The sequence below is a fragment of the Alosa alosa genome, chromosome 17 (genome assembly GCF_017589495.1).
Source record: "Alosa alosa isolate M-15738 ecotype Scorff River chromosome 17, AALO_Geno_1.1, whole genome shotgun sequence".
Taxonomy (NCBI): domain Eukaryota; kingdom Metazoa; phylum Chordata; class Actinopteri; order Clupeiformes; family Clupeidae; genus Alosa; species Alosa alosa.
This window is the reverse complement of record NC_063205.1, coordinates 15,330,348-15,463,227: the sequence shown is the minus strand read 5'-3', so window position 1 is coordinate 15,463,227 and position 132,880 is coordinate 15,330,348. Positions and strand designations below refer to the sequence as shown.

At 43.5% G+C, this 132,880-nt stretch overlaps 7 protein-coding genes across 16 annotated transcripts; 4 read left to right on the top strand and 3 right to left on the bottom strand.

Annotated features, from left to right (window-relative positions):
* Positions 1-14,371: 14,371 nt before the first annotated feature.
* On the bottom strand, positions 14,372-20,907 carry LOC125311000 (glycerol-3-phosphate dehydrogenase 1-like protein). Its single transcript, XM_048268804.1, has 8 exons — positions 20,770-20,907; positions 20,327-20,504; positions 17,886-18,026; positions 17,515-17,653; positions 16,937-17,049; positions 15,857-16,090; positions 15,577-15,683; positions 14,372-15,187 (listed from the first exon to the last, which is right to left on the bottom strand). Exons 1-8 carry the CDS (start codon positions 20,808-20,810, stop codon positions 15,091-15,093), a joined length of 1,050 nt encoding a protein of 349 aa, XP_048124761.1. The 5' UTR covers positions 20,811-20,907; the 3' UTR covers positions 14,372-15,090.
* Positions 20,908-21,580: 673 nt separating this feature from the next.
* Positions 21,581-29,042, top strand: LOC125310413 (sorting nexin-4-like). Its single transcript, XM_048267792.1, has 14 exons — positions 21,581-21,703; positions 22,242-22,369; positions 22,718-22,856; positions 23,148-23,297; positions 23,823-23,870; positions 24,082-24,137; positions 25,017-25,089; positions 25,250-25,311; positions 26,043-26,108; positions 26,255-26,344; positions 27,119-27,218; positions 27,461-27,606; positions 27,852-27,966; positions 28,359-29,042. The coding sequence occupies exons 1-14, from the start codon at positions 21,620-21,622 to the stop codon at positions 28,404-28,406; spliced, it is 1,305 nt and encodes a 434-aa protein (XP_048123749.1). The 5' UTR covers positions 21,581-21,619; the 3' UTR covers positions 28,407-29,042.
* A 260-nt stretch (positions 29,043-29,302) lies between these two features.
* Positions 29,303-35,223, bottom strand: depdc4 (DEP domain containing 4). Its single transcript, XM_048267788.1, has 9 exons — positions 35,118-35,223; positions 34,243-34,660; positions 33,896-34,044; positions 33,051-33,246; positions 32,162-32,403; positions 31,722-31,864; positions 31,407-31,532; positions 30,852-30,930; positions 29,303-30,554 (listed from the first exon to the last, which is right to left on the bottom strand). The coding sequence occupies exons 1-9, from the start codon at positions 35,194-35,196 to the stop codon at positions 30,355-30,357; spliced, it is 1,632 nt and encodes a 543-aa protein (XP_048123745.1). The 5' UTR covers positions 35,197-35,223; the 3' UTR covers positions 29,303-30,354.
* On the top strand, positions 34,578-48,133 carry tcp11l2 (t-complex 11, testis-specific-like 2). 3 transcript variants are annotated; one of them, XM_048267790.1, is made up of 10 exons: positions 34,578-34,663; positions 39,132-39,312; positions 39,640-39,772; positions 41,298-41,418; positions 42,673-42,896; positions 43,528-43,664; positions 43,949-44,133; positions 44,509-44,690; positions 46,205-46,377; positions 46,643-48,133. In XM_048267790.1, exons 2-10 carry the CDS (start codon positions 39,144-39,146, stop codon positions 46,939-46,941), a joined length of 1,623 nt encoding a protein of 540 aa, XP_048123747.1. In that variant the 5' UTR covers positions 34,578-34,663; positions 39,132-39,143; the 3' UTR covers positions 46,942-48,133. The 3 variants fall into 3 exon arrangements, with proteins under 3 accessions (XP_048123747.1, XP_048123746.1, XP_048123748.1); XM_048267789.1 differs by lacking the exon at positions 34,578-34,663 and adding an exon at positions 36,361-36,495; XM_048267791.1 differs by lacking the exon at positions 34,578-34,663 and adding an exon at positions 38,704-38,768.
* A 96-nt stretch (positions 48,134-48,229) lies between these two features.
* Positions 48,230-58,063, top strand: ccdc87 (coiled-coil domain containing 87). Of its 3 annotated transcripts, none has more exons than XM_048267847.1 (20): positions 48,230-48,426; positions 48,764-48,777; positions 48,868-49,010; positions 49,424-49,674; positions 50,183-50,402; positions 50,652-50,757; positions 51,034-51,113; positions 51,654-51,811; positions 52,334-52,454; positions 52,740-52,943; positions 53,229-53,345; positions 53,466-53,569; positions 54,463-54,592; positions 55,008-55,117; positions 55,534-55,649; positions 55,997-56,040; positions 56,519-56,677; positions 56,845-56,959; positions 57,181-57,323; positions 57,765-58,063. In XM_048267847.1, the coding sequence occupies exons 1-20, from the start codon at positions 48,398-48,400 to the stop codon at positions 58,041-58,043; spliced, it is 2,643 nt and encodes an 880-aa protein (XP_048123804.1). In that variant the 5' UTR covers positions 48,230-48,397; the 3' UTR covers positions 58,044-58,063. The 3 variants fall into 3 exon arrangements, with proteins under 3 accessions (XP_048123804.1, XP_048123803.1, XP_048123802.1); XM_048267846.1 differs by having other exon boundaries at positions 48,597-48,777; XM_048267845.1 differs by having other exon boundaries at positions 48,230-48,777.
* A 112-nt stretch (positions 58,064-58,175) lies between these two features.
* Positions 58,176-112,854, top strand: apaf1 (apoptotic peptidase activating factor 1). Of its 6 annotated transcripts, none has more exons than XM_048267838.1 (29): positions 58,194-58,624; positions 59,160-59,332; positions 59,519-59,708; positions 60,465-60,662; positions 61,457-61,643; positions 64,832-64,944; positions 65,351-65,482; positions 66,227-66,465; positions 67,625-67,792; positions 68,128-68,259; positions 68,466-68,579; positions 68,889-68,927; positions 69,051-69,235; positions 70,142-70,268; positions 70,578-70,703; positions 70,953-71,093; positions 72,919-73,044; positions 73,485-73,637; positions 75,356-75,484; positions 75,897-76,022; positions 76,492-76,611; positions 76,799-76,924; positions 78,575-78,691; positions 81,705-81,830; positions 84,069-84,200; positions 84,471-84,596; positions 86,712-86,837; positions 87,779-87,925; positions 111,289-112,854. In XM_048267838.1, exons 2-29 carry the CDS (start codon positions 59,195-59,197, stop codon positions 111,433-111,435), a joined length of 3,930 nt encoding a protein of 1,309 aa, XP_048123795.1. In that variant the 5' UTR covers positions 58,194-58,624; positions 59,160-59,194; the 3' UTR covers positions 111,436-112,854. The 6 variants fall into 6 exon arrangements, with proteins under 6 accessions (XP_048123801.1, XP_048123795.1, XP_048123796.1 ...); XM_048267839.1 differs by having other exon boundaries at positions 58,195-58,624; positions 68,889-68,921; XM_048267841.1 differs by lacking the exon at positions 68,889-68,927 and having other exon boundaries at positions 58,196-58,624.
* On the bottom strand, positions 62,301-63,515 carry LOC125310435. Its single transcript, XM_048267848.1, has 2 exons — positions 62,821-63,515; positions 62,301-62,570 (listed from the first exon to the last, which is right to left on the bottom strand). Exons 1-2 carry the CDS (start codon positions 63,452-63,454, stop codon positions 62,422-62,424), a joined length of 783 nt encoding a protein of 260 aa, XP_048123805.1. The 5' UTR covers positions 63,455-63,515; the 3' UTR covers positions 62,301-62,421.
* Positions 112,855-132,880: the final 20,026 nt, after the last annotated feature.

Here is a 132,880-nt window from a genome sequence, read left to right as displayed (position 1 = left end):
TTTAGTTCATCTTAACTAAAGCAAGTAAGCAATTATATTATATATATTAGGCTTTTTTGGGCTTACCTAATTTGGTTGAAATTTGGAACTATAACTATAATCATGACTACAAGAATGCTGCAAAGTGTCAGTGATTCGGTTAACTAATGCAATTTCACCATAATGTAAGACCTGCGTCATTTTAAGGCCACATACAGAGCATTCTGGGACTGCAGCTTCACAGGCAAGTGTACTGTGCCGAACCACTAGTGCGCTAAATGAGTCACTTTATTACGTAATATGGAAGCTTAGGGGCATGATTATGACACAGACTGCTGCCTTCACTCCATTCTAAAGCAAGCACGAGCAGCACAGCCACGGGCAGAGACTCTATGGGGCGTCAGTGAAAAAGCCAGCTTTAAAAGTGGCACCTTCAGTCAACACAACAGCAGTGGATGAAAATAAAAAAGGCATAAATGTATGTTTGAATATAGTAGCCTATATATGACATAGATTGGACATAAATGTACCTTTAGTATACCCTTTTGGTCAGATGACTGACCTGGTCTAAAGCAGTCTAAAGAGTATAGGCCTTAAACAGTGTGCAATTGTTATGCATCCAGGCCAGACACGTACAATGATCCAAATACAAATGTTTCTATGCCAGCGGACCGCCAGAGAACCGATAAGCAAAATGCCAGCGGACCGCCAGATCTGCCCCATGTGGGCCAACAGTGGTCCGCCAGCCCCCTGCTATCTGGACTAAACTAGATTAAGCGTAGATTTTCAATAAAAGTAGGTAGACCAATATCCAACATACATGACTAGTGGTCTTGAAGACAGCTGAAAACATATACCTCTGATTGTGGTCCCTGCCCCGGTCACTGCATTACGCTAAAGGAAAAGGAAAGGAAAAGGCTTGAGCCGTTCTCAGGTGTCATTGCTTTTCCGTACCTGTACAAGCAACACCAAGAGAAGAACCAGGGCGCTAGGGTTTTATATTATAAAGCAAAAGCTTTCCTGCCCTAATGAAGTTCTTCAGTTCTGCAGTAGGTTCCTTTAGCACGTGAGGTCCAGTGACAATGTATCATAAATCGAACCAGTGGTAAAGGTGTTTTGTGTGTCATAAATCTGACTGGTAGTAAAGGTGTTTTACCGTCACAGCTCGCTGATGGTCCAGATGAGGTTGTAACCCACTAGTATACAGGCTGACCTCTCACCCCTGACCCCTGTGGCCCAGAATCCTACACCGCCACTGTTAGGGGGCTTGTGTTGTCCCAAGATCAGAGGTCATCTCTGTGGAGACCAAAGAGGAAATGGTTGCTGAGGAGGAAGAGAGACAGAGAGAGAGACGGAGAATCAGCTTTGACGGACAGTTTGATGACACACTCAAACACATGTAGGCATATAGACAGACCTACAGACACACACACACACATACACACACAAAGTAATTGATGCACATGGAAAAAGAAAACCAGACGTTCTGAAGTGCATGATCTCTCTCTCTCTCTCTCTCTCTACACACACACACACACACACTTTTCAAACATACATGCACAGACAAAGTGCAAGAAGCAGGGGCGGAGCTACGTGGTGGCCACGGCCACGGCCACCACTGGTCAAAGCTTGGCCACCCTGCTGGCTCCCCCAGCTCCGTTTAGGTGAAAATTAAAAAAAAATAAAAATAAAAATGCTGCCGTTTTCGACGGCACTTTGTCAACACTTTGCAAAGCAGGGACTGAATGAATTAGGCTACTACACTCTATCTACGACCATTGGCCCAGTCAGGAAGTGTAGCCCACTGTTGTGATCAAATCATGAGTAGGTTAGGCCTAGTGCAGCAGCAGCAGCAGCGGGACAATTCAAGTCATCTGTTAAAAACACTTGACAGTAGACTACTACTTAACCTCAGTAACAACAGGTGAGTTGATAATGAGTTGGAAAATCAATGCTAATAAGATGTTAGAATGTGTCACGAATCATAGCCAAGTGAGCTGCGTTGGGCTGTCCTTAGGTAGGCTCTGACATTGATGTGTGGGGCTGATCAGAAATAATCAGATGCCCGCGCTAACGACGTTACAAAAATATTTCAATAAAATTCGGGTGAAATGCTAGCATATTAGGCACATATCTCCGGATGGCTCCAAGAAAAGTAGGCTAATAGGGCCTAGCCTAGGCTACTTTATAAAAAAAAAAAAACATAAATTGCTGACTGCTTGTGGTTCTTGCCATAGCTGGTCAGGCAGAGGCAGGCTGCTTTGCCTGAGTTCTTTGTTACATTGCTCCAGAACTGTTCATCACGAGATGAAACCTTATTTGCGTGACAGAGCAGAAGTGGGGCTTTCCAACGAGACTAAAAACTTGCCTGTGCGATCAAGTATGGAAAAAAAAAATCATGAAAATAAATCAAATTGATTCATATTTACAGTTCACCTGCGCACCCATTACTCTCGTTTGAATTACTCGTGAACCCGTGATCGCATAGATATGGCAAGCATATCAGAAGAAAGAGGAGACAAAGGGCTATCTATTGGTATCAAGGATATCGATGCTTCTGGGCTATAAAAACAGACAACGTGACTGCAAAATAACATCATGTACAAAAACACACCCATGCACACCCATTACTCTCGTTTGAATTAGGCCCTACTCACGAACCCGTGATCGGATAGATATGTCACGCATGTCAGATGAAAGAGGAGACACAGCGCTATCATTTGATACCAAGTACATCCTTCTGGGTTATAACAGACGAAATGACAATTATCAAAATAATAACTTCATATAGCTCGACTTACCCCACATTTTTGTGTGTTGTGGTGGCAGGACATGTTCATAATCCAACGCAATCATGTGTTTCTCTATGGCAAAGTTCATAATGCGGTTTTGAGATCCCAGCAAATTCCTGCATGGCATCCAATTCGAGACTCACATTGTATCCCAATTGGACAAAGAAAAACTTTTTTGCCTTCACTTTGTTCATGACAATGCTGTAAAAAGTTGTTTTAGAATCATCATGAGTGTACACACAGAACGCAAACTCAGGTTCAGTCAGGTCAGATCAGTTCGTGTCACAGATATGGAGCACAGAAAGTGCATTTTTCATTACTAAATTAAAAAAATGGCATTCATTTCTGTAAGGCGCACACCAAATTTCTAAAATTGCTCAGCCCCAAAGCCCCCCTTCACCATGGTTCTTATATTGCCAGATTGAGGGCAGTCTGCCCTACACATACATGAAAGCCATGTCCAGCTGACAGAGATACATTTCAAAATAAGAATGGTATAATACGCTTTTTGTCTTTGTATTTAAAAATGAAAATTAAATCAATGCAAGTATTAATATGAATTGGTGGCAGATATGGGTAGCCTAGACTGTTCTGAACAAATATAGCATGTGTAAATGGCACTTACAATGACTATAATAAATGCTTATAACTAAAGGTAGTGAAAAAGCCCTTAAAACAGTCTAGGGTTCTTAATTCAGAGCCATGTTACTTACAGCCAAGTACTTGGAGTGGATATCAGAAAGAAATATCTGCATACAGTATTTGTAGTATTTATAATTGTTCTTTAATTTGAATAAGACTGATTAAGTAAGGTGCATTATCATAATGTACTTTTTTATAGCATTGGCCTATTTATGGAAAAATAGCTGACCTGTGTATCAGTGTTGGCTTTACACAATTTATTGCCATTATTAAAATAGGCTATCCTAATCTTTAAAACTTTTTGAGTAGTGTTGGATTCTCTGGTTGTTGCGTTGTGTTTTAGTTCTAATGTCTGTATTGAAGATGGTCAATAAAGCTTGACGGCGGGATCAGGATCGGCGATTAGATGATGATTTATTGTAGATGGTACAATAATGAATAACAGAACACAGGCTAAGTCTCAAACAGTAAAACTGTGCAGAGTCTAACAGTTGTGGTTGTTATTAGAAGCGGCTGCTGAGCCTTTCCGACAGAAGATGCTCCTCGGGTCGCTTCCTCGATCCGTCTCCGTGTCAAAACCTAAGACAAAGTCTGTTATACTAAAACATACAAACGTCAATCATGCCAACGTGGCAGGTGCCAACCAGTGTACACAACCCGGCCCTGGCCAGATGGAGATACTAGCCCGAATAGGCAGACATGCTGTCTCCCTCGGCCCATGTTATCACTGAAGTTCCTCGGATGTTCCTAAACATCGGCCTGTATGACCTTCCTGCTGGTACACAGGCCTAAGGCACAGTTATGTACAATAATATGGACCTCTCCCTGTTGTATACTACACACAGAAGTAACATATGAACACATCAGAATACAGTAAGAATACCCCAGAATTCTACAGTAGTTAGTAGTTTTGATTCCCAAGTGCCACCCCAATAAAAAGTCTGGACCCAGTGGCCCCCCCTATAAAATAATCCTGGCTACGCCCCTGGCAAGAAGGCAAGAGGGAGAGATCTGCACAGTAACAATTAAACAAATCATATTTATCTCTAGAGACTTTCTTAATTTCCATACTAGTCTCAGCCTGCTGAAATGCAGCCCATTACCTAGTGAATATCACATGTAAAGACATTTCTGCCTTTGAAACGGATAATAAAGATGCCTTAATTAGATGTATAGGTGATGGGACACTCATTATGTTGGGTAAGAACCTGTGAACACAAGGGGCTGTCAGAGCTCTAGAACGTCTCGAGCGTTCCTGTGGTGCAACTGGTGGAGAACTGATAGAGCAAGGCATTAACTATGGACAGCATTGTCATGTGTTTGAAGCCAAGGGAACACACACATACTGATGTGTATGAACAACTGTCGGTGAACAACTGAAAGTAACATAGTGTTCTCATTGTAAGATCAGAAACATAGCTGTCTAGGTCAATGTTTTGATGTTTCCCTGTAGCAAGTGTTAGAGAAATGATAAAGAAATGAGTGAATATACACATGTTCATGCTGAAGTAGTCTCAAGCAGAATACTGAGGACAGAGCTAGAGTTGTGCAAGGTCACACTTCACAAGAGCTAGCTTTACATGTAGGTCACTCAGATTGAAAACAAGTTCATTTCATGGGTCAGTATGCTGAAGTTCCCACACAAACCTGAACAACAGACATGTAAAAACTGGATACATTCACATTTACTTTAAAGAAAGATTACACTCAATGATCACCCTCTTTAATGTGTTCATACACTGGGTATAGAGCCTCAGTACTGACACACACAACCTACAGAATACCAAAGGCCCTCACAAACCCTGAGACAGCGAGCTCCTATCACAGGAACATTTCATGGAAGTTATAGTCTGAAGAAGTTCACAAGCACATGACCTCCTGGACGGAGACTGACTCTGGATCAGCTTCAGGCCAGGTCAGGGCTAGATCCTCTCCTTGGTTTGGCTCGCATCTTATCGCTCCTCGTGATCCCCAGGAACTGAAAGCCTTTGGTTGACCTTACAGTATATTTCTTTCCCTCAGACAGACAAAAAAAACACACAGGCACACACACACATTTTAAATGTGTGTGTGCGTGATAAAATTACGTACAGATAAAATTGATTAACCAAAATAAATTCCCCACAGACAACAGTAACACAGGTTATGGCATATTTCGTAGGCAGAGGAATCAAACATTGTCCACTTAAATCAACTGTCAACTTAATCAAAGAGTCAGTGTAGTGATGAAGGAATAGATTAAATAGACATATGGAAGTAGTGTGGAGGTAGATAGTGTTGCTATGTATTTTGTTTTTTTCTCGAACTGACAGCACTCAGTGACTTTAAGAAACAGAGATCTAACACATATACATAGGCCTACTGCACAGCTATGTTAGCCTGACGTTGTCATACTCAAAATTTTAGTCAGAATATGAGTCTCATACTGCTCCATTGGGATGTGATTATGGGGCGTGTTTCAAACGATACAGGGGGTGAATCCTGTAGAAGGAACACCCGAACCATCCTTCTTCTCCACAATTGCCTTAACATTGTTTTCTGGTCGTTTTTAAAGCTGTGGCACTGTCACGAATGAAACACTTACAAAGCCATCGTACCATACTGAAAGCTAATATTTTGTCACTAGCAATTTTCAGCACTGAACAAAACCGTTCAGGAGTTTTTCTGGTCTGAACCGTTCTGGTTCATAGTTGCTCCACAACGGAACAAGTCCAGACTGAACTTCCCGACCTCAAATGTTGTGGCCGTGGCTAAGTTCGGCTGGCATCCAGGCTACAGCTATGTACCAGCTAGCTACCATTAGACTCAACACCAACTCATCTACATCCAAGCTGGGTTTTTGAGAATGCATACTGCGCAGATGCACAACTGAAAATAACAAATGATTGACTTTGTTTGGGTGGGCAAGACATAGCCTAATGTTTGGGTGGGCTTAGCCCACCCTAGCCCCTGCCTAGAGCCGGCCCTGACTGTATGCAGACTCCTGGTAATGTTTAAAACCTGTGTGTGTGTGTGCGAGAGAGAGAGAGAGAGATAGATAGAGAGAGAGAGAGGGAGAGAGAGAAAGATGCATCTGGGTTATGAAAATGGTCAAGAAGGCATGTACCTTAGGTACCAGGTTAGAGTCACACAATAATTTGCTTTATTAGTATATGGACCCCCTTATAAAGCCTTGCCCACTCTCTGGCCACCCCTTGTATAAAAGTCTAGTTCTGCCACTGGATCACATCCAAATACTTTTTGCATACCAGATGCGATCTAGTACAATGTCTGCCTTTCACTGCCCAAAGATTACCTTTCAGGTGCTAACTATACTGTTGGGTCTGTCTGTGTGTACTTAGATGTCTTGTCAATGCTGTAACAGAAACACCAGTGACATCTAAAACTGAACAATAAACTCTAGGAGGAACTTTTTTCATTCAAAGTCCTACTGCTAAATGAGGCAGCCATAGATTTATTATCACGCGGAACCTATGGGACGTTGTGTTTTCCTTGACCTACCGGTACGTGTCTGAGGGATAGGGGAAGTTCACTGGAAAGATGGCATCTCATTAAAAATGAACGCTTCAAGCCTCTGATCAGATAAAACTGTCTGACCTGAGCACAACTGAGCCCTAGCGAATCGTCTTAATCGGTGAGATTCTTTCAAACTGCCCGGATTATTCGAGGATCGTGGCCACTAATACTTAGACGGCAATGTAACTGAGGCCATTGGAATACCCAGAGTGAAAATAATCAGCCAAATCATTTGTGAAATAGGCTTGAATGTAATAGAAATCATTAGTGATGGGTTTTTTTGGAAGACAAAGAACAGAGATGTGTGTGTGTCTGTGTGTGTGTGTGTACATAAACATGAGCATAGGGATGGACCATGTGATCTGCTGTAACTTTTTGACCTGTACAGGGAGGTAGTGTGTGTGAAAAGGGCAACCTGCTGTGATGCACCGTGGGTCAGCCGCAAACACACAAAGAGCGCGTGTGTGTGGTTGCAGACAGGAATGTGTGTCTGTCTTATTTGCGGTGCCACTGGGAATAGAGAAATGCTCTCCTCCATACGCCCAGTTCCAGATATTCCCTCTCCCCCCTTTCTCAGGCCACACACACACACACACACACACACACACACACACACAAACGCACACACACAGAGTGAGTCCTAAAATCAGTGTAACACCACCTCCTTTACCCTCTGAAACAGACCTCATTAACCTGAACCTGTTGGAAAAATCCATTTGTCCATCCATAGACATGCAGCATGCATGACCACCGACAGGATGCACCTTAGTGGTCAGGGACCTTCACATATCCTGTGCATCTGTCCAAAATCACCAGGCCCAGCGGGCAGTGGGAAAACACACCCTTCACATCACCTGTAATGATGGCTGCCTTTATATTTAGCGGTCAAATTCATCCACAGTCAGTTTAAAGTGCGAAGAGATTTAGTCGCAGGTGGCGAGTGTCGTGCCGTCACCAGGTGAGAGAGAGGGTCACTGAGTTTAATTTCTAGTGGACTGCCTAAGGTTGTTCGTATTCGTTTCATTGGTCTGGAAATAACAGATGTACTGAAATCATGAACTGTATTTTTATGTAATCCCCATGCACACTTTCCTGTTGACACTCTCACACTCACGCAAACACACACACACATACATTAAAAAAAATAAAGAAAATATTGCATCTCTTGCCTTTTTGTATACCTGGTCTTCTAGTGGCATATTTGTAATAGGCAGCCGGTTTCATAATGCACAACCTCACTGCAGCATGTTTATCAGGTTCTATTTTTGACTGCTGGTATAGTATAGTCTGCTATTGGAGCCTGGGAGTTTGCTCACCTGGAGGGCCAGACTGTCACACTCATGTCAATGCTGCACAAACACTCATATATTTAACAGGCAGAGGATAAGTCCAGCCCTCCAATATACCGAGATAAATTCAGTGGTACACTTTTGTCTACATAAACAGGCACATGAGTGTGTGTGTGTGTGTGTGTGTGTGTGTGTGTGCATGCATACACACACACACACACACACACAGATAGATAGATCGAGAGAGAGAAAGTAGGCCATCCATAAAACCTGCATATACATAGGTACATCAAAAGAACAGTCACTCAGATGTTTGCTTGTGTGTGTGTGTGTGTGTGTGATGTCTGTCATGTGTATGTACCCATGGGACTGAGAGTCAGACGGGTTCAGTGCCACTCCAGCTGGCAGGCGTGTTGATTGGAGGTCCAGGGAAATGGGTTCCTGCCCCTGGTCACCTCTCCACAGCTCACCCTCATTAAACCACTATGAGCACACAATGGATAATATGTGTGTGTGTGTGTTAGTGCTCAAGTGTGTATGTGCGTGTATTTGTCTGTGTGTATGTGTGTGAGTTTGTGTGTCTGTGTGAGGGTGTATACACTGGCGGCTTGCCCAGCCGTGCTCTTCCATACAAACAGCAGGCGAACAGAAGGAACAGAAGGAGGTCTGTCAGGGCCGTCACCTCCCATGGAACACTGGAACATCAGAGCCCATGACCCCGCACTGCTGTTAATCAGTCCTCACCGCTCACAGTGTCTCACACACACACACAGTGGCACACTCACACACACAAACAGTGTCACACACATGCACAAACAGTGTCACACACACACACACACACAGTGGCACACTCTCTCTCACACACAGACACACACCCTCTCTCTTTACACACACACACACACACCCTCTCTCTTTCACACACACACACACACACACACACAGGGAGCAACAGGGCCATTTGAAAGTTACTGTTAAGACTATACAGTATGTGAGTGTGTTTGATTGGATGCTGTACTAATTAAGAATTAATATCAGTAAAGAAATAGTAATGATTTTGTGAATCTGTTACTGTATCGGTGCTTCTGAAGTCTTTATAAGCTAGAGGTCATCTCTAATCATTGACCTAAAACGAAACCTAATCAAACAAGCAGCCCCACCTTTGGTACAGTATGTTTAGAATGCAGTCTGTTACCTTACTGGCTAGACAGACGAATACCCCTTCATGAGGGCAGACTGGTCAGTCAGTGGTCATATAGTGGTGGACCATCAGACAGGTCTGTCCTAAACACTTTTAAGTAAGGGATAATGCATAGAACGCCGGTCATTATTAGGAAAATAAGTCACGACAGGGCGAACCGGACTTGCTTCGCCCTGAAGGGACTTATTTCCCCAATAATGACCGGCGTTCTCTGATATCCCGCTTTATTATCTGACTACTTGCCAAAACGCAAAAATAAACTCCACGATATGTCTCTTCACATTTATTTGTTACTGTTTCATTGTGGCTTTTGCTGAGAAACAAATAGTTTGCAACACATGCTAAACTTGAATCAAATGTTCTTTAGAACACAACTGATCAACCACCTTCCCTTTTGAATGGAAATCCATTGCCTTTGACAGCGGTCATTATTTAGAGGTCCTTAGACGAAAATAATGACCGGTAGAACTTTGGGAAATCCCATTCAAGTCAATGGAGCGTTCTACTATCATTGTGAAGAGCCGTATAATAAGTGATAATAATATTTTTGATGTATTGAAGTCTCAATCTTTCTCTCTGTGTTCCCCTCTTTCTCTCCCTCTGTTCATCTATCTTTTTCTCCATCCTTCCCTTCCTTCCTCCCTCTCTCCCTCCCTCCCTCTGATCTAATCTTTCATTCTCTCTCTCCATCTCTCAGGCCTGTGATCTGCACATCAGAGGAGCGGTGACAGAGAAAGGCTATGAGAGACCTTCACACACACACACACACACACACACACACAGTCTGGTATTTCATGAGAACATACACATGGGCACGTTCACATGCCACATGAATATAGACTTTCTTGAATTTGCAGACACAGACACACACACACACACGCCATATCAACACACACATCAATTGATATGAATACACACAGAGGGAGAAACCCAAATACACACTCAGAGAAAGAGATATAGACCTAGAACGACAGATGGAATGATACAGAGTGAGAGTGAAAGAGAGAGGTAGAGAGAAAAGAGAGAGAGAGATCGTGGGGACCTGAACACCAACCCTTTTGAAATGCAACCCCTCTGATCCTTTAGAGATGATCCCTGTGAGAAGTGGTAAGTGGTGCACTTCTGACTGGGTGCCTTTCCTCATCCAACATTCTCTCTCTCTCTGTCTCTCTCTCTCTCTCTCTCTCTCTAACCAGAGAAGATCAGTCTAGATGCCTCTCCTCACCCTACGTCTCTTTCTCTTTGGCCCTGACTAACTGCCCCTTGACTAACACCCCCCCCCCCCAATGAGGATGATGATGCTGAAAAGAGGACCAGTGCATACACACAGTCACATCAAAGTCAGACCCATTCCAGCAGGGCATGCAGGGCAGTAGACGTAGCCCTATCCCTATCAATCCAAGATGTAGTATAGAGATGCAAAACACATTAATATTTGACACTGTCCTCTCTCTAAATCCCCTTGACAATGTGTTACCTCAATGTATTACTGTATCATTATGTAGTAATGGGGTAACCCTGTTCTTTTATCAATACAGTACCATATCACTTTAAAAGTCATAACATTACAGGTATGTAGTTTAGCTGTGGTGCCCTAGTGGCTACAATGGTGCAGCAAGACTAGCAATACTGTTGTGGGCTCAAAGCTCTGAGTCTATGCCCCTGCTTCGGCATAGGTAATTTTCCATCGAAAATTCCAGGTTCAAAGTACTAAAGTCCTCAGATGTGTCTGTCCCAGATATGCACTGGGGCAGTTGATATCACTCATTAATCAATCAATCAAAATTAGGTCATTCAAACGCTATTCAGTAGACAGTTTTAGAGAGAAAATCCAAATGCTGGATTGGTTACCAGTCCTAGAAACTATGAATATCAACCTGGCCTGGGTTAAATTTAAAACCCTGTTTCTTTCTGCCATAGACGCATTGGCTCTGGCAAGATCAGTCAGGGTAAAGCAAAGGTCCCAGCCTTGGTTCAACTCAGAGGTACTTGAAGCCGTCAGGGCTAGGGATAAAGCCATATCAAAGTACAAATGCACAAGGGACCCAGCTGACTTCTCACAGTTTAAAGCTTGTAGAAATGAGGCTCAACGTATAATCAAAGAGTCCAAAAGGACCTACTTTTCGGGACAGATAAATGAAAACAAGGACAAACCCCAAAATTTGTGGAAGGTTCTGAAAAATCTAGGATGCTTATCAAAGACCAAAAGCACTCCCAGTTCTTGTATTACTCTCTCTATTGATGGAAAAGAGGTAAATAAGGAGGATATTGCCAATCACTTTAACATCTATTTCACCTCAGTTGCCTATAAACTTGTGGAGAAGTTGCCACCCAGCCCAAGTTTGTACGGGCCTGAACACATTCAGGATTTTTATGCCAAGATAGGTGTGACTTCCAATAGTTTTTCCTTCAATCCTGTGTCAGCAGAAAAAATCGGTGACATGCTAAAGGGCCTTAACTCTGCCAAAGCCACAGGGCTAGATAATATCTCAGCCAAGTTCTTGAAAGACCCAGCTGATCTCATAGCCCCTTTTATTGCTCATATTATTAATCTGTCCTTAGAGCAAGGCACTGTTCCTGATGACATGAAACATTCTAAAGTCATACCACTTTTCAAGAAAGGTGATAGGTCTGATCCGGGAAATTATCGACCAGTTTCTATTTTGAGTGTAGTCTCCAAGGTCCTGGAGAAAGTAGTTCATGAACAATTGTATCAATATGCTGTGGATGCCAAACTCCTCTATGAATTCCAATCAGGGTTCAGGCAGTCACACTCAACGGACTCATGTCTACTGTACCTAACTGACTTCATTAGAGGTGAAATAGATGTCGGCAAGCTTTGTGGCATGATCCTAATTGACTTACAGAAGGCCTTTGATACGGTCGATCATAGCCTACTGTACAACAAGTTGGCAGCCCTGGGCATGTGCCCTTCCGCCTTAAGATGGTTTGTTTCCTACCTCACGGGAAGATCCCAAAAGACTGAATTCCAGGGTCATATATCCAGTGAACAACTGGTAACCTGTGGAGTTCCCCAAGGGAGCGTCTTAGGGCCATTATTTTTTTAATCTACATCAATGACATGAAGTCCACCTGCAATGAGAATTTGTTTTTATATACTGACGATTCAGCTATTATAGCCTCCAACAAAAATGAAAAAAAAAAACTGGAGCTGCATGCCACTTTGCAAGAGGAATTCAGTAAGATTAGGGTCTGGCTATTAGACAATATATTGTCTCTTCATGTGGCCAAAACTGAATTCATAGTGTTTGGCTCTAAGCCAAGACTGTATAAGAAAGAGTTGTCCAGTATCAGCCTTGGTGGGCAGCTCTTCCCTGCCAAGCCCTCAGTGACCTATTTCGAATGCTGTTTAGACAGCAACCTAGATGGGGGGAGCATGGCCTCTAAGGTCATGAGCAAGGTAAATGGCCGATCCAGATTCCTAGCTAGGAAAGCTCCTTTCCTTGATGCAGTGAGCCTCAGACTGCTAGCTAATTCACTGGCCTAATATTTACAATCATAAGGCACCGGCATACCTTAAAAATTACTTCATTAGGAGTAGGGATGCCCATGCGTACCACACCAGAGCTAGTAATGCAGACTTGTACTTGCCTAAGTTCAAAACATTGGGAAGTGTACTCTCAAATATAGTGGTGTGGTGACCTGGAATAAATTACCTTTGGAAATTAAGAGCATTGACAATTATCATTGTTTCAGGAAAAAGGTAAAATCCTGGCTCATGGACAATTTAAATCCCTAGTGACACTAACATGTCGTCCTCCATGAGTTGTTGTCTGTTGGTGTTGTCTATGTATGCACATTGCACTTTAATACAGAAAGGTAGGGTTAGGGTAGTTTGTTTTATATGTTAAGCCTCTCATAGTCTATTTTTATGATGTTTAATTGTTTTGTTTTATGTGGAATATGTCCTGTCATGTAACATCAGGGACCACAGGGACCATGGGGGCAGCCGTGGCCTACTGGTTAGCGCTTTGGACTTGTAACCGGAGGGTTGCCGGTTCGAACCCTGACCAGTAGGCCATGGCTGAAGTGCCCTTTAGCAAGGCACCTAACCCCTCACCGCTGTTGTTGCAGGCAGCTCACTGCGCCGGGATTAGTGTGTTCACCTCACTGTGTGTTCACTGTGTGTTGAGTGTGTTTCACTAATTCACGGACTGGGATAAATGCAGAGACCAAATTTCCCTCACGGGATCAAAAGAGTATATATACTTATGATGGAAATAAGTGCTTGCACTTTATCATGTTTTTTCTATCCCTTGGATATGTCTTTATTCCAAGTAAATCAAATCAAATAAAAAAAAAAATAGTTCCTGCTCTGTGTGTGTGCCGCTAATTAGCAAATCCAGATGGCTGACTCACAACACCGTGGCTGTTAGCACTCACGCTAGGTGTGTGTCAGAGGTAAACAGAGTTCAGTACATATCTCACACACGCATGGGCATGGAGGTGATGTGATGCCTCTCTTCTCTTCTCCTTGCAGAGCAGTAACATTGAATGTGTCAGTCATGTGAGCAAAAACTGATAGAATATTTTAAAAAAGAATTCCATTTCAACAAAGATTGTAATAAAGTCCCCTCTTCCAAATTCCAAAACACTGACAGGTCGTATAATGATGTTATATGCAGCAATACTTTAAAATCCCTGGAACTGTTACGGAACGCTTGCCCTAGACTGCCCCAATGTGGAGAAAGTTGGCAAGTTCAGCTTGCTATTGCAGTGAAATTCTGCAGTGCCATCGTCTGTCAAGTTGTTGGTTCAGTACTGCCACCTTGTGGCTTGTGTACTCATCCTCTATATCACAGCAGACCAATTCCACTCTTTCTCTCTCTGTATCTGTGGGACTCTCTCTGTGTGTCTGTGCGTGTGTATCTATGTGAGTGTTATGCCCACAACCCAGTCATAGTTTTTGTAAAACACAGACAAAAGACATTGACTAGTGCAGCAGTCACATGACTTTATCAGAGATGACATCAAATGGTCTCACAAGCAGCACATTCCAAAAAAGTAGTATTGATTAAAAAAGGGCATTTGCAATGTAACATTTTTAAAAAAAATGTTTTCCTGTGTCAGCTTGTTTATTTAATACAGGCAGATATAAACTGCTGACTAACTACGTAAACCGTCATACAACGATCCCCAAAACTGTTTCAGTCTTTTATTTAATAATTGTGCGTTTCAAAAACTTAGAGTATACTTAGAGTACAGACCTGAGCAAACCGCCTTCATTGAGGAACAGAATGCTTTATATAAAGTATGCTACAGTATGTTAAGGCACGTTCACCTCCCACCTGGTGTGGACCATAGGGAGGGGTTTCCATTCTGATTGGGTTGGTTTAAGGCAATGTGCTAGGGTGGAGCTCTGGAACATAAACTGAGCTGGCTTGTCAAAAGGATCCCTCACCACAACCACTAGTGTCTTACCGTGTTTTTGGAATGATTGTTTTTTTTTTTTTAAACAACAGATACAATTACAGGATGGTACTGATAAAACAAACAAAAAATAAACAAATATAATATACATCAGGTCATGTGCTGAGTGAGTTGTTATGTGTGCGTCTCATATGATGAAGTGGTATTTCTCTGTGAGAGATGGAGTGGTTATTTGCCATAGGCAGGGTGGTTAGGTTTGTCCCTGGTCATGCTCCATACCACATCACATGTGTTCTGGGTGACACTGGAGACAGGTGATGAAGTCTTTCACTGGCTTGCCCTCAAAGCAGATCAGATACACAGACACAAACAGTGGAAACCTACAAGAAACAGACAGTGTAAGTAAGGACACTACAAATGCATATGATCATGCTATAATTTTTAAAAAGGGCTATCACACACACACACACACACACACACACACACACACACACTCTCTACAGACAATTTAAGCATGGATATTCTGATTTTAAAAGCACACATGAACTTACGTGCATGTACACACAGACACCGACACACACACACCCACACACACATACACTCTACAGACAATTTAAGCCTGGATATTCTGATTTTGAAAGCACACATGAACATACTCACAGGCATGCACGCACACAGACACCGACACACACCCACACCCCCACCCCCACACACAACATTAACATAAACATTACACACACTTGCAGCATTAGAGAGAGTTTGAACTGACTTGTCAACAATTTCTTTCTTTTTGAGGATCTGGTACACTTCTGCTGAGGTCTGAGGTCCCTGTAGCTTCTGTCCATTTAACATTTCTGCCTCCAGCTCAGAAATAGACTATACAGAGAGAGAGAGAGAGAGAGAGAGAGAGAGATTTACATTTAATTTACAGATGAGTGTGAGGCAACCTTGCATCATTTCAAATCCAGCAAGCCAAACAGACAGACAGATGGCACTTTGATAATTAGCAGAGTTGGGCTTTTATGGAGGCTTTGCCCAAGGTAACTGACCTTTGATGTTTGAACAAAGGCCTCGGCCACCTTGCGGTTGCGTCCGCCGTAGCAGGTGGTGATGAGGTCGGCGACACCACAGCTCTCCAGGAAGGTGACGGAGGTGACGGGGCCCTTGCAGAAGAGCTTGGCGAAGGCGATCATCTCCATCAGACCCAGGCGGATCACCGCCGACTTGGTGTTGTCTCCGAGGCCCAGGCCGTCACAGAAGCCGGCCCCCACCGCAACTATGTTCTGACAGAGCAGGAGGAACGTTTTACATGACAAGACACGTTTGGACAGGAGAGGGCAAATTTAAGTCACATCTGTCTATGTGTTTGCATCTGTATCTCTCTCTCTATTCTCTATGTGTGTGTTTGTGTGTGTATATCTATACAGTATATGTATTTGTATACTGTATATATATACATATGTGTGTGTGTGTGTGTGTGTGTGTATTTGAATACAGTATGTGTATTTGTGTGTGTGTGTGTGTATAAGTATATATACTCTTTTGATCCCGTGAGGGAAATTTGGTCTCTGCATTTAACCCAATCCGTGAATTAGTGAAACACAGCACACAGTGAGGTGAAGCACACACTAATCGGCGCAGTGAGCTGCCTGCAACCACAGCTCGGCTTTCGGGAGCAGTGAGTGGTTAGGTGCCTTGCTCAAGGGCACTTCAGCTGTGGCCCACTGGTCGGGGCTCGAACCGGCAACCCTCCGGTTACAAGTCCAGAGTGCTAACCAGTGGGCCAGTGTGTGTGTGTGTGTGTGTGTGTGTGTGTGTGTGTGTGTGTGTGTGTGTGTGTGTGTGTGTGTGTGTGTGTGTGTGTGTGTGTGTGTGTGTGTGTGTGTGTGTGTGTGTGTGTGTGTGTGTGTGTGTGTGTGTGTGTGTGTGAGCATATGTGTATGTCTGTCCATGCATAGCTGGGTGTGGTATAATAGGATCTCTGAAGGCCAGACATGTTTGTACTTGCCAGTGTGTGTGTGTAGGCGTGCCTGTGTGTGTCTGCGTGTCAGGTTGATGAAAGCTGCATGTGGGTTGATGAAAGATTTGTGTGTGTATGTGTGCTTGTGTGCGTCTAAAATGCTCAATACCTTCAGAGCTCCACAGAGCTCCACTGTATCACTCTCTCTCACCACGGTGATTCGAAAGTTTGGCGTCTGAAGAAGCTCTTTAAAGATATGCCCATTCGCTTCAGTTTTTGCCCCTGGAGAAATGGAGTCACATATATAATAAACAAACTATAAAGAGAGAGGACACTGGTTTAAGGGGACGAGAATATCCCTATGCAGTTCCTAATGATCCATACAAAATGGAATTCAATTAAATTTAATTGTATTCTATTCTATAGAACAGAGGAAAGATCTGGGAACTTTGCAGTTACAATGTGATCACCACCCTTTTTCCAGGGTAAGATAAAGCAGAAGCCATTCAATTGAATGTGAAAGATAGGTGTTACACTTAACAGCTTTTACACTTAACAGGTGTTACACAACTGTTACCCTTACACTGCACACTTAGTTTTAAAAAAAGGGGGTGTGTCCGCCAAAGTGACCTTGCCCTGGTCTGTTCTATTCAATTCTATTCTAATATTCTATTTCATTCCTGTCAGTTCATTTCTATCTCAGTGGAGTTTGAGTCGGTCCCTGATTTGATTTGAGGAGTCCCATACCAATGGTGGTCTCGCAGAACTTCTCGTCAGCCACCTCGTTGGCGATGTTGGCCCCCATCAGCACACTGATGTCCGCCTCCAGCTTCTCACGGATGATGTCCGAGATCAGACGCAGGCCCTCTGGGCCTTCATCTATACCCTGCACAAAACACACACACACACACACACACACACACACACACACACACACATTCAAATACATACACAAATATGCTCACAGAAACAAACACAAAGCATATACGGTGCATTAACTAAGAAACTTGCTATGAGAAACGTATGGCTTATGGCAAATAAGGCGAAGAGCTTGTGTGAATATGTGTGTCTGAGTGCATGAACCCCCCCCCCACACACACACACACAGTTGTACATACCTTGATGAGTGAGATCCCGATCATTCCGGGCTTGACATGTGCCTTCATCTGATCACAGAGTTTGCGGATGAACTGATGAGGGAGGACAAACACCAGGATGTCTGCTCCCTTCACTGCGTCCGTTATCTCAGGCACGGCCACCTGATCACAAGGACCACACCACAACTCAGTCCAGTAAACTGCATTAGCGTTATCCAGATGAATACTACAAGTATCTAACCATTCTTCATGTACAACATGACATAGATCTATATTATCTGGAAAGCTATGAAGGAGGAATGCAATGAAAATCCTTTGTTTTGTAATATTGGTGTGCGTTCAAGGCATTTTGGTTCTTTGTGTGAGTTTGAGCGTTAAGACACAATTGTTTATTTTTTTTCAGGGCCTTAAAGGTACAGTCTGAATCTAAAGGTTAAAGGGTTGAAGAAAGAAAGGTCGTTGATATCTGAGCTGAACAGACAATCATTCCCTTTCTTCCTGTGCTCCTGAAGCATGGTGTTGATAAAATTGTGTATGGCTTGGTCCGAGCAACTTTCCATTTACAGAGCCAGTACTATGGACGAGTAACTTGTCTACTAACAAACTTAATTAGCCCATTTCACAAGATGTCGCCCTTGTGTAAACTAACCTCCTCTGGAACAGCAGAGTTCACAGGAAAGACCAATTAAAGGTACTCTAAGCGATGTTGGGTCAACCTCACTTCTGTTGACGTTCAAGCAAAACAGAGAGCTCGCCCCTCCCTCCCCGTCAACCCTGTGCAACTGAAACTCTCCTGAATGTGCATCTCGTTGGTGATTGGCTGAAACAGCTTGTTATGTTTCATGGTCCAGGCTTGACCAGGCTATTTTGTTGCCGTTTTTGGAGCCTGGGCTGTCCACAGAGACAGAGGCTGTATGCGACAAAAACATTATTAGCTTAGAAACCGTGTAACATCGCTTAAAGCACCTTTAAGGTATAATTAACATCAATGAGGCCAGACACCTGGACACTGTGAAATGGGCTTATGGAGTGCACAAAGAGATACATAGATACAGGACAATTACATACATTCATTTAAAAGAAGTCTATTAGATTATAATCGCAGACTTCATATTTAAACTGCGGGGTAAGATGAATGCGCAGAAATATGTGGAAATTTACATTTCATTATGCCTTTATCAATACCTAACAATTTGCACAACAAGCATATTCTGCACATACAATTATGTTCTGTTTTCAGGATGAGATTGTTATCCAGAATACGACGTGGGAGGAGCAATAACAAGAGCAAGTACGCTGACACTGCAGGAGCAGAAATGCTACAACCTGGCACGCTGTGCGATAACAGGTTGGAAAAATGACTTGGCCTTTGTGTTCTCCAAGACATTTACAGCATTAAAGCTGCCAAACTCCATCTCACCTCAGCTTTCCCATCAATCCCAATAGTCTACAAGCCTCCAACTGAAAGGTCTGGAGTCAAGGGTTTTCTGTACTGTCTCGAGGCATGTTCCAGGGGTCAGTTTAGGCAATGCACCACCAAAAGAAACAGTGTATTCAGAAGGCACCAGCACTGGAAGAGAGTTGGGCCAGTGCCAACTGGGTTAAAAGCTGATCCAGTTTCTTCAGATGTGATTCTGGACAACACCCATTTCTATTGCCACGGTCCAGACACATTGAGTGGCCAGACAGCAATAAATGCACACATCATATTCAATGAAGTGAAATTTGAGGGAGAGCCATACCAGCAGAAAACCCAACACACTGTAATCCCATTCATGTTGTGGCTGCTACTGGTTCTTAATGCTGAATGAAAGTGCTGTTACTCTCACATCCTTCATACTAAAATCTTAGACCTAAAGTCAGCATATCACACTCTCAATTTTATGACTGAAGATTTAATGATACTGACTTTTACATCACAATTAACACATCTGCTTTACTATATTTAATTTCATTATTATAGTTTATGTGATCAATGTAATATCCTCATATACTATGTATCAAGTCCTTACTGTGTATACATACTAAAATATTCAAATTCAAAGTTGCTTTATTAGCATGACTGTTTGGTTAGAGTGTTCCATGTCATGTCATACTTTTGGGGTCAGATAAATAGGGCTAAGTATTACTTCACCAAACATCTGTGACAAAGGTCAAGTTTTACTATGCTATCTATGTGTGTCTTGTTATCTTAAGGATGCTATTAGATAAGATGTAGGCCTATGGCCTAATGCTTTTGTTTGGAAAGTAGGCTAGCCTAGACAGGCACCACAATATTGCAATAACACCCTAATTAAAACAATTTGTCTTAGGCTAACAACATATTTTGACATGTGACATAATGACATATCAAGTCTCATGTCACAATCAGTGTGTCAAGAAAAGGAGAACAATCTCTCTCTGTTTCTCTCTCTTACACACACACACACACACACACACACACACACACACACGCCACCTACCACATTTTTGGGAAGTTTATGTCCTGGTAGATATTTGACGTTCTCGTGCTCTGTGTTGATGATTTCAGTGAGTTTTTTTCCATTGATCATTTCTTCAAAAACCCACATATTTACCATGGGATCAAACCTGTTATTCGCCTTAACATTGTGGCCAACAATTTTGGCAATTGCCGATCCCCTGTGGAGATAGAAAACGTAAAGTTAACGAATTCTGTAACCTACAGAGAATAACTGCAATATCAGATAAATGTGTCAGAGACCTACTATGCACCTGTTTTCTTTCGCCCAGCTCTGTAACACTGTTACATCGCCAGGCTCAAGTTCAGCACAGCTTATTAGATTTCTACACTGCAATCACTTGAATAAGTATTTACATATATCTCAAATTGTCCATATCCTGAGGTACACCTATCGTGTGTAATGAAGAAGTTGACACCACTAACCAGTTTCCTGATCCAACGATACACACTTTTTTCCCCGGCATTTTGCGGCAAATTGAAGCGAATAAGAGTAGAGTAGATTCAGTAAAATCGTCTATCAACTCCCGTCTTGTATCGCTCTCGACTTCCTGATTCGCATGTTTCTAATAACCCTGCAATGTTTTGACAAGCTCCTCCTCTTCACCTACGCCTCCAGTCAAAGGGAGCAGCCTACTATACCATCATAGGCTTTCTGTCAGTGTGTACTGCACTAATGTTACCATCTGGTATAAGGCAGTGCAAAACAACAAGTTTTTAATTTGTTTCGAACATTTTAATCACTTTAAGGATTAGGCCTACTTTTGGATTATTTAAAGTAGGCTATACCGTAGCCTATCTGGGTAGGTTAGATTTCGTGTCAAGCAAGGGGGAATTTTAGTGCTCACATGCATTAAAATACCCTGGCAAAGAGGACAATACAACACTGCTAATGACAGTCCGGAAGTATAGCCAAACTGCCATGTCACATGCTGTGTGTGTGTGTGTGTGTGTGTGTGTGTGTGTGTGAGTGTGAGTGTGTGAGAGAGAGAGAGAGAGAGAGAGAGAGAGAGAGAGAGAGAGAGAGAGAGATCATGATCATGCGTTCATTTACAATGTCTCGTTCTATTATAAAGTTATAGGTTTAGCCTGGCTAGCCTACAGTGATGAAAACAAGAAGGGATGACTGTGAACTTGTGACGATACTTTTTTGCATAGAGCCCGACATTTGTGACTCTTTTCTCTGAGTGGTGAAACGTCAACCCATCACCCAGCTGATAGACCAACTATTCACGCATGCGCGAATGTAGATGATAGTCCTGGTGGCGGAGGAGGGATGGCGGATGCGCAGCGCGAGGATGCTGCGGAAACGGACACCCCAAACGCGAACGACGCGCAGGAGAAAACTTCAAACAGCACGGTAACAGAAATCCATATAGAAGGGCACTCGTTTAAGAGTGTCAAAACCCTGTCGTCCGAGAATAAGTATAGCCTTCATCACCTTCGTCGCATCCACCACCCAGTGATGAAGATGAAGGCCATGGCAGTAGCAGCACAACCCATCCTAGGCTACATGGACGGCGCAGACGCAGAATGTTATTGTCAAACGTTTTTCAGTCTCCTTGTTCTTACTAAGATCTAATTTATGTGTTTGTGTAACATTCATCTCACGGATAAACAACAGAAACACATTGCGTCTTCGACAGACAATTAGAGTGGTTTGATTAACATTGTAAATTGCAAGTGGTCTCTAAAGCATACATAAATGAGGCTTAGTCTATTCCTATTATTCAAAATGTCATTTTACCATTGACGGCATAAATGATAGAACAAGTGAAAAGGATGTCCTTTGATTTTGCTTGACCAAAGCCCCTAGCCATGTTTGGCAACCAAACAACATGCATCTGTCTTACAGAGTATCATTTAGCCTCTCTCATTAGATGCTCGATTTTACACAGATGGTGGAGGACAGTTCGACTACTTTGCTAAAAAGAATGGAGATTACTGTGGCCGAGGCAGAGAAACGGACCGGCAAAAAGGCTGTGAACATGCAAGAGACGTACACAGTTTATCTCATAGAGACTCGGTAAGATAGCTCCAGAGTTTTGCTATTCTATTTCCTGAAATAAATATGTTGACGGGGGCTTAACAGAGAAGACAGAGGGCACTACTTTAATTTACATTAGATTAGAGATTACTGAAATGACTAGTGTACCCTTCAGATTTTACTTGATTGCTATGTGTCACAAACATTTTAGGTATTTAAGCCCTTTTTACACCAAAACGACACTGCTTAAACTAATTCTGTGATACCTAATCCAATGTCACAGGCTTGTGTGTCATATCTTCTTTAATCTCAACGCCCTCTATTTTGCACGTTAGCTGGTGGGAGTCATTTCTTTAATAGCTCTCTCTCTCACTAATGCTACTGCAGGCCCTCCTCCGCAGTTAATGAAGGGCAGAGTGTGGCTCCTGATGCGCTGTGGAGGCGTTACAGTGAGTTTGAGCTGCTCAGGAACTACCTGCTGGTCACCTACCCCTTCATTGTGGTTCCCCCACTGCCTGAGAAGAGGGTGAGTGTGTGTGTGTGTGTATGTGTAACAAAGCCTGGCATGACAATGACACTGATATGTATTTTATAGTTATAACAGAGTCAGTATAACACATGTACAATTACAAGAATTTCAATGACTATATATGACAATATCATAATAACAAACACCCTAAACTGATCAAAACATTTTAGGTTAGACACACTGTAAATCACACTTTTATTGTCTATGATACCTCCACTAGTGAGCAAAATAAAAAAAAGCGTAAAGACTGGTACATACCTGAAACAAGCTGTATGTTCGGTCTGACAGGCAGAGTTTGTGTGGCATAAGCTCTCTGCTGATAACATGGATCCAGACTTTGTGGAGCGCCGGAGAGTTGGCCTGGAGACCTTCCTGTTGAGAGTGGCATCACATCCGGTTATGTCCAATGACAAGATCTTCTACCATTTCCTCATGCAGGTGTGTATTTGTGTGTAATATGAACATATAGAAATGTCTACCGTTTATCCAGCGCTATTTTTCCACAGAAATAAAGTGTTAGCTTAATACTGTCGGATTGTTCTTTTATGTTATGGTCTGTGATTGTCTCATGATGTTGTGCATAGATTATCCTATAACCATATTTGCTTTCACAATGTTTAATATCCCCATCTTTGTTTTCATTATTTATGTATCTTTTTTTGCCATTTCAACTGTACGAACTGTACGTCTTTGGTCCATAAATGCAGTGGTTTTTTTTAGCATTTCTTGATGTAATCAGCTTATTTTGTTCTGAATACATCAAGACAATACAGGTTTTGTACCTGGCCTTGTGTAGTTCCCTACAAACACTGTCCTGACCTCTCTCATTCTTCTAAATTTGACTCTCTGATGTGACCTCTCTCATTCTTCTAACTTTGACTCTCTGATGTGACCTCTCTCATTCTTCTAACTTTGACTGTCTGATGTGACCGCTCTCATTCTTCTAACTTTGACTCTGCTTAGGAGCGCGGATGGAAGGAGGTGGTGTATGACACTGGATTTCAGGCAAAGGTGAATATCATGAAGCAGGAAGACAGCACATACAACCATTACTTTGCCATACACTACTGTTTGGTTTAGGGTTTTGTCTAACATAAGGATAAAAAGTATTTTTACTGTCTAGTTAATGATGACAACAGCTGGAGTAGTAGATTTAACACTTTCTCTGGTGTTTGTGGTGAAATGATGTGTAGCTAAGCCGATTTTGTTTTGGTTTTTGTAGGCGGACTCACGTCTCAGAGCACTGAATGCAACCTTCAGAGTGAAGAATCCTGACAAGTAGGTCCAAGCCATTCATTATATTTCACAACAGCGCAGACAGGACTAGACTAGAAAATGAGTTCACTGAGATTGTGTAAGGGAGTGATTGTACATTAAGCCTGAGTGGTGAAGTCAGACCACTCTTACACCACAGTCATGAAATTGCTTCTAGGTGAAAGGTTGATTATCCCTCTTGGCCCTTTCACCATCTCAGAGGATAAAAGATGACACGAGGAAAGGACTGGTTATACTCATGCTTCAGTGATTATCTGTTATAGGGTTGCCCATGGCAGTGCTAGTACCAGGGCTGAAAGCAAGGAAAGGGTCTGAAGTTATCAGAAAATTTCACAGCCACTGTTATATAATTGTGTATTTTCAAATTCTAAACAGCCCATGCCTGAATGTTGGAACAGTGCCTGATAACTTTAAGCCCTGTAGTACACTAGGACGAGAATGCTAATCATACTGCATCCTAATTGATGGTCAACCAGATATCAGAGGAAAGATGGATTTGTGCAACCAATTCAAGATGTTGCAAATGCATATGCTGCCTACATATCTCAGCTCATCAGTAATGGCTCGAAATAACATTGTCACACAACTGCTTATATTCATGTTTTATTTCAATGTGATTTTCTGTTTTAAGGTGGGGCAACTTTTTGAGCAATGTTTTTTGGTGGGCTGGGCAACCACATAACCAGTTCAATTTATTCTGATTGGATGATCATGGCGATTTGCCTACTGATGATTAAAGGTCTCCAGAAAATAAATTGTTGCCCAATATCATAATATTAGGCTCAGATTTTATGCCATAGTGGGGTAGTACTTTAGTTTAGTTTTGGTTACACTTTGCTACTATGTGGATTAGTACATTGTTTTGTGATGTTTGTGTTGCAGGCGTTTTATGGAGATGAAACACTACAGTGATGAGCTCCAGGCCATCACCTCCCAACTACTAAGAGCACGTGCCGTAAGTCAACATAAGCTTCTCACTCTCTCGCTCACATGCATACTTATTAACCACAACTCTCAACCACACATATTTCATTATGAGAAAAGCAAGTGAGAACAATCCAACATTCCAGAGTTATTCATCACTCACACAGGCTGTTTTTCTGCTCGTTTTGCAGAGAGTGGCAGATAGATTATATGGAGTCTATAAAGTACATGGGAACTATGGAAGAGTCTTCAGGTATTTTTTGTTAAATGCCCAATAAACTGTTGATGAGTATAATATTACATGTTTAATACTTATTTGTGTCCAGTCAAGTCTGGTCAGTCTTAAAGGATAATTCCGGTGTGATTTTGACCTAAAGTGTGTTGAAACATGATACCGAGTGTGAATGTATGTCTCATAGCTCACCTCGGCTTGTCCCCTGCACTCAGAAATCTGGTGCTAGTTAGCCAATGCTACCAACACAGTGTTTCGTTGTGGTGCCTCGGGCATCGGCCTAGCCATGCAAATAAATCACTTTTACACCATTTACGAGGCTCAAAGTAGCTCCATACTTCATTGGTAGACTTCCGAGGGCCTTGACATTTAAAACGAGACATAGAGAACTTTGAAAAAGCACTGGTAGTTTATTTACAAGAGGATTTATACAGACAGTACCTTAAGGAATTTTACCGTTCGACGCCATCTTGAATTTAGTCACGATAAGTCGAGCGACGAGTACTAACGAACAGGTATGATAAGAGATCAGATTCCAAAAATAATTCAGTGAAAATGCATGGATTCCAGTTGCTATACATGCATTTCCACTGAATTACTAGCGCCAGATTTCTGAGTGCAGAGGACAAGCCGAGGTGAGCTATGAGACATACGTTCACACTCGGTATCATGTTTCAACACACTTTAGGTCAATATCACAACGGAATTCTCCTTTAATTCTCAAACAGAGTAACATTGTGTGTGTCCTACAGTGAGTGGAGTGCCATAGAAAAGGAGATGGGAGACGGACTACAGAGTGCAGGCCACCATATGGATGCGTGAGTGTCTCTATGGCTTCTGTTACTGGCTTGGGAACAGTGAACTGTTCAAAGTTTTGTAACTTTCTCTGCTTTAAAATATTGGTTAGAACTGCGCCTGGAATAAATTAGAGGTTTGTTAAGGAAACCAAATCCTTTCTTTGCAGCTATGCAGCATCAATAGATGATATTTTAGAAGAAGAAGAACACTATGCAGACCAGATCAAAGAGTATCTCTTCTTTGCCGAAGCTTTAAGGTAAGTCGGTCAGCCCTCAGAACTGCTTGAGAAAACAGTTTGATAAAATGAAGAAGCTGACTAACATCGGGTTGTGGTAAAGTATTAATCCAAAAAGAGGCAAAAAGTAACGCACAGGCAAGCCGACCGTACGGCAGAGTAGGCTACAAAGCTTTATTCACAACGCCGGAGACAGTTACAAACACACAAGCATCCTAGGCAAGCATGAGAGCAACAAGTTTGTCGTAGAAAAAGTCTTACCATTATTTATAGGACTAAATTCATAATGGATTACAAAGAAAAGAATAGTGAAAGAGTTGTCATGATAAGAGATAAGCTGTTACTACCTCAGACTCCCTAAGGGAGGTGGACATCAGAGGTCATAGATCAGGAGAAATCAAAAATACTGACATCATCCTTTTAATGTCTACATTTCTTTTAAAGTGTAGCCAGTTGGACAACAACAAGCCCACTAATCATTAAACAGCTAACTAATGGAAATTTCCCCACAGGATGAATTCAGTGGCTTTCCTGAGAATTAATTTTGGGCAATAGATGGTGACAACACAACTCTGACCGGTTTATTGGAAATGCCTGATGTGGTTTTTTGAAATCGTTTTTTTTTTTCAAACGTTGTTAAGGAGGTTGCATCATACCACTTGGCATGTGCCACTGCATGTCTGTGTTTGCATCTGGTGACTGTGATGTTGTGTGTGTCTGCAATTTACTTAAAAATGTATACTGTATGTGATTGAATAAACACCTATTGTATGTCTGTATGTGTTGTTCATTTAGAGCTGTCTGTCGCAAGCATGAGCTTTCTCAATATGAGCTGGAGACGGCATCTCTGGACCTGACATCAAAGAAACTGCAACGAGAGGAGCTAGCCACTGGGGTGAGAGCCCTTAGTCACTGTCAATCTTTTATAGCACAGTAGGGTGAAAACACACAACACCCATTACTTATTGATATACAACATTGGATGTGAATAAAAATTTGTTTTAAATCCAATTTTGATTTGACCTGATACATAATTGGGATTTGAAAATTAACAGGGTTAATCAAGTAAACTATACCTGTGAAGTTACATCACCAACCCTGCCCTTGACTCTGGTTGCCCTCTGTCCCTCTGTGCAGATAGTGCGGACGTTCTCGTTTAAAGGCATGACCACGAAGCTGTTTGGCCAGGAGACGGCGGACCAGAGGGAGGCCCGGCTCAAGCTCCTGGAGGAGCAGATCGACGAGGGCGAGGAGACCGTCCGTGAGAAGACCGCAGAGTGCGAGTAGGTCATCACATCAACACAGAACATATGGATGTTAACACACACACACACACCACAATCATAAATAGTCATGTAAATCATCCAAACAAGAACATGCTTGAGAGTGTAGTTGAAATCCACAGATAATACTGAAACACTGAAGTGTCAAACTTTACCAGCAGTTGTCTCTATCAGCAAGCTACACTGGAGCAAAGCACCTCACATTCCAAACTATTTCTTTTTATGTTGTGTTCCTGTGTGTGTAGAGAACACGTGCACAGTGGATGGGAGGACATGCAACGCTTCAAGGAGCAGAAGGACCGTGACTTGAGGGAAGCCTTCATCAACTACGCCTACATGCAAATGAGCATGTGTAAGAAGGTGGGCAGATACAGTATGTAGAGCATTTATAAGAGACAACAGTAAGTTACTATACTATTTTAAGACAATGCTACGCAACAGTTTGCCACATTGTGGGGTATTTTTTTAAAGGTCAACTGGTTTTTCCATCTTTAAATTCAGTTTGTTGATATAGGGTTAAGTAAAGGACAGATAAACACAAGCCAGCTGGTTTTTATCAGTGGCAACTGCACTGTCCATGTACGGTCGGTCATGTTTGGCTGGATGTATTTTTACTGAAATGTCCATAATTGTTTTGCAAACCAATGCAGCAAATAAATGTACTCAAGCTTTATTATATCTATTTACCATTATCCATATAGGTGGGTTCATAGTGGTTTCTTACATTGGAAATACATTTTACTATCTTCCAGGGCATACAGATGTGGAGCAATGCCAAAGAGTGCTTCAGTAAGATGTGACATCGTCATACCACACATCAATAGCACAATAGCCATGGCGCACAGGACCGCTGTCGTGAGTGGTCGCACAGGATGGAACCCGTCGTCATGGAGGCACAAGATGGATACAGGCAGGATTGCTGTGGCGGCACACGCCAGAACTAGTTACTCAGATTGCACACGGACATGGTGGCTCACCTGTGTGGGGTTGCTTTTAATCAAGAGCCACTTTGGATATGTATTTAATGTGTTGATTTTTTTTTTATGTGACTAAAGCTCATTGTTGTTTTGTTGTAACACACACACACACACACACACACACACACACACCCTCAATCCTCAGGAGAGTATTTCAAGTAAGTGGCTTAGTGACAAACCTGAATAAGGTAGCTCCTAAAGCCAACACAAAATAGCTCTATGGTTTACCATTTACTCTGGGTTAAAGTACCCAGGTTTGTCACCAAACTTCGTCGTTGGAATACCCTCCCACCCCGACCCACCATCTGTTTGGTTTCATATTCTGAAGACTTCCTCTGCAATATTTAGCCCCTATGCAGGTCAAATATATATGTTTTAGAGGATTTTACATAAAGACGATGCATTATGAATAACAACCAGACAAATCAGAATAAATAAACATACCCAAAGTGGTTCAAACTATTTCTGTTATTTGATCCAACCAACCCCTGTGCGTGTGTGCATACCAAGTAGTGCTTTATTGTCACCTTAGCAACATACATACAGCATATTACAAAGACGAAATGTCGCTCCTCATCTACCACAGTAAGGAACAGATGTGACAGTGAGAGGCTTCTGCGTTCTACCGCGCCACCATGTGTGTGTGTGTGTGTGTGTTTATGTAAAAATCACTCTGAAGGGTCACCAGGTTTCTTTTAGTACTTTTATCATCCCAAATATTTAAAGTGCATCTCTACATGAGAACATATCCATTTAAGTTTAAAAATAATTAAAACTTAATCAACAAGTAAAACAGTTATTTGACTATTCCTGTACTGATGTTGCATTCAAATTAGTGCAGAACCTAGTAAGGATAAACATTACCTGACAACAAATTAAATAAAATTAAATAACCCTTTGTAAATACTAACAGCGTAATTCTACCTTTAGTTGTAATATTCAAACATACATTGAACACATTTCCTGTCAAACAGAACCGACATTTAATAAAGTACATAATCTTTGTAAAGAATTAAACTACAGTTTGTGCTTATATTCGCCTCATTTCAAGAGCTGATGTTACTTTATTATGAAAACATAAGACACTTTGATATGTATTTTCAATGTTGATATATGTTTAAAACATTTTCATACACCCTTGTCTACAACTAGAGAGTTCCCTTTTCTATCCCATAAATCCTTTTATGATTTAATTTTAATGCTACATTTATCACTATTATTACCTTTATTGCTTATAATAACACTTCTATAATGTCTTAAATGCTCATAAAATACTTTGTAGATAATTCATATTAACTATTACTAAAAGACAACCAATCTCCAGTACAGTTGAAGGACTAGAAGAGTCTCAACACGCATTCACCTGAGTGAGTAAATCCAGTTTAAAGCTAAAATCAAACGTGTGTTCAGGAAGTAGACTAAACAGAACTAATAAAGCCAAGGACTGATTTCTGAAATTGCACACCAACTTGTAGGATAACAGTAGGATAACAACACAATCTGCATTGAGTAGAAAATGCATTCAACTGCCAGTTTCCCAACTGAGCATCCAAACAAACTAAATCAGACACCATTTCCGAGGAGGTAGTGTCATTAAAGAGAACACAAACTTTGTTTTGAACCAAACAAACGTGTCTATATGAGAAGTACCTTTAACTGTTGTTAACAAAAAATGTCCAACAAAAAAGTTGGACAGTTACCAAACTAATGCATAATCCAATTCAAGTCACCCGATGAAGGGACATCAATAAAGGCACTATTTACCCACCGACTAGAAGGTGGAGGTGAAGTGCTGAAGAAACGCTCCGGGGTGGTGCTTCTGGAAATCCTTGACCAGGCGCTTCTTCTCCTTCAAGGAGAGGGTAGTGCTGTTGGAGATGTGCAGAATGAGCTGCTTCAGGCCCTCCATGGTGGCCTGCTCCCGCTGGCTCTCATACTCCTGCAGTGACACCTGCTGGCAGAACCTGAACACTACAACAGCAACGACAAGAGAGAAAGACAAAGTCAAATACTGTGAAAGCTAGATTTTCAGGCCCAGAGGGGACTAGCTAAGCCCAAAAAAGCTGAACATGAACATGAAAGATGAACATGAACATAACAATTCACGGTCATAATTGCAATACCCACTATACAATTATCATGTCACTCCTTTTTTAAGGGTCGGAAAGAAGTCATTTCAATAAAAACGTTTCTGTTCATTGTTGTGGTCTACCTGTAAGTGCAAGGTAAGTAACTGCATTATGAGGACACTGAGACTTAGTTCCTTACTGGGTGCGTTGACTGGATCTCTTCCTTGTTGCAGGCTTTGCAGTGCTTTTCTCACAGACTCAACCAAGGATATGGGTGTCTATTAAACATCATTAACAGAATTAACAAATAAATATCAATCATCTGGTGAAGATAATGTATGCATCCCATTTAATAATAGATTCAATTTATCACAAGGAGCTGTGACATACAGTTGGCATATCAGTGAATAACAGGTGTGTAAAGACATACAGATATGAGGTAGTTATTCCTTCAGTACAGGAACTTTGTGAAGGGTGACTACACCAGCATCCTTTGGGGCTAAACTAAATTAGGGCTGCAACAAACGTATTTCCCTGGACGTTTAATCTGTCAATCATGTTCTTGATTAATTGATCACTGGTAGTTACTTAGCATATAAACTGCCAGAAAATGGTGACAAATGTTGATCAGTGTTTCCCAAAAGCCTACAATGTCCGAAAATGTCTAAAAAAACATTTCGACCACATCTCAAAAATATTCAGTTTACAGTCATATAACTGAATAGCTGTTGGGGTTAAGCACTTAAGTGTCCACCTTAAAGAGCTGGGTATGGTTGTCCATGAGGAAGAGCAGCAGCTGTTCGCTCTGAGCGCGCGTCATGTCTTTGCTCTGGAGGATAGCCCTCAGGAATGTCTTACACACCAACGGCCCATTCTCTGCCTGTCCACACACACAGGGAAACAAACAACAGGGACTCACTCAGGTGATTCATTGGCCATTCATTGATTTAAACAACAACAACAACAACAACATTCTTCAGGGGGGGGAAATAAACTCTTCAGCAATACATGTTCACCCACTAAAAACGTGTGTTGCTGAGGTAACGTGTCTCAAGCAGGTGAGGCGTACCTGTTTCTGCAGACGGCAGGCAGCTGGGTCTGCTGCTGCGCATAGGAAGGCCAGGAGTCTGCGCAGCTCATCCCTGCAGCTGGAGGACAGCATGCGCATGCACAGCTGACTGGCCCGCAGAGCCTCCTCCTTCCGCCCACAGTCTGCAATACCGCACGCACACACAACACGCGCGCCCACACACACGCGCCCACACACACACGCGCCCACACACACACGCGCCCACACACACATATGCCCACACACACGCACACAGAGAGAGAAACATCAAGCAAATAGAAAAAGAAGTAGGGGTCAGCCATACATTTGATCATACATAATCATATAAATCCTCACTGGCAGATAACTCTATAAGGCACAATTTACTTAAGCATGGGGGCTTGCTTTAACATTATATTTCGGTGTGTTAAAGATAAGGCTCCCGTGTGTACTGAGCTCACCCAGTAGTTGTAGAATTCCAACATGTATGTCGAGGTAGCGGCCTGAGAGCAGAGGTTGCCTCTCCTGACAGCTGTAGTATTTCGAAATGGTGTCGAAGAGCAGCCTCTTCTGATTGGCCAGTCTCTCCTCTACATCAGAAGTTCTGGTCTCCTGCTGAACCAGCTGCTCTCCCACCACCACAATCAGCTGATCTGGGAACAGCTCCAGGCAGTCTGCAGCAGCAGCCAGCCAGCAGTCCGTTCTAAAAAAGGCAAAGAGTGTACAAAAATGTAAAGTTAAACATGTCATCCCTGGAGGGAAGGGTCAGATGAAAAACAAGAAGCCTTACAATCATTATATAATATATTTAAAATGTGATTTAAAAAAAAAAAACATGTAAATGAAATGAAGTCTGTAGATTGGTTAACATCCGTTTCTGAAACTTCTTTAGCTTGTGAAATTTTTACATGTTTCCAAATAAAAGTTTCAAAATCAAAGGCCTACACTAAAGCCTTCACTTCAAAACCAAGGCCTACACTAAATTCAAAGTACATTTGATTATACTGCAAGCATTACCCTTTTCGTCGATTTTCAAAGACCTGGGTACCCATTTAGCGCTAAGGGGATACCCAATTTGTTTAATACCGACACAAAAAGGGTCATACTCCTGCCCACAACAAGAACGTAACATAGTGCAATACCAGGCATTCTGGGTGCGCATCAGCAATGTCAGAAACCCCATTCTCTGTATTGTGAGTTAATGTAAATGTAGCATCAAAATGAGTTTGAAGTCTTCAATTTCGGGTAAAAGAACCACATTGTGTTGCTTTAATCCAACCCTGATGAGCACTTCTGCAACATGCTCCTCTAACAGCAGTCTGCACATGACTGGGATGAGGAGGTACTGACTCAGGCAGGTTGAGGCTCTGCGTCACCTCCCTCTCCACGCAGGTGTTGGAGATGACCAGGTCGTTATGGTTACGCAGCGCGGTGGAGTGAGGCAGCTCGGTTCTGACAGGCGAGGTGAGGATGCAGTCGAGGACGGGCAGGTCGATGATCTGAAGCAACTGAAGCAGAGTCTGCTGCCTCCACACCTCCTCCACCACTACATGCATGCAAACACACACACACACACACACACACACACACACACACACACACACACACACACACACACACACACACACACACACACAGACAGATTAAGCATATAATACACAAACAGATGGGTATTTGTGATACATCAAAATGAAATATAGTATGTACAGCCCCTGAGTACTAGACCAAACACAGCATACTATTACTAACATAATTATACCCTGAGCATCACACAGTCTTGGGCGGCAGTGGCTGGAAGGGTGCCGGTGCAAGCCCAACTTGTCCTGACCCTGTCGAAGTGTCCTTGAGCAAGACACTTCCAGTGCTCCTGATAAGCAGGTGGGCACCTTGCATGGCAGCCTTCGGCATTAGTGTGTGTGTGTGTGTGTGTGTGTGTGTGTGTGTGTGTGTGTGTGTGTGTGCATGACATTGTAAAGGGCTTTGAGTGCAGAGGAGTCGAGTATTTTTAAAGTATTTTAGCATATATTATATTATATATATAGCGTATATTAGCAAAGACTAATAAAAGTGCCAATAAAAGTGCCAACAACAACATTGTGGCCAATGTTTTGTAATGAAACTGATACTTCTTCTTCATATATTGGAAGAGCTATGTTTCGCATGGTTAAAAAGTTATGTGTATCTAGTAGCCTCACATTTCTTGGACAGGAAGTTTGTGGATGGGGCTTGCTTCTGTGAGGAGGGCATGGTGGGATGGAGGTTGATGGTCTCCAGTAGTCTCTCCACCCTGCGGTCGGAGGAACCCATGGCCAGAGGGTTGGATATGGTCCTCAACTCCTCCAACCTGGTTCAAAGAAAAGTGGTAACATTAAACCACACTTTATTTACTCTTAAGACGCATTTGTCATGTATTTAACGGTTCTGGATTGTCAATAATGATGTGATAAAGGCCACTCTAAGATTACTAAACAATTTCTATTTCTAAAATCATTTCTATCTCATACGCACATCCATGTAAGCCAATTCAGCAAGAAAAGCTAACCTGGAGCCTTTCTTCTTTTTCCCCACATGTTCACTTGGGCTCCAGTTCTCGAAGTCAGCACCACGTTTTCCAGATCCAGGCAATGCGTTGCAGTCCACAAATCTGTATAAACTGTGGCTACTGTCCTCAAACGCGCTTTCCTTTTCCCGGCGGAAAAGCTTCGTTCCCACTGGTTCAAACACCCTAGAGTCCATCAAGGCTTGACACAGACGGGTGGCTTTCAAGCGTGACACCTCGCTGGTGCAAAATAGAATGTTCTGCATGAGATGACTCAGAACCACATCCACTGCGTCTGCGCCCGTGAAGCATTCATTATGCACGCGCAGGTGCTGGCGTCGGCGACGAACCTCCACTTGAGTCTGGAGAGCCTGGATGATATTACGCCACAACTGCGTGGCCCGAAAAGGGCCCGAAGAACCTGGTGAGAGGAAGACATATTTAACATACCAATTCCTTTAGGACCCCAACATGATTTGTGGGGGTCTGTGAAGTGAAGTGAACACACTTTTAGGGCTAACCTTTGGTAAATTTAGCTCACCTGATGCTAGCATGCAGCGGACCATACCAGAAAGCAAACAGTCAGTCATAGTTGGATAGGTAATAACTTACTGCATCGAAACTTGGATCATACATGGTTTTATGAGCCGCCAAGTTAATGATATAATCAAAAGCTAGAGTTCAAACTTAAAAAGCTAGACAGACATGTTACATTAACTTTAAGTCAATCAATACAGATGACTTAACACATACTGTTTACTTAGCTAACTTGTTTGGCTGATTAGGGTATTGTTAACGTTTGCTAGCTAGGCTAAATACGCTAACCCATATTGGATCCATCCAATGTGTCTATGTATAGTTAATTATTTTGCACTCACCCAGCGATTGACCATTTAAGCGAAAACTCCTGGTTTCACTGTTCAATCTTCTAAATCTGGGAGTCAAATCAACCGCCATCCTGAAACAGGAAGCACTGCCCCTCTGGCTTTGCCAAAGGAATTATTTTGTATTGCTCTATATCGCCCCCACTGGCTGATATAGTATTGACAAAACAAACACTGTATTTGTCCTCTATGTAATTTGTCCCACAAGGTTTTTTAGCTATTTCAATCTATCTCGGTAGATTTATATATATTCGGCATCAGAGGAAGATGTTCTAGAACACAGCCTACTCATGGTTAACCTCGTTATGGATTTGTTCTTTGTCATTCGTGTTAAATGTCTCTTATTCAACTCCTACCCAGCAATGCAGCTAATCTGATGCAATGTCTTTACATTTGAAGAATGTGGACAGATTTTGATAGTCAAAGACAAATGTTTCCATCCATGAGTCTTGAATGAAAGGCTATTTGAGGAGGAGGGGGGGGGGTATTTGTAAACCACCAAACTGTAGGTAGGCTTGCACAACTTTTAGGTGGTAGTAGACATGTCTGCGTAGCATTTAGAGCAATTTCTTTACAGTGCTTCCATGACACTTTACTCTCTTGCAGATTTCTAAATGGCAAGACATTGTCATTCAGTCCGGAAACCATTAACATAATTTACAGACTTTCTAGAATAGTCTTCTACAAGTGTGGTTTCTGATGCGGAAGAAGGCAGTCTCTTCAGCGAGACAGGTCCTTTTGAATAATAACAGCACTGTAACACTCTGGGGGAGGGGTCCGGTTTCATGAAAACCAGACGGAAATTTCCATGAAGTGCAGGCCAAATCTACATACTGTCAAGACGAACATATATATAAAGAAAATAGAATTAATTCATTGTAAAGAGTGATGCAAGTGAGGACAAATGCAGTTGAAACGAGACAAGTCAAACTTTGCCAATGTTTAATTCTATACGTCATATCCGTAAACAAAGAGGTCCATGTGAAACAGAATGTACCATAGCTGCTCATAATGGGGTTTGAACCGGATTTACCATTTGAATGCTTGTTGAAAAAAAAAAACTCAAATCGTTCGTGATCGTGTACAACTTAACATGTCATATATGTAATAAGTGCTTGCAATGTATTCAGCGTAATATGTTGGTACTGATCTGAAATAAAAAAGACGTCTTCTGAACTGTATCTCCCCTAATGTGGAGTCAACAATGAACCGTTCCAATTCGCTGTGTGCTTTCCAGCTGGCTTACGACTTGAGACCCTTTAAATACTCCACTGGCATAATCACTAAAGGAAGGACTATCTTACACAAGAGAAAGCTAAAGTGTTCGCAATTCTACAAAAGAACGTTGTCTCCATTTGGAGACAATACTAAGGTAACGTAGCTAAATAAAGTCACCAGCTCAAGAGTTGCATGCTTTGACCTTTTAATTATGAAAAGGGAAACCATTTGATCTATTTAGACACTTTATGCAAGTATTAATGGGATAAAACTCGACATTTGTCGTCTATTTCGATAGGGTGTTATCTTTTTATGATCTACACTAGGCTTTTATGCTAAACCCTAATGTTTTGGTATCTTGTGTTGTTGTGTTGTGTTGTGTTGTGTTAGTCCCATCTAGGGCAAGTGCTGTTTACGTTTTATTCTTTAAAGTAACTGTTGTCTGTAAGAACAATATTCTTAAGGGCTGAGGCATTTTACGGCTTTGGAAATGGCACCGGATGTTTTTGTTTTAAACTACGTTACTGTTAACATAATACATCACAATCTGTTATTTTATCTTGAAGAAGGCTGGTTGTGAAACTCGTTGTTTGCCTACGCTGCTTTTGTTTAATAGTGTTGCTCGTTGTTGTCAGATTCGCTCGTGCATCTCCTTGTTTTGGTGCTGAAGCTCGAATCACGTGTACACATCAGTAACGCGTGTGTGGATTTTGTGAGTGTGTGTCTGCTCTGCAGCTGATCTCCCGTTGTAACGAGCCTTGTAGGGGTGACCGTCAGGATTTTAGCAGCCAATGGGAAGATAGTTGCCATGCTAAGTGCTTGTCTTGATTTCCCAACCCCACCGATAGAGAGATCATTTTCCGCGTCATCTGGCAGGCACTGTCATTTACAAACGAGAAAACGAACCTCCGCTGTCTCTTTGTCAGGACAATCAAAGGTGACATTGTTGCACCAGATGCATTGTATTCGCAGAACGCAAAGGCTGTGTCTCAGAAGGACATGTGCGTTAGCTCTATACAATTGAACAAAGGATCCCTATCCAAACATACACAACTGATACTGATACACTTACCCTGGCAACCCTGCATAATTGTCACCACTATAGGGCGTCCAACAGTGGGGCCTTCCTGGCTATGATAAGGAAGGACAGAACCACCCAAACATATAACGACACATTTCTGTATGTGTACTACTAAGACACAACTGACTTCTCAGTGTTGACAATGACTTATCCTTCACAAATAACATGCTGATTGTGCAGCCTGTCTTTGTGTATGTACACCAATCCTGTAGAAAGCATTGTATCTGGAATTTGGGTTTCATGCAATATAATACTAGTGACAAGCCCTGAGGTTACATATAGGGTTGTATCACAATTTTCAGAGGCTTGGTTGACTAGATTACCATTGTAAACACGCTGATAGTACAAGCTAATGGAACGGTTGGCATAGGACATCCTTAATGTAATTGTTGGCTTGTTATAGTTTTCCTGAGTGGTCATACCATGTTACTCCTGTTAGAGAGAAACTAGAGAAGGGCTTGACCTCAGTATGGCCCACAGGTCAGTCTCCCAGCAGTCTGCAGAAACTGATAGCGCACCGAAAGTTTCCTGGCCCTAAGTATGTTGATCAGAAGTGACTCTGCACTTCACATACGTCTCAAGACTAACTTTAGAAGACAAACATTGGCGTCTTGCTGCTCTCTTAGGACATACGCCTGCTTTGTTTGGATCATTTGAATGAATGTGCCCCTGGCTGCACGAGAGTGACATCTGTGGGAACACAGTGGGCACGTGGCCTTTTGTAGCCAGTCACATGGAATTTATGAGTCAGCCCCCTGGCTCAGGTTACATTAGGATCGGACAAGCCCCCACACCCCATCTCCATATAATGAAGTCACTCTCTGTACATTCACCTCTTGGAGCAGTTGCTTGTTTGCCAATCAGACGCTTTGGAATGTTATTTTTTTATCTCGATGAGGAAATGATGCATCCTTTCCTCTGTGTGCGTTTCTCCCTGAATAAAGGTGTGTTGTGGAGGTGGTTCTAGAGAGTGCTGTGAGAAGTTATTTTGTGTGCTCGCGAGGAGTTGGGGTTCCTGAGAGGTAACATGAAAAGGCATTGGGTGGGGTGTACTATAGATGCCAAAAATGTGCTCACGTGCACGCAGACACACACACATGTACACACACACACAGATATACTGTGGTTGGAGGTGATTAGGGGAAACAGGATAGACCAGCTGTTGGAAAGCTAGCTAACTGTTATCAAGTGTTGCCTTGGTGATGGAATCTCTCCAAGTCCCCCAATGGAATTAGAACACTGTGTCCTTTTGTGATCTCTCCTTGTGAGCACTCAAGGGCCCTGTGTGGTTTTTGCAGACACAGAGAGCTATTCTGTGATCTACATTGCAGATATCCCACAAAATGGTAATTATACCAGGGAGGAAGTTAGTTTTTGTTGTTGTTGTTTTGAACACCATTTCCCTTTGGTCAGTTGCCTTGTGAAATGTTTGAAGTTTCCTGGAAGCTGTTAATGTTGTCATGGCAGCCATTTTGATGGAATGTCTTGTTTACTCTTCACCAAGCAGTAAAAGATTGACAAAGGTTGCTAAGGGCTACCGCATAAACACACTCGGGCACAAACATGAAATTTGACGATTTCAGTTTGTCAGTTCTTAACCTGCTTGTGTTGTCAAACATTGTCTCTTTGTGCAGTCTATAAAATTATTCTGTAATAGTAGTGAGTAATAATAATGAATAATAGTGAGTGTCCATGTCGTGTGTCTGCAGTGATCGTCCACAATGCCGCGGAATGATGAGCGGCCCACCTCCACGTCCACAGCTGGCAGTGAGGACCAGAATAGCGACACCGAGCTGTCCGACAGGTGCGACAGCATGACGTCGGCCAGTGACATTGAATGCTCTCGTCAGAGTTTTACCAGCGACTCCAGCAAGCACAGCTCACCCTCCTGTAAGTGTGTGTGTGTGTGTGTGGAGAGATATGTTGGTGTTGAACCTAATGTAATTGATGTGTCTTTCTTAGCACTGAATTGGAAAAAAAAATCAATACCTTGTGTTACTCAATGGATCAAGGGAGTTTCTCCATATCAAGAAACATCCTCTTAGCCTAGATGTTGAATGGATTGAAAGTACTGTACTCGCATATTCTAGCACCTAAGCTGTTAGGAAACTTCACTCTTAAGTGGTAAGTTCAGGTCCTGGTAGGGATGTTGGATAAAAAGCATCTAGTAAATGGGTTCAGTGGTTCATTTGGACTTGGTTGGTCGTGTGTCTACAGCCAGCCCTCCAAAAACAATAACGCTGGATGAGGTCATGACTTCGGCTCGGGACCTGTCCAACTTAAAGTTGGCTCACGAGATCATTGTGAACCGCAACTTCCGCGTGGAACCGTCAGAACTACCTGAAAACAGGTATGGCTTTAACCAAAGCGTCTGTGACTTGTGCTTGTGTCCTATGTAGAATCTCTTATGCTCTTATGTTCCCCTGAAATTGCAATTAGGGCCGGCTTCCCGGACATGGATTAAGCTTAATCCTAGCCTAAAACAGAACATCAGTGAAGATCTCCACTGGAATAGCTTTTAGTCAAGTACTAGGCTTAATCCATGTCTGGGAAACAGACCCTTAAAGTGTAAAATGGTTTGTTGTCATTGTGGAGCACTGACATTTCTACTCTCCCATTCATCCTTTAGACTTTTAGCACTTTTACATCCCTCTCCCTATGACCTTTTATTTATTTTCTTATTTCATCACACGTCAAAACACACACACACACACACACACACACACACACACACACACACACACACACACACACACATATCTGACTTTCTCCAACTTTTGCACACTTTTTATTTATTATTTTTGATTTCTCCTCCATCTACCCATGTCCTTGATTGCCTAACCTTTCTGCCCCCCCCCACCCCACCCCCATCCCCAACACACACACTTACATCATCACTGTCATCACTTCACATACATACAGCACACTGCTTGCTACAGTAAGCCTCCTCTACATACTTGCTGCACACTGCCCCCGACATACACAGCACATTGTCTTTCAGGATCTTCTCCAACACACATCCTCTACATACTTACAGCACACTGCCCCCACCTCCACACTACACACACACACACACACACACACACAGTCACTGCTCCACTCCCTACCACACACACACATCTTCACTGTCATCACTCACATACATTACATACAGCACTCTGCTTGCAATAGTAAGTCCCTGCACACCCCCCCCACATACACAGCACATTATTTCATCAGGAAGCTTCTCCAACACACATCCCCAACATACTTTACAGCACACTGCCCCCAATACACAGCACATTGTCTCATGAGGAAGCTTCTCCAACACACATATTGCACACTGCCCTCTCCCCACATACACAGCACACTATCCCATCTCCCCTGTCATCCCCCCAACACACACACCAAGACCCCTGGCAGTTGGGTTAGCCCCTTGAGCCGTGGATCTGCCCAAGGTTTCTTCCTTGGTAAGGGAGTTTTTCCTTGCCCCTGTTGCTCTTGGGTGCTCCTTGTTGGTGCCCCCAACCCAATCCCAATCCTCCCCACCTTTTTATGCAGCCCCTTGCCACTTAATCTACTAAACCCCTCTTCTACTGCACTTTTTACCCCCCCCCCCATTAATGCACAAATAGGCTGACACCACACATAATTTCACTGCATTTCTTACTTCCAGTAACTATATGCATGTGACAATAAACTTCCTTGTATCCTTGTATCCAAAACTTGTAGATCTGTGGAACTCTGTGATGTGAAAAATTCTCAATGTGAAAAAGGATTTCATAATACCAGTCAGATGGCTTAGTCAAATACTCTGGGTTTTATCTGGGAGGTTCTGGACCTAACAGGAATTATGTTCATTGAGGATTGCTCAAAAAATATTTTCTTTCCTATAGTTTGCAGAAGAGAGTGAAGGAGATCGTTCACAAAGCATTCTGGGATTGCTTGGAGTCTGACTTGAATGAGGACCCACCGGAGTACCGACACGCCGTCAAACTTCTGGAGGAGATTAGAGGGGTGAGTCAATGTCCCACACCAGGGGGATATATCAAGTAGGTGGTTTAGGGACAAACTTGAGTAGGTTTACACAGGGAGAGTAGTAAACCTTCTAATATAATAATAATAATAATAATAATAATAATAATAATACATTTGATTTAAAAACGCCTTTCAGGACACCCAAAGTCGCTTCACAGATAAAACAAATAGAAGAAAAAAAAATGTATCAAAAAAGGATAAAAAAAATATATAGTCCATTTAGCCATATCATAGTCCATAGGCTAGTCTGAAGAGATAGGTTTTCAGTTTCTTTTTAAACTGGGCAGTGGATTCACACTGCCTGATGTCGTTTGGAAGTGAGTTCCATAGCTTTGGGGCTGTGTGGGAGAACGCTCTCACTCCCATTGTGCTGAGGTTCATCTTGGGCACCTTGAGCAGACCAGCTCAAAGGAGAGCCCCATGGCCTTATTCACATAGCAAAACAAAGCTAAATGCTATTTTTTTAGGAGGTTTACCACTTACCTACCCAGGTTTGTCACTAAAACACACACGTACCGTATATCATACAGGAATGATGACCCTGCAAAATCGCTTAAGGCTTCACAGCAAAACCAAAACCTCTGTAGAACTGTCTAAAACGATTACAGTGACATCGCTCCATTGATATCTTAACAGAATAGCTAGCATTGCCTAACCCTGTTGTTTTGCTTCCATTGATTCTTAAAAAAAATATATAGGACTGAAGAGCCAAGAATTTTAGGTCAGTTGAAATCAATAGGTGATTCCAATTGATTATCTAACATTGTCGTAACAACTAACTGTATGACCACCGTCCGTCCATCACATTGACCGTAGATGTTTATAAGTAAGTATAAGTATACTCTTTTGATCCCGTGAGGGGTCTCTGCATTTATCCCAATCTGTGAATTAGTGAAGCGCGCACACAGAGCACACACTGACCCGGTGAGTGGTTAGGTGCCTTGCTCAAGGGCACTTCAGCCGTGGATGTGGGCATGGGAGAGCAGTGCTCAAAAACTTCCCCCACCCACATTTTTCCTACTGGTCAGGGATCGAACCGGCAACCCTTCGGTTACAAGCCAGAAGCCCTAACCAGTAGGCTTCGGCTGCCCCCACATGGATGAACCATAAACTGCCACCAAAAATCTTTAGTTATATTTCCGAAATGGCATGCTTACCACACACAGTCTCCTTCCTCTGCCTGTTTGAACATGCATCTGTTGGCTCTTCATTGTGTTGTTTTTGCCCACGCAGATCCTTCTCTCCTTCCTGAACCCGGGATCCAACCGCATGCGCACGCAGATCATGGAGGTGCTGGACATGGACCTGATCCGCCAGCAGGCAGACAACGACGCGGTGGACATCCAGGGCATGGCCACCTACGTCATCAACACCATGGGCAAAATGTGCGCGCCGGTCCGCGACGAGGAGATCAAGAAGCTTAGGGAGAACCCTGGCGACATCGTCTCTCTCTTCAAGTATGCTTTCCTACCGCAATTCCTCAATTAGACCTCTGAAGTTCACCTACAAAAAGGACCCAAAAGCTGGCATTTTAGGCCATATCTGGAGATCTGGGTACCATCTTATCTGGATCTCCTTATATGGGTGAAGAAGGCAGCTTTGGGTCCTTTTTGTAGGTGAATTTCAGATGTTTGTGTTTGCTACCTCAATTCCTCGAATGTTTCGTTTCGCTCCATTACCTGTGCCTCCTCGATCCTGTGTGGTTTATTTTTAAGTCTCCCCTCTGCCCTTGTAAACCTTGGGGAAATCGGCACTGAAGGTTGAGTGTCAGAATCAGTGGTATGCAGTACCTAATTAAGAAAAGTGATGAAAATGAAAATGAAGTGTTGTGGCTTCCCAGGGGCAGAATTAGGTAGGGTTACTATTAAAAGCATTTCAGGTGTTTCTGAAGAACTCTTTCCAGATGCTTTGCCCTTCCTCAGTGCATATCTGAGCTAACCTATTTCTGTTCTGTAGTGGTTAGTGGCACTATAGAACATGTGGAGAAAAGTTCTAGGGGATTGTCTGTTAATTCAACCAGAGGACCAAATCAAATGACTGTAATTCAATTACACAACTGTTTTCTATCTCCCTGTGTGTGTGCTTCAGGGAGATCTTCCGTGTACTGGATCTCATGATGATGGACTTTGTAAACACCACCATTCAGATGATCAGGCCAGAACTCCAGAAGCACTCTGTGGAGTATGAGAGGGAGAAGTTCCAGAACATTCTGCAGACCACACCCAGTCAGTTATCTTCAAAAATGTGTTTTTATTTCTGTGTGTGTATTTTCTGTTGAAAATTTAGCAAAATAGTAGGCTAATGAAACATGGGACCTGAATCTGAATTCATGTTATGGAATATCTATGTTACAACCCTTTACCATCTCTCAATAACTTCAAAATGACTGACATTTTGTTTATAATTTATTTATAAATAATACATTTAATCAGGATAAACAAGTCTTGCAAGACATGTATTATTCAAATGCAGGAACAGTATGGCCTGATTGTGCTTGTCTGTGCCTCAGATGCCCTGGACCACACCACAGGCTGGATCAAAGCCTCTCTGGAGGAGGCTATCCAGGCCATGCCCCCAGCAGAGAAGAGCGGAGACCCAGACAAGGCCGTGAAGGCGCTGCCCGGTCCCGCACTGGTCATGAACACAGCCTTTGTGCGTCTCCTCATGGGAACCCACAAGGACCCGCTCCCTGAGGTGGGTGTTCCAGTTCTCTCCTACAGTCTAGATGCAGCAGCATCCTGTTGTATGTACAGTAATGTGTTAATCACCTCTGTTGAATTTCTGACCAGCAATACTACTAAGGGGAATGGGAATTATTTTCAATACTGTGATTTTAGCACTGATTTAACACTGTTCCTTCAGAGTGGATAACAATATGAATGAATTTAGTTTTGTTAGAGTACAGGTACCATGTTAAACTTGAGTGTTTTTCTTTTCATGAATCACCTTGTCCTTTGATGACTGTTATTGCGCTTGTTTATTTTCACCCATGTCTGTATAATATATGCTAATAGTAGTGTTTGTTTACACATTTGTTTACATGTTTGTTTTGATTGCTTGTCTCCTCAGACCCTGATGACGGACCAGGGCAGGCTGGTGGAGATGCAGCGGCGGGCCCAGCTCCTCCAGGCTGTGGCGTCGGTCCTGCTCATCGTCTACAGCTCCATCGGCGAGGCTATCTCTGGCCTGCCTGTCCTGACCGAGAGGCTCAAGAGGATGACCAGTGTCCTGCTGGAGGGCATGCACAGCCCGTGGGTGTCCTTCATACTGATCTCCTTCGTAATTATATAACAGGGCTTAAAGGGACACGCCAGGTTTTTGGGAAATTATCTTATTTGTCATCTACCCAAAAGTTAGATTAGTGGATACATAACCTCCTCTTCTCTGTGTGTGCAATAACCCAGTCTAAGACCGTTAGCCTAGCTTAGCATAATTCACTGGAAGTGGGTTATTTCAGTTAGCCTATTGCTAGCATATACAGTAGTTAGAATGGCTCTACAGGCTAACTAGAGGAAGCTACAGGCTAACTAGAACAACATACTTTAGTAAATTATGCTACGCTAGGCTAACAGTGTCAAACTGGGCTATTGCATGCATAGAAGGGTGAAGAGAAGGGTATATTCTCTTATGTAACTCTGGGGTCGACGCCAAATAAGATAATTTCACAAAAAGTTGTCTCGCTCCTTTAAAGCAAGAAACATTTTGGTGCCTGAAGTTATACAAAAAATGATCAAAGCCATTATACTTGTACATAATTTATCTTTTGAATTTTAAATGGCCTGGTCCACACCTGAGTTCTGACACAGTGCCTGAGAACCCTGATAATAACAACAAATGATCATTGCTGACATGTTATTATTGTTCACCAAAGAAACTACAAGGGGTTACTGTTACTGTGCACCTTGCTCCTCTTTTGGGATAGAATATGTTTTTGCAATTTAATGAGAATTGGAATCTTTATTCGCCAAGTACTGGAGGTACAAGGGATTTTTCTTGGTGCAGGTGTCAACATAAATTACGCCCCAACAAAAAGATACTAAAATATTATAATTCAATTAAATGCAACCAGACTGCTGGTGAGCTTGTGGTTGGGGCTTAAGAATGATTCCCAGAAAAGGACCTGTGAAAGCTCACACAGACTGAACATATGGCGTCATGGCCCTGGTGCCATTAAAGCCAAGGGTCCAATCTTCAGCATATGTTTTTATTGGCTTTGCTCTCCACACCATTACTCATTTTGTAAAACATACTGCACAAGAGGCTATTTATGCCATGCTCATATGTGCACCTCGACTAAAGCACAAACTAACTTTTATTGTTACAGATGAACACCAGTAGGCTATATGCCATTTAGCTTCACACAAGACATTTAGCTTTATAATAACCATAGTTTAATGGAGGCATTTCTTAATGTATCTGTGTTTATGCTTTGGAGATTAGAGCTATAATTGAGCTATGACGCTTACTCAGCTGGTTGGACTTTATCGTTGAAAAGTACAAGCTTGAGTTGCAAGGGACACTGTACTGTAAGTTTAGAAAAAATAAACATACAATGCAGTGTATCAGTAAAATCTGTTCATAAACTGAAAGTGAGTCAGGAGCCATTTTTAATCCAGACCAAATGTTAATGTGGACGGTTCTGTCCTCCGTCCTGCAGTGACATTTCTATGGCCTTTAGTGTTCAGGTTTGCTGCTACTGCTGCTGCTGTGAGTGTGTTCTTTCATTTGCCAAACCCATGCATCAATCTCTCTGTTTCCCCTGCAGGAGTTTCAACCTAATGGAGGCCCTGGAGAACGCCAGCGTGCAGATCTGCTGCGAGCTCAACAAGTCGCTGACGGAGCGCAACTACCCGCCGCTTCCTCCTCCTCTGCAGCACACTCTCAAAGGTCAAATCTGCAGCATCACCCAGGAGAACAACCCCATTCGGGCTCTCGTCGGTAAGGGCACCTCAACAGGCCTTTGCGTTCTCCTTTGTGTTGCTTTATTAGTTTGTACACATTGCGTGTCCTTAGCAACCAAATGGGATGTTTTATGGCAGTAGTCTACTACATCTCTGTGTGTTCACTAGTCTGTGGCTCTGTGTCATGTATTATAATGTGCGAAATCTCATTTTATTTGTAGAAGTAAGTGTTTCTATGACATTGACTCCTTGCCAATGCTGTAGAGTGAAAGGAGTAAAACTGTATTGAAATTGCCTTGCAGAGGGAAGATTCCAGCAGTATGTCCGAGTCATCCTGTCCATACCAAACTCTCATGCCCACCCTCCGCCCACGCCCAATGGCCTGGGGCTGATCCAGCCCGAGCTGGCCACACTAGGGGTCAGCTACGTGGGTATGGTGAACTTCAACAAACAGGTTTACATGCCCTACTACATGGGCATCATCAAGAATCTGCTCTTCGGCATGCCAGCTCAGGGTGGGCGTCAGGACGGTACTGGACGTCCCTCCCAGGAGTCCACAGTCACCCAAGAACCCAGCGCCAAGCCCGTGGCATCCAAATAAATGAGGAATGCAAATGTGGATTGGTTCGATTTGAGTACTTAACTCATTTTTTTTGTACAACCTATGTGAAAGACATAGAGCAAGGAAACGTTATGGCACCTTTTTAGTATTCAGCGAGCCCTGTGAGTTTGAACTGTGATGGCCCCCTAAGGTTAGCAGCGCACAATGGAAGCACCTGTGTGTGGGGTGTTGACTGTAAGAGGAATTTGTATTATGGTGCTTGTGCGGAGGAAGATCCTAGACAAGACTCAAAGAAAAGTCTCAAAGAACTGACATCTCCAGTGTAGCCCAGTGAAATGTGCTTCGTGTCATTAACTGAAAAGAATGTCCTCTTCATAACTCCGCTTTACCAGGATGGAGTTAGGCTCACATTTAATGCCAGCTTGACTCTTAAAGATGCAATACAATTATGTTCACTTTTAGAAGTTTTAAGAAAGATAAGTATATTGTTGTCATTTACAGAAACCGTCTATTGTTATTTTGTAAAGGGAAAGCTTATTTATGTGAATAATAATGCCCATTTTATACATTTATAGATGCATTTCATAACCTATCCCTATCCCTGCATTTTAAGGACAGAATATTCATACATTATCTTAATGTTCGCCTATGCATCCATGTGCCACCTTTTGTAATGGATGCTACTACCTTGAGTAGCCCAAATTAAACTTGAAAGGGGTTGTTTCTGATGTTTTGTACCTGAGGGTATTGGATGAACTTCATGTAATATCACTTGAAGCTTACTAGAGGGAATGGTGAACATTTGGCTCCGGACCATGCACATTTTCAATGCCAGAATTCCATCCCTCTTGTGATAGTGATATGCAGCTAGAGATTTTTTTTATGACTGCATGCAAGTTTTGCGTTACTTTACTAGATACATGTAACTGGTAGCCTCTATAGACTAGGTGTTGATTGGTTTTCAAAATGTCTGTGATGTTTTCTTTCTTTTGTGGTAGATGTTGTAGTTTATGGTGTTTTCAGTACGAAACTATTGGTTGTATTTTTAAAGAATTTATATATAGCTTAAGGCAAATGTAAAGCCTAACCTGGTCTTGCATACATCCAACTTGAGTGCTACCAGAGTGTCATCGTCCTCTTACATCCCGCAAATGTATAAATGTGTATTTTCATCATACAAAATGGATCTATGTTGTATAATGTCAACTACAATAAAACAAATGTAAACTCATTTAAGCTATCTCAAGGGGCTTTTGCATGTGTCCAAAATAAGCGCTCTAGAATCTTTGGTCCGTCCGACACACGACCAAGGTCAGTGTCCGTATCCAGGCAACGTGCCCTCAGTTGAAAACGGAAGGGAAAGGTAACTTGATTTCCACCACGTTCAGCCGAAGTTAACAACACAACACATTTGTGTTAATCCTCAGGCCAACCGTAATTTTAACTTTGCTTTAACAAAACTATACTTAGTACACCATGAAAACACCGGAGATACATGGTAAACTTTCGAGTTGTATGCAAAAGGTAGGACCTATTTATTTTACTTCAAAGATTTTCCAAGTTTATGGGTATTCTAACCATTCCGCGCAGCGATGCGCATAGAAAATAACACCAAACGCGTCGAAACATACTGCACGATCCCCTTACTTGATTCTTCATTCTGTGACTATTGGACTATTACTATGGATTGGAAGGAAAATATGACTGTACTGAGAAATACTGCTGGTGGTATGAAGGAACGCGTCCAGTTCGCCCAGCAACGCGATGATATCCTTCCCATGACACAGAATCAGATGGTTTCCTACGCAAGCAACGCTCAACAGATGTACCAGAAAATGTCTCTGTTTTTCCAATATAACAGCAAGGAGGACCAAGGTGAGCAAGTGTCACTGTGCTAACAGTGTAGCCTATGGCATGATCGCTTGTAGTTGGTAAAGTCTTAAGCAACATAACCCTGTCTTTCAGGGGAAGCCCAGGACGCTGCAGATTCAGTGACCGAGGGCATTGGAGCCATTCCCTCTTCACTGTCTGAGCTCTGCTTTCAAATGCAGCAGAGGATACAAACGTGTCCTGTTCTATCACCCTCTCCAGAGGACCAGGAAGCATTAGTGAGTTGAGTTCTAGTCTACATCAGTCACACTCACCTCACACACAAATCATCAGATCAGTCATCATATTCATGCACAGTAAAGTGGGCCTGTGTTGCTGTTTGTTTCAGTGTAGCCTAGATGCTGCCATATTTCTCTTTAACATAGCTTAGATCAAGGAACTGTAACTTAACAATTAACTTGAGACAGAGTAACATTACCATGGAGGCATATTTTTGACCAACCAGACTTGATCTGACAGGTTAGCACCTTGACAGTGTTTTTAGGTGCACTGCTGCAGCAGACAAATTGGTCCAAATGTTCATTAAAGCCTATTTTTCTGTAGTATGGTACTAGGGACAACAAACCCTTTGTCCTGGACAGATAGGTCGGAGCCTGCGCTACTCACCCTGTCCTCTCCTCCACCCCTGTAGGAATTGGTGATGGCGTCCGAACTAGGGCTGATCTGGCAGGACCTGCGGGTCTCTAAACCGGACCCCACGCTGACGTGGAGCGAGAACCAGGCCCTGCGGCACAAGACCTTCGCCGAGGTGCTGCGCCTGTGTGAGCAGCTCTACCTGAGCTACCTGCACCTGCAGCACAGCCTGAGGCGCCGTGCCGTCTTCACCGACGCCGCCAACCGTAGCCGCCTGGCAGCGCAGATGGCTTCCGACTGCACCAGCGTGTGAGTGGTCAAGGTGGCGTGCGTGCCCCAGCCCTGCTTCCCAGTGGACTGGGCAGCACATGATTTAGATCCATCTTCAGTAACCATTAGCTGAACAGGACCTGTCACCAGTCATTGATCTTATGTGATATAAGTCTTTGCCTATGTGTCATTTGTGTGAAGGTGAACAACAGGGACCTGACAGCATGTGCAGGGTCATTGTCAAGAATTGCCATCCCCAATCACGCCTATCCCCTGTGTCATTTTGAGAAGGACGCAAGCTGACCTTGTGTGTAAATTGGTCATCAGCATGGTGTCATGAGTTCAGTCCATTATGTTAGGCAGACAACAATTCAGACAGAGACTTAACAGTGTGCACAGTGCCATCGCTCACAACCTTTGCCCACTCACCCTACAAATACTGTGGCTTTTGTTTATGTACTAAACCATAGCATTGTTTACAAACAAACAATTGTATATCCATGACTGGACACTCATCTCAGTACTTGTCGTGGATGCTTGTGCCCAGGTTGAATGTGCACTCTATCCGGCGAGACATTATTGCAGGGATCAAAGCTGAGCGCAAGGCCAGCAGGACCGCTGGGAAACCGAAGTCCAGAGAGGAACACAGGCGGCCGATGTCAGATGCGTCCACTGTCTCAGACAGATTGAAGCTCAGGCCACCCAAAGGGAAGACGTGGCAGCTCTCCAAACAGCACAGAGACTTCATCCAGAAAGACATTGCAGAGGTGTGTGTGTGTGTGTGTGTGTGTGTGTGGGTGGGTGGGTAGTTGGGTGTGTGTGGGTGGGTGTGTGTGGGTGTGAGAGAGAGAGAGAGAGAGAGAGAGAGAGGGAGAGACTGGAATTAATACAGTATTTGGAGGAAGATAAAACATGCAGATTTTTGCTTTGTATTGCTTTGCTTTTTATTGTTGGCACTGTGGTTTACCAGGGCTTCTTAGTATTAAGGCATGACTGTAGTGTAATGCTTCTTGCAGATCAAGGAGAAAATTGGGGTGATCAATCTAGAACATGTGTATGATCTCATGCCCCATCGCCCGGAGAAGACAGTGGACTTCAACAGGAGCGGAACAGAAAAGACAAGTGTGTAATTCACAGACATGTCCTCACATCTTTTTATTTATTTTTTATATATATTTATTTTTTTATATATATTTTTGGGGGGCTTTTATGCCTTTAATCTGACAGGATAGTGGAGAGAGTGACAGGAAGTGTCGGGGAGAGAGAGATGGGGTGGGATCTGGAAATGACCCGGGCCGGACTTGAACCCGGGTCACCGCGCCACAGCTTCCTCGTCCTCACATGTTTTTATACTAATATTAACATGAGAAAAACAAATTGTGTGTGTGTGTTTGTTAGGCCCAGATGAAGACGTACCCCTGGTCCCTACTGAGGATGAAGTGTACAATGTCTCTGATGGTTTCTTCACCAGACTCAAGGTAAGGACAATGAGCAGCTTACCATAATCCTCCCTAAAGTACATTGTGACAACTAATAAGCTTTCCACAGATCCAGGTACTCTTTTATTATGGCTGTGGTGATACTGTAAACAATATCAAGTGCTTTAGACAACACATAATATAAGACAATAGTGATGACAAGAACAAGTATAGAAGTGTCTTGCATGATCAGGATGTTTTTCAAGTAGTCAGGCTTATTTGTAAACTTACAGCTACATGTAATTATTTCCATCCTACCCACCCTATTGGTAAAAGAAGGTTCTGTACATCTAATATATCTGATACTGGACGGTCAGGTGGAAGCCCTTGTACATGAGTCATACTGTATAACTGAAAAGTGGAGTCACATACTGTATTCTGGTAGAAAAGTGGAGAGTCACATAATAAGGTCACACTATCAGACAATAAGTGATCGGACACAAAGTGGTCAGACACAAAACCCCAAGTGCCGAATACATGCGCTCTGAGTGCCGTGTGGTGTGATTAAATGGAGGTCATTGAAACGTTAATCTGTCTCAGGGGTGTAAGTCCATGCCGGACCTGAGCAGAGAGACCCTGCTGGACGAGCTGGAGATGGACGCCCCTCCCCCGCGCCCCCAGTCTCCGCTGGTGCTGATGGTCATTAGCAAACCGGTTGTCCAGGAACAGACCCTCAGTATGGCCGATGACCTCAACAGGTGGAGTTTATACACACATGCCACCCGATGTGCTCCATTTGACCTGTGATCATACAGAAGATTGTAAAAGTGGCCTTTAGTATGTTCCTTGAATTTCCCCTTGGGGATCAATAAAGTATCTATCTATCTATCTATCTATCTATCTATCTATCTATCTATCTATCTATCTATCTTTAAAAGGCTTGGTTTGTAATCTAGTAGAGCGAGGACTTATCATCAACACTATCCTGAACATTGATAGCTGTTGTGCATTTCAACATTAGGCTCCTCACTGTTAAAATGTATTCATATGATCTGTCAGTCTCTTTGTATTTGGGTTCAAGGAGTAGTAGACACAGTTTATCATGGCCATCTGGAATTGATCATTAACATAATAACCCATGACCTCTGCTAGGGTTGAGTATGTGAGGGCACCAAGTAGTTAATGAATAGAGCAAAACCTAGGAAACTTGTAACTCTTGAACTGTATGTGTGTGTGTGTGTGTGTGTGTGTATGTGTGTGTGTGCGTGCGCACACTACAGGTTGCTACAGGATGACTCTTCGCTAGATAACACAGACCCTGATGTGGACATCCCTCCTTTAATCAAAGCCCGATCCTACAAAAGCTCTGCTAAACTGCAGAGGCTCCAGGCAGTCTTACAGGCAGGAACCGTCACTCATAAAACCACAACATTTTTTTATCAAATTTCATTATCATCAAATTCCTGACAACTAACTCTGGTTGAGGGGCACAGTTGGATTCTCTTGAATGTCCTACCAAGCTTTTGTATCCGTTCGAATTTTACTATTATTTTTTGCTATTGTTTATGTAAAGCACATTGAATTATCACTGTGGATAAAATGTCCTATACACATAAAGTCTTGTATCTCTAAGAACTCTGTAGCTTATATTCTGAGTGTGTATTGAGGTGTTCTTGTCCTTCACAGAGCCTGAGAGAGAAGAGAGAGCGGCTGACCCAGAGCAGGGTCCCCCTGAAGAAACCCGAGCACCCCCAGGCCGAGGTGGTCAGCGTGCCCGTCTCCTCTCACGGCACTGCCCGCTTGGCCGCAGCCCGGGTCTCTGACCGCGTGACGCCCAAGAAGATCAACATCAACATGTTCCCGCCAGTCTACAATGATGTCAACAGAGAAGTAGGATGCATACAGACACAGATGCAGACACGCACGCACATTCACAACACAACACACACAAACACAGACAAACGCATATATTTACAGTATGGGTATATACTATACATATACTCTCTCTCTTTCTCTCTCTCTCTCTGTCTCTCCTCTCTCTCTTTTTCTCATTCTCTTTCACAGACACACATAGGTGTCACACATATGGCAAATACACACACTGACACACACAGCAAGCTACGATTATGATTGACTTCTGATTATTATGATGGTCTGTGGTTATGCTACCATCAGATTGAGGCCTCATCAGTGCAGTGGATGGACCGCAATCTCTTTACTGGTGCTGAAATAAAGGAGGTCTGTAAAGAGTTATCCAAGGGTCTGATGCAACAATACCTCAGCTTTGAAGAGGTAAGACACTGCATGTCTTATGATGATTTCATCATTAAACAGTCCAGTAGTGTTTACTGTGTGCCATTTGGAATGGTATGTGTAGTAACAGTTTAATAACAATAACCATGTTTTTCTCAGGATCCCATGATTGAGCCGTATATGTCTCAGGCCAAACTCAACAGGCTGAAGAAGAATCCCAATCAACTCATTAATTCTGCGCTGAAGAACAGCATCTCAAGCAAGTCAGTGCAAGCAAACTAGCATCTCAACCTTTTTACTCATATCTGCTTCTTCCCTCTCTCTTTAAGCTGTCCTCTCCAGATAAGAAAATGGGTTTAAAACATAATGTGGAGTAGAGTGATGGGTCCTCTTGTGCACTTGAGGTTTGCCATACACAGGGTTTTTTATGCCTCAGCATATGCTCCTATAGGTGGATTGTGCAGTGTTGCATATTTAGTGCAAAAATGCACTATATCATACTGCATTCTGTCTATAGACTGTGATCCCTCAGAACTATGCACTTCATTTGCTAATACACCTTAATAATGGACTAACATGATCATACTTTACTTTTAATGATTGCACTACTGGTTAGATGCTAAACTGCATTTCGTTGTACTTGTTGTCCTTACTTGTGCAATGACAATAAAGTTGAATCTAATCTAATCTAATACAAAAACAAACACACCATTGGATATTGGAATTAAAAACATGCCGTCATCTCTAGTGAATAACATTAGTTAACGTGGATATTAACTTCACTTTCCTATAGGCTAGGTGTTAAAACTGCCTGTGTCCTTAAAGGCAACTTTATTTATATAGCCCATTTCATACAGACCATAAAAGGGCAAAAGTTAAAAAATAAAGCAGATTGCACTCTAGCATGTTAGAAGTCTACAGTCATTACCTGTGTATTAGCTGGATTGTGTATAAGCCGCAGGACAGTGTTTTATGCAAGTTGAAAGAAACAAAACCATATTAATAAAACCATATTAACTGCCCCCTTACCCTCATAGCTGAATAAATTTTGCAAAATTAATTTATAAGCTACGGCTAACATTTGGGAAATGACGGTATCTCTCGCTAGTCCAATCTGACTGGCCTAGTCCTCTTCTCTCTCTGTGCTTGCCTCCAGGAAAAGAGCGGACGCTCCTATGGACCTTAAGAAGCCTTCAGACGTGACGTCGCGTGCCTACACAACCTGGTTTCAGTGGTGGAAGTCTCACTTGTCCCTGGACGACTTTCTGAAGTACCTCACCACACAGGTGAGCTCATTCTACTAGAAATCATATTACATCAAATCACATCAAATCGTCCAGATATATTGTTTTTTTTTTTAAGTCTTCAAAGGGGTAAGAATGAGTTTCAGCTTTCCAGTGATTTACATTGTTTTTGCATTGTTTACATGCATACATGCATTGTTTACATTACATTGTTTTGTTTGTTGTATCTGCCTGTGTCTGATGGACATACCTGACCTTTCCCTATTGACTTAAGAAAACAAACATGTGGATGCAATGTGTATGCATTCATATTTTGTTGAGTGAATGTAATTTGTATGCATTCATATTTTGTTGGGAGAATGTCATTTGTATGCATTCATATTTTGTCGAGTGAATCGTAACTGGACCCACTTGGCAATGCGGCTGTTTTGTGTCTTGTGTCGTGTGTGTTGTGCAGGAGTTAGACTACCTGGCTGTGGTGTTCCAGCTGCTTGACAACGAGACCAAGAAGGACAGTGAGGAAGACAAGAGAAAGGCTCTGCAGCAGCAGAGGGATGAGAAGAAAAGGTAAACAAAGCCCATCTCTCTAAGGGTCATCATGTCTCTACTCCTCTCTGGTAGTCTGTCAACTCAACTACACTTCACCGCCGTTCATTCTCACTGGGCCACAGTTGCTTAACTGATATTCACCATCACCAGTGAATGAATTCAGTTTTTAGCAAGTGCCATTAATGATCTGATAAACACTTTTGGCTTTGAATTTGGCTTATCCATTATTTTTTTTTTTTTTTAAGGTTTGTCAAGTTACTAACTATGTTAAATGTCACCCTCTCCATCTCTATGAGTAAGAAATAGACTGAGCTTTTTCTGACACTCGTGACACTGAAAAGCTTGAAAAGCTATTTTCTCTAATCTTATCTTCTAGCTGTGCATATTTATTTCTTTATTTTTTACTGTGGTGCACTTTTGCTTTCCCGCCATAGAGCTCGGACTAAGAAGATGGAGGCTCTGAAGAGGATGAAGCAGGAGTACGTCATGGGGGTATGGAACGTGAACAGCGTCTTGCTGGGGGGGCTCTGGAAAGACCCAGTCCTGGAAGGCAAGTCACACCAGCACCTACCTCTTGCATGGTTTCTCCTGCATGACAGTTGTCAGACTGGAAGTGCAATGTTATTTAAACCTGTTCAGCAACATGCAGCTTTTATCGACTGTGTGATTACAGTTAGTGGGTGTTTGTGTATTTACTGTAATGTGTATCTACAAGTAACTGTATTACACCATGAAAAGGTTGTCATCATAGTTCAGTCCAGTTTCTCTGGTATGTGTATGTCATATTTATGTTTTGTTTGCATGTCAGCAAGCATGTGATGTACAGTATGTGCTTTATATGTTGAATGTATGCACTGTACGTGTTTGAGTTTGTATATGTCGTGCTGTGTTTCCTAGAGGAGAACAGTCCAGATGAGGAAGAAGCTCCGGCAGGGACACAGGTACAGTGAGTTTTCCAAAACCTTGTTGTGGGTTTAATATGGGTCATCAGCTGAGGAGATCCTGTTAGTTATTAACTCTGCCAGGACTTGTGTTTTGGTGAGTCATGGGGTAGATCCACAAATTTAGTTCCACTTTTGCTAAAGTTCTAAAGATATGACATTGGTGGAGGTCTGCACTGTCCAAGTGCCTCTTTAGTTCCTAATGATGTGAATGGCAGTATATTTTACACTAATGCTGTTGTGGGAATACCAGGTATAATGAATGTAAAGGGAGATGTTGATACTGTAAGTTAAAAAAGATGGCTCAATTTAAAGACCAGGAGTGGCTGTGATTAAATAATTATGACTGAATAATTCCACCAGGACATCATTTTAATTGGAAATAGATTATTAAAACATTCATATTTTCAGTCCATTTGTCCGTTGTTCTCTCTGAGTACTAATGCCGATACATCATGCTCCGTTGTTCCTGCCAAAGAATTTGGTCGTTCAGGAGCAGAGAGACGTACAAGTGGACTCAGACCAGCTGAAGCCCCGTCTGGAACGGATCTGGACGGTTCTGTGCCTGCCGGACGGGCTTCGACTGGACATGGCCATTAAATACAGCTCCCACGCATACCGAGACCAGCTGGAGAAGGTATGGGACAAAATGCTGATGTCTTCTATTTTATAGTAGAGTAGTAACAGGAATATCACTAATTACTGAACAGCACAGAGTGTTGTTTATTTGTCACTTATACAAAAGTACAATATGTAGTGAAATGCTGTGTGTGTGTGTGTGTGTGTGTGTGTGTGTTACTCTAGGCCATCGTTGCATGGGAGCAGGCTGCTCGTTTGATCCAGCAGAGAGAGATGGTTCTGTCTAAACTGGAGGTATTTGAGTGGGAGGCGTCAGATCCCAACCGATTTTTCCATCCAGGTACAAGGACAAAATTCAGATTTTACTGATATACCCCCCCCCCACTGACACACACACACACACACACACACACACACACATATTACACACACAGTCACACACCCAACCATGTCATTTTTGTAAGTCACTTTGGAAAAGCATCTGTTAAATAAATAAATAAATAAATATAAATGTAAACACACCCACAAACAACAACCATCCATCTATTGTCCCACACTCAGGCTACAATGGCACGTCCAGTGCTAGGCTGAATGAGTCTAAACAGAGAGAGGAGATGAACACTCAGCTCGCCTCACTGGAGAGAGACCTAACCAAGATCATCAGCGACATCTCACACTGCTTCAGAGACACTGTCACCTACAATGTGAGTGGAATCTGATAAAGGTTTAGCCATGTATCACACACGGATGACTTTGGTGCCAACTCAGTGTGTGCAACTGGGCTCTGTGACTGATTTCCCATAAAGTTGGTGGATCCATTTATTTACCCACTACATTTTGGAGAGTTATCTGTGAACTCAGATAAAACAATAGATGGTATTTATGGTATTTACAATCTGCCTTCATATCCACCCATTATGATAATGACTGTCTCAAAGACATAATAAGGCTACCTAATTAAGTACTATGAAGTTGGTTATAAAACACACGTAATGCCTTTGTACTGAATACTGTACAGTTGGTAATAAAACAAATGTAATACTCTTATGAAACACTACAATGTTGGCAATAAAACAAACAACCTCTTTTTATGAAACACTATAAAGTTGCTGATAAAACAAACAAACAAAACCTTTTTGTGATAGGGTCGGCCCTACCAGGAGAAGATGCGCTGGGATCGCACGGAGATGCTCTACTGGCTGCAGCAGGAGCGGCGTGTCCAGTCTCTGGAGAGGGTGGTGACCAGGAAGGGCCTCCTACCCACCCGACTGCCCCCCCTGGAGCTGGCCCACGCCCACCCCACCCCACAAACGTACAGCCCCAAGGATCAGATTTTGTGTAGAGAGAAATTACAGCCCTCACCGTCAATTAGTCATATTCAACTTTGTGTCTCCAATTTAAACTTGAGCAATGTTACTAAATAAATAGACAAACATGTTATCAACAGCAGGCCTGTTGTTTTCTTTCTTGGATTTTTTTATGTACAATGACTGAATTCTCTATGATCTCACTGTCTTATCTCAGATTTACCTTTTTTTAATTAAAGATGTGTGTGTGTGTGTGTGTGTGTCTATATATATATATATATATATCCACGTAAGAATCCACGTGACCTCTGTGCAGTGACGTTTGCTCCCATTCTGTCATTTATGTTTGTAAGTCATGTTTGTGGTTACTGATTAATCTTAGACATTCTCTGTACATACAGTGAAGGGTATGTACAGTGTGTCCTGCTCTTACCGCTAGGCGGCTCACGTCTTCTCTGCCTGGTGACAGCTCGGTCGTAGCACACCCTGTCACGTGTTAAGAAGGCGCGATTCTTATTGGATCGATGACGCCGGGGAAGTTGTTTTTGTTGGAGAGCAAGGAAGCTTTCGATTCAAAAAATTTGATGTGTGACAATCACACCCGAGAGACAACTTCGAGGAATTGAAAGGATTTGATAACCACACCGGTGGTTGCGGGTTAAGAGCAAGAGTTCACCCATAAGATCAGAAATTCGTCCGTAAGTTTTTGTTTGCTTTTGCACGTCTTTGTCAACTCTTATCTCATTGTTATCACTGTCTTGGAATAATGGAGTGTCATGTCATGTAGAATCAATAAATGAGGAGTTGTGACCAAATAAGCACATAGGTTATATTACTTTCAGAAAGTATGATCGAAACTAGCTATAACAGGTAACACGAAAACGAAGTTCAAGTTGTCTTTATGCCACTTCCTGTAATTGCACTGCTGCTAATTGACAGGTAAATGTCAACGTCAGCTTAAGATAACTGTCGAAACCAGATGTTTCCCAACTGTTTCTTGTAGTGATTACTGTCACGTTCTATCCATAGCATAACTTATTCAAAGACATTAATGTTGTGTCTCTTTGAGCTATCAAAGCTATTAGGCGGGTAGTTTCAGTTTGTGTTAGGTTACTCAATTTTGTTTTTGCTCTGTCATGCCTGAATTGACATGTACAATAACCGCAGTTACCAAGCTAGCCAGCAACGCCGGTTTCACAATGACACACTCTTACTCTGAATCTTTCTTTCAAGAGGCTGCATGTCCTATTGTGCGTCTGCCTGGAAGGATGGAGGAACGGGCTCGGAGCCTTTTGCTGCGCTCTCGGTCAAGCCTGGAGGCGGACATCAAAGCTAACTACCTGATGGATCACATGATCAGTGATGGTGTACTGACCGCAGACGAGGAAGAGAGGGTCCGGAACAAGGTTGGTGGCCCAAGCCTTGTGTGTGTGTGTGTGTGTGTGTGTGTGTGTGAACTTAATCAGTGATGGGTTGCTGACTGGTGATGAAATGGAAAGGGTGGTGGTTGTGTGTGTGTGTGTTCATTGGTGTTGGTCAGCCACTCATGGCAATCAGCATAATAAGTGTCCACCTCTCCCTCTTGCTTTTAGTCCACTAGGAAAGAGCAGGCCGCTGCCTTGCTGGAGGTTCTCCTTCGGAAGGACAATCGAGCTTACATCTCCTTCTACAACGCCCTGGTCAGGGAGAGCTATGGAGACCTGGCCAGCCTGCTCCATCCAGCCCTGCCGCAGGTCTCTCCCGAGGGCGAGAAGAGCTTCTCGGATGGCGGCACTGCTCTGGGTAAGCGAGCACTGATGTTATCAATAGGCAGACAGGTGTGTTGTATCTCCGTAGGGATCCTGTCCATGTTGGCCTACACATGTAAAGACATGTTGAGCTTAGATTTCTGCGGAAAGGTGTATTTTGAGGACATACATGCCCCCCTAGCATTGCATTGCACAGCCACAGGCATGGCTGGTACTGACATGCTAGTTTGATACTGCACCAATTCTCATGCTGTTGTCTCATGACTAAATGTTTGTTTCGTAAAATCTAAAAAAAAAACAACTCGATCTCTTTTAAGAGAGAAAAATACCCTCTACCTGGGCTTTAGTCATGACCTATTGTCGAATACAAGTGAAACCAGCCGGACTGCACATTGTACAAACTTAAGAAGTCGTCTGACCTGAGTAAGTTGTGTCGGGACAGTCAGCGATTGCTTGTGGATAAGCTTAGTTTGCATCAGACTTAAGAGGATTATACAATTGTTTGTTTTGTAGTTGTCACTTGGACTTACAGTATGCCAAGTAGTTAGTCAGATAGGTGGTGAATCATCAATGAAGCATTTTATATATTCACGTGACCTGTCTTAAGATGATTGCTACATGGAGGTATGTTATATATTTCAGGAGAATTGTTCCTAATTAGTTATTGTATGTAGGCATTAACTGGTCGTGCGTGTGTGTGTGTGTGTGTGTGTGCGTATGCGTGTGTGTGTGCGCGTGCGCATGCACGTGCGTGTGTGTGTGTGTGTGTGTGTGTGTTCCCACCTTGCAGTCCAGGTGATGCTGAGTGAGGGTGGTGTGCCCCAGAGACCCGTGGTCTTCGTGAGCCGGCCCTCGCTGCTCAACCAGGTGCGGGCCAAATTGTACCTGCTGCAGACCGGGCCCGGGTGGGTGACCGTCTACGGCATGGCCGGCTCGGGCAAGTCCGTCCTCGCTGCCGAGGCTGTGAGGGACCATGCCCTCATCACAGGTAACCCCCCACAGACCTGTCGGATTAAGCGTCAGAGAAAATACATTCATTTTGTGGACAGTGTAGAAATTGAATAATTACATGAATATGATATTACTAAGAAGAGGAGGTTGGTGTTCACTGTACTCATCCTCAAGTCCTGAGAGACATGCCACATGTTTCTGCGTTGTCCTACTCATTTGGCTTAGCTTGTATGACTTGATATCAATAAACAATTTACTTAACATGCTACTTAATATGAGAAGCTCTTTTCTAATACGCTATATCCACCATTTTATTGAATTTTTATAAATATTTTTTTTCTTTCTTTATAAAAAATGTTTTCCAAGTAATTCCAGTGGAACTGTAATGTGTTATTGTTTTTTGATTTATCTTTACTCAATCAAAACAACACAACTGCATTACACTTTTATTGATATTACCTGACATACAAAATTAAACAACATGACTTGGATGACATAACATGACATAAATGGATTTATAGTGTTTTGGGAAAAAACTATATATGTTTTACTCACATTTGGGTAACACATTGTTGATATTCAGACACCACCTGTGTGAAGGGATTATTGAAATGGTTTGGATTTGTTACTCAAAAATGATAAAGCTCTTTCTGTAAAAAAAACTTTGTGTAATCTTTGGAATAAATGCATCTATCCATCCATCCATACATACATCCATCCATACATCCATCCATACATCCCAGTACATACATACATGGAAATGTTGTTTATGTGTTTATTATTCTCCCTCTCCCTTTACTCCCCTTCCCTTCTCATCTCTGTTCCACTCAGAGTGCTTCCCTGACGGGGTGCAGTGGGTGTCGGTGGGACAGGAGCGCTCGGACCTTTTGGAGCGGATGCAGTCGCTGTGCTTCCGTCTGGAGCAGAGCCAGAGTCCAGAGACATGTCACCGGCCGCCATGCTCCCTAGAGGAGGCCAAGGAACGCCTGCGCTTCCTCATGCTGCGCAGGTACCCCAGGTGAGGCAGCGGTACACACACATGCAGTCATACAAACACACTCAGAGTCATATCCTACTCCTAGCTATAGTCTCCTCTACACTGTATCGTAAATGTTAGCTTCAATGTTACCGTAATTTCCCAACTATTAGCCGAGGTTTATACATTGATTTTGCAAAATTTCTTCAGCTATGAGGTTAATACACAGGGGCAGTTAATATGGTATTAATATGTTTTTTTTTTTTTTTTTTTTTAAACTTGCATAAAACACTGTCCTGCGGTTTATACACAATGCAGCTAATACACAGGAAATTACTGTATATGTACTTTTCATAAAACAAATAAGAAATATAGGGGGATATTTGAATTGTATTTATTAGTAGCTTTTGTAGTTCCTTTTTGGTCTTCTTTTAGTTTTATCCATATCCTCATCAGTATTAACTCCGTAAAGTTATATTCTCCATTCTAGTGGTTGAATTTGGTTAAGATGATGTTCAGTAATAGTTCATTCAGTAATAATTCAGCATTTTTGCATACTGGACTTGTATCTGATAATATGTACATTTTATAAAACAAATAAAAGTATAGAGGGATCATACGTTCCCATCTGGTCCTTACTGGTCCTACAAGTCATTAGGGTGCAGAATTATATTTGAGAAATGAATAGAGGAGAAACAGTGAAGATCACCAGAAGTCTGGCTTCTGGTTTTGGTTTTATTGATTGTTGGTGATGGTCCTTGTCCTTGTCAGTCGACTGCTGCTGTGTCCTACCACACAAAACCTCCTCCCAGGAACGGTGTCATTGTGAATTTGTAGGGCACTCCAGGAACGGAGTCATTGTGAATTTGTAGGGCACTCCAGGAACAGGCCTCTCGCTTCGCCCTCTCTTTCCTGTCTCCAGCGTCTGGCCTCCATGCTCTCTGTTTCTCTTCCTTTTCATTTGTCCTTCTGAAGCGAAACAAATTGGAGGAGCATTTTATTTGTCCTTCTGAAGCGAAACAAATTGGAGGAGCATTTTATTTGTCCTTCTGAAGCGAAACAAATTGGAGGAGCACTTTATTCAAATTAACTGAACCATTTTTATGTTTTAAATGTGAGCTCACGTTTTACATAGCCCACTTATTGCTCAAGTTGGGTTTTGGTGATGCAAGGCTACTTCTTACACCCAATGTGAGCAGATATACTGTATTCTACTTACCCAGAGTCGAGTCCACTTTAAACAGGAGACTGTCGAGCACGGCATCTTCTCGTTCATGTCTCTCTGATACTTCCAACTGTTTATCCAAGAATGTGTCCAGATCGTCTAGGGCATTTAGAATATCTTCAGGGATATCCATGGGCATAGTGATTAGTGATTTCTCTTCATAAACGTGGTTGTCCAGGTCAGTTTTGCTGTGCTCAACCTCCTTCAGCTCATTTATTAGGAACCTTTGTAGTTCAATTTTTCTCTTCATTTTGTTTTTCTTTGTAGTTTCATCCACGTCCTCATCACTGTAAATTCTCAAAGCCTCCAGTTCATTCAGAGCAGATAGGACATGTTCGGGGATATCCATGGGCATAGTGAACACGTCTTCGTAGGCCCTGTTGTCCAGTCCATTTTTGTCGTGCTCAATCTTCTTCAGCTCCTTTATGAGGGTCTTTTGTAATTCCTTTTTGATCTTCTTCTTGTTTTTCTTTTTAGTCTCATCCACGTGCCCATCAATGTTCACTCCCAAAGCCTCCAGGTCTCTTTTTAGCTCCACCAGTCCGTATTTTTTGACGCATTTCTTAATTTTTTTGCATTCATCCTGCCGTGCTGCCAGGCAGCAGGCTAAGAACCAGCAGAACCGCATTGAACTAAGACTGCCAGAAATCACAGTTTGAATATCAAATTATCCACAAATCTGAAACCAGCCAACTACGCACTCAACTCAAGCAAAAGTGAACACAAATTCCAGTTTACCCTATGCTGTGTTCTATGGCATCATGTTGTTGCCTAGCCACCTTTGTGATCCTATACGGAATGGTTTGATGCAAGACTATTGTTACCAGTTAAATGCATCATTCAATGGAATCTTTGGAATCATTGTCTCTCTTGACTCTTTTCATTATGTAGTCATCCTCATATCCATTTATTTACTGGACCGGTTTATTTATTTATTTATTTATTTATTTATTTATTTATTTATTTATTTATTTATTAATCATCTTTCATACAAAGTGCTTTATTATATAAAAGGAAAATAAAAGGATAATTCAAATTTGAATAGAAAATATAGGCATTGCCATCTGAACCGTAATGGAACGGTTAGTTAGAAGTCATTAGGTAGTCATTAGGTATGTTTGTTTGTGGATCGATGAAAGGTGGTAAATAATAACATATACAAATAATTTAGTCACTTGTATGTGATTGGGATGATGGAAATTCCTTCATATTTAGTATCAAAATACTTCAGTGTTTTGTATTTTTAAAATACTGCAAAATACTTTCTGAAACATAGCGTGATGAGATCATGCACTGTAAAAAATGAAAAGTCCGATTGTCCATATTGTTTACAGTTTCATAAAACAGTCTTGTTTTGAACGAAACACAACCTTATTGTATTCAAATAGTAATTTCAATTGAGTAACCCATGTCAGTAACAGGGGGGTCAGCATATTTGATTATGGAATGTCTTGTCAGGTAGAAAGTCTGTTGCTGTCAGACATTTTCTACTTAATCAACTCACTCAGTGGACCTGCATTTTGACAGTCATATTCAAATTTGCAGTGGTCTCTTAACCGTCAACCCATTTGAATGTCACTCAGCAACTGTAGGATGACATCAGAAAACTGTGCAGTGGTCTCTTCATTTTTTTCCAGAGCGGTATATGTTGCGCCGACATTTGGCTGCACACATGTATGGTTATGGTTGGTTATGGGATTTGGCAGACGCCTTTGTCCAAAGCGAAAAGTAAGTAAAAAAGTAAGGGAAAATGTAGACCAAGATGAGCTAAAAATATATATCTTACAGGTTGGCAGGTCTGTATATTGCTGTGCTCTGTAGCTCAAATGTTATTCTAATACTGTAAGTCGCTTTGGATAAACGGGTCTGCAAAATGAATAAATGTAATGTAAATGTCATATATTCAGCACACACACACACACACACACACACACACACACACAAAACACACACACACACACACACACACACACATATGATAAGCGCATGCCTCCTGTTTCCCTAGGTCCCTTCTTATCCTGGATGATGTGTGGGACAGCTCTGTCCTCAAGACCTTTGACATCCAGTGCAGAGTCCTGCTAACAACCAGGGACAGAAGTCTGGTCGACTCAGTCAGCGGTAACCGTCGTTTTCTCTGTTGTCCTCGGACATGTCTAACCATATTTGGAGACGTGGTAAAGTGTCCTGTGGCATTGAATGCACCTTGATTTTGGCTGTCCTCCGAACGCATGTTTCTGTGCATAACTCTGCACACAAACACAACACACAAATAAACATATAATATACATAGTGCAGTATGTATTTGAACAAATGTTTGTTACCCTGTATATGGTTGTTACCCTGTATAGTATAGTATAAGTACTGTATAGTATAGTATAAGTACAGTATAATACTGTAGTGCTTTTAAGTTGCATATCCTGCTTTTTGTTTCTGTTTGTAGACATATATCATATCCAAACACAGTCAATATCATCTGTATGATATTTTTATATGTGTTTATGTTGATTTGTCATGGACTGCGCAGGCAAGCGGCATGAGGTGGCTGTGGAGAGCGGCCTGGATGAGGACAAGGCCCTAGAGGTCCTGGCTCTCTTCGTCAGCATGAAGCCCCAGAGGCTGCCCGAGCAGGCCCGCAGCATAGTCAAGGAGTGCAAGGGTGAGTTCCGTCTCTGGACAGAGTGCAAAGTCCAGAGGAACGCACTCTATCTGCCGCACACTGCCTCTGTTGGTTTCACACACAAGCACTTGAGGAAGTGTGGGTGGAGTACTTCAAAGTCATCTCCAGTGAGGAAGTTACAAGATTGCAGCAAGACAAATCTCAGTTCAGAGAAAACATGAACAAGTTTTTGAAATCTCCTGTCTTTCTATCACATATCTGTATTGTCTTTTTTTTAAATGCTTGTTTCGTGAAAATATTTGTCAAAAGGAACATGTCTCAAAGAATTGAATGGTCAGTTAAAAAAAAAATTGATGCATCCCAAGAGCAATACTTGGGAACAAATTGAAAGTTTTGAATGATTTCTCAGTTCCCTCCAAAAGGAGAAATGAGCGCTTCTGTTACACAAGCACAGAACTTTTTTGTGCCTCTGAATAAAAAAGCAATTAATCAGATTAATCAGACCATTGCTCCACTGTTCCTTTCTTTGCACTTTGCACTAACCTTAAAAGTGCACACTTTTTTTTTAGGGTCGATTTCCTGTACATGGATTAAGCCTAATGCTAGACTTAGCATTTCTTTTCAATGGAGGCCTCCTTCGAAGCTCTTTTGTAGTCTAACACTGCTTAATTCATACTAAACCAGCCTAAACTTTCTAAAGTGTAAACTAACGCACATTATAAATATATTATAAATAAACTTGACATTGGACTTGAGCTGGAGCTTCTGTCTCTCTGTGTGCAGGTTCCCCGCTGGTTGTGTCCCTGATCGGGGCACTGTTGCGGGAGTTCCCTGACCGCTGGGACTACTACCTGCGCCAGCTGCAGAGAAAGCAGTTCAAGCGCATCAGGAAGTCGTCGTCGTACGACTACGAGGCACTGGACCAGGCCATGGACGCCAGCATCCAGGTGCTGGCTGAGGAACACCGGCAGCTCTACTCCGACCTCACTGTTCTTGAGAAGGACGTCAAAGTGCCCGCCAAGGTCTGAACACCCAAGAACATAACTCTACAACATGAATGGTCAAGGGACGTGGGTGCTAAGCCCAGTCAGTACTAGTGAGATTAATGGACACCCAAAAACATGACTAAGAACATGACTGGTCAAGTACTAGTGAGATGAAAGGAAAGAAGCAGTGTAGGAAATAGTTGTTCTCTGGCCATGCAGAGTTTTTTTGCATGACTACCTTTTGTGGCATGGAAGATTTCTTGATCAATGAGACCGCATGGTCAGTTTGATTTAACTTTGTTTTTTAAAGCCCTATTTGGACGCGATTAGGGGTTTTAGTCCCGTCTGAATGCGCCATGTCAGTAATTATTACGGACAATGTCAGTAAATATTACGACGGCCTTTATCTAATGTAAAACGCATCAGAAAAAATACCTCGGGTAATATAAATCTTGTGTGAATATTTTTTGAGCATGGAGGCACTTGTAGAAGCACTTGGTAATAAATAATCAATAATGCAAAACAACCACAGGGTGATGATTTTCCCTGGTGGCCACTAATGTAATCGACAAGTAGGGTGAATTTTGTGATATTTTTTCAGCTGTAGCCTGTAGAATGCCCGAGTCTCACCACAAGCATTTCATTGCAGCCTACAGTTGTCCTTGACATATTGAGCATATGACAATAAACTTGAAATTGACACTGAACTAATGAGTAAACATTACTCAGGCCATGTTGCATGCATGAATGCGATATCAGGAAGCAACGTAGCACACACATGGCGACAGGGAGGTGACAGCAGTGTGTAAATTGAGTTACCCCTTCCACTACTGGTAAAATACAGAGGTGTCTTAATCCCGTGCAAATTGACCATTTATATTACAGACATCCTGTGGCAAAATTACTTTACCCCACATCTCCATGTAAAACTAATCCCGTCTGAATAGGGCTTAAGTATATTTATAAAAATGATTGCAATTTGTTTTGTTTGTTGCTGTGTTAGAAGTTTTACATCCATAGGCTGATATCTTGATGCCACATGACGTGATGTGATGCTTTTAAAATATTCTGACAGTGACCACAGCAAATGAGCTATTTTACACCTTTAAGTTGATGTACTTGATTCTGTTCTGTATAGTAGTGGCTCAATGTGTGATGTGTGGCATGTTGTTGTTGTTGTTGTTGTTCTGCTCAGGTGCTGTCGGTGCTTTGGGATCTGGAGCTGGAGGAGGTGGAGGACGTTCTGCAGGAGTTTGTCAACAAGTCGCTGCTGTTCCGCGACTGCAACCAGCGGCCGTACCTCTACTACCTCCACGACCTGCAGCTGGACTTCCTGTCCGAGCTCAACCGGACACGCCTCGCTGTGAGTCCCACTACCACTCACCCTCTCACTCATTCTTTCTCTCTCTCTTTCTCTCTTTTTCTCTCTTTCTTTCTCTCACATACACACACCTTGCAGTGCAAGTCTCACTACTACTCATTCACTCACTCACTCACTCATTCACTAACTTTATCTCTTTCTCTCTCTCTCTCTCTCTCTCTCTCTCGTACACGCCTCACTAATCTTACTACCACCCACTCACTGTGTGTGTGTGTGTGTGTGTGTGTGTGTGTGTGTGTGTGTGTGTGTGTGTGTGTGTGTGTGTGTGTGTGTGTGTGTGTGTGTGTGTGTGTGTGTGTGTGTGTGTGTGTCCATAGGAGCTGCACACTAAGGTTGTCCGACAGTACCAGAAGTACTACAAGACAGAGTCGCCCGTCTCTGGTGACGTAGAGAGTCTCTACTGGCTGCGCTTCCTGACCTATCACATGGCCAAAGCCGGCCTATCAAAGGTAGTCTTCCCCTACACCACAACATATTGGGAGAGTGCCTCTCTGTACAGCATTTTTTTTTTATGCAAATGATTATAGGTCTGCTACAAGTTGATGACGAAACCAATCTTTTGTTTACTTGCTGTCTGATTTGTGTTTTTGATATGTAGACTGATATGTTCTTTTAAGCATTAACGGTGCTGTACCGTCTCTGTTGATGTCCTCAGGAGTTGTACTCCCTCATGTTTTCTCTGAACTGGGTCAGAACCAAGGCTCAGCTCATGGGCCCGGCCCATCTGATCAATGACTATGTGGAGTATGCAGCCAAACTGGACGAAGAGGTCAGTTTGCGTGGCGCTGCTGCTCTTCCCCTTACATGGTCTGCATGTGTGAGACCGTTAGGGTTGGAGTCCAGGGAGGCTGGAAGCAACAGAATTAGATCTTAGTTATGGCACTTCTTTTTTCTTGTTTCTTCATTTATCCTCCCCCCTCATATTCTCTATTTCTCATCCTCCTCTCTCCTTTTCTTCCGTCCCTCTCTCTTCCTCTATCCGTCTCTCTCTCCATCTCGCTCCCTTTCTCTCTCCGTCTCCCTTGCCCTCCTTCTTTCTCTGTCCCTCCCTCTCTCTCTCTCTCTCTCTCTCTCTTAGCTGTACCACAGTGTTGGCGCAGTTGGAGTGGTGGTGAGGGTAGCTTTTAAAAGTGTTTATTATCACATATTATTATCACACATTATAACACATGGTTCAGTAAAGGGGTGTGATCTAGTTTCTCTCTCTCTCTCTCTGTCTTCGTCTCCCTCTCCCTAACAGAACGGTGAGGTGAGGGGTCAGTTCCAGGAGTTCCTGTCTCTGAATGGGCACCAGCTGGAGCAGCGGCCATTCCCCGACGTGGTGCAGCTGGCCCTCTCGCAGCCCGACTCCTCCGAGGTGTACCGGCAGGCCAGGATGCAGGCACAGCAGAGGGCCCAGAAGGGGGCGCTCTACCTCGACTGGGTGTACGTGCAGTACAGATGTGTTTTTTTCGGATGGGGGGGTGTATTTGAAGCATGTGGTTTAGTTGTATACATGGGTACGGTAACTCAAAGAAACGTAAACCTCCTAAACAGATGACTCGTATTACTGATTTGTTAGGAGAGTGTCATAGGCCTCATAAGGTTCACCACTTCCTTTTCCCAGCTTGGTCTCTAAACCACACCACAGGACAGTAGTCACGTTTACATGGACACTTCTATACCGATTAGAAACAGAATAACGGCTCGATCGGAATAAAATTATCATATAAACCTGATCCGATCAGAATTTTAATCAGAATGAAAGACGTGGTGTAGTCCGCTCCTATTCCGAATGAACAGCCATTCATATGGTCATTCGGATGGTCATTCAGATTGACTGCTGTATCTTCTCAAGGAAAGATAGGCAACAACGGCTATTCCGTTACCAAAAGGCAACAACGGCTATCAAAAATTCTAAAGCGCTTTAGAGCACCTGATTGGAATAGAACGTTCTATGTAAACAGACGGCACATTTTTTAATCGGAATAGTTTAATCGAAATGACAAAAAAACTGTCCATGTAAACGTGGCTAGTGATTGTTATGTTGCTTTAAGCATGAGGCTCAGTTTAGGCTTAAGGCTCAGTTTAAACAGTAGTGATAAAAGTCAAGTTAGGTGTATGATATTACTTTTAGTAGCCTTTGTCATGTTCAGTCGACAGCTAATCTTTCAATGCAAGGGTCATGGTTGCTATATTGTTCAGCCTAGTACAGGAAACACGACGTGTGTCATTTCTGAAGTTAACGCTGATAAAAGAACATGCTTGCTTCATTACTACTACCATGGACAGCTCCTTGACATTGTCTTGATTACTCTTGGTGTAGTGATGATGGTGTTCTGTGTTGATCAGTAATAAGAAGAGCCTGGAGAGTCTGTCTCGGTTGGTGCTGCAGCCCCACCAGGATGTGGTCTACTTCGCCTGCTTCTCCCACGACGGCAGCAAGATCGCCTCCTGTGGGGAGAGCAAGACACTGCGGGTAGAGGAGACTTTTTTCCCCTCCTTCTCCCCATTCATTCATATGTACTAAACCAAGTGTGTGTGTGTGTGTGTGTGTGTGTGTGTGTGGGTGTGTATGTGTGTGGGTGTGAGAGCGAGAGAGAGAGAAAGAAAGAGAAAGAAAGAGAGAGAGAGAGAGAGAGAGAGAAAGATAGAGAAAGATAGAGAGAGTGTGAGATGTGTTTTAGAGACTTAGTGTAATTTTAGAATTAGTGTACTTTTGATTTTTGATGAGTTGTTTTGACTTGTGATGTTCTATTCTGTGTGTGTGTGTGTGTGTGTGTGATAGGTGTTTAAGAGCAGCAGTGGGGAGAAACTGCTGGAGATCCAGGCTGGTGATGAGGAGGTGTTGTGCTGTGCCTTCTCTCCTGATGGCCGGCTCATTGCCACCTGCTCCAGTAACCGCAAGATCAAGGTTCCGTCTGTTACACAGTACTACTGTAGTGCCATTTGATGTGTTGTATATTAAGCAATATGTAAGATTAAATTAGAGAACTTCTTATGACTTTTTATGTGTCTCTTATTCTGTTTTTCTGTTTCTCTCTCTCTCTCTCTTTCTTTCTCTCTCTCTCTCTCTCTGTCCGTCCGTCTGTGTGTGTGTGTGTGTGTGTGTGTGTGTGTGTGTGTGTGTGTGTGTGTGTGTGTGTGTGTGTGTGCTCTCTAGGTATGGAATGCGGAGCGAGGGACTCTGATGAGGGCATTTGATGAGGAGTACGACGAGCAGATCAACCACTGTCAGTTCACCAACACGCGACACCGCCTCCTACTGGCCACCTGCTCTAATGACATGTTCATGAACACCAAGGCAAGACCACCATCTCAACATGGCCATTTGCACTCCCATGACATGCTTAAATGACATGCTTTTCTCTACCTCTCTGACAGTCTCTCTGCAACACTTCTTATCTTCCTCTTTCTCTCTCTTTCTATCTTTCTCTCTCCTCTCTCTCGCTGTCTTTGCCGGCTGGTGATTTTAATGTTGGATATGGTTTTTCAAAGTCAAAGTCAGCTTTATTGTCAATTTCTTCACATGTTCCAGACATACAAAGAGATCGAAATTACGTTTCTCACTATCCCACGGTGAAGACAAGACATATTTTACCAATTTAAGTCCACAGACAAAACATAACATTCAAGTAAACAAAAAAGTAAGTAAATAAGTAAATAAGAGGGCACATATAATCATGAAAAAAAATAAGAGCAGCAAAATTTGGTTGAAATTGTGCATAGACAGTCAATAAAATACTAGTGCAAAGTCAGGCCAATAAAAGGCTTGGGTAGTTCTGTTTGACCTAAGTAATAAAAGAAAGTGGCATAGTGGGCAAGTTATGTAAGAGCAGCAGAAGTGTTGTGTTTTCAGGACAACAACACCAAGTTGTAAAGTGTACAAGTGTGCAAGTGGAGTAGTGTGCAGTGCGCCATTGTGGGTCCAATGTCCAGGATGTTATGTAGCTGAGGGTGGAGGGGGAGAGGAGGGAGAGAGTTCAGCATCCTTACAGCTTGTATGAAGCTGTTGGTGAGTCTGGTAGTGCGGGGCGCAGGCTTCTGTACCTCTTCCCAGAGGGCAGTAGATCAAACAGATTGTGGCCGGGGTGACTTGCATCACTCACAATTTTGGTCGCAACTGGCGGTGAGGTGGGTGGTGTAAATGTCCTTCAGGGGAGGGGTGAAGCACCAATGATCCTTCCAGCTGTGTTCACTATGGCTGCAGGGCTTTCCTGTTGTATTCAGTGCAGCTTCAGCCCCACACAGCCGATACAGCTGGAGAGGATGCTCTCAATGGTGCCGGTAGAATGTGGTCATGATGGCTGGTGGGCACTTCTGAGATGGCTGGTGGTGATGCAGTGTTGGTGGTCCAGGAGAGGTCTTCACTGATGTGCACCCCAGGAATTTGGTGCTGCTCGCTCTCTCCACCACAGCACCGGGTCGATGGTCAGTGGCAGGTGTTGGGTGTGACCTCTCCGGAAGTCAACAACAATCTCTTTTGGTCTTGCTGGCGTTCAGCAGGAGGTTGTTGTCCCTGCACCACGTGGTCAGATGGTCGACCTCCAACCTGTATTGAGTCACAAATGCCGCCCTTGGTGATGAGACCCACCAGAGTTGTGTCGTCAGCAAATTTCACTATGTGATTGTTGCTGTAGGTTGCAGTGCAGTCATCGTCAGCAGGGTGAAGAGCAGCGGACTGAGCACGCAGGGCCTTGGGGGGGCCCCTGTGCTCAGTGTGATGCTGCTTGAGGTATTGTTGCCAACACATTACTACTTGGGGCCTCTGACAGAGGAAGTCCAGTAGCCAGTTGCAGAGGTAGGTACTGAGTCCCAGTTTGTCAAGTTTGCAGATGAGTTGTTGTGGTATTATGGTGTTGAATGCAGAACTGAAGTCTATAAACAGCAATCTCACATATGAGTCTATTTTTTCCAGGTGGGTGAGGGCTGGGTGGAGGGCAGAGCAGATTGCATCCTCTGTAGACCGCTTGGCTTTTTTTTGTGTGTGAGAGAGAAAGTTAGAGAATAGTTTAATAATCCTCTTGCCCTTTCTCTCTCTCCTACTTTCTCTCTGTTTCTCTCACCATCTCTCTCTCTCTCTCTCTCTCTCTCTCTCTCTCTCTCTCTCTCCTTCATTCCCCCTACAGCTGTGGAACCTGAATAAGCCGTCTTCCCAGAACACCATGTTTGGACACACCGATGCGGTCAACCACTGCTGCTTCTCCCCTGATGATAAGTACCTGGCCACCTCCTCCAGTGACGGCACTCTCAAGGTGGGCACCCCCCCCCCCACCACACAGCGCCACACAGCGCCATCCATTCCAAAAATACCTGTTTGATTTGAACAGCAATGTTGAAACGGTGCATGTATATATAAAGTCTTTCTTTCTTTCTTTTTTTCCTTTTTTTTTCTTTCTTTCTTTCTCTCTCTCTCTCTCTCTCTTTCTCTCTCTGTCTCCAAATAGCCATTTGTCCTCAGGTGTGTGTGTGTATATGACTGTGTGTGTGTGTGTGTGTGTGTGTTTGATCCTGTTTGATTAGCCTAAACAGAGCTGTGGGAAATGCTGCTCAGTTTAGAGCTATTGTAATTATCACATTTTAGCAATGTGCCCTTTAAATGGTTTAGACTGATGGTGTTGTTTCCATTGCTGTGAAGAGCTTTGATTTGGTACTGTAAACATGATCCGTTGTGACTTCTGACTCGGATCTGCAGATGTTTGAGGTAACCTCCGCAAATGAGTGGAAGTCCATCGCTGTGAGCGACCACTTCTCGGAGACGGACCAGGAGACAGGCGTCATGGTCACATGCAGCACGTGGTCTGCTGACGGCACTCGCATCATCTGTGCTGCTAAGAACGCCGTCTTTGTGAGTGTCTGTGTGTTTCCGTGTGTGTGTGTGTGTGTGTCTGTGTGCCTCCGTGTATGTGTGTGTGTGTGTGTGGTTTGTGTGTTTGTGTCTTTTTCTGTGTTTGTGTGAGTCTATTTGTATGTATGTGGCTGTGTGCATATGTGCTGGATTTCCCTGTGTGTGTGTGTGTGTGTGTGTGTGTGTGTGTATGTATGTGTGTGTGTGTGATATTATAAGTGAGTTGGCATGTATAACTTCTGTCTTGTGTTAGTGACACTTCTTTGCGTGGGATGAATGACCGCATGTCCCCCACAGAGCTCCACGTCCCTTACAGAGAGAGACGTGTGTTAGGTGTGAAGAGAGTAGGCAGGCTTTGACAGAGTGAGAAATGATATATACAGTATAATGCATTCCTTTGTGTGTGTGTGTGTGTGTGTGTGTGTTAGAAGATACCAAGCCTTTTTGTTAATGGTTTTTGCTTGTATGTGTGTGTGTGTGGGTGGGTGTTTGAAAATGTTTCCTGCAGAGTTTGCCTTCTCATCCTGTTGTGTTACAGTGGTAAGGTGTGGGGATAAGCCAGCACACTGTTGTGGTTCTGAAGTTTTCTTTATTATTTTATATATATAACGGCACTGCTGCTCCTAGAGCTTTTGAGATATAGACACTGTTCCAACTCTGAAACGTCCGTACTGAACCAGCGTAAGGCACCTGTAGAAATGATTGCACTGACCCTTGTCGCAAAGTGCTTTAAAATATTTTCTTTTATATGGCAAATAGATTTTCTGTACAGTATATCTAGCCAGTACCAGCTGCAGATCAAGTAAAAAAGATTTTAAAAGAAAGAGGGAAAAATCTGTAGTCCAGGGTCAGATAAAGGTCAGCTCACTATAGGACAGTGCCAGTGACTAAACAACAAGCACAGTGACTGATGTTTTTGGCCTCAATGTGTATGAGTTTGTTTGTGTATGCATTTGTTAAATATGTGTGGGCCAGTTTACATGTGTGATTTTCTGGGTATCTTGTTTGTTAGGTGTGTGTGTCCTGCATGCATGTGTGTGTCTGTGTTCGTGTGTGTACATCAGGGTTGTGCACAATTCGAATTGCAATTCTGCTTCCTGTTTGCTACCTCAATTGAAATGCAAGTGAAATTCAAGAATTGAATTGGAATTAAAAAGCCAGTTTCAATTCAATTCTGGAATTTTGCACAAGCCAGGTGTATATGTGTGTGTGTGTGTGTGTGTGTGTGGCTGTAATTCATGGTTGAGCAAACACTCGTAGCCTGTACAGATGCTCAGGCAGTGATCCCTACAGCTGATGATATCAAGGCCACACACACACAAACAGTGCTATTAACTGCCTTACTAAGTCCTTCTTAGCCAAAAAGAGAAATACAACCCAAAAACCAACAGGATCATGAGCTAGACAGTGTTAGTGGCTTTCTTATCCACTGCCATGATGTAATGCTAACAGTCAATCAGCAGAGCATTGACATGCGCATGTCCATCATAACTGTCAAAAGTGATTACACGCCTCATTAACTACTGTTGATTACAAATGGAACTGTGATGGAGAGGGTAATTGAAAAATAACCTGAAAGGAAGATTCAGTTTATTGGTTATACTGATTGGTTTTCTCATTAATTGATTAGGTGTGATTGATGGCTAATTTATTGAATTGACTGATTTGACTCGGAGCCCGTGACTGATGTGTTCATTTGGTGTGGTGTGTGTGTGCAGGTGTTTGACGTGGCCAGTGCAGACCTGGTGTGTGAGATCCGTACCAGTCGGCTGAGCACCGTCCAGTTCTGCCACGCCTGCCCCAGTAGCCAGCTGCTGGCCATCGCACTGTCACACTATGCCGTGGAGGTACGTGTGTGTGTGTGTGTGTGTGTGTGTGTGTGTGTGTGTGTGTGTGTGTGTGTGTGTGTGTGTGTGTGTGTGTGTGTGTGTGTGTGTGTGTGTGTGTGTGTGCGCACATCACTAAGGATATCATTTAGCGCACAAAAGTATCTCATGTCAGTCATTTATTTAAGAGCTATTGTATCAAAGCATCATCGTTGAGGCCCCCATGGCTTCAGTTCCTCTGTTTACGCCTGTGTTTGACATGGATAGAGTTGTTAGTGGGGTTTGGTCCATGCTACCTTTTCTCATTCTAGCCCAGGTTTTCAGAACCCATGTGAACATAGTCCATGTAAACACAGTATAGTATCTCTAGTAGCATTACCGCCCTTTCATTGTTTAACACTCTTTTAACTGTGTGTGTGTGTGTGTGTGGTAGCTGTGGGATTTTGAATCCAATAAGAAGATGGCCGACTGTAGCGGTCACCTAAGCTGGGTGCGCTGCGTGCAGTTCTCTCCTGATGGATCACAACTCCTCTCCTGCTCCGATGACCAGACCATCAGGGTACACACACACACACACACACACACTCTCTCTCTCTCTCTCTCTTTCTCTCTCTCTCTCTCTCTCTCTGTCTCTGTCTCTCTCACACACACACGTACATACATACACACACACACACACACACACACACATCTCTGCCTCACTCATTAATGAAAAACATACTTCCCTGCAACTTTTTGTTTCGTAATGATTTTCTTTTTTAAAAGAATCTTGACAAAGTAAGACGGTGCATGTAGTCTCTCTCTCTCTCTCTCTCTCTCTCTCTCTCTCTCTCTCTCTCTCTCTCTCTCTCTCTCTCTCTCTGTGTCTTTATCTGTGTCTATCCTGGACTCTATCCTGGCTCTCCGCCTCTCTGAATTTTCTGGTTCCTTGTACTCCCCATCTCCATGTTGTTAGTGTATTAGAGGTGCTATTTGACTCAGGTGTGTGTGTGTGTGTGTGTGTGTGTGTGTTTTCTCACTCCCTGCAGCTGTGGGAGACTAAAAAGGTTCACACCTCGTCCGCTGTCTCCCTCAAAAGGGACTCTGACGCGCTCTTCACCAACGGTGACATCACAATGGTTACCGCCGACAAGCGTAACTGTCTACAGGTACATGAACGGACATTATTTTGTCAAGCCATAGGACATTCAGTCATGATGACTAGTATATTTGCATGTAGGAGTATGCATAATCGTGTGTGTGTGTGTGTGTGTGTGTGTGTGTGTGTGTGTGTGTGTGTGTGTGTGTGTGTGTGTGTGTGTGTGTGTGTGTGTGTGTGTGTGTGTGTGTGTGCAGGTACTGAGCGGGCACACAGGTTCTGTAGTGTTCGAGTCAGAGAAGCAGGAGTCCAGAATCCGCTGCACCTGCATCTGCAGACAGCCTGCTGTTGTAGCCCTGGGTAGAAAGGATGGAGTTGTGAAGGTAGAACACACACACACACACACACCCACCAACACACACAAGCATGCATGCATGTTTTTATGTTAAAGTAATGGCTTTAAACTCATTTTGATGATGTGTTGACTTAAAATAGACAGATTTGTGTCTGTCACTATTGATGCGTGGCCAGAACACACTACGCTCGGAGTGACCAGTGTTGCATTATGCAGCCCTGTTGTTCTGATCACGAATATGACCCTTTCCATCAGTTCACAACTAATTGGGTAGCCCATTAGCACTAAATGGATACCCAGTATGTTGGTAATTGATGAGGAGAATAATTCCTACATTAAACACAAGTGCACATTTACAGACCTACAGTTCACCCATTTCCAAATCCATTTTCAGTGTAATTCCAGCCAGTGTTTTGATGAACTGTTGTACCCGTTGAGTTGTGATACCTAGGTCTACTGCACAGGCACATTTGAAAGATAAAAACATCACAACCGAATGCTTGAACAAGAACGCCTGTAGTTTTATGCTACCTCGGCTAGACTTTCCAAATCCGTGTCCAGTTCACTTCTCTCTGATTTCCCCCCAAATCTGTGTCTGTGCCACGGAGAGGGAGGTCAGGCTGGGGTGCTGGCTCGTGCTGGACCTTGGTGGGCTGTGGGTAAAAATAATTGTCACCTTGCTTGAGGATGTTTTGTGTGGCTCTCTGTAATGAGAGGTGACACAGTTGACATCCTGAGAGATGCATCAGGGTGACACCAACAACAGCTTGTCTCTCTCTCTCTCTCTCTCTCTCTCTCTCTCTCTCTCTCTGATTAATGAGCTGTTAGCTGTTAGTGGTTGTATCTCCATGTCCTGGCTGCTCTCTCTGTGACTCTGACATCACAGCTGACAGATGGCTGGGGTGCATCCTCAGGTGGGCTGTGTGTGTGTGTGTGTGTGTGTGTGTGTGTGTGTCTAGGAAGGGTATGTGTGTCTGTGGGAGGGTGTTTTGGGGGGTTCTTCCAAATTAATGAAGTCCCCCTATTTAACCCTGTCCGGCCGCCAGAGTAATTGATATTAATTACCTCTCCTCTGTGGATGCCACTGGGGTCTACCTGTCCACCTCAGTTCACCTTCCCTTACTGTTATGATGGGGGCATAATGAGATGTAGAACGAGAAGAAGTAAATAAAAGAGAGACTGTGAAGTGTATGGACAGAAGAGTTGACAATATAGAGTGAAGGATGGCAGATCAGAGAAAAAAGCAAATCTATATTGCACATACATTTTGAGAAAATCATATAAATGTCCAAAACAGCTGAAATGAACTGGTTTTTTTTTTATTTATTTCAAACACTAATTGCTAACAGTGTATTTTCCACTGAGTTTTTATTTTTACTGTGTGACCCGGTTTGGCTACTCTGAGAATGGTAACCAGCAGGAGGCAGTGTTGCTTTGGCAATTAGTCGGGCTGCACCACATCTGCTGCTGTACCAAGGCCACTGTATTAGCCCTCTAAGCAGAGGAGTTCTATGAAGTTCCATTGTTATGTAGAAGGATTATGGAAACTAGTGGCAACAAAAGTAAAACAAAAATGTGTGGAAGTGTGTTGACATACAGTGTGTTATTAGGCATATTGTGTGTGTGTGTGTGTGTGTGTGTGCGCATGTGTTCTGACCCATATATTGTTTTGTCACAGGCAGAGAGGCTCACGGCTAGTCAGTTTCTGAGAAGCATCGGCAGGAGGGCTCTACAGATGCTGAGCTCCCACAGGGCCTTTGTACTAGCACTAGGGCTAGAGACAGGCACAGTACAGGTACCAGAGAGAGAGAGAGAGAGAGAGAGAATGCGTGTGTATCTATGTGTATGAAAAAAGAGATTGTGTGTGTCTGTGTACAATAGAGAGAGAGGGTGTGCATGTGAGCTCTTGTGCGTGTGTGTTTGTGCATCTGTGTTTGTATTGTTGTGTGTGCATGTGTCTGAGGGCCTGCATTTGTGTGTGTGTGTGTGCGTGCGTGCGTGCGTGCGTGCGGGCGGGCGGGCGTGCGTGCGTGTGTAGAGGGTGGCACTGGAAGAGTGCCCTCATCAGTGATAAGAATAGGCATTTGGTCAGGCACTGCAATCACACCTGTGAATGGTGTGTGTGTGTGTGTGTGTGTGTGTGTGTTAACATGTGACTGAAACATTCAGTAGTTCAGGCAGTGATTTACATCTGAACCGATTTCAAAGGAAGACAACGAATCTGGTAAGTAGGTACTGTAGGTAGGTGGTCAGAGAACTTGTTGACCTCGCCTCCACTTCTGTCCTTTCTCTTGTTTACTCTTCTGATCCCCCACCCAGACAAAACAGACCCTCCTAGAAGCCTCCCCAAGTTCCATCAAAGCAAGACCCAGACAACAACAACAACAGCAGCAGCAGCAGCAGCCTTCAGTTCGATAAAATGACTCCCTTCCTCTAATGTCCACAGACCTCTCCACTGTCTGAATAACAGACCTCCAGGCTATTTTCTTCGTACCGTTCTCAGGAACTCTTAATATTTCACGGAAAGGTTGTGGTCAGGTAAGGCCACACTGTGAGAGCTGAGGACTGAGCTGACTGCTAGTGTTAGCTTCACTGGTACCTTCAGCAGCGATGCACCCTGCTGTGTCTCCACTGATCTCGCTGTGAAAAGAGCCGGCATGTCTAAACGCTAACGGAGCAGCTCGCCGTAGGCCTGCCATGTCAAGCATAAAGTGTGTCTCTATTTCAGGTCCACGCTACTTGCCCTGCTCTGAGTGGCTGTTTGCATTTACCTAATAGATGCTGGTATGTCTGGCTAAAAGTGCTGCCTAATGCTCTGTAAAGAACTGAGAGAAAACTTCCACTGCAGAATTAGAGAGCATGGCTCTTTTGGAAGTTATATTCTGAAGTAAATGGTGAATTAAATTTAGAACTAGATTTTGAACTAATGCGTTCTTAAAGTATGATTTACTGAAAGAGCTGATCCAGGTGTGGTTCATTGGATGATTTGGATGTTTCCATTTTAGTACCCATAATAGAACATGGTGGACAGAAACTGCGTACTTGTAATGATGAAGATTTACTTAATTAATAAATGTATATTATCTGTACTTAGTGTAGAACTATTGAATAAAGACTAGTTGATGATGTAGTAAATGCTGTATAACAGTGTAATAAGCAGAGGGAGCATTTGTACTAGATCTGTTGTGTATTTGTGTGCATAGTTAGTATTCAAGCGGCTCTTGCGCTCGCCTGTCTTTGGCAGTCAGCTGAACGTTGTGCTTTAAGCACTGTTTAATAGTCAGCCATTGTGTTTGAACTGAAAATAGAATTTTCTGCACTAGTGAGTGTAGATTGCCAACTTTTATCTGAAATAGCTTTTTTCTTTCTCCATTGAGACTGTGTGTGTGTGTGTGTGTGTGTGTGTGTGTGTGTCCTCTGAAATCCTCTGCTCTGTAGTCCTTGACTGGCAGTATCTCACACAAAGCGTTGAGCTTTGCTCTGAAACAGACCTAATCAATCGCGCTCAGACAGGCTAGATGTTTTTTTGATGTACCTTATCATTGTCATTCCTAGTTCCACCCATTTGCTCTCTCTCTCTCTCTCTCTCTCTCTCTCTCTCTCTCTCTCTCTCTCTCTCTCTCTCTCTCTCTCTCTCTCTCTCTCTCTCTCTCTGTCTCTCTGTCCTCACATGCCGTTCTGATTGGCTGCGTTTTGTTCTCCTTAATGCAGCAGCAGATTTTTGGGGACACTGAAGCCATCGTCTCCATCTGTGTGTTACCTCCCATCCTGTTCTGCTTGAGGTGGCGATGAGGCTTGTGTCTTATCTCTAACCTTGGTCAAAAGTGTGTCCACTGCTCAGTGTGGCCCCTGATAGAAATCTAAATAGGAGAAAGTGTGTACTTCCACCTGTCGAGTTTATGTTCATTTATCCTTAGCGTTATAGTGGTATTCCAAAATGATGTTGCACCGTGTACAGACCATGTGGTTCACAAAATATAATGAAAATATATCAACAAGGGGAATAGTAACATCATTTTTTTTGTTTATTTCTGATGTATAGTTCTTTAAAACTGCCTGGATCTTAATGGGCACATTTGGGTTATTCTCTCTGCCATTAATGACTGGAAAATACTCTACTCATAGCCGACAAATTTCCAGTGTCGTGCCTGAATATAAAAAGTCAGGAATGACACTGAAGGAGGAACGCTTCTTGTAATGTGACATATTCAACGACTGGCGATTTATTCTCTGCCACGTACCATGACTCCACGGCCAAAAGTCTAGCATGAGTTTTTGGGGAATCTCCTACGACTCCCGTGTTGACACTGACACTATGACGACACGCGACGAGAAGGCTACAAAAGATAGGCTACATGATCTTGCGATGTGGCCAATCTCCTGACCATGACGTGGCAAGAATTTGTGGTTCTCTGGTCACCTAGTCTGACATGATCAATCGTAAAATACTAACGTGGAAGACAAAAAAATCGTGTAATCTGCATAGGCCATTACTTTTACTCCTTTTGTACTCTTAAATTGTCTTTGAATGTTTCTTTTGCCTTTATTTTTTTGTAAAGCATGTTGAATTGCCTTGGTGTATGAAGTGTGCTATAGAAGTCAACTTGCCTTGTCTTGCCTTGCCCATCAGTAGCATGGTGTAAAGTGCTAAGGTTCCTAAACGTGATATGACTGGTTTGCTTGTCTTTTTTCTCTCTCTCTCTCTCTCTCACTCACTCACTCACTCTCTCTCTCACTCACTCACACTCTCTCTCTCACACTCTATCTCTCTCTCACTCACTCACACTCTCTCTCTCTCTCTCTCTCAGGTGCTGGAGGTTCCTTCTGGAGAGACCCTGGCAACTCTCTCAGGTCACACTAAAACTGTCTTCCACTGTCAGTTCACTGAAGATGGACAGCAGCTGATCACCTCCTCAGAGGACACTACCATCAGGGTGGGTCCATTTCTCTCTTTCTCTCGCTCTCTTGTCCTCCCTGTCATTCTTCACATCCTTCTTTTTCTCTCATCTAGAGATTTCTCTCATCTCTCTCTCAGTCCTTCTCTGTCTATCATTTTCTTTTTCATTTTCTTTCTTATTTTCTTTCTTTCTCTCATTCTTTAATCTCATCTTCCTCACTATTTCTCTCCTCCATCATCATCTCTCTCTCTCTCTGTCTTTGTCTCTCTCTCTTTCTCTCTCATCTCCCTCTCCCATGGCTGTGCTGACAGGTTGGCCAGTAGGGAAAGTGTTGAGAGTGTTTTTGGGCTGTTCCGCTTCTATACCCTTCAGCACCTCTGCTCTGTTCCACACGGCTGCACCAAGAGCCCTCTCAATCCCACACACACACACACACACACACTCAAACACATACACACACACACTAATATTCTATCTATTCTATCTCTCTTTCCCTCTTATTGACACACCCATCCATACTCTACACTCATCCCAACACAAATACACATAAGTATTCTTACTCACTCTCTCTCTCTCTCTCTCTCTCTCTCTCTCTCTCTCTCTCTCTCTCTCTCTCTCTCTCTCTCTCTCTCTCTCTCTCTCTCTCTCTCTCTCTCTCTCTCACTGTCTTTCTCTTTCCCCCACCCACACGTACACACTGACAGGCGCACAAACATATTCAAATGTTGTCAACAGAGATTGATGATGTATATGCTGCGTGTGTTTGCATAATGTACCATCACACCTGTTAGGATGATGTTGCTGTCACTCTCTCTTCCAGTCAGATCCTTTGTTGTTCACATCCATAATCAATTTAGCTTTTACTGAAAGGGTGAAGATCAGACAGGAATTTAGTTAGAAAGAGATGGGGAGTGGATTTGGGAGATGACTTCAGGTCAGATTCGAACTTTGATCTTCATAAGCATTGTATGAGTAATGAGATGTCAGTGTGGTCAAAATTAAGTATTAATCCACAAAGAGGCAAAAAGTAACGCACAGGCAAGCCGACCGTACGGCAGAGCACAAAGCTTTATTCACACACAAGCATCCTAGCGAGCATGAGAGCAACAAGTTAACCATTATTTACTAAAACAGGGTATTCTTGATGGATTACATGAAATGAAAGTAAAAGAGCTGTCATGATAAGGAAAAGCTGTTATTACTCCAGACTCCCTAAGGGCGGTTGACCTCAGAGGTCATGGACAAGAGAAACCCAAAATAATGCAGACCATCCTTTTAATGTCTACATTTCTTTAAAGTGTAGCCAGTTGGACAACAAAACCCCAGTAGTCATTAAAAAAGGTAAAATGATGTCTAATTACTGGAAATCTCCCCGCATCAGTACCACTGCACTCCTGATATGGCTTCTAACACTTCTTGACCAGAGTGAGTGGCTGAAAGCTCTATGCAAGCCAGTGGTTGGGCTGTTTCCCTGCACAAGTGACTCAGTCAAATCAAGTCCAGTCCTTTTTCCCTGCCTGAAATAGCACACAGAGGGCATTCGCAGTCTCGTCACACCTCAGTGATATGACCGATGCGGCCAGCTGAGTCCTTTGATGTTGGGTTGATTTAACACGCCTGTGAAACCGGCTGTCTCGCCATCCCGATTTGTCTTTAGTCGCACATAGTCTCTCCTAGAGGCCCCGTCATGGATCTAGGGGAGATTGGGCTGTTTGGATGTTTAGGGTGTGTTTTTCTCATCTATTCTTTAGACGTCTTTCTTTAATGTTGAGAATAGCAGGATTAAATTAAATGATCCTTAACTTCTTGTGTGGTCAGACCAAGCTCATCTCCTGGCCATTCAGGTTTCAACTTTCTAGTAACTTGGGATTAGACTCGTTGTCTTATTTTCAAGACATGCCGTTTTACCTACTAAGTGTATGCATACTATTACATGCATACTAATTAAGTACTATTCCGGTCCATGACTGCTGTCTGTCAGGAAGACCAGTATCTTTTTTGTGTCATCTAGTAGGGATTCAGTCACACAAACTTTTCATGAGTAGCCTAGTAGCTCAGAAGTTAAGAGTGGCCTACTTTCTAACCCCTCCTAAACATTAAAGTGAATCTGGTATTTTTTTTAACTTTTGAACTTTTAAAAAACACAAGCATTAAAGTTTTTACTGCTTTGGATCCTCAGAAATTAGTTGAAAAACCCTTGATGTAAAAGACCAAGTAGAACCATGTGAGAAAGTTGGATACAAGGACTCACAGGCTGTATGTCGCCCCCTGTAGGTGTGGAAGTGGCAGACAGGGGAATGTCTGGTTCTGAAGGGACACACCGAGTCGGTCAGGAGGTTCTCTCTTCTTCCCTCCTCGTCTTCCTCTCCAGCTCTTCTCTCGTGGTCTTTTGATGGAACCATCAAGGTAACAAGCAGTGTGGTCAACAACAAACATGCTGTCTAACACTCCCCACCCCACCCACCCCTCAAGCTCCTTTACAGACTTCTACTATAATACTACATATATGCACACTCCAAACAGTTCTTGGTTTTGTACATGTGTGTCTGTTCTGAATGCTGTGCCCCCCCACACACACACACACACACACACACACAACTATTAAAGAAATGCATCCACTATCATTCAGCACATTATTCTGTCACATCAATTATTCTCTCTTCATTGTTCTCTGAGGTGTGGAACATGGACACAGGAGAGAAACAGCAGGACATCACCGGTCACCATGGAGCCATCCTGGCCTGTGACGTCTCCCCTGACGGACGGAGGTTCGCCACCACATCTGCTGACATGACGGCAAAGGTGAGGTGGTGTAGAGAGAGCGAGAGAGAGAGACTTTTGACCTTTAAAATCCCTTTATTGAACCATTATATGGATCAAAATAGCTACCATGTTAGCTTCATCCCCCAGCTAGCACTAGCATCAAGAGAACTAGTGCTAGCTGGGGGAGGGAGGGAGGGAGGGGGAGAGAGAGGGAGAGAGAGGGAGAGAGGAGAGAGAGGGAGAGAGAGGGAGAGAGAGAGGGAGAGAGAGAGAGAGAGACTACAAAAAAAATACTACCCTCACATGCTGGACAAATAAATCCCCTGTCAAAGGGCTGATGGCTGGCAGAGACTTTAATAGAGATGTCTCGTGTCACCGGAGAAAAAGTGATGGTGGTAATGACTGCTGCGAGAGAGAGAGGAGGAGTAGAGTGAGATTGAATGGCTGGTAGATGGATGATATTGATGGATGAGATATTTGCAAAGTTTTCTATCATGTGTCAGAGTCTTATAGCCTCATGAGGTACGTGTCCTTGCAGAGGTCACCTGTGTGAGTGTGTGTGTGTGTGTGTGTGTGGGTGGGTGTTAGAGAGAGAAAAAGAGAGAGAAGTGAACCATTAATGTGAGTAAATCTCTAATAATAAACACATATATGTCCTAATATTGTACAGTATGTAGGTGTATTTAATGAAGGGAAGTGTGCCTAGTCCTGCAGATATCTTACACAGCTCTTCAGAATGCTGTAGAATGCTCCATTCACTTGAATGGGCCTTCCTAATGTTCGGAGGTCTGATCATTTTGTATAACAGACCATTATCAAGGAAAATGGGTTTTGTGCTTCTTATTCACGTCTTTCATATCACTCCGCAAGTAGTCCGGTCACTTCTTGCAATGGAACTTCATTCAAAAGTGAAAGCAGACGGTTGATCAGCTGTGTTCTAAAGAATGTTTGATTCTTTCAAAAGCCACAACGAAACAGTAAGAATTAACTGTAAAGAGACACATCATGTGGAGTTCATTTGTTTTGTTTTGGCAAGTAGTCGTATAATAAGCAGGATAATGTATAGAACGCCTGTCATTATCGGGAAAATAAGTCCCTTCAGGGCAAAGCAAGACCCCTCCACTGGAGCGTCAGGGTCCGGTTCGCCTTGTTGGTCCTTATTGTCCTGATAATGACCGCCATTCTATACATTATCCCTTACATAACGTCTGCAGTTATAATTTTGGTCCTTGTATAGGTGCTTCTAACACACACACACACACACACACACACACACACACACACACACACACACACACACACACAGGTTGTGTGCCCATAAAAACCTGTTGGTGAGTCTCTGGTGATACTCACCCTTCAGATGGAGATGCGCAGTAATTAGGACTCTACCAAATGAGCCCAGTAATTACACTCTCCATGTCCACCGCTGTCAGTCAGCCGTCTTACACACACACACACACACACACACACACACACACACACTCATGAGCAAGTGAGGGGTAATATCAGGAAGGAGGGAATAGGTAATAAAGGTGATGGTGATGGAAAGACAGAATGAAAGAGAAAATGAACTGATTAGAAATGAAAGTGTGAGACATCGGGGTAAAGGCGGAGGAAGGCGTGGAAGGAGAGGGTGAGACAAGGAGGGTTAGATAAAGAAGTGAGAGAATGCTGACGGCCAGACAAGTGAGCCATGATGTGAGATACACACTCCAGAGGCAGCCATTTGTAACATGTGCTGTTGGTGTGTGTGTTGGACACCTCTCTTCTTCTGTGGCAGCACAGAGACACTCGGTGACTTGGTCTCGGTCACCAGTCCACAGTCCACAGTCTGACCACAGCTAATTGAGTAACAAGGCAACATCTATTTGCCAATTTAGTCCGATGAGCACGATCGATAGGTCAGAATGGATAGGTCAGCGCAGTGCTCCCACGCACCACACAATAGGTTCAGTTCATGTACGATGCGCTTTGGTCATTGAGTGGTCTAGTCACTCTGCAGTTTGTCAATTAAGCCACATTTAGAACAACCGTGTAACAGCAGTACAGCACAGCACACGCATGTAGCGTGCTGTATGTCACATTGGAGGGGAACACACAGTTGCAGCACAATCTCTTGGCCCCATGACCTTTGATCCCTGACCTCTGCCTCAGGTGTGGAGCTGTGAATCCTGGGAGCTGGTCCTCACCCTGAACGGGCACAAGGAATGTGTCCGCAGCTGCCGTTTCTCTGGTGACAACCGGCGTCTGGCAACCGGGGATGACAATGGAGAAATTCGTGTAAGAAATATTTTTTGTAAACCTTTCAATTGTGTCTCTATCTAGGCTACCCATAGACATGATAAATGTCTGTCTATATGTGTGCGTGTGTGTGTGTGTGTTGAGTGAATGAGGGAGAGACAGAGCCTAAGGCAACAGTCATCACTCTGCCAACACTAAATGTCTGGCCTCAGGGGCAGAAAATAAACAAACACACTCACTCTCTCACACACACACACACACACACACACACACACACACACACACACACACACACACACACACTTACATATGAGCACACAATTCAGATATGTGAGATAGACTGTGATCATAGACTATCTCTTAAACACACACACACACACACACATTCCTTACATATGAGCACAGAAATCATGCAAACATAGATGCTCTCTTAAACACACACACTCACACACACACCACACACACACTCCTTACATATGAGCACACAATTCAGATATGTGAGATAGACTGTGATCATAGACTATCTCTAAACACACACACACACACACACACACACATTCCTTACATATGAGCACAGAAATCATGCAAACATAGATGCTCTCTTAAACACACACACACACACACACACACACACACACACACACACACACACACACACACACACACCTCTGTTGCTGCCTCCTCATCTCCTCCTTGTGTACTACAGTGTGATTTCACCATGTCCTTAGAGATTCATGGATTTGTGTCAGAAGCAGTTAGCACCAGGCTTGGCTCTCTCCTACAGCCTTGCAGCCATCACACTCGTCCATGTCAGACTGAGACCCCAGTGCGCCTCTAATGCATGCAGGGCACATTAGTGCTGTTTACGTTTTCACACGTCAATATTATGAGAGTGAATATATGGCCCTGTTTACATTTATGTGTCCGTGTGGCATTGTGATGATGATGATGATGATGATGACATGAACATCTCTTCTCAGCTGTGGAACATGCTGGATGGAAGCCTGCTGAAGGTCTGTTGCCGTGGCAATAAGGATGCAATGGACTCACAGCACGGAGGCTGGGTGACGGATTTGCACTTCTCCCCCGACAGCAAGGTGCTGGTCTCCACTGGAGGGTACATCAAGGTGAGACACACACACACGCACATGCACACACACTGTGTCTCTGTGGCATACCCATATACACACCCACAAGCACCTACATTCACTCGCATTCGTATCTCACTGTATGAATTAGTTTGAAATACAAATGTCATACAAATGAATACAGTAGCGCCTCTGATATTTTTGTGTGTGTGTGTGTGTGTTTCTGTTCTGTCTTGACGGAATCGTCTTCAAAGTGTCTTTGACTAGCTGCCATTTTACAGGAGGCTGGGGTCAGACATAGTTCAGATTGGCTGTTGGGCACTTGTCTGATCGATGATATTTGGAACAAAGGCTTTGTCTGTGTGTGTGTTTGTGTGTGTGTGTGGGTTTGGGTTTGACGACACAAACAACAGCAGTGCTTTTCTGGGAATGATGAAATGGAATTGCTCATTCAACTCACCCACCCCATATCTCTCTCTCTCTCTTTCTCTCTTTCTCTCCATCTCTTTCTCTCCATCTCTCTTTCTTTCTCTCCCTCTCACCCCCTCCTTCTCATTCCATCCCTTGTATATTAATTTGTGTCTGAGCATATTGAAATCCAACTGCAAGAGTGAAGATAGATTAACTGCATACAATAAAGCAAATCTTGGAAACTAGAACGCCAGGAGTATCCAAACCAATTCAAGGATGAAGCTTTTTCCCCTCCACCACAGTCATTCAATAATTAATTTAGGCAGAAATTAATTACTTTTCCACTTATTCGAAATGCAGGCTCCATGTGGATCAACAATGGGGGGAAATTTTCAATTCAATGGAATTCGACTAGGATGAGATGTAGCCTTCTAAAAAAAAAAAAAAACAATTTTGGCCCCGTCATCAGAAATATGAAACCTTATCGCAAAGGCTTCAGTTTGGACATTTCATAGCAGTTAATATTAGAAAAGGAAGTGATATAGGATCTTTGCTGTGCATTATATGAGAAGGTGAATCATTTCCTCCCTTTCTCATATTCCTCGTTGATATTCGTCGTCCGTGATATTTATTTCTTCACCTCTATGTCACATTCTGATTGTCTTTCCCTGCAGGGATTTGTGCATTTCATCACTGGAATGATCTAGTGAGGAAGGGGATGGGGGGGGGCTGTTTTGAATGCAGATCATGGTTTCACTTAAGTGCACAGTATTAGACTGGAAATGACACTGTCTCTGGGTTATTGTGTTCAGAGTTCTTTTTAATGGAAAATCAATTTTTCCCACACCATTTATTTCTTCTCTGTGCAATAAGCACAAACATCCACAGATGTCTCAGATAGCAGGAGAGATGGGGTGGGGGGGTGGAAGGTGCACAGCAAATTCTACAGCTAGTCATTCCAAATCCTCAGGCGAGAAACCTTTGAAATATCTAATGTCATAAGTGATATCTCAGTGTGATTGGCCCATACTTTTAGCTATATGATTGACGCAATGCTGAGGATTGGGTTCTATCTTCCAGAAGCATCTGTGTAATGATTTTATGGAACTTTTTTTCGCCGAAGAGATGAGTAAGCACTCACTAGTAAAAAAAAAATACATGAACACAGACAGGTTAAATTTGGCAACCAATGAACTATGCTAATAATAACACGAGAAGGACCGTTTAGAAATTTTCCGAGAACCTCAATGAACCCTGGGTAATGCGGTTTCATGTGTGGCGCCACATCAGTGTGGCAGATCAAACGTTACCCCTGTTGTTTCAGAGGCGGAGATGTGGTGATGAATGCCCTTTTATCCTTCTAATGAGCAGTGATGGATTATCGGGGCTGTGCTGAGAGTGCTGTGAGCGGTGATTGATTAATAGGCCTGCATATTGCTGTTTCATCAGTCATCATTACCATGCCTGTCAGCAGTGCTCTTCATAAACACGGGAACAGCTTTACCTGTAACCTGTCCATAATTGGATTGAAGAATCTCTTTCTGTGTGTGTGTGTGTGTGTGTGTGTGTGTGTGTTGGAACTGTGTTTATCTGCTAAGTTGGGTGCAGGTGTGTGTGTGTGTGTGTGTGTGTGTGGGTACAGGTGTGGGGGTACATAGACGTGATGTGTGTGCGTGTGTGTGTGTGTGTGTTGGAACTGTGTTTATCTGCTAAGTTGGGTGCAGGTGTGTGTGTGTGTGTGTGTGTGTGGGGGTACATAGACGTGATGTGTGTGTGTGTGTGTGTGTGTGTGTGTGTGTGTGTGTGTGTGTGTGTGTGTGCATGTGTGTGTGCGTGCGTGCATGTACACATGTACATATACAACACACATGCATTATGTGCAGACTAAAGATCTAGACCCACCCCCCCCCACACACACACCCTATGATGAAGGACCATATGATGTAGAATGGTAGCAATAGTGAAGCATTGGCTGCCTCTCCCTCTCCCCTGGAGCCTGCAGTACAATGAGCTGACCTGTGATGAGAAATGACAGCAGAGCCAACTGGACACGACGGCCGGAGGAAGAGATCTATCTCTGCCGGCCAGTGGTCTTTTATATTCACTCATTACGTTTGGCTGTGTCACAGGCTGCTGTTGCATCAATCCTGGAGTAAAAGGGGGGAGAATGGAGAGGGAGAATAGTGGAGAGAGAGAAAGAGAGAGGGAGGGAGGGAGGAAGAGATGGATTGATGTGAGGTGGAAGGTGTGGGTTATGTGTGTAATTAAAGTTGGCTGTGTGTGTGTGTGTGTGCTTGTGTCTGTGTGTGTGTGTGTGTAGGGCAGCATGCTGCTGTCTTTGCTCTTTCAGTTCAGTCTGAAGGTCATTTGCCCAGCCTGTCTGACAGAAGCTCAGGTGATGTGACATCATATACAGTGTAAGTGTGTGTGTGTGTGTGTGTGTGTTCATGCAGGTCAGCTTCTCTTTCATTTTTGATGCCTTTTCATGTGTGCATGCTGTTAGGTCTCTACGGTGGGGATCTTTTCATGAGGGACCCTTTGAGCTCTTCCTATCATCTCTCTCTGTCTCTCTCTCTCTCTCTCTCTCTCTCTCTCTCTCTCTCTCTCTCTCTCTCCTCTCTCACTCTCACACACACACACACACACACACACACACACACACTGTATCATACAGTACACCAAGCAAGAATAAAGTGTATATAACTGCCTTTGTGTGTGTGTGTGTGTGTGTGTGTTTAGTTTAGAGAGATATTATCTGAGAGTAAAGAGTGATGGAGAGGTCAGACACTATATTACACCTTTACTCAGGGTGATACACCACTGCAGTTTATCATTCTGTCTGTTTCTACAACACACACACACACACACACACACACACACACACACACACACACACACACACACACACACACACACACACACAGAGAAAGCTCACCACATCCCATCACATGGCTTCCTGTATTCCACATAGAGAAGGTGTGAAAAAAATCACTAATTTGTCTCTCTCTTCCACACACACACACATACACACACACAAACACAAAACAACATATTCCCACATTACACACACACACACACACACACACACACACACACACACACACACACACACACATACAAACACACAGAAACACACACACCTATAATGATTGTCTCTGAGTCTCAGTACTGGTCCCTAAACAGGCCTGCAGCCCAGAGTAATTCACACTCAGTAGCCTCTGCGGTGCTGACCCAGACTCCCCTCCACTAACAATAGCATGAGTCCTGTAGCTATCTCTATCTCACACACACACACACACACACACACACATATACACCCCCTCTTCTTCACTACAGGAAAAACCAGTCTTCACTAGCCTGTTGAGGAAGCACAAACTTCCTTCCTCCGCTGTTCTCAAATCATCAGTCGGAAACTTCCCGCTATCAGTACCATCAACCACATCAATACCGCAACATTACTTTTCCAATTATTGCTATCGGCAACAGCATCACCGCTTCAGTGGCAGGCTCTGCAACTGACTGAGAGCAACATGTCTCGCAAGAGCATCTTCAAATACGTGATTAAATCAGTCCTCAAACACACTCACACACAGTGCAGGTTGTCTAGAATGTAGCCCTAAATGCATTACGCCTTATTTTCTGTAACCGTTTAGTTGTTTAGGTCGTCTGAGCTCGAGTTCCAGGAATGCGGTAGTTTATTAGGAACTTAATGTCGAAAGGTCAGTCGGTGAATGGGTCCAGCCACTTACAGCCTGTATGTATTAACCTGCAAGTTGCTCTGTGACTTGTATTAGCTTCCACCAAAACAGCTTAATGTCTCAAAACCTGTAAGTGGACTTAAAGAGGCTCACGCTCATGTAAATTGGTGTTAGAGGTTAGAGGTTCATTGCCAACAGGGAGCTCGATCACGGTAAATGGACTGTATTTACAGTGTTCTTCTACTCTGCGCCAAGGTAATGCATCTCGCTCAGCTTCTTGGAAGAGGAAGGCAGAAGGCAGCTCAGGGGCAGGAGCGGTTTACCGGCTCAAGTGTCCTCCTTATGGGTGCTCCGCCATAAGGGCCAAGAACGGCCGGGAAATCCTACAATTGCCGGTCACCCACTCCCCTTCTTGAGACCTCAGCACCACAGCCGCAGACAGTCTGAAAAAAAGCATTGCGCTAGGGTATCTGCTGAAGTATTCTCTGTGGGAGTTTTCACAGTGACACGGCACCATGTCTGAGGGACCGGTTGAGCATGAGAGATGTAAACAAGGTTGAGGTCATGCGCTCTGCACATTCCCTCTGTGAATCACAGTGTCCTTGTCTTAACTCTTTTCACCAGTGGACCAGATATTTATGAGCGGGTTAAGTTACTAGGACACTGACATTTCCTCCTGTTTGTATCCTTCTGAACTCATTCATTTTCACCAGTTCTCACAATAGAGACTGATGAACAACTGTGTCTTATTAATGACATGTAATGAAATTTAATTTCTTACCAATTTCTACTATACTTATACTTTTACTTAGCAACTTTTAATTTTACATTATGTTCTGATTCCTGATTGCAGATGGGTTTAGGTCATTCACCCGTCACCTTGTGGTACAAAAAAAACCCAAAGGTGACGTTCAAGCAAAGATCCTTGATTACTAACCGCCTTAACCCTCTCTGGTTCAAGTGCTTTGACTGAAAGAGAACTGAAAGAGGGTGTTTAGGAGGTCGATGCTATTTGTTAACAATTTCAAGACTGAGTCAGAGAAGGATCGATGGGGTGTCTGTTAAAAATTGAAGTCTGATGAAGAGCGTGTAGCTCGAAAACGTTCACTTGGTCAAATTAAAGAAAAGCAAAACGGGAGCAAGTGTGCGGACATTCAATTTAGTTTTTTGAGTGTCTGTTAAATACCCCACATTTCATTGTGCATCATTGCATTCATATGTTTCAGCGATCTGGTGTCTTATTGAGGCGAGCATAGATTGTCACATCCACATGACCAACCATAAATCTGACCTCTAGCATTAAACATGGTCAAGCATTTTCATCTGTTTTAGCGCCCTACATGATGGCTTTCTCCCTGTAGATTTCTATGGCTTATGGCCATCCACCACTTCTTAGCTTCTTGTAGCTCACACCTCCAGGGCTTATTATTACGTGCAAAATGACCTGTCAATCATGATGCTGATTATTGAGTGTCTTTAGGTTCTGTGGGATCCTTGGGGAGGGACAGTGGCCCAATGTGATTATATACTCTTGACGTTACAGCAGTAGTGCGGTCTCAATCCAGCCCCTGATGAGACACAGACAGAACACTGCTAGCTAGCATCAGCTAACAGTGAAGTTAACAGCATCTCACCAAGTTTATTAGAGTTTATTTCCTAGAAGGCACAAAGTGGGTCTACTGCTTCCCTCCACATGTCTGACCTCTGGGCAGGTTATGTATGACTGAAGTGAGTTACTGAGACGATGTGACATCACCATATACATTCGTTTGTGTGGGTGTGGGTGTGTGTTTGTGTATATGTGTACATGTGTATGTGTGTGTGTGATTGTGTATGTGTCATTGTATTTGTATTGAGTGAGTGCACCTGTGTGTTTCTGCATATATGTGAATACCTGTGTGTGTGTGTGTGTGTGTGTGTGTGTGTGTGTATTTACATGTTTAGGCCTGTAGGGTATATCATACCCTCTGTAATACACAGTTGAGAGGCCAGAATTGGGTGTGATTGACCTCACAGCATGCTGATTATGTGTATGTGCATTTGTGTGTGTGTGTGTGTGTGTGTGTGTGTGTGTGTGTGTGTGTGTGTGTGTGTGTGTGTGTGTGCTTGTGTGTGTGTATGCCTGTGTGTGTGTGTGCAGTGATGGATGAGTGGATTGTGAAGGAGGAAAGCCCAGCTGCTGCTCTGTGTTGCCAGGGTCGTCTCCTCCGATAATGTTTCCCTGACGGATATGGGGTGCTGGTTGGAGGTGAAGCAGGGGGGCAAGCGGCCAAAACATCAACCTTATCGCCCTGCGTTCACGCTCCAGCTATCAGGCCTCTCTTTCCCTCTCATCAGTCTTCCTTTTTATCTCTCTCTCTCTCTCTCTCTCTCCCTCTCTCCCTCCCTCTCTCCCTCTATGTGCCTTTTCAATCCCTTTCTCCCTCTCTCCTACTCTGCCTCTCTCTACCTCGCTCACATATCCTCCTCCTCCTCCCATCATCCCTCTCTCCCCAACTCTCTCTCTTTCCCTCCCTTCTTCTTTTCCCTCTCTCTCTCTCCCTCCCCCATTCTTCCCTTCTGCCCCTCTGCTGTGGCGCTGCAGTGGCCATAATCTCCAAGTCACACTGCGTCCTGGCCGTGGCTATCAGTCACGGCTCCTAAACGGCCCCAGGCATTCTCGAGGGCTACAGATCTCCTGTATTAAATAGCAGATCCGTGTCCCGCACATTAAACTTTATGACAAAAGGGGGGACTAATGAGAAAGGTATGGCTTGGCTGGAGTGAAGAGAACTCTAAAGGTCAAGATAGTAATTACTGGATTTAGGGATGAAGGGAGGATAGATAGATAGATAGATAGATAGATAGATAGATAGATAGATAGATAGATAGATAGATGGATGGATGGATGGATGGATGGATGGATGGATGGATAGATGGATGGATAGATAGGGTAGGTGTTAAAATGAACCGTGGAATGGAAGTACAGAACAGTTGAATGAACAGTGTGTGACCAGAAATGTGTGGCTAAGACTGTTGGGGTCTGTGTGTGTGTGTGTGTGTTTGCATAATGTGTATGGATACGGAAGTGTAGCCTTTACGCCAGGCTGCCTGTGTGTGTGTGTGTATGTGTAAGACATGTGTGTAGGAGTGCGAGCTGAAAGTAGAGGGCATTGAGAGGTTTTCTTTTATTGCTCAGTAGAGAAATGAAACTGGTCTCCGTGTGAGATGAGAGGGGCTGTGCATAATGACACATGGCTCATCAGGTCTCGCAGGAGGTGAATCACAGCTCTACGCTCTGCACCTCGTTAAGAGTTATTAGGCCTCGTTAGACAGGTGCTGAGGAGGACCTGAATGCCCATAAAGGAAGACATCATCTTATCCCTATGGACACCAGCTGCAGATGAGTCAAGGTCATGGTGACCTTGATAGACACAGATATGGGGGAAGGGGCTTGGGTTGAGGATCAGTGAGAGAACCAGTAGAACATCGACAGACATCCAGCATGTTGACATGTGTACAAGTGTAAAAATGATGAATGAACCCCCACCCCTCAACACCCCTCAACAAACACTCTCACACACACACACACACACACACATACACACACACACACACACACACACGGCTGCATAATTAGTGTCATAATGAAAAGAGGTAAGCATTCAAGGGTAGCAATTTAAATATTTTGTATCAATATTGGAAATTGTTTAATTTCACCTACAACTCTTTCTACACAAATGTAATGCAAATTCAAAGCAAGCAGAAAACTATTTGAATACTAATACTATTTGAATACGGGACAAATTCGGACACACATATCTGGTATCTGATATGCGATGTAATAATAGAATGACATCATAATGATCTGGTCTCCTAGGACAGTCCGCTGTCACAATAGGCTGGTGCCATTATGATCTGCTCCTGTGATGATCTGCTGCCAGCTATCTCAATGGGAGAGGAAGATCAGGGACACTCACCTGCAGTGTCAATCTGCTACGACTCCTCCTGAGCCATTGGGGAAAAAATAGTAGTAGAAACACACACAAAGATGTCGGCTTGTGAAAGGAAGAGAAGGAGACAGAAGGAAAATCAGCACATCACACACACACCAGAGAAATGAGTTCTGACTTCCAAACGAGGCCATTACTTAGCTGCTCCAGCACCATTTATGAGGCCAACTGGTGCACTGTGGCAGTGGAGGCTCTTTGTGCTGTCCTTGTGTGTGTGTGTTTCTGTGTGTTTCTATGTGTGTGAAGGGTGCACATGAGAGGCTATGTGTGTATATAAGTGTGTCTGTGTGTGAGTGAAAGTGTTACTAGTGCTTTCTGGGTCTCTGTGGGAGAATGGTGGAGTGCAGCTGGTGTCTGGCTGAAGCCGCTAGGAGCTGTGGGCTTTGGAAAGTAGATCAGCCTTGTTATTGCCAGTCTGTTTTCTGTTTTTTTTTTTTTTTTTTTTTGCGTGTTTTGTGAAATATTTATCAGAGCTCAGAGCCTCCTCATGCTCATTAGAGATACTGTAATTGTCTTACTCTTGGAGCTTGTGTGTGTGTGTGTGTGTGTGGGTGGGTGGGTGGTTGGGTGTGTGTGTGGGTGGGTGTCCATGGTAATTGTCTTGACTGGGAGGACAGGGCTATACTTCCCACACTCCCCAGATTCACAGAGGGATGAGTGGATTTGATGGTTTGTTGTGTGTGTGTGTGTGTGTGTGTGTGTGTGTGTGTTCACTCAAGGGTGGGAGGGATGTGAGGGATGAAGAGAGAGAAGCATGGGAGGAGGGGGCTGTGGGTTTAGGGGCCTGATCAGGAGCCCCTCATACAGAGAGCACTAAAGCCCTGCAAAGCCTCCACACACCCCATCCAGCCACCACAGCACCATGGTGTCATTAGGAGTAGGGAGCAGAGGCCACACACACACACAGACAGACATATCTGCAGGCATGCACAAATACTAGGGGTGGGCGATATATATCGTCTGCGATAATATCGTGATTGTTGTTTTAACAATGTGCAATTTGACATTATCGAGTATTTAAATTACTTATGGGGAAAAAACACTCGAAATCACGCATTGAAGACTCGCATTGAATACATTCCCAGGAGGTGTATGCGGGAGAAGCCTCTGGCTGCAGCAGAGCAAGTGCCACGTGATCACTAGTGGGTCACAACATTGTCCCACGCACGCCTAATGTTTATTTTGTGCAGCGAGAGTAGCCTACTTGGGATTTTATGCGGCTACTTTTGTCAAGTATTTGTTCAAGTAGCATTGATGAGAGAGTCACGTTTTTTCCTACACGGTATTATATGAGAAGAAAACATTAGCCTTTGAGTATTTTAATAGTCGGTTGTAAACAAAGAACTATTCTCAAGTAACTCTTTTGTAAATGGACTGAAGTTCGCTGTAAATATCTACGTTTACCGCTGATGCTAACCGTTAGCATCTCAATGGGATTTCTCATATACATTAGCCATAAGCTAACGCATTAGTTTCTATTCTGTAACTTGGAATGCTAGCCTCTTGGAAGGCTAGTGCTCTTAAACAAAACATAGAAGGAAATAACTGATATGTACTCTGTTGGTCTGCTTAGTTTTACAGTGAATCCTATGTAAAGGTTTGAAAGGAACTTCAGCCTCAGACTTTCTCTTGGGAAACTGTTAGGCCTATTCATCTTCTCTAATGTAGCTGGCTAGACCATGTCATTGCCACACACCCAAGTGGGGGCAGAATTGGAAATGTGTCAGAGTGACAATGCATTGGTTGATTTGGTTAAAAAGTCACAGGTTAGGTTATTGGTTATTATTGTAATGATGCTATTCATAAATAATTAACAAAACATATTTTTTAAAGGATATCAACTAATTATCGTTATCGTCAAAATCACAAAAAATATTGAGATATTATTTTTTGTCCATATCTCCCACCCCTAACAAATACACACACTCACTCACTCCTACACCCCTATGCTTACATTCTCACACACACACACACACACACACACACACGCACACACACAAGCTCATATACATGTATTAACATATGCAGACATGCAAACACACACACACATACAGTACACACACATTTTGAGCTCTTAACTGTTGCCATGGCTGAACATGGCCTTTGGTGATGACTGTCCATTTGTGTTCATGCCACAGAGATATTATGGAGGCCCAACAACACTGTCTGGACACACACACACACACACACACACACACACATATATATTGAGCTGTTGACTGTTGCCATGGCTGGCTAATCTTGACACATGGCCTTTGGTGATGAGTCCGTCACTTTGTGTTCAAGCCACAGAGATATTATGGAGGCACACACACACAACTATATTCATACACACACATTCATACTCAGACAGACACAGACACACACACACACACATACAGTACTGTGTTCTTGATGTCTTCAAGTAGTGGTTTCTGTCTGCTGTGAATGTTTGTGTGCACACATAAATATGATCCAATCGCAATAGCAGTCACATAAGAAGGCTTATTGCTTAACACACATCTGCCTACTTTGCTCTACTGTCTGTAATTCAGTCATAACCTCTTCCTCACAATAGTAACTGTTTCTACACACACACACACACACAGTTGTTCTCTGACTCTCCCCTTTGGCAGGGTTCCACTCCATTCCCTGCCATTGTCTGATTGCCTTTGTGTGTGTGTGTGTGTGTGTGTGTGAGAGAGAGAGAGAGAGATAGAGAGATAGAGTGAGTGAGAATGAAAAAGAGATTGTCTGGATATCAATATTTTAGGGAGCCCAGTGTTGGATGAATAATTAAAGGTCAATTTCAGATGTAGTCTTCCCCTCACCTCTCCTCCTCTGCTCTCTCTCTCCTTCAGCTCCATTCACTATCAGTCTTCCCCTCTCCTCCTCTGCTCTCTCTCTCTCTCTCTCTCTCTCTCTCTCTCTCTCCTTCAGCTCCATTCACTATCAGTCTTCCCCTCTCCTCCTCTGCTCTCTTTCTTCTTTCTCTCTTTCATGCTCTCTCTATCACTATTCTGTTTATTTTTAATCTAGATACCTGTCTCAGCCTCCCCCCTTACTCACACACTCACACACACACACACACACACACACACACACACACTAAGTCACTTACTCGGCTACTCACACACATTCCCAGTAGAGTGTGTGTTGTGTGTTGGGGTGTGTGTATGGTTGAATGGGCCAGTTGTGTAGGTGCCACATGGTGCTTGTCTTATGTAACACATTCAGTTCTCCCCTGCAGGCGGCGATAAAGAGGACACACAGATTAAGGAAGGTCATTGTCCACACACACACACACTCACGCACACACGCACACACACGTGTGATATTGATAAACCATACCATAGCATAAGGCACAAGGTAAATAAGTAATATGACATTCCCTTATACATAGAATTACACAAACATATTTATCTTTAAACCCACAGTCCATCAATGCACAAGGAATTTGACCCTCTTAGGATTAAAACACCATACACACACACACATACACACACACACACACACACACACACACACACACACAAGCTCAGACATATGGATGAGCACACATTCACACACATTTGCCCTGCTGTTGTGTGTCATCATGTCAATGGAACAGGATAATGGACGCGACACAGATGTGTGCTGCTTCAGTGGAGATATGGAGCGTAGAGGTGTGTGTGTGTGTGTGCGCGCTTGAGTGGAGATATGGAGCTGGGAATTGTTGCATTGACAGCCCTCTCCGTCTAAGATAATTCTATTAAGGTTTCTGTGTGTCTCATTAGATAGCACAACAATGAGATAGCTATCTCTCTGCCAGACAAAGGACACACACACACACAAACACACACACACAGACTTTCTCTCGTTCTGTCTCAATCTGTCACACACACAAAGGTGTACCACCAAGTATTTTTTTCTTTGCACCACCTTTTTGCACCCCCACACACACACACACACACACACACACACACACATACACATTCATTACACTGTCTGTTTTAATGAGCACTTTTGTGTAAGGGTGTAAAGGTATGGCCCTTTGCCACACCTTCCTCAAGAGAAATGCCATTATCTGCAAACTGCAGCTCCATCACCACCACCACCTTTCTCTCTCTCTCTCTCTCTCTCTCTCTCTCTCTCTCTCTCTCAATCACGCACAAAATATTATTGGCACTTTAATGTTAAGTTGTTGCAAGATAGGCCACATGATAGGCGACATGTTTGCTGAGTTCTGGGCAAGTTGGAGGTTAAGGAAGATGGCTTTCAGAGATCTGGCACAATGGTGGGAGGTGGGGAAGGCTCAGATTAGGGGTTTCTGTCAAGACTTCACTTACAACACCACATCTATAGCAAAGAGAAGCATTAAACAGTTGGAGGATGAAATCATTAATATAGAAAAGGAGTTGGGGGAAAACAGTATGGGGCGTGTTAATGAGTTACATAAAAGACGCAGGAGCTAAGAGCATTGCTACAGGAGAGGGCGAATGGGGCATTAATTAAAGCCAGGTTTGCTGCAATCAATGATATGGATGCTCCCACTAAGTATTTTTTTAATTTAGAGCATAAGGTTGCGCAGCAGAGTCAGATGTGTTACGTAAGAGTGATGGGACACTAACGCATGATCCTGTGGAGATGAGGAGGATGGCAATGGATTTTTACACTGATCTGTATGGAGCTTCTGAGTGCGATCCTGAATGCTTGGGGCAATTGCTGGAGGGCCTTCCAAGGCTGGGGGCGGATGACAGGGGAGCGCTGGACAGGGAAATCGGCCTACAAGAGTTGTCTGAGGCTGTCCAGCAGCTTTCCAAGGGGCGTTCACCTGGTATTGATGGCCTGCCAGCGGAATTCTATCAGTGCTTTTGGGGACTGTTAGGCAAGGACTATTTGGAGATGCTGCAGGAGTGCCTTAGGAGGAGTGAGCTGCCGGTTAGCTGCAGGAGAGCAGTTCTAGCCCTACTCCCTAAAAAGGGGGACCTTGGACTACTGAGGAACTGGAGATCCTTATCTTTGATGTGCTTGGACTACAAGATATTGTCAAAAGTCTTGGCCAATAGAGGTTTTTTGGATATTTTAATAGCAAAGGACCAGACGTACTGTATACCGAGGCGGACTATCATGGACAATTTGTTTTTAATGAGAGATATGATTGATGTCTCAATAGAGAATAATCTTAATCTTGGGTTTTTATCAATCGATCAAGAGAAAGCATTTGATCGGGTGGGCCATGAGTACCTTTTCAATGTGTTGGAGGCTTTTGGGTTTGGGGGAAGATTTGTTTCTTTTTTAAAGCTGCTGTACAAAAGAGCATCAGTAATGCTTAAAGTAGGAGGTGGGCTCAGTCATCCAGTCCTGGTTAAAAGGGGCATACGCCAGGGCTGCCCTCTCTCAGGGCAGCTGTACAGTCTTGCAATAGAGCCATTGCTGTGTCTTTTAAGGAAAAGGTTAAAGGGTGCTTCTGTACCTGGATTGGGATTGTCTTGCTCTATTTCGGCATATGCTGATGATCTGACTGTTTTTATTTCAGGAGAGGATGACGTTTCAGCATTATCTGGGGCTCTTGATGTGTATGGGAGGGCCTCATCAGCAAGGGTCAACTGGGGCAAAAGTGAGGGGTTTATTGTGGGTGGGTGGGCAGGAGAGGGGCCACCTTCACTACCAGGGGTGTTCAGTGGGGGCATTGATGGGTTTTAAGTTTCTGGGAGTGTTTCTGGGAAGGCGGGGAGTATAGACTCAAAAATTGGGAGGGATTGCCGGAGAAGGTGGCTGCCAAGTTGTCTAAATGGAATTGGCTATTACCTGAGCTATCCAACAGGGGGTAGGGTCCTGGTCACTAATAACATGGCTGCCTCCATCGTTATGGCACAAGCTGGCTGTGCTGCAGCCCCAGACCAGATGGTTAGGGGAGGCTCAGAGAAAACAGGTGAACCTTTTCTGGTCAGGGCAGCATTGGGTTCCTGCCCCAGTGTTGTATCTTCCACCGGAAGGGGTCAAGGGCTTGTGGACATACATGGCCGGTTTTGCGCCGTTCGGTTGCTGACTGCTCAGAAGTTGCTCTATTGGACAGATCTGGCCTGGGCAGCAGTGGCCTGTTGGCAATTTGGTTGTCAAGGAAGTACAAGATGGCGGGGCGAGTTTCAACCAATCCTGTGGAGATTTTAGGGGTGGGGGGGGGGGGGAGAATCAAGTCTGAATATGCTTTTTACAGGATGGTGGATGACATTGAGAGATTTCTGGTGGTATGGGGGGTGGGGGGGTTGCTGTGTGAGGGTGGGGGGGAATGGGCAGGTTGTTTTCAACATATGAATCTGCTCTGCGAGCCCTGTGATGTTTCTTTTTAACTTGTAACTTGTATGTGTTTTTAACATGATTTTATTGTGTAGTGGTTAAACACCTGATATTGTTTTAATAAAGGAGTGTTAAGCCTCTCTCTCTCTCTCTCTCTCTCTCTCTCTCTCTCTCTCTCCATCTTCCTCTCTGTCTGTCTCCACATTTTATCTCTTCTCATTTTCTTTTGCTTCCTTCTTTCTCTGACCTTCTCTTCCTCCCTGCCCCCTCCCTGCATCCCTCTCTCTCTTTCCCTCCTCTCCTCTCCTCACCCCTCCTCTCCCTCCATCCTTTGCCTCTGCTGCTTTTGGGGGATATTAGAGCAGTCAACCAAAAATGGCTCATAATTATTTTTAAATTTAGAAGTCCTACTGACTTGGCAGTGCAGAGAAGACGTGCCGTTCTGATGCTCTGTGAGGTCATCAGGCAGCCGCCCACACACACACACACACTCACACACACACACACACACACACACACACACACACATACATACGTACGTACACACACTCACACTCATATACAAACTCACTCAAATGCGCACACACACACACACACACACAAACATGCTCACACTTACTCATTCACATACACACACAGTTCTCGCATGCATGCTCACAATCTTGTATGCATCACTTACAGGTTTAGGATTTCTCTCCTGTTACCTGAAAAGAGTCCCAAACTACACGCATGCCCAAGATGAGAAGAGAGAGGGAGAGGGAGGTCATGGGAAAGAGTGAGAGAGAAAGAGAGAAGAAGAGAGAAAGGTAGAAAAAGAGAGAGATTAGTGTTAGAGCAGGCGTAAACAGCTGTTTTTTCTAGTTCTTTGATCACAGTAAATGGAATTGATGTAGATTAGCGGCGAGGCGGTAGGAAATACAAACAGACACCAACCCAAACACACACACACACACACACACTAACATTGTGCGTGTCTGAGCGAGAGGGAGAGAGAAAGTGTGTGTGTGTGTTTGTGTGTGTAATGTTGCACTGAATGAGTTTCTGAAAGAGCCCTGAAGGGGAGTGTATCTTTACGCACTGCAGTGGCTGAACAGATGGCATGTGTGTGTTAATATGAGTGTGAATGATGAGACGGTGTTTGGTTAGATTACTGCTGAAATGGCAAGCGTGTGTGTGTGTGTGTGTGTGTGTGTTGCAGGTGTTTTTTTGTTGTTTTTTTTGTGTGAGGAAACACTTGACAAAGACAAAGGGAGATTATGTATGCATGCCAGAGATTGAGTGTGTGTGTGTGTGTGTAGCATTGTAGTACCGCTTGCGTTAGAGTTAGTGTAGTGTGCATGTGTAGCATTGCAGTACTGCTTGTGCTAGTTTTAGTGTGCATGTGTGTTTGTGAATGTGTGTGGGAGGGTGTATGTGAGCCTATGACTACCAAATGTTGAAATGTGTGGGTGGATGCCAATGTGTGTGTAAACGTTCTTACTCTGTGCAAAATGTGAACTTACTCAACTTTGTGTGTGTGTGTGTGTATGAGAGAGAGAAAGAGAGAGAGAGCATGCACGTGAGTCAGTTGGGGATATGCTTATCCAATCTATTGTCAGTTTACTTCAGAGCTATTCATTTTGATGTTGTGTGTGTGTGTGTGTGTGTGTGTGTGTGTGTGTGTGTGTGTGTGTGTGTGTCCGGCAGTCAGTCACCCTATCAGTTTAGGGTTAGCTCAGTAAGCCTCGCTCAAAAAGTCCAATCAGACAGACACACACAGACACACACACGCACAAAGAACTCTCCCCTGGTCATCTGCCCCTATCGGGCTGGTGAACTTCTTCTTCCCCAGCTTTGTCCTTGCCAGTAATCCACTTTATGGAGTAGAGTAGAGTAGTAGAGTAGAGTAGAGTAGAGTAGAGTAGAGTAGAGTAGAGTAGAGTAGAGTAGAGAGTAGAGTAGAGTAGAGTAGAGTAGAGTAGAGTAGAGTAGATACTCCTCCTCTGTGTCTCACGCTCACTAACTCTCCCTCTCCCTCTCCCTGTCTAACTGGTGCTCTCCAAGGCTGTGTTTTGAGTCCACTGCTGTACAACATCTACACACATGACTCCAACAGTAGTCATACCTCCATCATCAAGTTTGCAGATGACACAGTGATCTTGGGCCTGATTAGTAACAACAATGAACAGCTCTACTTGGATCAGGTTGATGAGGTGGCACAGTGGTGTCAATCTAACAGCTTGACACTGAATATCAATAAAACCAAGGAAATGGTAGTGGATTACAGAAGGCAGCAGCAGAACTACAGTTACACCCCACTAATGATCAACGGGCAACCTGTAGAGAGAGTCACAAGTTTTAAATACCTTGGTGTCCACATTACTGAAGACCTAACATGGACTGTTAACACTCAATATGTTCTGAAGAAGTCCAGACAACCGACTCTACTTCTTTAGTCAGCTAAGGAAATTCAAAGTTTCTACATCCATCATGAAGGCCTTCTACACTTCAGCGGTTGAGAGTGTTCTAACTGGTAGCATCATCACCTGGTATGGGAACTCCACAGTTAGAGATTGTAGTACTCTGCAGAGAGTAAAGCTCAGCTGAACATTACTATAAGAACTCAACTCCCTGCACTACAAGATATCTATTCCAGAAGAGTACTCCTAAAGAGCCCAAAAAGATTCTGAAGGACTCTTTCATCCTAACAATGGATTATTCCTACCGCTGAAATCAAGAAGACGCCTATGTAGTCACAAAGCCAGAACTGAGAGACTCAGGGAGAAGTTTTATCCCCAGGCCATCCAACTCTGAACTCACACTATACTGACTTTGCACTCATTCACTCCTCAGCACTCATGACCCCCACCCTCAAACACACACACACACATATCTGACTTTCTCCAACTTTTGCACATCTCCATAGAACTTTTTATTTATTATTTTGATTTCTCCTCCATCTACCCATGTCCTTGATTGCCTAGCCTTTCTGCCCCCACCCCCATCCCCAACACACACACAAAAACACACACACTTACATCATCACTGTCATCACCTCACATACATACAGCACACTGCTTGCTACAGTAAGCCTCCTCTACTTGCTGCACACTGCCCCCCTTTTCCTTGCCCCTGTTGCTCTTGGGTGCTCCTTGTTGGACCCCAATTCCAATCCTCCCCACCTTTCTAATGCAGTCTCTGCCACTTAATCTACTAAACCCCTCTTCTACTGCACTTTTTACCCCCCCACTTTGCACAAATAGGCTGACACCAGACATAATTTCACTGCATTTCTTACTTCCAGTAACTATATGCATGTGACAATAAACTTCCTTGTATCCTTGAACCCTCTCCCAGGGCTGTGGCCTGCTCTGTATTCCTCTCAAGCACTTCTACTTCTTCAAGCACTCAGACAGACACGCGCACACACACACACACACACACACACACACACAGAGAGAGAGAGAGACTCGTAGTCTCTCACAAATCACACACACACACACACACACACACACACACACACATACACACACACAGAGACACACACACATACATACACAGCAATTTGGAAGATGACTGAGAGAGATTGAGTGGAATAAGAGTTACTAAAGACATAGAAAGTCAAATCACCCATGAGAGACAAGGAGAGGGAGGGAGAGAGAGAGAGTGAGAGAGAGAGGGAGAGAGGGAGGGGGTGTAGGGGAAAGAAAGAGAAATTGCATTTGGGATGTTTAGGAAATGCTTGAGGAGAGAATTGACAGGCTAAAGGACGATTATTCATACGCTGACGACAGGAATGGTAATGTTATTTCCCCTTGTGGAGTTTGGACAGAAAACTGGCACAGGAGTTCGCCTTCTCTCTCCCTCCTTCAGAATCTCTGTGCATCTCCAGACTCGTCCATCGATCGCTGTCCTCTATCCTCCTCTCCTCGCTTCTCCTGACCTCTCCTGTCTCTCTGACTCTACTTCTCTCGTTTGCTTCTACCCTTTCCTTTTGCTTCTTCACTCCTCCCATCCTCCTTTCTCATCTCTCTCTCTCATCCTCTTCTCATCTCTCTCTCTCGTCCTCCTTTCTCATCTCTCTCTCTCATCCTCTTCTCATCTCTCTCTCTCCTTCCTTTCCTCATCACTCCTATCTTCTCTCCATTCAATCACTGTAACTGTCCCGCACCCTCTCTCTTCTCCTCTCTCCTCTCATCAAACTCTCTCTCTCTCCACCTCCCCCTTCTGTATTCTCCCCATTTCTCTCTTCTCTCTTTTTTCATCAGCCTCTCTAGTCTCTCTTCCATTTCTCTTCTTCTCTCTCTCTCCCCTTCATCAACCTCTTCTTTTCCTTCCACCTTCTCTCTCCATTCCTCTCCTCTCCTCTCTTCTGCTTGTTGGCATCCTCCCCTCTCCCTGCAGCTGTTGCCAAGTTCACATCACCCTTCAGACATCTTGACAGGCAGAAAGCCCTCTTCTCCCCCCTCGTTCTTCTACAGGACAGATCGAGAGAGTGATGGATAGAGAAAACATGAGAGAAAGAGAGAGAGAGAGAGAGAGAGAGAGCACTTCATCACACTGCCACTGCTAGTGAGAGAGCATTGAGGCTTAAATGGAATGATTGCATCAAATCCCCATTGATCTTGTTAATGTGTCTAACAAGGACAGTTTTAAGGGGACGGCAATTTTGCAGCGGCGTCTTCTCCACCCCCCCACCATCACACACTCACCTGCCGCTGGGTCCTTTCATTTAGGATTGGTGTGACCACCCTGACCTATTAATGTGTGGTAGATGCCAGGTCTTTAGATGCTGTAGTGCACCTGCTGCTTGAGAACTGATGTGCCATTTCTCTTATCTATGAAACACTTCTCGAGATAAGCTTGTAGCGGGGGGGAAACATTTGAGTTGATTTTTGTTGCTACATGGACAGAAGGATTAGGAATACAGAACTCTGACAGAAAGTCGTTGATTTAAACATTGTTTCTACAATACACAAGGTTATGAAATTCTGTACACAGCTCAGCTGCCATCTCGTCAGAGCCAATTTTAGCCTATTTCACTCTCTCTGTGTGTTTTGAGTGCTCTGGTTTGCAGAGCTACTGATACTAAACTCATCTGGCCAAAGGACTCATTACACCTTCTGCACCCAGGACCATGAATTGTGTATTGTGAAGTTTCTTTGTCTTCAGAGGTGGCTAGCTCACTACATACAGTAGGCCCAGTTTAGCCAATCAGAAGTCAGAAGTTACACCGTGCTCTCAATGATGATATCACAGGAAGTGACCATCACTGTAAGGAGAGCATCTATGTATTGTTTCTGCTGTAAACTGTGAAGCCGACTGTCCCGGACTACAGATTAGTGATGAGTTAGACTTTAGTTGAGTTGAGTTTGACTTTAGTTATCCCGGACTACAGATTAGTAATGAGTTAGACTTTAGTTGAGTTGAGTTAGACTTTAGTTATCCCGGACTACAGATTAGTGATGAGTTAGACTTTAGTTGAGCTGCAGCAGTTTTGATTTTGATGTCCATGATTTTGATGTTCAAACAGAAGATCATACGTACTTACCAGGCTTATGTGGAGTGCCTCTGTTGTGGACATGCAGTGGACATTGTTATCTGTTTCTGCTGCAGATATATATATATATATTTTTTCCTGTCTTCTTTCCTTCCGTCCCTTTCTTTCTTCTCTTCATCCCTCCATCCTTCCTTCACATCTCCTCCTCTTCTCTCTCTCTTTTGCGTCTGCTAGGTAGTGTCTAGCTCTGTGTTAACGCCCCACTGGGGGGGCCACATGTCACACAGGCTAAATCAGGCCTCAGTGCGCACAAACAGCTTGAAGGAATGGGGGAGAGAGAGAGAGATAGAGAGAGGGAGAGATGGATAATGAAGTCGGAGAAAAGAAAAAAAAAAGAAAGAGAGAGAGAGAGAGAGAGAGAGAGAGAGAGAGAGAGAGAGAGAGAGAGAGAGAGAGAGAGAGAGAGAGAGAGAGAGAGAGAGAGAGAGAGAGAGAGAGAGAGAGAGAGAGAGAGAGAGAGAGAGAGAGAGAGAGAGAGAGAGGGACAACTGAGGCTTTGAAAAAACGTGAATTATTGAAGGCTGTTTTCTTCCTTTCAGACATTTCCATCTTGGTTGCATAACGGAGCCTGTGCGTCCATGTGTGTGTGTGTGTGTCCATGTGTGTGTGTATTTTGGAGTGTGTGTCTGAATCCTCAGATTCTCACTAAACCATATACACACGCTCTCATCCTCTGATCTTCTGATCTGGCTGTGCGCTCAGTTTCCTATACAGACTGTGAGCTCTTTGGAAAAAGACGGATTATGCTTTTATGCCTTTATTGTGTGTGCGTGTGTGTGTGTGTGGTAACTTTTTGGGTGTGACTGTGAGTGTGTGAACAGAGAGAGGGACAGCACTTTCCATTGGGCTGGGGCATAGCTGTTGTGGGCAGCCAGTAAAAAGGTGTGCCTGTGTGTATATTTCTGTGTGTGTGTCTATGAGAGGTTTTATTTTATGAATAAATTAATATTTGCCGGTATCTCCCGCGTGTGCTGCATTTCTGCATTTGTGGGTATGTGTTTTCTTGCATCTGCCTCCTCATGTTTGCCAGGACATGGTATCCTGTGTGAATCATGTGTGTGTGTTTTCAGTCTGTCAAGTTCATTTCGCAGTGTCCCTTTCCACTCCAGACACATCTGAATACTTCACTACACTACTACACACACACACACACACACACACACACACACACACACACACCAGATCTTTTTAAACCACTCTCACACCCTCCTTCATCTCCCTTGGTGTACATCTGTGCTCCCTGGTTTAAACGGCTTCCCTCTGTACGTCTGTCTCATTTCACAGAGCGAACCCTGACTATTTTAGGCAGTGACGTCAAAGAGACTAATTAAGACACTGCTGAGCGTAATCGCTATGGAGTTTCTGTGTTTGGGGAAAAATACTACATTTCTGAAGTGAGCTTGTTAGACAACCAATATAGCAATACTAGGGAGGCTGTGTGTGTGTGTGTGTGCGAGTGTGTGTGCGAGTGTGTGTGTGTGTGTGTGTGTGTGTGTGTGTGTGTGTGTGTGTGTGTGAGTGTGTGTGTGTGTGTGTGTGTGTTTGTGTGTGATCATTTTGATCATCCATTCAGTGTGAAATAAATATATAAATGGGAATGTTACAGTTTGTATTCCTCACAGTATGTCTGTCAGGCCAGTTGAAGAACAAGTGCTGAACAAGGAAGGAAGGCCAGAGACAGCTGCATGGGAATAACTGACAGAGAGAGAGGAATAAAAAAAAATGAAAAAAGATAGTTTGGAGTGGAATGTGGAGAAAGTGTGTAGTGTGTGTGTGTGTGTGTGTGTGTTTCTGTGCAAAAATGTGCAGGAAGTTTGCCAGAAGATGCAAATGAGGCACCATTTAGCCACTCAAGTCTGCTATGATTAATGAGTCTGTTTTGTCCGTGTGTGTGGGGGGAGAACTAACTAGGTGGTTTGGGGCATCTGGTGTATAAAGTGAAAAATCGCCTCCTTCCCCCCAGAAAGCAGCGCAAATGCTTACTTAACCACCCTAATAGTATCAGTAAGCTATTACAGAGTGTAGTAAATAGCCTATTAACCTGTAATAAGTCATGTTAAATAAATTGTATTATGTTAGTTGATAGTATATGGGAAGGTTTTCAAATCAACCGGTCCATCCTAATGTAGACAAAAAATCATAGCTGATGTTTTTTTTTTACCTGAACAGACAAGTGCACACTGAAAGCACACACACACACACACACACACACACACACACACACACACACACACTCACACTCACACTCACACTCACATACCCCAACCGACAGTTTTTCATGAATAATTGAGGTGTATGCCTTTGATGAGCAGTTTCCAAAGACAAGAAGCCTGAATAAGGAATGTTTAAACGAAACGGAATCGTTAAACGGAATCATTTAGTGAGTCAGCACAAACACTCCTGCAGCAGTGCAGTGTGTGTTTGTGTGTGTGTGTGTGTGTGTGTGTGTCTAAATACATTGTTTCTATTGGTGTGTGTGTAATCTTGAGGAGACCTCCAGAAAGCTTCTTTGCTTCTCCTCTTTGAGTAGAGGTGGATGCATATTTCTGATTTGAATTCAGAGACTTCATACCACCTTACTGATGGCATCTCATACCACCACCTTACTGTTGGCATCTCATACCACCACCTTACTTTTGGCATCTCACACCACCACCTTACTGTTGGCATCTCACACCACCACCTTACTGTTGGCATTTTTTAAAGACTGAGAGGATCATGCAATGACATACTGAAATGCCCAACTGGAATAGTATTAAAACACTGTGACCAATGAACTGAAATACTTGGTTGCGCTTTATATCAATTATACGTATTACGGTGTCCTTATAGACAGTTAATAATGAAATCTACTCAAGTACAGACATGACACTCTCCTAACCCTAAATCTAACACTTACATGCAGGCTAAAATGGACACGTAACTGAAGTGTTCCATAGCTTCCTAGCCTGGCTAGCGCCACCACTTCTCAATGAGACGTCTGGGAACCAAACGTTCATTTTCTCGTATTTGAAAAAAATGCCCAGATCCGTTTATTGGGTGCCACGGATGTCTATCAAATGCGTCTGTGCATAGCTCATCATCGTCTTGCTTTCCCCCCTGTTCTGTGATTGGTTCCCTATCTCAGGCGAAAATTTGCTCCATGGTCTCCAGGCTGCCTTAGCAGCGTGAATCAAATCGCGCACAAGGCAGCATGGGAACACCCAGGCTAATAGCTTCCACTGTAATCAATGGAACTGTGATGGCAGACGTGCTAAACTTGTGGGCTTCACTTGCGGATCTGGTGTAGCCGAGGGTTAATTACTAACTTTTACACTCGGTGTGGATTAGTAAAATTTTTTGTTGAAAAATAGGTCCAATTATTTCATGGATATGTATCCAATATTTAATGAAATTGAAACACTGAGCTAATTGAACTAAGTGCTGTTGTAACAGTGTGTGTGTGTGTGTGTGTGTGTGTGTGTGTGTGTGTGTGTGTGTGTGTGTGTGTGTGTGTGCCCTCAGTGGTGGAACGTGGAGAAAGGTGAGGCCCTGCAGACCTTCTACACCACCGGCGCCAACCTCAAGAGAGTCCACGTCTCACCAGACTTTTCCACCTTCGTCACCATCGACAACATCGGCATCCTCTACATCCTTAAGAAGGTGGAATAAGCCTGAGATTCCGGAATGCTCGCCATCGGAATCGTCTACATCTTCAAGAAAGGGGGGTGAAGACCGAGCTTTTGGAATGCTCGCATCGGAATCCTCTATGTCCTGAAGAATATGAAATGAGACTGTGCCTCTGTTTAGTCCCGAAGTCCCGAACCGCATTGGAATCATCGGTATCCCAAAGAGGGTGGAATGAATGTGGGGTCTCTCACAGGAGCAACGTGGGATGCCAATCACTCCCAATGTTTTGATTCTCTCAATGTGGTCAGTGTGGGTGACCAGTGCTGGAAAGCAGACTATGGATGTAGTGTTTCTATTCATTTTTTACATTTTCTGAGTTTGTGATAATCGCATTATGAAATGTGCCCTGCCTTGTCCTTCTGGTTAGTTGAGTGGCCCTCTTTAGGTGAGCTGCATCTTTTCTGGGACAGAGCTTTTGTCATGGCCAAGTACTTGTGCACCATATGTTTCCTGACCTACATTTTAAAAATGTTTTCTATTCATTTGTTTTCTCTTGGGCAAGAAAATGCAGTCTTTTCCCTTTGTGCTTCACAGTACACGCTTGTTTATATCAAGGCGTTCATTTCTAAAAATAGTTTTATTTTATTTAAATTTTTTTCATTTGCATCAGTTTTTTTGTTTTTATTTTATTCTCTGCCTCATGGTATAGCCGGAACTGTTGTGGTGTCTTTCTGAAGTGATCTGCTGTGCATTAAATGCATTGCCGTGGTCCCTGCTGTAAGTTTACAGTTGTACATACTTTACGACTGTAAACTTCCACCAGGGACACAGTTGTAATTGTGAAATACTTGCTGTTGTTTCAGCACAACCAGCTATTTTATTAATGTGAAAAATCCTAAATGGAAAATTTTGCTAACTGTAGACCTGTTTACAGTCTTTAAACTACGGTTTTTTCTATACCTTTATGAACCAAACATATGCAGCCCTTTTTTCCTCCATCTTGGCTAATAATAGAAATGGATGCTCTTTAGAATCTAAATCAGGGTTTGCCTTGCAATATGTAGCACAGCCATTGGACTGAACATGTGGCAGCACATCCAATGAGATGTACTGTAATATTCTTGAGCCATATAGAATCTATAGTATATAGAATTATTATCATTATTGATGCATGCGACATCTTATGCAGAGTGTGATACGTATCTGATCTAGCTGTCCAGCCTTGTTCAATCAGTCAGTCCCCATGGTTTGGAACAGCCTCTTCTAAATGCCTTGGAACCGCCTCTGATGCTTTTTGCTACAGTCAATCAGAATTTCACATCTCTTTGGGCCAATGGGGTAGATCAAGAAGCACTCAGGGTAAAATCTTAGTTTGTTGATAAACTACATGGCACTGGTTGTATGTCTTGCACGATGAACATAATTTATACCTGTCTTGCAATAAATCTGTTGGTGTATTGATGTTGGGCTGCTTTTTGTATGGATTGGATTACCGCTCAAATATGAAGTGGTATGAGCAAACAGACTGAGTAAATATAGTGTGTAGATGAGTGTGTGTGTGTGAGGAGCGAGGATGAGGACGTATGACGAAGACCACCTCCACATGTCTTCTGCTGTGTCTTTTTATATTTGTTTTATCTGCGAGCCAGCAATCCCGCCTGGCTGATGTGTGTGTGTGTGTGTGTGTGTGTTATGTAAAAATACATCAGTGGGAGGTTCCTTGATGCCATGGGTGATTGACAGCTCTAAAAACATTTGCCACCGACTGAATTATGCACACTTGTCTCCGAAGAATATGTTTTATCTGTGTGTGTGTGTGTGTGTGTCAGTTGGCTCCCATGTTTTTGTAAATATGTGTGTATGCCCCTCTATCTCAGCAAATATGTCTGTGTGTGCATATGTTAACTCAAATGTGTCTTTGAGTATGTGTGTGTTTTTTACTGTGTGTGTGTGTGTGTGTATGTATTTGGTGCTGTGTCTGTGTGTGTGTGTGTGTGTTCTTGAAGGGCTGGCACTGCTGACACAGCGACCGTCACGCTCCGTCTGCTTCTGACACCTCCCTCGGACAGCGTGCAGATCTGAGCGGACAGGATGATGCCCCCCCACGCACACACACACACACTCCTCATCCCACATCACTGGCTGCTTCTCCAAATGTCAGGCAGACATGCTGCAGGGGTAAACTGGCACTCCAGATCAGTCCGGTCTGCATGTGTACGAGAACACACACACACACACCCTATCATACAATATCAGACCCCATCAATCGACGCCAGGACACACAAATGCTGATGCCTTTCCAGTTCGATTAACATAACCCAGTGTGGTCCCGGCAGAATGCTAATTCAGTTCATTTCATGACAGCGGAACTATTTTCCATTTAGCACTGTAATACATATTTGACCACTGTTAGCATTTCATCTCCTAAATGTGCCTCTGCCAACAAATCAAATAAATTATTTATTCTGTGCGACCCATGTCACTGTAAGACAGTGCTATTGATGCTAAAATGGTTGGGATTGTTTAGCTTGAAGGTATTCTGACCAGTGGCTTGTCCAGCGTTCTCCCTCGGGCCACAGAAAGGGCGTTTCCTATCAGTCTCATGCTGTGGGTCGGAGTATGCGCGAGCTGCCACTCGTCCTTTTTAAAAGGTCAAGTTGACAGACGCTGGGGACGTGACCAAAGACTGTGCGCCGCCAGGGGCTGGTGGGGTTTGTGTGTGTGTGTGTGTGGGGGGTGGGGGGCTTGTTACTCAGTGGAGTCATCCGTTGACCAGAGAGGAAGGACCCAGGTGCTCTGCCACATTGCATTTGCTGCTGCAGAAGATGAGAACACAAGTATAGACTACTATCAGCCAATGAGAACACAAGAGAAGTATAGACTACTATCAGCCAATGAGAACCAAGGGAAGGTAGATTAACCAGCCAATGAGAACCAAGGGAAGATAGATTAACCAGCCAATGAGAACCAAGGGAAGGTAGATTAACCGTCAAAATAAGCTACTCTGTCCGTTACATTACGCGTCATTTATCTGACGCTGTTATCCAGAGTGACATATAGTGAACAAACAGGGACAGTCTTCCTGGACGCGAGGTTAAGTGTCTTGTTCAGGGTCACAGCAGTGGCAGCCTACTTGTGGGTGTTCCAACTTCACCATACTTTATAACCTTTAAATGTGTCCCAGTAGCTCTTGCAAATGTTGATCAGGACCATGACCTGTGATTGGCCCCTCTAGATAGATTTATTACAAGATAACGGTCACAGGACCTCACATGTTTCTTGGCGTTGTCTTCAAGGCAGCGGTGCCTGGAAGGCACTATGGTTAGGCATGGGTTAAGGTTAGGGTTAGGTTTAGGATAAGGTGCCTTTAAAGGTGCCATGTGTAAGAATTGAGGTAAAAATATCCAAAAAATGAGCTACACGCATCAAAAGAATGAGAAGAAATAAGGGTGATTAAAAAAATGACAAGGTATAGTGCTGCAGAGATATCAACCTGAATTAGCATGCTAAATTACTAGCCACAGCCCGACAGGTGTCATAATACCAGTTTAGGCCATGGGAGGCGGTATCACGAACAACATAACCGCCAGCCAAACTGCAATACACGTGTCTCGGTTGTTACTCTAGGGTAGACCAACTCACTTTCTGGAGGTATACTGCCCCCATCTTTTATAGAATGTGGATTGCGGTGGAATGTGGTTGATTTTTTGCCGGACATTACACATGGCACCTTTAAGTCGACGGTGGCAGCGCTGCCTGGAAGACGACGTTGGGGGCATAAAACACCATCGAGCACCTCACGGCAGCACCCACAGGACAACATCTAGTCAAGTCACTTTTATTTATATAGCGCATTTTTGTACAGCACACCGCACAGAGGGGCACTGATAAGAGCTCAGGTTGAATTTACCGTGGACGCAATCACAACTAGAGAGGAAAGTATGTAATGTTGTGTAAACGCTATAATAATCCTGGGTGATTCTTGATTGTCAGTGCAATCAATGAGGTTTCTCTCTAATGATGCATCCTTTACTTAGAGTACACATTACTAATAAATTTAAAAAATGCCTTGCAGGAGGCTCTTTAGAATTGTGTCAGTCATTTGAATTTTCTCACATAGTGGTTGCTATTTCTCAGGGATGGAGGGTAAGCAAGTGCTTTCCGTGCTACCTCAGCTTCCATAGCATAGTGCTATTAGTCATAGATTGCAGGGATTCATCATCATGAGGAAATGACTAAAAATATTTTTTAGACGGTAGATATACAGAGAAAACCCAAGTGTCCCAGAGCAGCACTTACAGTAAATGCCAGCAAGTTCAGCCCCCAGCAGGGCAGCTTGAACTAGGGGTGCGTTCAACAACCAGGTGTCCAGTGCTGGGGGGAGAAACACTTGAACAGCTACAGTGTATATAGCTCTTTGCAATAAACTCCATTAAGAGGCATTTCTTGCTGGCATATAACAGTTAGTGAGCATGCCTCTATTGAAGTCATGATGCTTAGCCTACTCTAACTCTTGATATGGAGGAAGTATTTTCTAATAAATGGCAGCAGGTGGCTTTGCCTCAAAAGGGCTCAATACCCCCTAATTTAGAAAGATATTGTCTGTCATCAAACTTATGTCGTGGTTCAGGATGATCGAGAACATCAAGGGAGTAAAAGAGGAGAGGAAGGCACAGGATAGAGGATGAGAGGAGAGAAGAAAAGAGGAGAAGATAAGAAAACAGGAGAGAACAGAAGAAAAGAGAAGAGAGGAGAAGAAAGTACAGTATAGAAATTAAAAGAATGGAGGAGCGCCTGATGTCCTCGTTATGCCCAGGCACTGAGTATTAATCACTGTCTGAAGTTAGCCTTAATTAAGGAGATCTGTGTGTGTGTGTGTGTGTCTGTTCGTCTGGAGAGAAAGAGACTTCTGCCACACATGGCTCTTATAGCAGTCTTCAGTCGCTAGGAGACTTCAGTCACACATTAGAAACGTTCTATGTCGACACGTCTGATTAATGACTCTACAGATGATAAAAGAGAACAAGGAGGATGTTTTAAAAGAAAAAACCCTCTCTCTCCTTATCTTTATCTTTCTCTATCTCTCTCTTTTTCTCTCTCTCTCTCTTTCTCTCTGTCTCTCTCTCTCGTCTTGTCTCTCTCAGTCCTCCCGGTCGTGGCATCTCTTTTAGCCCATTAGTTGCTCCCCATGATGGATTTAGGCATGAGGTAATGAGGCAGCCACATATTTAAACCGCCGTCATTGTGCATCAAAGTGAAGGGCCCTGTTTTTGCGAGAAGGACTCCGTTTCCCAGAGGCCTTAGAGGAGGGCTGGGTTTGAATTAAAGATCCCTAACCACAGGGGGGTCCTCGGTAGTAGGAGCAAAAATTTAATTTTCTTTCTTATGCTTCCTTACTTACGTTCTCTCTCTCTCTCTCTCTCTCTCAATACCTCTCCTCCTTTTTACTCTCATTAATTTTGCAAAGGCTCTTATTTTTCTGCCAGGGAAGATGTAGAGCTAGCCACCCAACACACACACACTCAGACGCACGCACACACACAAGCACCTACATACGCACCTGCATACGCACACACACACACACACACACACACACACTCACACTGAGAAATTGCTTCCGAGTGGCCATTCCTCAAAGTGTTACATAAGCCCCCTACTGGCTAGCCACAAACAACTAGACTATGGAAAAGTCAAAGTCAAAGTCAAAGTCAGCTTTATTGTCAATTTCTTCACATGTTCCAGACATACAAAGAGATCGAAATTACGTTTCTCACTATCCCACGGTGAAGACAAGACATATTTGACCAATTTTAAGTCCGCAGACAAACATAACATTCAAGTAAACAAAAAGTAAGTAAAATAAGTAAATAAGAGGGCACATATAATGAAAAAATAAGAGCAGCAAAATTTTGGTGCATAGACAGTCAATAAAATACTAGTGCAAATAACTGTAAAATGCTATAAAATGCTGTTTGACCTAAGTAATAAAGAAGAAAAGTGGCATAGTGGTGCAGTAAGAGCAGCAGAAGTGTTGTGTTTTCAGGGACAACAACACAAAGTTGTAAAGTGTACAAGTGCAAGTGTTCAAGTGTGCAGGTGGAGAGTGCAGGCGGGCCATTGTGGGTCCAATGTCAGGATGTTATGTAGCTGAGGGTGGAGGGGAGAGGAGGAGAGAGTTCAGCATCCTACAGCTTGGTGTATGAAGCTGTTGGTGAGTTCAGGAAAAGGGAGCACCTGTACCTCTTTCCCAGAGGGCAGTAGTCAACAGATTGTGGCCGGGGTGACTTGCAATTTTGAAATTATGCTATGGGTGAGGTGGGTGGTGTAAATGTCCTTCAGGGAGGGGAGTGAAGCACCACGATCCTTCCAGCTGTGTTCACTGTGCTGCAGGGCTTTCCTGTTGTATTCAGTTTCGCCCACACGCTCCAGCTGGAGAGGATGCTCTCAATGGTGCCTCGTAGAATATTGGTGATGGCTGGTGGAGCACTCATTTTGGTGCTTCCACCACAGCACCGTCGATGGTCAGTGGCAGGTGTTGGTGCGTGACCTCCGAAGTCAACAACAATCTCTTTGGTCTTGTTGACGCTCAGCAGGAGGTTGTTGTCCCTCAATTCGTGGTCAGATGGTTCCGACCTCCAACCTGTATTGAGTCTAAGCCGTTTGCGATGAGACCCACCAGAGTTGTGTCGTCAGCAAATTTCACTATGTGATTGTTGCTGTAGGTTGCAGTGCAGTCATCGTCAGCAGGGTGAAGAGCAGCGGACTGAGCACGCAGCCCAAGGGGGCCCCTGTGCCTCAGTGTGATGCTGCTTGGAGGTATTGTTGCCAACATCGTGCTACTTGGGGAGTCCAGTAGCCAGTTGCAGAGGTAGGTACTGAGTCCCAGTTTGTCAAGTTTTGCAGATGAGTTGTTGTGGTATTATGGTGTTGAATGCAGAACTGAAGTCTATAAACAGCAATCTCACATGAGTCTCCCAGGTGGGTGAGGGCTGGGGAGGCAGAGCAGATTGCATCCCTCTGTAGACGGTATGCAAACTGGAAGGGTCCAGGTGGGGGAGAATGGCTTTGATATGTGACACGACAAGCGCTCAAAGCACTTCATGATGATGGGTGTCAGTAGGCGGTAGTCATTGAAGCAGGATGGAGCAGTTTTCTTCAGCACAGGTATGATGGTGGCAGCTTTGAAACATGATGGGAACTGTGAAGACTAGTCCTTGGAACCTGTTGCCTTCATGGTGACATTATATTATTATGTCATTGTTAGGAACGTTTTCCATTGTGTTCAATTAATAGTGTTGTGTTGGTCATTTTGGATAAAACAACTAAATAAAAATCCATAAAATTATTAAATATTATCATAAAAACAAATCATGTGTTGGAATATGCCATGATTTACTCACCTATTAGCCTATATGCTATACAGTTTTAGATCAGCATGGTTAAAACCCATGGGTGAAACTTTGCTGTTTTCTGACAGCCTGGTACAGCAGAAAGTGTCAAAGTTCACTTTCAAAGTGTTGTGTTGGTCATTTTGGATAAAACAACTAAATAAAAATCCATAAAATTATTAAACATTATCATAAAAACAATGTGTTGGAATATGTGACCAGAGGCCTGTAAGCCGGAAACAATGAGGGAATTGTGACCAGAGGCCTGTTACGGCTCAAAGATTACACAACTAGTCTCACCCGGCAGTGATGAAAAACACTGCATTGCCTCATGAAGCGTTGGGTGCCATGTACTCAGGGGTGTGCGTGTGTGTGTGTGTCTGTGTGTGTGTGTGTGTGTGTGTTGGCCTGGGAAGAACACAAATGCTTCACACTTGGCTACAGAAATGTGGTGGTGATCTGATAGTTGAGATGGACTGTAAATTAAATGCACTTTAATGGGTCCTATCAGTGTGGGAATAGCATGGTGCCCGTGTTTATTGATGGGATTAATTTACTCATTGGGATAGTATGGTCTTTGCTGGAAATTGTCCTTGTGATTGATTAGACTGGTTAAAAATCTCACCGATTAAACATCTCTGTTTTTATGTTTATACCTCTGACTTTGGTAGCATAGCATAGCATTTGCATTTGGTAGCACCATAAAGCTGAGAAACATGAGATCAGAGATCTCCAATCCAGTCTTCACACCACATTACTGACATGATAATAGTCTTGTCATAATAGCTTTTTCCTCTGATTTACACTAATGATGATTTAAATATCCAAATGGAACCCAGTGGTGTAGTCTACAACGTAATACGCAATACTACACAATATACCGGTATGTAGATAGTGAGTTTGTCTGTGTGGTTCCACACATGTATATGTAGATAGCGAGTTTGTCTGTGTGGTTCCTTGGCCAGTCCTTGGCTACTCATCCTCAGACCTCCAGGCCATACTCCGTCCATATGGTGAACAGCACAAACAAGGTTTCCAATGTCAAGGGCAAACTCCCTGTCCTCATGTCCACTGGCACTGGGCCAGCTCTATGAGACACATTACAGGTGGTGGTCGTGTGTGTGTGTGTGTGTGTGTGTGTGTCCTTTTGTGTGAGCGTGTATGTGTTTGCCTGTGTGCTTGTGTGTATGTTTGTGTATATACATGCTTGAATGCATGTGTGTGTGTGTGTGTGTGTGTGTATATGTATGTATGTATGTGTGTGTGTGTGTGTGTGTGAACTCCACCCCATCTGTGGCCATGGTTGGGTGAGTAATGAGGTCCCGGCCTGCCTGCTGTGTGTGTTATTGGCCTCGCCGTCCCACTGGGTGGGTGAGGTATTACAGGGAAGCCTCTCAACACACACATACACACACACACACACACACACACCTTATCGCCATTTTCGTCTTGCAATGGCATGGAGAGTATGAGGAATGGTGTTGACTGCCACAGCATCTGTTCTCACACACACACACAAGCCTCTCAACACACACACACACACACACCCTGGATGTCGGCCACTACTACCGACACAGGGGAGCAATAATTTGGGCGCAACACAGTGCAAGCAGCTGACAGGAACCATTGTTTGCCAGCATCAGGGAGTTTTTGGATGGGGGGAAGGTATTTGGAGGGCACGCATTGGTATGGACTGACAGGAAATCAACTCTGCTGGAGACAGAAGGAAAGAGGCTGGGAATGAGAGAGAGAGGTCATGCAGTAACAGAGGGTGATCACAAGTTCTAGGAACCAATGTTTTGGCAACATCGGTGGAGCAGGGGGGCGAGGGGGCGTTAATGTGGTGACACAAATCTGAGTTCACCAGCCAGATATCCCAGTGTGAAATGATGGTGGGAAATGACAACAAGGGTGACTTTCTGTGGCGTGTGCCAACGGTGTAGCAGGCTGAATTCTGCCAGGTGACACACCTGTACACCACACAACCGGACCATGTCCCCCTCATGCTTCTATAGCTCACAGTGGTCACTATGTGTTTCATTGATTCATTCCATTCATTGGTTCCTCAGTGGTGTAGTGTAGTTAGCTGTAGTGGATATACTGTGATGTAGTAGTTAGCTGTAATGGGTATACGGTGATCAGTGTTGCCACAGTTACCTTGAAAAAGTAATCTGATTACTCCTTTAAAAAGTAACTTAGTTACTTTACTGATTACTTGATTTTAAAAGTAACTAAATTAGATTACAAGTTACTTTATTAGTTACTTTCAGCAGCTGCCGACAACACCCCCACCGCCTCAACATAAAAATGATAACCGGTTTTGCCAATACTCATTATACTGGAAGTGCATTTTAACAGTAATTTCAGCCATGTATAGCAGACATCCCAACCTAACCTACTTAGATACTGAAATTCAGATGTTTGTTCAATAATACCAACACCAAAATAAGGAAGGCCTATTGATAGAAATTGTTATAGAAAAATATGTAGATTTTTTTTCATGTAGCCTTGGCAACTAGCCATCTTGTATAGGCCTGAGTAATATGCAAATGAAATTACACTTGTTAAACTCACCTCAACAAATCTTTTGCAATCATTTTAACCCGCTGTGAGCAATGCTAAAGTCGCTGTTACAAACAGTGCAGTGTGCAAGACTATCATTATGTTTTAATCTTATGAGACAATTGGGTACACTTTTGTGTAGTCTGATGTGAAATGGGTCTTAAATCTTCCTTTTTGAGGGGCGCTGACGCTGCCATGACGCTCCTGTTCCTAGATACACTGGCTGAACTGATTAATTAAGTTTGAGAGAAAAGAGATATAAGCACACTTACACTGAAAACTGATTGGTTGATTTAGCAAAACAGACCAGGATGCTCTCTGTCTTGGATGTGCTTCAGGCACAAACGCACCACTCCTCTCACTCTCCCTCTCCGTTGTGTGCGGGTTAAACTCATATGCACACGCGATTTGAAGTCCGGTCTGGCTTGCATGCTCTTGTTCGCTCTAGGTTCCGGGAGATTTTATGTAATTTGCGGGCGTCAGGAAGCCGCTATCAATATGTGGGAGACTCCCAAAACTTCGGGAGACTTGGGACGTCTAGCTAGACAGCACTTTGTCGCCAGTACAGAATGTACAATGTACCTTAATGTTGTCATGTTTAGCTGACAAACTCAAAGTAATGACTGATGAAATGTGCATCTCTCTCTCTCCCTCCATTGTTGTTTACGTTTGTGTCGCTGCGTGGTTTTACGTGAATTGTCCTCATGCTGAAAACGTGAGCATATGACACTAATCCCCAAGAAAAGAAGAAAGCAAAGAATATATCTTTTTACTAAGGAAAATGACAAAAATAGTAACGCACAGTAACTTAGATAAGTGATTTTAATCTGATTACTGGTTTGTAAATAGTAGCGCTTTAGATTACTCGTTACCGAAAAAAGTGGTCAAAATAGACTAACGTGTTACAAGTAATGCGTTACTGGCATCACTGACGGTGATCAACCCCAAATGTGTGGAACCACACAGACAAACTCGCTATCAACATATACATGTGTGGAACCACACAGACAAACTCGCTATCTACATAATAATGTGTGGAACCACACAGACAAACTCACTATCTACATATTCATGTGTGGAACTACACAAACAAACTCACTATCTACTGTACATATTCATGTGTGGAACTTTCAGTAGCTGCTTTCAGACATAGGTGTAAGTCTGCATGTTCTGCGGATGTCAAGCGGTTGGGCCGTATATCTGAACAACATATCCCGATATTTGGAACTCCAAACTTAGCAGGCTCTTTCACTACTCCCCTCCTTGTATTTCTGACGGACATTCATGTCTGACGGACAGCTCATGTCTAAACGAAGCGAAGAACATGCAGAGATTCTGGTCATGTCCTTCTTCAACCACGTTCAACCTGTTCAACCACACGGAGATTCTGTTCATGTGCGTCGGTGTCGTTCACACAAAATGTCCGCATGTTATCATTATATCTGAATCACCCTAAGGGTTGACATCCATTTTTCAAAGATCTGCATATACTGTAGTGCGGAGGACATGTCTGAAAACAGCTTATATGTCATATACACCTGTGTGTCACTCTAGATATGTATGCATGTACTGCATTTCATTGTACTCTGCACAATGACAATAAAGTTGAATCTAATCTAATGTATGTGTGTGTGTATGTATGAGTGTGTGTGTGTGTGTGTGTGTGTGTGTGTGTGGTGTGTGTGTGTGTGTGTGTGTGTGTTGGTTCATGCTTTGCAGTGCACCTTCTGTGTTGCCTGGGGTGTTTATGGCCATGTGTTCTTCCGCTTTGTGTGGCAGGGGACTCTGGAAAGGGACTGGACTCCAACTCTGTTCTGGTTCTCAAGGAATACAGTACAATTATCTTCTCTCTGCACACACACACACACACACACACACACACACACACACACACACACACAATGACACAAACAATGACAAAAATCTTCACACACACACATACACACAAAATAACAGTTCATACAATACACAAACAAATGCACACACATACAAAGGTACACCAATACTCACACACACATCTTCCCACACACACACACACACCCCTCCTCCCAGTGCTGGGTGTTTAGTAAGATAGCAAGGAACACAGCTCCAGATTGATAATGCTGTTCTGTGCTCTAAATGGCCTCTTTAAGCTGCTTTTGTGGCGTGGTGAAAAAGGGGTAAAAATGAACTGAGTCATCAGAATGGCGCTCAGCTCAGTTCAGTGGCTGCTTTAGGAGAACAGCATGGTCTTTCAGAGTGCAGCTCGGCTGCTTGGAGGACTAATTGCTGCCCTACATACTGTACTGTGCTCACATTCTGCCTTTGCAGCAGTGTGATTATGCACTTTCTCTTTTTCTGGGCTCTGTTTTTTCTCTCTCTCGACCCTCTTGCTGTGTGGGGCAAACCTGAGAGTTCACATGAGGCAAGTCATTCTGTCGTTTACAGGAGTCTCTCTCTTTCTCTCTCCCTCTCACTCACTCTCTCTCACTTCTTCTCTCTCTCACTATCTACACTGTATCTATCTATCTATCTATCTATCTATCTATCTCTGTGTCTTTCTCTCTCTCTCTTTCTGTCTTTCTCTCTCTCTTTCTGTCTCCATCTCTGTCTCTCTCTCGGTCTCCGTCTCTGTCTCTCTTTCTGTCTATCTCTTTCTCTCACTCTAGTCTCTGCCCTATTTTTTCTCTGTCAGTCCTGCAGTGCTCCTAAGCATCCTGCATTGCCGCTGACTGGTGGTGACTGGCTAGGCCCACACCTGGCCCACCTCTGGCCCAGCTCCGCCTCAGCTTCCACTGCTCCACACAGTAGTGGCTCTGATGACTCGGAGTTAGCAGATATGAGGGTGGTGGTGCTTTATAAAACTCTATGAGCTATGACAGATGAAGAATTTTCCCAGCAGAATGTGTGCCGCCTTTTGAATGAACGGTAATTTAATTGTTAGTGTGTGATGCAGTGGAACGTTTTTTTTAATTATTTCCTTTTTAAACTCTTGCTGAGAACTGAGAGAGTTTCACCTGCAGGTTAGGATGAAAATAGAAGAAAGATGTTGCAAGCATCAGTAACTGTGAATTGTCTTTGAGAGAGTGAGAGATATTCGACGCTTTAACGACACTCTTGAGTTTAACATCACAAGAAGTAATTTAGTTTTTTGTGAAGTAAGAGGGGGTTGTTCACAGAAGATAGAGAGTAGGGTAGGGTCCCTCTTATGGTATGGCGGACAATTGTTTTCACTGATTGCCTGGACAAGCAAGAGCAGATTCAGGGCCTGAATGCCTCACACAGTTACTTGAGTGAGATTGCATGGAGAAACAACACTAAGTTTGGCACCAGAAGGTCAAGTTTGTATTATTGTAAGCAGTGGTTAAGGTGGGATTTGGCAGGTGGGGGATTGTAAGTCATGTAATCGACTAGAATGACCAAAAGACTGCCCAAGAGCAAATTCAGTTAGCTGGACTCCAACAATGATATAAACTGAGTGTCTCTCAATTCTCTCTTAACCCTGCAGGCCCATTGTTGTAAAATTACAACATTAACTTTTCACTTACACTATTTTGTACACTATTTTGTAAATGGCCATATTTACATAGTGAGTGGGTCTTTTGGTTCCGTCTAAAGCTGTTTGATTGTAAATCTGATGGTGCATTCATGGGAATGACAAGGACCGCCCCGTGGCTACTTTGTTTTTTCCACAGCAAGTGTTCATGTGCTTTGCCGTCGGAATGTGTGACAAACACGGATGCCACAACAAAGGTTAAAACATACACTCACTAATCCTAAATAAACAACTGTATTTGCTTAAAATATAGTGTAAGACGCTTGTGAAAGAAAGATATGCAGCTTTCAAGTGATCATGTCATGAAGTCACATCGCTGGCAAAATGTTATTGAGGCTCATCTGTTTCTCTTATTGGACAACATTATTGGACAACAAGTTAGAAAAAATGCATGAAATATTTTGTTTGTTTGTTATTTTTGTTTGTTTGTTTGTTTGTTCATTTTGCCATGTAGACACTTACAGTAGTAACAGTGGAATATGTCCATGCAATTAGATTTGGACCTATATTGTTTGGTCTATATTGTAATTGTGCAACATCTGCAACATGGTTGTCAAAAAAACATGTGCAGCTGTCACATTACATAGGGATATTGCACTTCATGCATATTCAAATTATGAATGAAATACTAAACAATAATTTGTAACATCTTTGATGATTCACTAAAACTGAATTTCACAATTCACTACTTATTTTATTTCTGGTTGCAGTATCTGAAACAGTATTGCTATCTTAAAAGATACATTTTACAAGTGCAAAGCCTTTTCGGAACTTTGTTTTGCCCAATTAGGTGCTTGTTGCCTTCGACAGATACAAATTCTATAAATGTTCTGGAATGTGTTGAGGGGTGGCTGTTGCATTATTCAGATAAAGGTGTGAATGTTCTTGCATTTGTTCCTTTTAATAAGATAAGTTGAGGATAATAAGCAATCCAGACAGCATTGTGTGATTTCAGTGGAATATATTGAGACATTTTTTTTATTTTGAGACTTATTTTTTTTATTTCAGAATCACACCTATACAAGCAGAGGTCATCAGTAGACATTATTCCGGAAACTGGTGCAGATATTGAAGTAGTGCCAGTCAAGTGAACAAAGACAATCAAAAATCCACCAACTTCACTGCTGGGGATTGTGAGGACATCAAGACCCAAACAAACAGACCGTACACCATTATGGGTAGGGCTCAATATTTCATTAGGGCCAATACTGATCTCTCTAATCTGGATATCACCAATGATGCCATTTCACACCACTGAATTCCTTACAAAAGTTTGTATCAGAAGGCAAGATCTGACATTTTGGGACTCTGAGAAGCTCTTTCGATTGTCATTGTATTGCATCCTACAACACATCTGAAAGGTGAAAAATATAATTCTATTGTTGTGTTGTGATGCATAACACTGGCGTTTACTGATCTCTACTATGTACACACATTCACTCTGGTGTATAGAGGGATAGAGAACTTTCTGGAAGGCTGTAAGATGTTTTCAGCTGAGATGTGTGTCTGTTCTTTTCGAAAGACAGACGTGCCAAGGGTGCTTTATTTTGGGCCCTGCTCAGGAAGCGTGGTGATGCTGTGCCAGCTCTGATACTTTTGTGTCAAAATTAGTTTGATCTTTGGGCATATTCTGACGACGAGGGGTGGCTTAAGGAGCTTTGCAGAAGCTTCTGGATTGTTTGACAATGTTCTGGCGTCTCGGGCTTCCGAGCGGCAAGGCAGATAGACTTCCTGAAGCTTTCGTTTCTCAGTTCTGGCAACGGGGCTGTCGCAAATGCAGAGAAGTGGCATTCTGACTAATCCAACGAGGTTGATAGGAGCTCTCTGTGCAGGAGGTGTGTGTGTGAGTGTGTATGTGTGTGTGTGTGTGAGCATGTGTGTGACTAGATCTATAAGTGTGTGTATGCGTATGTGTTTATTCATGTAAGTTGAAGAGCACTGTTGATGTGTGTGTGTGTGATGATGTACTGTGTGGATATGTGCTCTCTGTTTGTGTCTAAAGCATCACTCAAACTCAAACTTTAACGAAATCAGCTGCTGTCCATCCCAGATGTCCAGCTGCTCCTCCAAGCGTGTGTCCTGAGCTCACAGTCACACCGGCTCACTGTCCTCACCGGCTAAGGAACACTGGCACTGCAGTGCAGCGGCACCAGGCTCTATTCAGTATTCAGTGTGTGTGTGTGTGTGTGTGTGTGTGTGTGTGTGTGTGTGTGATGCTGCTGCTATGCATGTGTGTGTGTGTGTGCATGAGAGTGTGTGTGTCTGTGTGTGTACGCACATGTGACTGTATGGGCAGAAGTCACTCTGTATTCTCTGTGTATGTGTGCTGTGCTATGTGTGTGTGTGTGTGTGTGTGTGTGTGTGTGTGTGTGTGTGTGTGTGTGTGTATACTCACATATGACTGTATGGGCAGAAGTCACTCTGTATTCTCTGTGTATGTGTGATGTGCTATGTGTGTGTGCTATGGGTGTTTGTTTGTGTGTGTGTGTGTGTGTGTGTGTGTGTGTGTGTGTGTGTGTGTGTGTGAAGCGCGCGCATGCGGCGTATGCGCGGTGTTTTTGTGTTTGTGTGTGTTTGTATGTGTGTCTACGCGCACGTGACTGTATGGGCAGGAGTCTCTCTGTAATCTCTGTGTATGTGTGCTGTGCTATGTGTGTGTGTGTGTGTGTGTGTGTGTGTGTGTGTGTGTGTGTGTGTATACTCACATATGACTGTATGGGCAGAAGTCACTCTGTATTTTCTGTGTATGTGTGCTGTGCTATGTGTGTGTGCTATGGGTGTTTGTGTGTGTGTGTGTGTGTGTGTGCGTGCGTGTGTGTTTGTGTTTGTGTGTGTTTGTATGTGTGTCTACGCGCACATGACTGTATGGGCAGGAGTCTCTCTGTAATCTCTGTGTATGTGTGCTGTGCTATGTGTGTGTGCTATGTGTGTGTGTGTGTGTTTGCATAGGCAGGATTCTCACAATGTTCTCTGCCTCACATCCTCACTGTGTGGGTGTGCCTACTGTATGTGTGGGTGTCTCTTGCTGTGTGTGTGTGTGTGTGTGTGTGTGTGTGTGTGTGTGTGTGTGTGTGTGTGTATGAAGGCAGCAAACTCTCATATCCCCACTGTGGGTATATGCACTTTATGTTTGCCTGTGTAGCATTTGTACTCTGTGTGTGTATGTGTGTGTGTGCGTGCACTAAGTGTCAGTGAGTCAGTGCATTGTCCTTCCTCTCAGTCGATGCCTTGGTTCTGCCTAGACGGTGGACTCAGAGTTGATGCCTGCAAGTTTCTGATCACGTCCGATTAGTGGACATGATTTACTGTGGCTATAACAGGGTGCAGGGTAATACACTTTCAGTGTGTCACACTGCATCACATCTTCACTTTAATATGATGAAATGAACTTAATGCACTTTTCTCCTGCAAAAATGTATTCATGTCTCATATATCTCCACTTTGTTCACACACTGAATGCTTGCATAACATGGTCTTCAGGTATCAGTGTAGTAAAGTCCTTCTTTGGCTTTGGACTTCACTTCTTTGTAGTCAGTCAACACTGATTCACAAAATTTCGCCAGGCCTGCACCTACTCATTCAGTAGAAAAGCTGTTCAACCACCACCCACCACCACCACCCTGGGCCTGGATGATGGCACCATCACCATCCCCGCCTCCTCCTCCAGCTTTGGCACTGCCATGGAAACCAACCCACAGATGGAACACCACATATCCTGTTGCCATGGTACCTGTGCTTTGGCCTGCTCTCCTCTCTCCTCTACCTCTCTCTGTCTCTCTCTCTCTCTCTCTCTTTCTGCCTCCCTGTGCGATGTGCCCTTCTTACCTCCCCTGCCATAGCCCCTTTCGTGCCAACTTGGCTGGCAGGCTTGGGAGGGCCTTGGCAGCGGCCCCGCCATGTCCGAGCGAGAGTGCCAGCCTACAGGGGGCGGCTGGTGCCAACATCTGAGGCAATAACAGGTCAGAGAGATCCGTGCTGCCCAAACGGACACCTAACCTCGGGCGTTGCCAAAAAGTGTTTGAGTGCGGCAGGGGAGAGAGGAGTATATCAATCATAACACAAAACAGGGGTGCCAGCAAAGGCACAGGGAAAAGGCTAAAAGGTGAAACAAAAGTCCAATGTGTGTGAGAGAGAGAAAGAGAAAGAGAGAGAGAGAGAGAGAGAGAGAGAGAGAGAGAAAGAGATAGAGGGAGTGAAAGACATTTCATTTTACTATTCATAATTATGGGGTTTGCATGGTGGTTATATTATCCTTCTACAGTGGCGTTGGTAATAGTGTAGCCATGGAGATACACACAGAGAAATCAAGAGAGAGAAAGAAAGACAGACAGACAGACAGACAGACAGACAGACAGACAGACAGACACCCAGAGACATTAGGCTCCATGATTGACAGATGAGACAGGGGAAACAGCAGGTTCAGACCCCTGTCTTTCAAACGGAACAGAGAGCATGTTACATAATGGTGCACTGCTTGGGACGGCTTCTGTTCTCACCACCTCTAATGAGCTTCCTGTCATCATCTGCCTGCACATCACTCTCAGGCACATGCTGCTGTTGTGCTGATGTAACAGAGAGAGAGAGAAAGAGAAAGAGAGAGAGAGAGAGAGAGAGAGAGAGAGAGAGAGAGAGAGAGAGAGAGATGCATATGTATTTGCCATAGATTGGATGCGTATCTATTTGCCATGTACTGTATTCCAAGCATTCTCTATGTAAATGTACAGTATGTCTAAATGTTCTGCTTTGGCAATGCAAAAATATTTGTCATGTTAATAAAGCTCACTTGAATTGAATTGAATTAAATTGAGAGAGAGAGAGAGAGCAAGATAGCAAGATAGAGTGAGAGAGAGAGGAAGAGGGAGAGAGAGTGTGTGTGTGTGTTGTGAATTAGGGGAGGTGTAGGGACAGAAGTGACTGCTGCTTTCCTGTATTGGGACTGACCCGAGCCCTCTGGTCCGTCACTGCTGTTAATTAATCTGTGCGATTATGGGAGACATGATGCTGCCTCTGCCTCCTCTCCTGTTTCCTGTGCTGCTACATTTAGCCAACGCCTGCAGGACAAACACCATCTGGGACACTAGACTCGGTCAGCTACCTCACCAACATGACAAATCTCTCTCTCTCCGTCTCACTCTCTCCACCTCTCTTTTCTCTCTGCTTCTTATTTTCAGTATAATTGCATCTATTTGACTGCATTCTAAGATGGCGTTAAATCAGAGAGTCTGTTTCTGCTGTTGTGCAAATCAGTCACAAAGTTAAGTGTATGGCAACCAGGTGATTAAGTGGACTTTTGAGAAAGCTAACTGGGGGTTAACAGGGCTTTTTGCTTACCTTTGTGGTGTGTGCTCACTAGCTACAGATTTGGAAGACACACACACACACACACACACACACCACTGTCTCCTCTAGCCCAGTGAACTGAACATTTGTAAGTCTGGGATGTTATGGGGTTGTAATTCTTCATGGTGCAGGGTTAGCAGTGTCTTGTCACTTGGTGCCAAACCATAAAAGCCCTCTTTGGCTCAGGATGACAGAGGAAGCTCTGGGGGTGGTGATGGATACTGTCTGCGTGTATGTTTGAGGGGGTCTTATCTTACTCAATGTGTGTGTGTGTGTGTGTGTGTGTCTGTACATGTGTGTGTGTGTCTGAGTGCAGACTCAACCTCACACAGGAAGACGGAGACCTTTGCTTGTTCCCCTGGTGTCTTGTAACTCACCACCCAGACGGTGTCCCTCAGAGCCGACTCTTCCCCAGACAGAGGATTCATCACCTGCCTGAAAATCCACCACAGCCTGCACCCCTTAGGAGGGGTCAATGTCTCTGCGCCAGGTTTGGAAGGCAGAGGAGTCACAGCCCAAATGACACACAAGCGTTCATTCACACTGCCGTCATGGCAACAGCCTGGCCCACATATACACCCTTTTTAAAGCCACCGCCCACCCCACAGCCTTCTCCTATGTGATGAGAATTGACAGTCTGAACTTTGATAAACCATTGTGGGGAGAGGAGGAATCTTTGTTTTTCGAGCTGGCTTGTGGTGCTTTTTTTGGTAAGACAATACCAGTGAAAGACCACTTGATTAAATATTGAAGAAGTGCTATTGCTGCTGGCTCATATAACCTGCGTCTCTCATCACTGGGGTGTTTGTGTTGCCTTACAGGCTGAATTTCAAAGCAAAAACAAATCTTCTCCTAGCTTACTATTTTAATTGCATGGATCTGTAAGGCACTGTTCAGCATGATATGAGCTGTAGCTTGTGTTCTACATTGTATAAATTCACTGTGAATGGCAATACCAGAAGAAAATGTTATGAAAGTGCATTAATATACAACACATTGTCTGTCTTTAGGCAAGTGTCTGTACTTTGCAAATGCGAGTGAATCCTATTTAAACTTAAATGTGTCAACCAGTCAAATGGATTTAGTGGGGCAGCTATAGCATGCTGGCACACAGACCTGAGGGTTTGCAGGAGACAGAAAATGAATTGGCAGCAGGCATGTCACACCACACGCTCAAAACCACCATACTTTCACTGCTCTTAAGGCTATACCCTCTCTCTCTCACACACACACACTCTCTCTCTCTCTCACACACACACACATTAACATACCCACATACTGTACCATACACTCTCTCTCTTTCACACACACACACCACTGCATCTTTGCTGCGGTGTCAGAACACATCACCCCAGCAGCCTGTTGTCTGCATGTTGAGCTGAATTGGCTGTGACAGGGCACATAAAGGCTGCAGATTCACTTCTCGCAGACAGACATAACAGACCTCTCTGAGCATGACAGACAGGCCAGGCAGGTGTGGACAACTACATCATGACATCAGTGCTAATGTTTACAGGCTGACAGTCTGCATGGTCTGTGCTATGAGGTCTAGTGTATTTCATCCAGGTCTCCAAGTACAAGTAAATACTTACTTATCCACCACCAACCATGCATGAACAAAAATGCACAGATTCTGAAATCAAAACTAACCACCTCACACTGCATTTAATGTCTTTTTGTTGAGAGGTTCATCGCAGGATTTGGGGGTTCACCTTGATTTTCATTCCTGTTCCTGCTACCAACCAGAACCTGATTTTTTGGCTGTGCATGTATTTCTGTTTAGTGACAAAACAGATAGTAATTAATTTCATCTGTGAAAATATGCTTCATATATCATCCACTTTGAAGAATTTCAAATTTCCATCACGGTCTTCACAAGACATCATTAGAAGTACAATCATTGCATTCATTATCATTCACTTTTCTGGAAAGAGAGAATGACCTGCCCTTCTTTAGCAAGATGCACACTGTTTACCCTTGTTGCAGATTGGCATCAGCAATGCTATTAAGTTGTGCTCATTCTTCCTAACCATCTGTTGGCAGAGGTTGCTGTTGTTGTCTTTTGGCTAGCACGATGCACCACACCACACTTACACTCAGGGAGAATGAACCCTGGCACATCTGAGTGGGTAGATGAGAGACGCACACCTCTCGCCGTGCTGTGCGCCAAACCTCACACCTCATTATCCGCAGTCGAGAGGACTTTCTGCAGAGGGGCCTGAGCTCCTGCACATTCCATTTAGTCGTCTTCACAGAAGCCCGAAAGAAAGACAAACAAAAGGTGGGGGTGGTGATGCACTCTTAAAACCAATGTGTTGTTCCTATCTGGACATAAAGATGTGTTAAAAAAAATAACACAAGTTGTGTTATTTTCAACACCTATCCACACTCTTAAAACAAATAACAAAACCAATGTGTTTGAAACAAATTATCCCTATTTGGACATAGAGATGTGTTAAAAACAAGTTGTGTTATTTTCAACACATTTGTTTTAAGAGTGTGGGGTTTCCACAGGTTCCATCTTGGAACAGGAGATGTCAGTACTCAGTGGCAGCCCCCCTCCATCAGCCATATTTTGATGTCAACCTGTTTATTCATGACTTCATTGCGTCAAAAATCTTAGATAATGCTATATTCCCCTATAGTTCCCCCTCTGAGCTTT

Bases quoted from the DNA above. Each gene is read 5' to 3' on its own strand.
- ccdc87 (XM_048267845.1), top strand. From the start codon at position 48,495: ATGCGCATAGAAAATAACACCAAACGCGTCGAAACATACTGCACGATC. The intron at 53,570-54,462 runs GTCAGTGCAAGC...GCTTGCCTCCAG, and splicing joins AAGAACAGCATCTCAAGCAA to GAAAAGAGCGGACGCTCCTA. The intron at 54,593-55,007 runs GTGAGCTCATTC...TGTGTTGTGCAG, and splicing joins TGAAGTACCTCACCACACAG to GAGTTAGACTACCTGGCTGT.
- LOC125310413 (XM_048267792.1), top strand. From the start codon at position 21,620: ATGGCGGATGCGCAGCGCGAGGATGCTGCGGAAACGGACACCCCAAAC. The intron at 22,370-22,717 runs GTAAGATAGCTC...ATGCTACTGCAG, and splicing joins GTTTATCTCATAGAGACTCG to GCCCTCCTCCGCAGTTAATG. The intron at 24,138-25,016 runs GTAGGTCCAAGC...TTTGTGTTGCAG, and splicing joins AGAGTGAAGAATCCTGACAA to GCGTTTTATGGAGATGAAAC.
- LOC125310435 (XM_048267848.1), bottom strand. From the start codon at position 63,454: ATGCGGTTCTGCTGGTTCTTAGCCTGCTGCCTGGCAGCACGGCAGGAT. The intron at 62,571-62,820 runs GTAAGTAGAATA...GTTTCGCTTCAG, and splicing joins TAAAGTGGACTCGACTCTGG to AAGGACAAATGAAAAGGAAG.
- LOC125311000 (XM_048268804.1), bottom strand. From the start codon at position 20,810: ATGCCGGGGAAAAAAGTGTGTATCGTTGGATCAGGAAACTG. The intron at 17,654-17,885 runs GTATGTACAACT...TGTTTTGTGCAG, and splicing joins TCGGGATCTCACTCATCAAG to GGTATAGATGAAGGCCCAGA. The intron at 16,091-16,936 runs GTATTGAGCATT...CTGCTCTGTCAG, and splicing joins AGCTCTGTGGAGCTCTGAAG to AACATAGTTGCGGTGGGGGC.
- depdc4 (XM_048267788.1), bottom strand. From the start codon at position 35,196: ATGGCGGTTGATTTGACTCCCAGATTTAGAAGATTGAACAGTGAAACC. The intron at 34,045-34,242 runs GTTAGCTTTTCT...TCTTTGAACCAG, and splicing joins AAAAAGAAGAAAGGCTCCAG to GTTGGAGGAGTTGAGGACCA. The intron at 31,865-32,161 runs GTGAGCTCAGTA...GCGGTATTGCAG, and splicing joins TGGAATTCTACAACTACTGG to ACTGTGGGCGGAAGGAGGAG.
- tcp11l2 (XM_048267790.1), top strand. From the start codon at position 39,144: ATGCCGCGGAATGATGAGCGGCCCACCTCCACGTCCACAGCTGGCAGT. The intron at 42,897-43,527 runs GTATGCTTTCCT...TGTGTGCTTCAG, and splicing joins GACATCGTCTCTCTCTTCAA to GGAGATCTTCCGTGTACTGG. The intron at 44,691-46,204 runs GTGGGTGTCCTT...TTTCCCCTGCAG, and splicing joins CTGGAGGGCATGCACAGCCC to GAGTTTCAACCTAATGGAGG.
- apaf1 (XM_048267838.1), top strand. From the start codon at position 59,195: ATGGAGGAACGGGCTCGGAGCCTTTTGCTGCGCTCTCGGTCAAGCCTG. The intron at 68,260-68,465 runs GTAGTCTTCCCC...TGATGTCCTCAG, and splicing joins CCAAAGCCGGCCTATCAAAG to GAGTTGTACTCCCTCATGTT. The intron at 68,928-69,050 runs GTAGCTTTTAAA...TCTCCCTAACAG, and splicing joins CAGTTGGAGTGGTGGTGAGG to AACGGTGAGGTGAGGGGTCA.